The 144,179-nt window shown below is 37.5% G+C and overlaps 2 protein-coding genes and 2 long non-coding RNA genes across 9 annotated transcripts in view; 2 read left to right on the plus strand and 2 right to left on the minus strand.

Moving 5' to 3' along the window:
• Window positions 1-9,393: 9,393 nt before the first annotated feature.
• On the minus strand, window positions 9,394-54,800 carry NDFIP2 (Nedd4 family interacting protein 2). 2 transcript variants are annotated; one of them, XM_085057888.1, is made up of 9 exons: window positions 54,633-54,800; window positions 36,502-36,658; window positions 34,935-35,062; window positions 31,148-31,207; window positions 28,066-28,153; window positions 19,534-19,658; window positions 16,183-16,249; window positions 12,793-12,898; window positions 9,394-10,937 (listed from the first exon to the last, which is right to left on the minus strand). In XM_085057888.1, exons 1-8 carry the CDS (start codon window positions 54,666-54,668, stop codon window positions 12,795-12,797), a joined length of 765 nt encoding a protein of 254 aa, XP_084914014.1. In that variant the 5' UTR covers window positions 54,669-54,800; the 3' UTR covers window positions 9,394-10,937; window positions 12,793-12,794. The 2 variants fall into 2 exon arrangements, with proteins under 2 accessions (XP_084914014.1, XP_084914023.1); XM_085057897.1 differs by lacking the exon at window positions 31,148-31,207.
• A 43-nt stretch (window positions 54,801-54,843) lies between these two features.
• LOC146444622 (uncharacterized) lies at window positions 54,844-60,353 on the plus strand. Its single transcript, XR_014851574.1, has 3 exons — window positions 54,844-57,370; window positions 59,052-59,135; window positions 59,234-60,353. It is a non-coding gene; the product is annotated as an uncharacterized LOC146444622 (long non-coding RNA).
• Window positions 60,354-81,626: 21,273 nt separating this feature from the next.
• LOC146444623 (uncharacterized) lies at window positions 81,627-92,267 on the minus strand. Its single transcript, XR_014850064.1, has 3 exons — window positions 90,849-92,267; window positions 86,424-86,596; window positions 81,627-82,008 (listed from the first exon to the last, which is right to left on the minus strand). It is a non-coding gene; the product is annotated as an uncharacterized LOC146444623 (long non-coding RNA).
• A 244-nt stretch (window positions 92,268-92,511) lies between these two features.
• RBM26 (RNA binding motif protein 26) overlaps window positions 92,512-144,179 on the plus strand; it is a 52,265-nt gene continuing 597 nt past the window's right edge. The window contains exons 1-22 of one of the 5 annotated variants that reach the window (XM_085057911.1): window positions 92,512-92,982; window positions 103,818-103,936; window positions 104,632-104,768; window positions 105,685-105,773; window positions 106,355-106,593; window positions 108,398-108,658; window positions 110,860-111,099; window positions 112,545-112,712; window positions 113,067-113,207; window positions 114,243-114,354; window positions 115,104-115,263; window positions 116,631-116,795; window positions 120,226-120,357; window positions 121,362-121,433; window positions 124,599-124,727; window positions 126,860-126,934; window positions 127,585-127,755; window positions 131,535-131,639; window positions 134,138-134,347; window positions 136,082-136,168; window positions 139,152-139,265; window positions 142,599-144,179. The exon at window positions 142,599-144,179 is cut by the window's right edge and continues 597 nt beyond it. In XM_085057911.1, the coding sequence (XP_084914037.1) occupies window positions 92,912-92,982; window positions 103,818-103,936; window positions 104,632-104,768; window positions 105,685-105,773; window positions 106,355-106,593; window positions 108,398-108,658; window positions 110,860-111,099; window positions 112,545-112,712; window positions 113,067-113,207; window positions 114,243-114,354; window positions 115,104-115,263; window positions 116,631-116,795; window positions 120,226-120,357; window positions 121,362-121,433; window positions 124,599-124,727; window positions 126,860-126,934; window positions 127,585-127,755; window positions 131,535-131,639; window positions 134,138-134,347; window positions 136,082-136,168; window positions 139,152-139,265; window positions 142,599-142,688 (3,087 nt within the window). In that variant the 5' untranslated portion in view covers window positions 92,512-92,911 and the 3' untranslated portion in view covers window positions 142,689-144,179. The remainder of the gene's footprint in view (window positions 92,983-103,817; window positions 103,937-104,631; window positions 104,769-105,684; window positions 105,774-106,354; window positions 106,594-108,397; window positions 108,659-110,859; window positions 111,100-112,544; window positions 112,713-113,066; window positions 113,208-114,242; window positions 114,355-115,103; window positions 115,264-116,630; window positions 116,796-120,225; window positions 120,358-121,361; window positions 121,434-124,598; window positions 124,728-126,859; window positions 126,935-127,584; window positions 127,756-131,534; window positions 131,640-134,137; window positions 134,348-136,081; window positions 136,169-139,151; window positions 139,266-142,598) is intronic. The other 4 variants (XM_085057928.1, XM_085057919.1, XM_085057935.1 and 1 more) reach the window with 4 other exon arrangements.

The raw sequence follows: 144,179 nt of genomic DNA on the forward strand, positions 1-144,179 counted from the left end.
AAAAGTCTGGATTGATCTTCTCCAGGCATAAACTACACCGTAACTGCTAGAAACTCTGGTGAGAAGAAAATATGGGTGCTTAGAAGCCATTTTCTTTGCTAAAACCCACAAAATCCATATTATATAAATAAAGGATATTTATGAAAATACTAATCTGATTCCATGCTTTGTATGCTTTTGTGTACCCCTAAAAGACTTACAGGATTTTTTTTTTTTCACTTGTCTCTTCCTGGTTATATAAATAGTGCAATATACAATTACAGCAGTCAGAGGCATTAGGGATAAGAAGGTATTTACATCAGAGATGTACACACGAGATTATGTGAGAATGGTAAAGTTTTATCTCCATCTTTAAATAAATATTATGCTTCATCCACACCCAAAGTCTTGAAAGAAAGCTGTTTTAGTGTAAACAATTAACTTCCTGGCCAATCATTCAATTTTTTGATGACTTGCTGCTGAGAAATTCAGATTCTGTACTGTAGACTACACCTTTCAAACTTTGATCAGTCAGATAATCCACCCCAAAGTCACCCAGACACTACAGTTTATTTGCAGTCATACCACAACATTTGGCAGGCCTGGTATTTCAGTTGTTCTTATTTGCAGAGGCTATAAAGTGTTTTAGTTGCTACCAGGTTTGACAGCAATTAGGAACACAGGCATGAGCAATGGCAGCCTTTGCCTTATATTTCGTGAGTGCCCACAGCTCAACCCTTCTGCAAAACATGCCTTGGATCTCAGGTTACACTGGAAAATAAAGTCTCTAGCAGTTAAGAGCTGCAGTCAGCTTTCAAAATGTTTACTGAGCACAAGGCAGTGCAGAAGTGATTACAAACCCAACCAAACCCCCAGGCTCTGTGACGATAGGAACCGCCCCGAAGGTCAGAGCTGAACTGAGATCCTAAAGCCATGACTATTTTCCAGATGAACTGAAATTCATCATCTTGCAGCAGACAGAAAATGAAAAGCTATCTCCTTGCCCTGCAGGGATCAACCTGCAGCTGCATTTCCCTCGCTGCCTTTTCTCTGCAAGGCCCAGCAAGCTATAGATGTGTCAATAAATTCCTTGCTTTTTTTCATTTTACTTAAGCCTTGGAAGTAAACCACTGAAAAAAATTAAAAGGCGTTTTTTCCAAAGCAAAATGGGACTTGAAGAGCAGTGTCCTCAATGACATTAAAAAAAACCAAGTTGTTTTGGGGCAAATGAGTAGCTCAAACAGCTACATTTCAGCATCATCTGCAAAATGAAGGCAGTAGCACTTTTATTCAACAGCTAGCATGCTAGATTTGGGAGATACTGGTTCAGGATGCGGAATCCTTAGCAGTCATCTCATGGGAGAGGATCCTGCCTGCCCTGACAAAGCAGCCCTGTTCTGCCAAGCTCTGCTCCTGGAGCTGTTCCACTCCTTTGTATAAAGTAATTACTTAAATATACATTGAACAAAGAGAGAGGGAAATTACTTTAAGGCCTATCAGTTAGGGCACTCTGCTGGGAGGTAAAGCAAACCAGTAAATAATTCATTAATGATGTTGCTGTTTCAGAGACCTAATAAATTTTTATTGGGTAAGAAAAGAGTTATCATCAGGGACTGGAAGAATAGCCCCCAGACACCTTGTCACTTGGGGGTGCTGTTTTGGTGTGGGACAATGGTCATGTTTCAAATGGATAAGGATTAAAAAAAATCCCTGCAGGTAAAATCAGAACTGCAGCGTCCCCTGGCAGGTGTTTTAATAACAGAATTTTTTGACAAAATGGGAACTGGACCTTGTTTCAGAGTCTTGAAAAGGCTCACATCTTAAAAGAAAAGAATTGCAAGTAAGGCCTTTAAGGAGCTCAAGTCAGACCACATCTTTAATAAATTAAATAAACTTAGGGCAGAACTGCAGAGTTTTTGAGCTAATTGTTTTAAACACATCCTCCCTGCTTTCTTTGGAGGTTCTGGACTCTGGGCAAGATGCCTCCAGTCCCACTAATGTCTGTTATAGATCCTTTGCTTGCTGGCACCACAGCCTAGGGAGAGCTGGAGACAGACAGATGGCCTGAGAGTAACTTAGACACCACAAATATTAATAAAAAGCTCCTGCATTTCCTGGGAAATTCAGCTTAATGAATCAAGGGTCATCAGGAGTAATAAGCACGTCTGTCACGGAACTTTATGCCCATAATATTTTCAGCTTCAGACCACAGCAAAGCAAAAGGAGGAAGGCTAGCCCCAAAGGTAAGCTAATGTGACACAATGCATGCTGTTGGAGGATTTAGATACTCCTGCTGCAGAAAGTGGTGACACAGTGCCCTGAGGAGAGCTTCTTGTCCCACTTTTTTCCTGGCTAGGGAGAAGTCTCCCTCTCACTTCCAGAGCCTGAAATCTTTGCCATCTGTTCTCACTTGAGAAAAATTTTATCTTTTCCATTTGTATGAAATTGTATTTAAACAGGAGAGGCTTAACATGCAGGCTGTGCAATAGTGTATGATACAGTTAATTTCTCTTGCCATCTAATGTCAACAACATATGGAGACTGGCCTGAGCTGCCAAGGACATAAATCCATCCTTGCCTCCTGTTTTGTTCACTGAATCTCAATTTTTTATTACTGCACATTCCTCCATAGGACTTCACCGATACACCTGGTGGGGACCTTCCAGAGGAAAGAATTTCACTCTTCTCAAAGAAAAGACTCCACCCCACCCCAGAAAACAGCCCACCTCCCATCAGTCTCCTTTCCCCCAAATCCAGATTCCCATTTCCATTGATGAAGCACATTCAATTAACAAAACTGATTCATGTTTACAGTGCTATATAAACGTCTACAATGTTTCTTTAATGTTGTTTGTCTTGTGGGTGATTTCGGAGCTCCTGATGGCATGGGGCACTAGTATCAGCTAGAGCAAAACCAGTGGCAGGCAGGTATTGTGCCAGCTTCCCCACCATTTTGCCAGCTGACCTCACTCCTGACACGGCACTTGGCTGCTCTTCCCTTCCCATGCCAAACCACGCAGTGGTTTTGAGATGCATGAAAATAAACTATCCAGCATGCTGAATAAACCAGTGTTTGAATTCAAGTTCCAGGATGAAGATATTTACACAAACCTTGATCTCTGTCACAACCAAATTTGGGCATTTCAAGGACACTGGATATCACTCTTTTATTACTTACTGTAGAGAAATAGCAGGTGAAATACTGGGATGCAAACCGTAATGACAAGTTTCTGCAGAACTGCAAATGGGCCTACAGAGCAGCTCACTGGAAAATCATGGGGAAAGGGAGCAACACTGCAGGCTTGAAATGGGCATTTTCTTTCTTTCCAAATACAGCTTCAAGACAAATATGGATGGTTTTGTCCTTCTCCTTGCACACAGCATTAAACAGTGCATTCTTAGGTACACAGACATGAAAGATGGACTCTGCTTGCAATCAGCATGTGCATCTGGTCTCTCACAAAGCCTGTATGTGAATAGCGAAACAGAACTAAATCTGAGGTGTGAAACCCACATCTGCCTCAGGTGAAACCAGATGTTAATTGATGCCTGCTTGTTCTCCTGTTTATGTATCCTGTCTCTTTATAACATATGTGAAGTACATATTTCATCTTCACTGTAACAGTAGGAATATCTTTCAAGTCTGTCAGAGATGGAGGACTAAGCTGTCCAGTACAGTCTATGAACTCCTTTCTGTTAAAGCAAAAGTTAAGTATTTAAAGTCAACTACTGGCATTTTCTTTAAAGAGCCTTTGCTAAATGTCTGTGGAACAAATCTGACCAGAGTTGCCTGTGGAAGTTAACTCAGCACTATTTTCATTAAAAAAACCTGGCCCCATAATCTTGTGCAAAAATTTCCTTTTTCAGTATTTACTGAATAGATGAACTGGATTATTCATTATAAACTTCTTCTGCCATATTATTTTGCATATCATGAACTCATCTGGATTTCAAAGGATGTGTAATGTTACATCTTCACTTTTTCAATCGCTTTTAACAATTATTTTGATCAGAGTTTGGGGCTTCTCCCCAAATTCTAGTTCTTAATCCCATTTTCAGGAATACATTATGCCTAAAGAATATTACCGTGCAAAACGTATTATTTCAAGGAACTGTCTTTTCTTTTTTATGGAGAAATTAATCCAGAGTTTGTGTTTCAAGAAAAACCCCAAACCCGAGGGCAGGAGGTAGAGGAAGAAGAAGCAGAGCCCCATCCAGACAGACCCTGGGATCTCTCCTTGCAAAGCATGACACACCAGTCCCCAGCCCATGGCTTTTTCAGTCCTCGGATGCACTGCACCTTTCACAAGCAGTGAAAGAAAAGGACACTGTATGGTGCAAACACGATTTTATCGCTATGTCAACAACTGTGTGGGCCCCAGCATTTAGCAAGAGATGTTTGCATTGGACCTGAGAAGTTTCTTACCAGCTGGGGCAGACAGCACACACCACCAGTTTCACCACAAGGCCCCTGTTTGTTTTTGGTGTCGATACAGCAAGGTGCAGAAATGCTGTGTCCAGCTCCTGTATTTTTGACTGGAGAGTTCAGGTCAAGCTCTTGGAGAGAGGACAGGGAGGAGGGGGTGGCTGTGGGACAGAGAGCACGAGGAGCTGCCTCCCATCCACGCTGTTTGCCAATGTGGAAAGGAGTCTCACAAATAGGTCACTCATTAAAACTTTATATAGCTGAATTCAGGAAGCCTACTCTCACTAAAACAATGGCAAAAGGAAAAAAAACCAACAAAACAGGTTTTTATTGAGCCTTCTGGGTGGGCACAACCACGAGGACCGAAGACAAAGCTCAGGTGAAGTGCTACCTTCCAGATACCCATCCAGCCCCTCAGAGAGCAACTGGTTATCCTTTATGCTTGTGCCAACAGTTTTGCCATCTTTTCCATACCTCATTACAGAAAAACAAAGGAGGAAAAACACGACTAAAATATTAAACAAGTCACATTTTCTGTGTTTGTTCTTTAACCAAAAACACTAATTGAGATTTTAAAAAAATCAGATGAAACCTGAGTCCTACAAAGAAAAGCCTCTCTTCTAAACTCCCCCACTCTTCAAGAGCGGGGGGACCACTTATAAACACAAAGTGAAGATTATGTGCTAACGTTGGCAGGATTGGAGGCCTTACAGCTTGTGAAGCTACCCTAAGTGTGGTCTCTCTGTCTGGGCAGGCTGAGTGTATTCAGTAACACATCTTCCTTTCAGAGCTGTTTGGACCCGAGGATATTTTCAGAGCTCTCTGAATCTTCCTTCCTTTGTATGGAAACTGGCCTGCCAGAAGATGGGACATGGAGTGGAGGTGGGAGCAGGCAGGCACTCCTATGTCACACAGAATAAAAATTAAATATTAACATGCACCTTCTGCTACCTGCCTGGAAGTCACACAGTCACAGCATTTTAACTTGTATAGTGGTGGTGAGGGAAAGTTTGAGCTTACAAGTGGCATTAGATTCTCCCATTCCCCATTTTGGATCACTTCTCATTTCATTTAACAGATTAAAACATTCAGGTTGAACAGTCCAATTAGCAAGAAAACCTTGCTTATTTTGGAGCAACTGAATCAATCTTCCAGAGCTGAGAGAAGGAGTCTCCACTACTTCCTAAACAATATGGAGGCTTTTCTCATGTTTTACCTGATTGAGCCTGCAGCAAAGTAAATTTGTGGTGTCATGAAAACAGGTTTTAAGGTTAAGCCCACATTGGCCAGTGAAGCAGTTGAGGATTGAAAGCAAGCACCAGAGCCTTAGATTTCTGCACTGAAGAGCTGTTAGGTCATTCTCTGATCCTATTTTGGACTGCTCTGAGCAAGTTCTCTCCCCGTTGACTGGACTTGGATGCAGTTCAGGCATGAAATTATTCTTGAGGAGGCCCCCAACAGGCAGCACGACTGCACCAGGTTTGATTCTCTTTCTTCTACTATCTGAGTTCTCCAAACACTATCTCAGAAGTCCTGGGACAATTGAGCATTATATCTGCATGCAGCATGAATACAGTCAATCTGCTGCAGGTCTGCACAAATGGAAACTGTTCTACACCACTGGCCTGGGTGTCAAGAATCCCTTTCTGCAGCTACACTGCACTGGGTGTCCCAGGCTGCCTTTGAAAATCAGCTTAATCCATGTCAGTGCAAGCTCCTCAGCCCCCTCTGGAAAGTGCTGCCTAGCTGCTGAGCAGCACTCCTGCAGCAGGATTGCTCTTCTTTGGGCCAAGGCTCTAAGTAAGACTCAGAACTGAGAGAGCTCTCACTGCTGCAGGGGAAGGATTCAGGAATCAAATGGAGCTGTAGACCTCGGAGCACTTGGGTAACTCCTCAAAATCTTTAAAATTACTCAAGTAACAATCCCAAAATAACATCTGGAACGACTGTTCATAAACTAAGTAAATGAGCAGGGAACATGACAAATTTTGACCAGCAGCTTGCTGTGTGGCACTCTTAACACACCTTACCAGCTCTATCATGAAATCAGCTCTATTATCAGACCCCACAAGCCACATCAAAAAGTAGGCTAGCCATAGAAACTGGTTTCTTTGGTCTTTGTAAAGCACTCAGCCACTGTTGTCACAACAAATACCAAAATACGGGGGGAAGGAGTCCCACAGCTCAATGGTATGTTTTGTGAAAAAATTTTGACATCTTCATACTTGTTCCATTATGTCCTGACAATTCTTGGATCAGAAGGGAGCAAACAGCTGATCCTTATTTGCTTATGAAACAAAGTCTGTAGGAAAACAGGATTTCACAAAGCCCAAACCATTCCATTCAAAACACCACAGCCTGAAGTCTATTGCCAAATACAAGACAGGATCCGGGAGGAACCCAAGGGACTGGCAACTCTGGAAGTTGTGGTATCCTCAGCCACTGGACAGATGTTCCCGAAGGGCAGGAACAGTGAAAACTGTGGAAAATTGCACAACTGAATTTCACAGAAAGAAAAGCAATTTTCCTATAAATGAGGAACTCTTCAGCAAGCTCCAGTGAGACAAAAGCTGTTGTTTTCTTAGAACCTGCAAGGCACATTTTTTGAAAGGTACTGAAAGGTGTAGTTTGCAGTCCCAATACTTTAAATGCTGATTCCATTGACTCCATTTTGGACATATGGCTTTGCATGGAAAAAAGCATAATTTTAAATTGCATTTCTTGATCTGGTGACAAGAGTTATCCCTGGTAACTAGCTTAGATTTGATGGCAAATGCATGCAAACTTTCAGGCAAATGACATTGAATTACATGAGTCCTGTGGCAAGCGATCCAGGCACTTAAATCTACAGTTAGTCTCAAACAAGAATAACAGGAGAATACCCAGATGCCGTGTATTGAGGAAGAGGCCTCATGAGGGAGATAATTTCACAAATGATTAGGAGTATTCACAGAATCCAGTGCCCTGAGTGCTACAATGCTTAAGTGGGCTGGCAGGAAATAGTAAAAGACCCACAATCCTTTTTCAGTGTTGTACATGTGATTAATTCATTAGAGTTTGGACATTCTTTCCCTCCCAATGCCTTCTGCTCTTTGTCACTTGACAGCAGAGCAGTTTTCAGGGCTCCTCAGTAACCCAGAGAGCTGGGTTCCATCCCTCCTCATACCAGGATTCCCCTTTCAAGAGAGAGCATGGAGCTTTGGGGTGCTAAGGAAGGAGGCACTGAGCACATCCCTTATCAAAACTTGGTCAGTGATGACAACAAATGAGGATTAGCAAGCACTGGGACAAGTCACCCACAGTGCGTGGAAAATCATAGTGCTCTGGGTTTTTTAAGATCCATCTGACAAACTCTTAAGCAATGTAGTCTGAATTCAGCACCAGCCTTGCTATGAATAGAAGCTCACACCAGATCACTTCCTGTGGTGCCCTCCAACTTGAATGACTGATTATGCACTGAGTGTGGAAACCGGTCCACAAGAAAGCAAGTAAGAAGCTGCCCAACCCTGCAACTTAGCTATAGCACTCAGGAGTTGGGATTCTTGGGAAAGGTGACTATTATCACTGGAGGGTGGAAAAGAACAACATATACTGGAGAAACAATACTGTGGACTCTGCTGTTTCTGAGTAGCTGTACACATGTTAATCGTGTTTTAGCATGACTAGAAATATTTTTTCCTTATTAAGAGATATTTATTTCCACACCAGAGGTTATTTGTCATCTCTTCAAAAGTCCAGGAAGCTATCTATAGTAATTTCATGAGATGAACTTTTTTTGCTCAAGTGAACAATGCAACCAACCACACAGGAGGGACTCATGCAGAATACTATGGGAAAACAGTCTCAAAAGCAGAAGAGAGATTAAAAGCTTTCTGATGTTATGGTAACAAACAAATAAAGCCACTTTTCCTCACCTGTTGTCATTGTTCAAATGGAGGGAAGCAGATACAGAGAGAGTAGGGTGTTGAAATCAGGTTAAAAGGTGTTGCAGAATGAGGACTGTGTCCACAACTCAGGTGAGACAGCAAAGCGGAAGCTTGTAGACCACCTCTGCTCTGTAAGAGGACTGGAAGTATGAGTGACAGACCATTTCTGAAATGTGTTAAGAGTCCCACAGGCTGCCTGAATCATATTCAAGATGTCAATCTTCCTGTGGTGTCCACATCATTAGAGGTAGATGACAAAACTAGAAAAATTATGATAATGCCATCTGCTCAAATAAACTGGAGTTTTCTCTCCCCACCTTCCCTCCTTCAGCTATTTTTGCCCCCAAGCTTCAAAGCCTTATTTTCATACAAAGTCTGTTTACAGTCAACTTCACTGCGATGCTGGAGCTTCTCCCCCCACACCCCCAAGACACAAAGCAAAGCTGGCCAGGTGTCTCTAAACCACAGAGCCAGCTGCTCCAAACCAAGCTCACAGGAAATAGCAAGGAAAGTATGCAGCATTTGACACATCTGGAATAGATTGCAGAGTCTTTGAAAATAGTGGCCCAGTTCCCTTCCTCCTGCTGATGAGATTTCAGGCTTCCAAACTGATGCATCAACTATAGAGGATTAGATAATGTGTACATTTTTAACCCTGCATATTCTTTCTGACCAAATGAGAGTCTTTCCAAGGTAGAACACTATCTATACGCAGCTTTCTATAAAATGCACTGCAAGAAACAGAAGTAATTCTACCAGAAGTTGCTACTTAATATGGGAAAATTGATAGAGTTGAAAAATAGTACTATTTGATTATAGTAAGCATAGAAAATGAAGCAATATTGCATGCTTTGCATGGCTGCATTAACTCCTTGAAAGAAACATCCTCACAGTTTGTTGTCATAAAAAATGAGATGCAAAAGAGCAGGGAGGATTGGTCAGTACCTGTTTTGCCAAAAAATTTGCCTGTAATTCCATGTTGACACATATACTGCAGTGTGCATTTTTTGACATGAAGTACAAAACAAAAAACAAGACAAACCAAAAAGCATTAAGTCTTAATTAGCAAAACAAAGCAATGCTTTATTGTTTGCTTCTTTTTCATCTGGACAATGAATGCAAAAAGAACACAGAAACAAATAGAAGTTTAGAAGGAAATCCCAATAGGATGTTGAACATAATACTTAACTTTTTTCTTTCAATAAAAAGCTGAGAAGTAGAGGTGCCCCTAAAGTTTTAGTCACTATCAGTTATCGCTGAAAGATTAGGAAAATGAAAATGTTTACATATGTATATTATAAACATTCATTACAGATACAAAACTCAATACAGCACTAGCTTAATACAACATAAACCTCACTGTTTTCAATGTTAGTAATAAAAAAGCAGAATTCCAATTAAAAAAAAAATGGAGGAAACTATTTGTACTTTTTTCCTCAAAGGTGCAACCAACAGCCAATGTATCTTTGCAACTGAGATTCCAGTTGTACAAAGGACTGAGAGATGTCTTCTCCATTTAAGAAGAAGCATAAATTTCACAAACTTTAAAAGAAACCACACATGCATGAACAGTAGACAGTACCCTTTAAAGAGATGATATTTATAATAACGTAATGGTATACCTTAAATGAATAATGGGAGAGATAAAACACGCAATTTCTACTTTCAGAGCTTTAAAAGATTTTTTCCTTCATAGATTGCTTCCCAAACTACCTTGCATTTAAACTAGTTTGTTCTTATGAAATGGCAAAGTATTTATCCTAAACAAGCATTATAAAGTAGTTGTATGGTATTTTTGAGAAACCCTCAGTGTGGATGTTGTATTTATAGTGACCTCAAGAATGCAAACCTCCAAAATTACATCTACTACTTACTAAACCTTTAATAGCCAATTAACAAAAAATATGTATATAGCTCTAAGACTAAACAAAATTTAGAGAATATGCTGTTACAAAATATATTTTGACATATTTCCTAAGAAGCAATTAAAACAGTCATTTATGCAGTTATTTACAGGGAACTCAAAGTGTATCAGTTTTCACACAAACCAGCATATTAGTTTGAATTCAATAAAATATTGGCAAATACAAGTTTGTGACGAGGAACTCTGGGGTTTAGTAAACTTGAAAATGTTCTATACAATCATTAGATGAATCTAAATTATATAAAAAAACCTGTCTGAACTGGTTAATCTGAATCATTTAATGCATTTCATTGTACTCAGAAGTTCAGATCACCAAGTCAGTGGTACATACAAGCTGTGAAACAAGTTACCACTCAAATCTTTCAGATACAACAAGCACCGATTAACTGAGTCTGACTGCACCTAATCTATACTTACAGATAGTTTGTTCTTATTTCAGGACTATCTTTTTAACAAGCACATATACAAATGTGCTAAAACAAAAGGCAGCAATTATAAATATTTACTAGAATGAGCAGAACTGGTACTTGAGCATAAACCATCCTGTCATTCATTTTTGAAGCCATATTTTCACTAATTTGTCTTCTGGTTTTAGTAGTCTTCTATCTTATTAACTTGGAGGGTTACAGATCATCTGGAAGTTTCACACCAGCATAGGAAAGGAATGTCTGTTCGATGCAGTCTGGAGATAAAGAAAAAGTTGTACTTCAGTTCATCACCAAGACTCACCAGAAGCAGCATTGCTAAGTGACCAGCAAACCTGAACTGCAAGCAAAATAGCAGCCTTCCCACTCCCCCATGTCAGGATGTGAGAAAAAACCCCAACATTTACTGTTATTATGATTTCAAAAGAACATCTGAGAATATTTTCTAACTGGAGGGGTGTTATTTGTTATTTATTAAAACTAATAATCACAGTAGAGGAGTGATTATTTGTCTATGCAAGAAGAAGGACATTTTAAGGTGATAGCAATTGATTTGAACATCTTGTTTCAGTAATTAAGATGCTTCACAAACATAATATTTAAGTGTTCTTCTCTATAAATACTCCACAGACCTTATGAGCCCACAACCCATACATCTCAGTGGTGCTTACAGGTAAAGAAAAAATTCAAAGCTACTAAACTCAGATAGGACAACTCATCAACTTCAGTAAATGCTGGATTAAACAATGTTTTGTCCCAAAGCAAAATTTTAACTGCAGAAGAAAAAGGAATCCCAGACTGCATTATCTTTCACTATTCTCTTCAAACTATAGCTCTCAAATGCCATTAAGTCCTAACAACCGTTTGTAAAAAAGTATTTTTAAAATTACTGAAATCTAACATATTTTCAGTCACCTCTCTACAAATTTAGGTATTCTAAAGAGATTACCACAACACTAAGAAAAGAAGATATATGTAACTATTGCAAAAAGGAAATACTGCCATATAGTTGCCAATTTAGAATGGTTACTAAAAGACAATATACACGTCAATTAATTAACTCACTGCATAATTTGGACAAAGTGGAATGTTTAAAATAAATATTATGTTTCAGTTTTGCTAACCGATTTTTTTCATAATCAAGTGTATATTGTATAGCACACATTCATCATTAGCTGTTTTAAATATATATCGTCTTATATAAAAGGAACCTTTTCTTTTTTTTTCCAGTCGAATACTGTCTCTGTTTTCAGGCTTCAAAAATGTGTTGTCAGATAATTTAAACTGATCCTGTGACCAACCCTGGAGAAAATTTATAAAAACCATTTTTTTTTTTTTTACAGCAAACACATCTTCTCAGGTATATCAAAATACAGTCTTAAAGCATTTTTAGAAAAATGCAGAGCAATGAAAATGCTGCAATACTTATTTCTAGGCTTAAAATTATGTTGTAATGCAATTTAAATTAAAAAAGTTGAACATAAATAAAGACCCCTGGTTTAAGTTACATAGTGAAGTCCAATAAATCCACTTAACGGATAAACAGTATTCAAAATAAAAAAAAAAAAAAAAAAAAGAGTGGATACGTGCCAGACTGATTAGTCAGCTACATGAAGGATATATAAAGCACATTGTTGCATACACAATAATCATACTTGTACATGACTGTGTTAATCCAGTCATGTAAAGAGAGACAATACTCAACTATTGTTTGCATGTTCAGACCCACGTCAATCAGATTTAATATGCAGGCAGATTAGTGCTTCCTAACTTGCTGACAACAGGTTCACTACTAAAGCCAGTTTTGCAACACAAAGGACATTATCCTGACAGCAGCAGATAGAAACTTAGCAAAAACATGTTACTCTTAAATTTTGTTACTGAACATTACTTCCAGGGAAGACTGGAGACAATGAAGGTACATTATTTACCTTCAAATAAGAGACTCCACACAGCTCCAAGCCCATGAAGAATATATATCCAATAACTATGACAGATGTTCAAAAACCACACAACCTTTGCTTTATGACAGAAGTTTGATTATTTATTTTTAATACTTTTTTCTTCTCCATTTTCTCGGGAAAGATAACCTCATCACTAAAAATTGCTTACCTTCAGTACAAGAAAAAAAATCTTGTTCTGTGAGCAGCTGCCATGCTTTCAGACATATTTCTGACTTTAAGATAATTAACAAAGCCTCGAAAGAACAGAAGGAGTCCTGGAAGTGTAGAAAATGCACAAAATTAAGTATATTAACATAAATACACACTATCCCACATTATTCTTGCTAACATAATTTTAAAAACCTAGCTTATACAAAGTAAATTGGAGTCTTTATGTATGATTCACAAATTCAACAAGCAAGTCAGCTTTTATCTTGTGATACAAGGATTCAATTTTATGGAAGGCTTTTCAGAAATTTTAGCGATCTTCAGTTCAAGTATTATCTGCTAAAAAGACTGCATGAAAATAGGTACAAAGAAGAAAAAATCCTGAAAAGTAAAAGAACCTGATTTGCAAATTCTTTTCAAGTAGATTTCTCAAAATAAATTTACTAGTGTGTCAGAAAACTACCTGGTCCACAAAGTGTACCTTTAGCAATGTGCATTATAAATGTACTAAAAGTCAAAAGAGGAAAAAAAAAAAAAAGACAAAGTAAGGATTGCTCTAGAAAGAAGCCAATAGTGAATTATAGTAGACTATGACTTGAGATTTAATCATCTATGAAAAAACACCTGTCGGAGAAAAGGAAGAACGATTGCCACAGAAAATTAACATAAGTATTTGCATTTTTTTTGAACTCCCCATTTCAAAATCTTTTAGAATATTTACATTTAACTGCATTTGAAAGAATATTTCAGCTAAGAGGAAAAAGATGTACACAATAGTCACAGAGAAGTTACATTTGCAACAATGGTACCTTGAAGATACATGCTTATGTGTATATACACATAGCATCAAAACTCCAAAGGTTCAAATGAAAATCTAAACTAAGGTTTAACAAGTTCAGCAAATGATTTAATTATTTTCTTTCCTACATGATGCACTTTTTCTTCCTGCAGTCCTGGATGAGCCCCTGATTTACTCCTACAATCATTTCTACTCTAAATGATTTTTGTTTGCAATTTTTTAACTTTCTTTTTGCTTTTTTAAGCCAAGGCTTCATTAAGACATGCATGCAAACAAGAAAAAAATGACAACAGAGAACACTCTGCTAACCAGTGGAACTTCACCTAAGCCAAACACATATCTGTAATTATGTATGTATTCTGCATAGAGAAAAAAGCAGTAAGATCTTGATTGCAAGTCTACTACAAATCCTGCTAGCCAGAGACTACCAGAGGTGGTCCCCTTTTCAAGAGAAAAGAAGCTGAAACAGCAACATGAGGGCAGCAACTCTTTAGGTGCTTGATAGCATATCTTCTGCATTATACCTGCTGGAAAACCAGTCCAAGTTCAATCCATATTTTATATTTCTCTGTTAAGGGAAGAAAAAAATCACCCCACTTTCCATTGTGCTCCTCAATAAGAAACACTGGCTAACATTTAAATTTAAAATTTAGAATTGTCTCTCTCCAATTTTTTTCACAGTACACGACAGCTCTTTGGAAGTAGACCACTTTGCTTTTCTGTGACACATAAGCAGATTTTTTCCAGATGATGAAAGTAGGAAAGCAAGCAGAAACAGATCGGTGAACAGCAGAAGAGAGGAGATGGCAGTAGGTGGGCTCAAAGATGTCAAAGGGCTATGCAAAAGAAAGACTCCAACTCATTCACTTCCAGAGAAATGCTGAATGTAGTACTTCGTGTGCTCTAAAGGGAAGGTTATCCAAAACAGCAAAGCACAGATCTGGTTGGCAGTCTGTGTCCTGCTAAGTAGCATTTTTGGGTTAAGTCCTTCTATGGTGTCCTAGCAGTCCCATACAGACACTTTATCAGTTTAAAAGCATCATTGACATATTTCATGCAAAACATGCATAAGGGAATGCTGATTGCTGGATGCACACTGTACACCTCAGAATGCCCTTCATTCCAAGGCAAATTATAAACTTCGTGATTTAAAGAAAAAAGAAAATCTTCAAACACTTCAAACCAAAAATAAGGCTTTCCCAAATTAAAGCGAGCTACTTCCTGAACATGTGCAAAAGACTAGTAAAAAAAAAAACCTAAAAAAAAAAGCTTTTTCCACAGACATGTGGAGGAGGGAAGTGCTAGGGAAGAACAAGCTATTTTCATCCTAGTGAAAAAAGGTGTCAAACCTCAATCTCAGGCACCACAGGACTTGGTTTTAATTAAAGATTTATCTGGAGATGTTTGTGCCTGCAAAGAGTCATTTCACCTACTTCAGTACAATAACCTCAAACAATATGAAGACATTCAAGGGACCAATGCTGTGATGTGTTAAACATTTGCAGTTTCTACATATTTCAAGCAACCAAGTGTGCAACAGTAGAACAAGGTGAGCATTAGAAAGTCTGACAAATGCCCTTGAACACCACTAAAAGGCAAATAGAAAACGTTTGAGGTGATGTTGTTTAAGACTTTGGCATTTTCTGCAAGATAAATAGCAAGTCACAAACAGTCAAGATCTTAGAGCTGGTGTTTTTTCTTGATTTACTCAACACTTCATTCTAACATTTGCTGTTAGACACTTGAATCAATTGACTCAAAGGGAAGAGTGCCACCTACTGAACCAGCAACAGTTTACCATGCTTCCAAAGCTGGAAATAGAAATTAGAATGCATAGCAGCATTCACTTCTGTAGAAGAAAATCATTACAGGTTCCATACTCAAAGTACAAAATTCACACTTGGAGAGAAGGTATAGTGGTTGGGGTTTGGTGTATCCTCATTAAAAACAAACAGAAGAGCAGAATTTGATGTGCCTATGACTTTAAACATGGGCAGACAGAGCTCTTAAGAGAAAGCTGACATCATGGGACCACTGTGATCAACAAGCATGAAGCCATTCTCTCATACTACTGAGTAACTACTGATGTAGTTTGCATTTCAAAGGACTCAAAAAGGACATTTTGTGACCTGTGCACAAGACAGCAGACTCCACCTTCCTAGGTTCAGTCACACTTCTTAAAAATTTAATGCTTGACATATAGGTTTATATATGTAAATACCACATATTACTCAATTTTCAATATGTTCTCTATATAAAGCCAAAGTTTCATTACACAGTTCTGCACCCCTAGATCAGTAGAAGCAGCGTAAAAAGCACAAAATACAAGTCTCAGTTTTACACATAATCACTTATGCAGAACAAAACTTTTTGAGCTGCAGGGTATTTGAATAGTCCACAGTTCACACAATAATACCACCATGGCAATCAATCAGCTCATGAATACTATGGGAATAAAAACAACACACAAAACTACCAGCAGCTAAGGAAAAGCACATAGCTAAACATGTTACAAAACTCTTATTTACAATGACATGATTCATCTTTGAGTACTTCCACATAAAAACAGAAATTAATTTAGCTTCCACTTACCAAGTACGAGAAATATCCACCAAAGCCAGTACTGTCCATTGAAATAACCAGTAAAATAATCTGAAAACTGAAATTCATACATGAGGTTTAGCTGCAGTAAGATAGATGACTAAGACATGTTTAATGCGCTATGCAAATAGAGAAAGCATAGAGGAAAAAGCAAGTTAAAATAAAAGTAATGTACCCTACTAAAATAAAAAACTGGTATTTGTGCAGCACTTTAATATACAACTAAAATACTTCTGGTGTCAGTTGGTTTGTGGCAAAGTAATTCAAAATCTATTAAAGAGATTTGTGTGTGTACCTACATAAATACATATATATATATATGAAAAACTTCCTTGTATTACTTGCCAGTAATCTGAAGTTTATTATAATGAATCACCACTTGTCAATTTTCCTTTTTCCCCCCCAATGCCTGCTATTCCAAACACATTACAGCAGCCCGCTGCTTTAGATATTAACACAAAAAGCCACATTAGTTTAATCTTATCAGACAGGGATGTTCTGCTGACCCCGCAAAAGAAGAGCTTTTGACCTTCTGTATACCCCCTACTGTTAATTGCTGCCACGAATACCAGCCCCATAAAGACCCCCAACTCATTAAAGTCTTTTCATTTTCAAACCAGCATTCAGTTCCCAGCAGTGAGCTGAACGCAGCTAAATGAACCTTGAAGTGCCATTTCAACTGTTCGTTCGAGTGACCATGGCAGACAGTTTTGTCCTCCCTGTGATGTGGGAGGCAGCTGGAGGGCAGGGTGTGATCGTACTGGAGACAGGTATCTGTGCCTTTACCAGACTCCAGACTTCATGCTTCACTGATAAAAAGGCTAATCAAATGTCTCCAAACCCCATACAAAAAGTAGATGTGGGGAGATGTGTGAAGAGCTGCCAGAAGGAATAAAATAACCTACTTAGCGGCTCTGCACACTTTTCATACACTTCCACCCTGCTATCACTCATTATGTTTACTGCATCCTGACAGTGCTTCCCATTTGCCCTTTCTAGGACATTTCCGTATATCAATCAAGAAGTAGTGGGGAAGAAATAAAAAAAGGCAAACAAAAGAACCCCCACAAAAAGAACAAAAGAACACTACCAAACAAAACCAACCAAACAAAAGATACTGGGCCACATATGCAACCAGATAAAAATTCAAGACATTTAAAGAGCTCTAGATATAGCTGGCTTTTTTCTTCAATTCATCCACACATTTTCTCCAAAATAAAGCCAGATTGTGTGAATTCTTTGAGTATATAATCCTATATACTGCATTAATTTATATTATCAAAGAAAAAATAGCAAGAAACAGAATTGCTAGGATGAACTAAAGAATTGTTATTTACATTATTCCTATATTAATACTCAATTCCCAGGATTTTGACAACACATTGACATTGATCCCATCTCACTTGTTAGTCAGTATTTTCAATTCTCTAAACATTATATATGTGTACATATACACACACATACACAGACACACATATCAATACACTTTTCCAAAAGTTACAATTTCATTTAATTGGAAATAATATTCACTAAAACCAACAATCAAATGTGGCTAGCACAGGTCTTTCCCATGAGAACTTTCTCCTGTGTTTTATAAACAAAGATAAAGTTTGGATGTTATTCAAACAGTGTCTCGAGATTTGGACAGTTCAGGCCTGGCCAATCAGGCCTAGGGGGAGGTTTCTGACTGACCAATCTGGGTGACCTCTGAAAAGTCTATATAGGTTGGAATCAAAATAATAAAGCTCTCTTTTCTATGCCACGCTGAGAATCCGGGTCTTTTTCTCTGCTAGCGGCTCAACAGCGACATCCAAATACTTGCCCATGTGCATTACTCTCCTACTCTCCTTGGGCAGAACCAGCCACGGCTGCAGAATTTCCCCAATAGTAAAACTGTGCTTTTGCTCCCCCTGCTCCTCCTTCTCCCCAGTAAAAATTGATGCAAATCAAGCATATGTGAATTCAGGCTCCTTAGACACTAAAAGGTTTTGTACTACTGACCCTGAGTGAGAAAGATGACACATGCCCTCAAAAGAGCTTAAAACAAAGGAACAGAACAGTTTGGTGGGCACAGGCCTGCTTGTGTGTCACCATTAAAATGATTGTCAACACACACCTCAAGAGCTTTCTGCAGTTGTCTCTAGGAAGGGAGACAACAGAGGAACATAATGATCTTCTCTATAAGAAAAAACTCACCCCTGAGGTCTTGGAATTGGCCAGCTCTAATATTTTTGCATTAGTAACAGATTACATACAATAATTTAATTATAGTCTAGAACACATTAATTCTTCAAGGAAGTCTAGCATATATTAATTTTTATGTTTGTTTTGAGCACATTTTCAAGCAGAGAGGAATAATAAAACTGACATAATGAGCAAGTTCTGCCCTCTGTTTAGCATGCCTTAAGGGAAGCTGAAAATATCCTCAATGAATGCATACTTGAAAAATTTATGTCTTCTCTCTCCATCAAGATAAATTCCATCTCAGCCCCTGAATTCCAACAAATACACCAGAATCACATCTGGTCCAGCAGCATTCCCCTGCTCTGAATGAGCAAAAAGGAAATTAAAAAAAAGGTCAAAGAAGGATGCAGTTCATATCCAAAAAGGACCACAGAATCTTTCTGCAATTTTTTTACTGTCATGCTACGACCCAGTCAAGTTACTAGCATGCACACAGAGAGGAAAAAAACTTAAACAAAACTAAAAAAAAAAAAAAAAGAATTGATGGCGGACCATGAAAGATATCAAAGTTATCAAAGATATCAAAGTCCAAGATCTTTTTCTTCATTAAAGGGAACGAGATTTTAAATGTTGTGTCCCACAGATGCGTAGAGTTCGACTTCAGAAAGCAGCATTGGATTACATTTCATCTAACACCCACGCAGTCAGCAAAGTAACTTGCATTTGGCTATTGTACCTTTTGGAAAAGTATCTAGTTTTGCAGTGAAAATATCAAGAATGGAGCATTTAAAATGGTAAAAATGTGACTAACTTCATATTCAAGTTTGACTTGATCCAGTATGTTTCTTACACGGACTAAAAGAATCAAATACAAGAAAGAAATTCTTTCTTACATTCCCTTCCCAACAGGCCAAGATATTTATACAGGACACTATGATAGCAATGATATTTTAGGTACTTGTTCCACTACTGTAGAATTTTAAATACTTGTGTAAGGAATGAGTCATTTGCATTTATTTTAGTGGAAATGTGAATAATAAATGCTGTGTCAGGTAAAAATAGAAAAAATAATGATTTATAATTCCCTTATTATATCTTTGAATAAACTGTTATGGGTGTGTTCTACAGAGTCTGAACAGTGTGAATCAAGAAACATACCCGTACAATGAGAATCCATTTGATCAGGGAGAGACCAAATCCACAGATTGCACCATACCTTCCAGCTATGGTATTTGTTATACAGAAGGATAAACAAAATCCAATCCAGTTGAAAATAAACGCCACTATAAAATAAAAGAAACAGTAGCTTCTGTTAATCTGTATAGCTAAGCAAACAGACTTAACAGTAATTTCACTTTTAAACTACTAAGGACATGCTTACACAGTCAGTTAATTCCCTTCCGGTAATTCAGGTTTCCAGAGATTGACTTTGAACCCAGACATTCCCCATGGTATAGTCACTTAATGACAAAGCAAATGGTAAACAGGCTGGAACCTACTACTTTACACAAGAGAAAATTCCAACATGAAAGAAAGTATTACATTGCAATAGATACCTAACCAGATTATACTGGACATGAAGGGTAAATTCACAAAAAGGACTATAACATATAAGATTTGGATTAAAACAAAGAAGAAAAACCCTTGCTACGCTTTTATAACCAAAAATATATGCACACATGTGTGCATGTATCAAGGCTGCATATTCAGCTTTATCCAGTTTGTATTGAACAGAATAAAAGTATCCACTCTTGCTCTGTAAACATAGTGTAGAAATGAAGAGAAGTTGAGAAGCTGATGTTTCATGTGTTTCTTTTAGGTCTGTATTCATGGTCTTCACTTTTAGATCTATATTCTATCAGACATAAGAAGCCTTGGAAGTTTTGCACAGAAGTTTAAGAAATCAAGGAACAAAAAGGACATTGAGCATAACTACCATTATTGCTTCAATTAATACTTTTATACAACCCCCAGTTTAACAACTTAAAAGTTTCATATCTGCATATGTACTTGGCAATCAGTATCATCTGTATTGATTTCAGGTTGCACGCATGACATCAGAGTGTGAGAATCCACAATTAGGGGAATGCCCCAGTCTTGGGAATCAGTGAAGGCATTTAAAAAGAAAGCCACCCAACAGAAGAGCTGGAGGAGCTGGTAGACAAAGACAACTCAGGAATTCTGGAGAGGACATGACAGTGGAAAACTGAAAATATTAGGGAACTCCGCAGTAAACACAAGAATCACAGAAGAGGGAAACAGGAACGGAAAAGGAGCAGAGGGGAACAAAACTCCTGCCCACAAATCCTTAATGTTTAAAATCTCAAACTTAGCTACATAAAATTCAGACATTAAATCATCACACAAAAAAAAAGTCTGTCTCTTCAGTAAAAGTTTGAACACACAACTAGGAACATACAATTCCTCAGTTTTCTTTAATTAAAGTATTTTTAAGTATTATCTATAAACAACCGCTATTTTTATAATTAAAAACCTTATTACAACTCTTCCAATAATCCACATGAAGACAAAATTATTTGCTCACAAATGCAAAATTAGACTGTAAAACTGCAGTGGGATTCCATGAACTGTAAAGAAACTGAAGTTTCAAGAGGAGTTTTGGAAGGCTTCACATCAACATAGTCATTTAACACAAGTGAGAAAACATCTTGCTTTGGTCAGAGACATGGGTAATAGATGGTGGCAGTGAGTATTCTTAATTTTACACAAATTACTACTCTAAAAGGACCCCACAAAACAAAATTTAAAAAAAAATCTACCGCTTAAAACAGATGCCGATCCAAACTGGCATATGCAGAGGGAAAAAACAAAACAAAACCAACCCCCCTTAAAAAAATCCCCCTACAGAACAACACTGTGACCCTAATATTTCCTATGTTTCCGAGATACAGATAAAGTATTTACATTTGAGAGAGCCTAGATAAACTGTTTTGATTTCCCTATTTTAAGCAAGCTCTCCAAACCCACCGTCTTTTCATAGTAACAGATTTCAAAAGCTCCTTATCCAATGCATTTTCTGATCCTGTCTCAGCATAAGAACACACTGGTCTTTCTCCCCACTACTCAAGCTACAAAGGGTGACTTTGATTATGATTCCAAAGACAGGTATGGTAAAAAGGACACAGGATAGACATGTTTTTAATTGTCTATGCAGACTAGGGAAATTCTCAGAGTATGTACAATTTTCAGAGGTATATGTTTAAAAAATTAACTCATTAGTAAATGCATTATAAAAATCAGAAATTTCCTAATCATAAATATGGGAGTGGAAAAAATTAGTTTTTATAATTAAAGATGAAAACTAACAATTTTACCCTACTTTCAAGTTGAACTAAAGCATATTCAAAATAGAATCCACAGCCACTGGGTGAGTATTTGATGGATATTTAACATCATGGTATTTGCCCAGCTTTTGAAAGTAAAGGCATCAGTATGTTCCAGTCTTGTTCACAGTAAGGCTTTTCTTTCCTTTAATCAGTCTGCTGCTCCATCCAGTTACATAAGCAGTTAATGCAAGAAAAGACATAAACTTTATAAAAGTTGCAAACTGTGCAAGTTCACACATTCCAATAAAACTGAGGTCAATGCAGAAGAAAAATCTCATTATTCAAGTTTTTATCTGTAACCATAAGCTAGAAAATTTGTACAATGAGGACCTTATAAAAAAAATCTGTGTCTTCAGCAGCATAAGGAATGTGTTACTTCCACCTGTCTAAAATTCAGGCAAGGTATCAGTGAGATTCTCCCAAACACTGCCTTGGTGTTGCATCATTTTAATGAACTTAAGATGGGCAATGATAATGTCTAGACATTTTCTATCTTTTCCATTACTTCTTTCTCACATCCCATGTCCTAGTGCTACTCTGAAAATCATTCTCCTTGTCTCATTCTAGGTACCAAATACATTACTTGATTTCAGAAACACATCTCCAGCTTCTGAGCAGGCTACAATTCCTTCCATTTGCTTTTCTCTACATCCAGATCAGCCTCATTTGCCTATCTGTATATCTTTTTCCATCATGAGTATCCATGTGTATCTTCTGTCAGTCATGGACATTCTCTGAGCTTTACAGCTTACACTGCATCTGGTCAGAGTTATTGCAGTTAATTCCTCTATAATTCCTGTTTCAACTTTTTATTGCAACAAAAGTTGTTCATAATTTTCATCCCTATGTTGCCATAGAGAAACCACAGCACAAGTTCCCCCATCATGCTGAGGCAGCAAATAGATTGGTGAGGGGAGTGACCAGTAAAAGAACCATGTACTAATTTCCCTAGAATTACCAACTTCTTTCTCTATCTACTAGAGCCAACTAAGTCGTTGTAGAAGTCCCTTGCTGTAACAAATGCTATTTTACGCTATTCTTCTGCATCCACTCATTTTGTGAAATGTAAATGACTGCTCAGCTGTTAATGAGGTGACCTCATCCTTCATATTGCATCATGACATTCCCACAGACAATGTACCTGCCATGACACTAATATATGCTGTGATAAGGAAAGCCATGCCTAAAACTGAGGGGAAAAGTCTAATGAGCTGCTACAATCACATCGTGATTCTAACAAAAAAAGAATTCGTTACTACTGCTTGCTCATCGTCTCCATGTAGCCAGGTTCTGTGTGCATCTTGTAGATGCCCACTGCAAATCAAACCACTGCAACATGAATTGTTTCCTATCCCAAAAGTGACTACATTCCTACTTGAGACCAACTTTCAACTACCGTCAACTTTCCTTCAATAAATTTCAGACATTTAGATGAAACTCATGCTGACTGCACTGGCGTTGTGATTTCAGTAACTTCTTTTCATACTCTAGCACCATTCAGACAAGTGGGACTGATAAAAGTATGATTTTTGAATTTTATAACTCCTGAGGTGATGACAAGAGGAGAGAGTAAGTCTATATTAATGTAATTCACATAAAAAGAATATAAACATTAGCATTATCTCCTCATGACAACAAAACTCGTAATGAAACACATAAATTGATTTTGGGAGGAGAAGGGTTGGACTACAGGTCTTTTTTAATAAAGAGTGTTCTTAATATCCAACACAGTGCCTACATTATGCTGTATTTCACCTTTAAGTTTTCATTAAGATAATCACAGCCAAAATACTAAGTACAAGATTTTGAGTTGTACATATTGAAATACATCAGATTAAATGATAACAACAAGCACACTAAATCATGTTTTTTCTCCCAGTTGCTCTAGCACTTCACCTGCTGATCTTTATAACTTAGTTTTCCACAGCTAGACATTAATCACTTGCTTTAAGTTTATATTCAGTATCATAAAAAGAAGCCAGCAAAACTGATCTGAAAACTTATGTTGGTTCCAAATTTTAGCCATGGCTCAATCCTGTACTAAGATTATAATAAGGGAAATTACATATACAAAAAGCAACTATGTAACTAGTCTTCATTCCATAATTTGTTTGTTCCTTTACTTAGTATTTTAATATATAGCAAACACCAAAGAGCTTAATGCTTTATACCTGGCCTAGACTTACTAAGCATCCTGCATTAATCAATAAGCCTCTCCAGATCTTCATGCACCACTAGGAATTGTTCCTCCCATTCCTGTGTAGAATTTGTTCCATTCTTTAACTGGGAAATGTCTTTGCTCCATCCTCAGGGTTCACCTACATACTGATGATGATCACTAAAAGTATTGGCCATCAGCTTCCACTGAAAACAGACAATTTTTTTTTCTTATTGATTAATGTTTAGAAACATTCCTTGGCAATTTATTCCTACTTACTTCTTCATTACCCTTGTGGCTAAATTTTTCTTCCTACACAACTAGAAGCTTCCTCACTCCAATTGTTTCATATTCTATCCAATGCATGCAGAAAAACTATGCAAGTCAAATTGTTTCTGCAGTAAGAAAGCAGTCAGGTTATTGTGTATTATGGTCAGTCAGCCTCCACCAATAAACAGAGAAATAAGCACTCAAAACAGCTCCTCTATGTCCTTCCACCATTCAAAATTTTAATGAAGTGACTTCCCCCTAGCTTGTCTTGCGTGATTAAGGGAAACCTGCATAACATTTGTGATGCAGGCATGCAAAAGTCATGTTTCCTAAATTTACACAGAGCAATCCTCCCATGAAAAATTCAACCATGATTACCACTCCTCAGGAAGCATACACCAGGAGGCTGTGCTCATCCTGAGCTTGTGCTACAACTCTGCCTTCCAACCAGGGCCCACATGAAACCCCCAAAGTAGGTATCCCAGCTTGTGTGCAGTTTATTGACTGTTTGAGGCAGCTAACAGTTTTGAAAACTGTATGAACATTAATTTACACAACTTTCATATGGTTATTTTCTGTTCCAATATAGTGTCTAGGACAATGTGTAGGTTTATATTTCCTCATAAAACAAGATTTTATTGATGTCAGTTGTATACAGGGATTAAATGGCCCAGATGTTCAAGAACAGGTCAGATTTCTGTATGAAAATTAAACTTTTGTTGCACTACTGAACACTCTTCTCCATTTTTTCCCCCTTATTAACCATCTTTGACCTTTGAATTATGTTGTAGGGGGAACCCAAAACTCCCTTATATGGTTTCAAAGAATCCAGATAAGCTCCACAATTTGTCTTGGGGCCCAGAGGGGAAAAGGCTGCTCTTAAAGCATTCCTTAAATATAAAGGAAAACTATATAAACCTTCTTCTAATGTCCAAAAGGACCTCCTTCAGATAACACACCAGGATGAGTTTATCTGACATAATTCAAAAGACTTCCACTACAAGCAGACTAGGCATGAAAACCAAACCCTTTGGTCATGACAGTTACTTGCTCTATCATAATTACAGTTGTGTTCAAAAAGAAAAGAAACTGCTCAGAAATTCCTCTTTTTTGTTGTGCATACAAAAAGAAAATACTCTGAGAAACTCAACTTCCTCTGGCATTCTGAAAACTTCTACTATGCTGTATAAGGCACAGCTGATTTAAAAATATATAATAGAAAAAAAAACCATGAAGTGGTTTGATAGCAATTTTTTTCCATTTTGGATTCACAGCAAAATGAATATATTCACATATATATTCATTTCCCTCAAAATAAGAAGCTGGCAGACACCAGCCCTGACTATCAGACAGCAGATTATTAGCTATCCAACACAAGCACAGACTTCAAGAGCAACACCACTTTCTTGAAACATTATTTTACCATTTATTAGAAATAAAATAACTTGATTTCCAATTTTTTCACCAGGTTTCTTTATCAAGCAAAATAACCCACCTCTTCAAACAACAGCTTCTATTCTTCAGTGTGTATTGTCTCATTCTGTTTAGTTCTGCTAAACAGAACAATACTTTATAGCTTAGATGGGGGAAACAGGTCTGTAACTGGCATGCACCAGGATCCTAAAGCCATCAAAGCCCCCCCGACCAACAGATCTGGCCACTAGATGGCCTCCAGACAGCAACTTCATGCAACGTGGGCAGCTACCACTAGATGGTGGCTACATATCACTAAGAGACTGCAATACACAGGTAAGCTCAGTAAAAAGTTGATTTTACTACACTTCACTTGAATAAAATGAAATTAAAGAATGCTAACTTACTGTTATACCTAAAGCTATCTGCCCCCACTTCTATCCCCAAGATCTTCCAACACTGTACTTGACAGTCAGGGGAGGTAGTAGAAGAGCACATCTGGACAAGCTATTTGTTCATGATCCTCTCACTAGAGAACAGTTCCTGATACAGTTCTCCGACATTTTAACTATGTGGGGGAACTTATTTGAGGCTTTCTGTGATCTGCCATCTCTGCTTGCAGTGTTTAAAGATATCCTGCCCTGGAAAAACCCAAAAGATAGTCTTACTGGAGATTTCATTTTAATTGCTGATCTCTTAAATCTACATACATCAGCTTTATGGAGACTTCTATCTCTTTATTGGACGAACATGAATACACCACACACTATTTACAATATACCTTCATTATGTTAAGCGCCTTTTTCACTTAATTTTCCAATCTTGTAAGAAAAACTACTAAAATTAATATTACAGGTCTCTTCCCATCTGTAACTGTTTTTGTGAACTCCTCATACCATGAGCACAAACAACAAGTAAACAATCAATTCCCCTATGTATCCATAACAACCAACACATCCAATTAAAAATACACTTGCATAATACCTTACAATGTGTAAGCACTCATTTTATGCATTTCCTTCATAGGCAAACAAAGTTTACAATGAAATAGTCTCAGAATAAACAAGAAAAACAATGATCTACAGAGTATTTTTGTCCAATGTGTAAAAAGTACTGCTCTGTGTAGTCAGACTCAGCTAAATACCAATTTGAAGAGCAAGTTGCCAGTTTATCCAAGTAAACACCTGCATTCTTGAAGGTGGACACAAAATTCTAAGAAGGCAATTTTGGACAACTGTGACTTTAAGGACTTTAGACATATTAAAGCAAACAATCCCTTTGACCTCCAAGAGCAGTACTAATAAAGGTCTGAACCAGAATTTAAAAGCAAGAACTAGTTCACACAATAAAGGACCTAAACAGGTTAAATACAAAAAGTTACAGCACACAGGAAAGGGAGAGGAAAATAAAGGAAAAAAGAAGAATGAAGTCACACCTCCCTTTGCCCCCCAAGAATATACTCTTTCTATGCTCCAACTACAGAAAGAGATCAGACTACAAAACTCACTTTGGTACTCTATAAATGTTTTTATACATTTGCTGTGTGAGGCAGACACATATATTTTTATGCCAAGATGCAAACACCACATTGTCCCAGTATATCATATGCCAACATGAAAAAAAGCTTCTGTGAAAGCACTGTAACCTGCATCTGTAACAAAGTATTTCAAAAAAGATTACAGAAGAAAGAACTAGTATGAAATGTAGGTTGAAAGACATAATGGTGATTTCAGTGGATAATCAACCAGCTTTAATCCCGATGAATGCTCAGCAGAATAGATATATCCCCAACACCAAGCTTCCATCCAGGTTGCCAAACACATTTATTTCAGAAATGGAAAAAATCCTCAGAAATTAGAAAGAAATAAGCAACTGGTAAAACTATCACAGCCTTCCTGTAGAAACAGCTTCTCTAGTTGCTAAATTTAACTTTGCTTAATGCAGTACACAAGTTACAAGACATGCACAGTGTGTACACAGTTCATGATAAGCTAAAGGACGGCTGGTTGCAACCACAAGTTACCTGTAGACAATGCATTTTTATATGACAGTGGTTAGTTCAACCTGAAAATGAGTGTAGTTGGATTTGTTCCAAAAATCCACCCATGACTGTTTAATTCACTACTCTAATAGCAGCAACTTGTATACAGTACATCATCTCTCTCAATTATTTTCTAGCTAAAAATCAATTGCCAGATTCATGTGATCTGGCCTTGAATTCAAGTTGGTGGTCTAACTAGAAGTCGACAGGATTTCCAGCGCTAGACCTTCAAGCATTTACTATGATTTTGCTTTATCCCCTTATCTGTGACAGATGCCACAAAAGAAAAAGCAACATATTTGCTGTATCTGGAACAGGAAGTGTTTATATCTGTGCACAGGCAGAAAAATCTGTTCATTACAGTACATTAATGCAATTTATCACAGCTCTCTTTTATATTCCGTAGGAAAAAGGTACAATTAAGATATACCTCAGTAGGTCTGGGATACAAGATAACTTACTGAAAAATGCCAACATGAAGATGCCATCATTGCCCACTCTAAGCTGATCTGCATCACTGAAATCATCCCGTGGTGGATACTCTTCTTCCTGGATTTACAGGTTAGTGTTAATTTAGTGAAAAGTTTAGAATAACTATCTATAGGATAAAGTATTAATCATGTTTCTAAAGCTAGAAGAAAATTGACATTTCTGTAACATGTCCACATCAAGGAAGCTTTAAAAAAAAGAATTTTAAACTCTAAAACAAGTCTTATTTGTTGCTTATATTGACAGAGCCCAAGTTTTCTGCAGAAGTTTCTGTAAAAGTTACATACATACTGTCTATTCATCTCAAATGAAGCTAAAAGTATTTCAGTTAAGTACTTTGACAATCAAAACCAACATAAATCTCTCTTTTTATTTACCGTAACTATCTTAATATGTAGCCAAATTATTAAGTATTTTTTTGAAAAGTCATCACATAGTACGGTCTATACTTTTCCTGTTGGAAAGGTCTTCTAATGTTTCCCTAAATATAAAATAAAAGTTATAGAAAAAGTTTAGTATCTTAAAATCAACTGTTGATGCAACTGCACTGCACTAACCAATTTTATAACCCACAGCAAAACATAAGCAAGGCACAGAACACTTCAGGGTCACTAGAGGGCGCGAGCACATTACAAGTGTCTAAAAGGCTTCTAAACTCAAAAAGCACAGTACTTGAAGTCAAACAAAAGCCAACAGAGATGGCAGTCAAAATGATCCAGAGATTTCTCCCATTGTCTCAAAATGCTGGACCTTAAAACACTGAAAATGAGAGTTGCTTTGTTTCTCAGTACTCAATTTTCAACAGAACTTGGCAGATATTATATATGCAGTTGTATGCAGAGGTGAAACATTACCCCAACTGTAGACGGCAAACACAAAAGTTTTCACAAAATGAGCAGCACTTCCTAAAGAGCCTGACGAAAACTAAGACCAATTAAACACCATTTTTATACTTAAATGAATAACATCAAAACAATGAAGGAAGACATAAGTTAAATAATGCTGTCAGTAGCAGCAGTAATATGGTCTAAACAGAAGCACAGGTAACATTATTTTCCTAATTTTTGCTCCTATTAACATAATGTATTAGAATTGACATAAGAATTATGTATAAAAATCAAATGAAATAAAGAGATCAGTTCAAGTGAAATTTACTTGGCTGTTTCACCCACAAGCACTTACTACAGAAATAATGTTTATGACTAAAAGGGCATTAGACAAGCACAATGATCTAAAGCTCTGTCACGTGATTCACATGTTCGCCTTTGTCAACAGAGCAAAATAATTTACCAGGGTATGGCAATTAGGTTAAAAATGTGCTCAAACAACTGCTGCACCAACTCAGAGCAGTCAGCTTCACCCTGAGTAACACGGCTGTGAAATTCCAGTTGTGCTCTGTATTTCAGATTAATTAACCAAGACATTGTATCAGATAACTAACACTGCTATTCACAGACGATTCCCAGGGAAGCACAAAAGGCTAGCTGAACAACCACCTTAAGGGGCTACAATTCAACTCCACATAATTTCAGGTGTCCCTCAATTGTCATCTTAAGTGACTAAGAAAGCATTAGCTTATTTAGCTCAACTTTGCTGCAGATACAAGACTGATGAAGAGGAAGGGAATGGAAGGGAAAGAAGGGCTGAAAAGGCACTAAACAAAGAGCTGCATCTGAATGTGTTTATCTCTGAAATGCATGCCATAAAAGTTCCTTTTTCAAGTCAGGACAAAAAAAAGTATTTTCAATTTTAATTTCACAAAGTCTACAAAACCTTGTATATAATAACCTTGATAACCTTGGACTTATTTTAAACTGTCAGCTATGTACTGTACTTCACACTGGCATTTCTAAAACAATTAGTGGATTATGATCCATGCAAAAGTTGCCTCAGAAAAAAGAAACTTCTGCTCAACAACAGTAACAAGTGTAGCAGAGGCTGCCCTGAGGCTTACACATGTGAGAAGCACAGGTCAATAAATGCAGCTACGGAACACAAGAGCAGACATTTGTAAGAAGGGCTGCTGTGTTAAGTGTGAACAAGTAGTAATTTATCACACTCCACATCAGAAGGAAGATGAACTGAGTTCTCTTTACCGTATGCAAAAACTGGCATACAAAAATTATGAGAACGTTTAAGAAATTAAATACTTTGCCATGTTTAAATCAAATTCAGCCTATATCTACATCCTTTAGGACTATGACGTTTTATGAGCAGTCCTGCAGACAGAAAATGCTAGTTGACCACTGCTCAAGTCCCACTAATACTGGCTGTGTTTCAGTGCTCTCATTTGATCTAGTTGGTGTCAATTGCCCTAGTCTTCAAAATACAACTGTTTGCTACCATGCACTGAGGAATTAAATTGGGCAATGATCAATGACTGTCTTCTATGCCAATGCTTAGTTAAACACAATATTTTCACAACAATTTTCACAAAATAATTCTGTAAGGTAGTGACATTTTTATCAATGAGATTGTATATTTTTATTTTTAATGAGAAGAATGCAACACAACACACACAAATCTATAAGACGTGACACTTTCAGTATCTCATTGAATTTTGACAAATTTAGCCAAGTTAAAGAAGATGGACAGCATTTCTTGCTTTCTAAATAAGCTGACATCTGTAGGAACAGAAAACTTATTGCTCCTATGACCAGTGAAACATCTTAACAGCAAATTATATTATCAACATAAATGGCATGTCACACAGAGCAATTTCTCTTCAGCAAGAGGAGGACTGTTTTTTCTCCTCAATGTTTTTTAGCTTTTTTCAAACTGAAATCTAGCATGGTATATAGTGAGACAAGCGCCTTTAATCAAGTAAAGAACAACTAAACTGATATAACTCTTCCCAATGCAGTGCTTACAGAGAAAAACTTCTGAGGAAAGTGTTAAATTACTTAATAAACCCCATAAATGATACCTTCAGCATACAAACCAATATGCAGAAATAAATAGTGGGGGGAAAAAGGCAAAATTAACCCCAGAAGCATTTGTTTGCCAGCAGGAAAATTCATAGCAAAGTCTAAACTAGAGAGAACTATACCATACCTCTGGACGACTGAGGAATATTTCATCAAACAGACTCCTAGATTCCCTAAACTGGGCGTGCTAAGCATGTAAAAACAGAAAAACATAAGACAAATGCAACTGAAAAGCATTAAGTAAAAGCCATTCATTGCAACATACAAACAAGTCATTAAACTGTTAGAAATATTTGTCCATTTTAACTGACCTTTCAAAACTGATCTTGATAATTTGAAAAGAAAAAGCCAGAATAACTAATGCTATCACTGCTGATGACACAGGGCTGGTACAATTTCTTTGATACAATGAGATATCTGGGAGCATTTGAAAGGAATACATGTTTATACCCAATCTATTCTTGTAAGACAAGCTACACAAAGAATTAAAAAATTACTGGAAGTTTCAATGAATGTTTAGATTGTTCATATTACCTGTTAATACAGGGCCTATGATGAAGTATTTAATATGATCACAATAAGGATTTTTTTTAAGAGCCCTCCATGATTTGGGAGAAAAATATGAAAGCTGCTTATTAAATGTGCTGCCCTTTCATGTAATTTTCCTCTCTTTTGCTTAATGAGTAGATTCGAAACCTTCCTCACTCCACACTTTGGAGTATACCATGAAAATTATCAGCTTCATGCATCACTCAAGGCAACACTCAACTTTTTCCAACTGTTCACATTATTGCAGTAAAGAGGCAATATATCCTCAGTTTACAAAGAAGAAACCAGAAGCACAGAGCACGGCAGAGTTCACATTTGTAAGAGCACTAATTTCATAAGGCTGAAAATAAAAGCCGAAAAATCTACACGTAACATCATTTGTCTATGTTTTGCAAAGTGTGTAACATGCATGTCAGATAATGTCTACAGCTGTCACTTGGGAAAGTGAGAAAACAATTAAACTTTGCACTACTGTTACATAATTAAGTTACTTATCTTTTCTTCCATGGGTATATTCAGAGCTAAATCCTGCCCCTAAAGATGGAAAACCACAACTTGAACTGTAATAAGACCCTCCTTTCTTATTCCAACCACCTGCCACATTAAGACAGTCTTAGTACACAGTCTTAGTCCATCTCAGTGGAAGTCCAGAGGTATTAAATAAGGTTGGGATTTTGTGGCAGTACCACGTAGTAAGATAATTAAAATGGCAGTAATTAAAACTGCACTGGCACATAATTTTAATATCATCTACAAAATTGAAACTCAGCTTCAGCAATTCTTACTTTTTCCCCAAATCCCAAATTTGCACCCTTAATGCTGTTTCTCTAATGGAGCTTGTGATTGTGCATGCATTTGCTTAAAGAAAAAAAAGAAAAAATAAAACCCACATAAGCAAACGGAGCAGAATTACTGCCAAACCCGAGCTATTCAGCAGTCAGCAAAAATGTGACTTTCAGATACACTGTGCAAACTTCTGATACTAACTTAATACTGCCATAAGTCTAGAACTTTTTAATCAATCTCTGCTTTGTGGGAATTATAGTGTGTTCCTACTGATTTTTTGTAACTAAGTGAAATTCTTGTGGTATCAGCATGTAGTTCTTGAATGTCAGGCTCTCCTGTATGTTCTCGCAAAGCAGCCTGCAAAAAAGTTTACTTCTCACTTCACCACTGTATCCAACTCTCTTGCCTCTTAACTCCAGATTCCTTTTCCCTCCCTGCTCTTTTCTCGCACACCAGCTTCAGCTCCTCTCCCAGTACTACATTTTGTACCCCCTTGGGTTCCTTTCTCCACCAATCCCAAACTATCCTTTTCCCTTCTGTTTCTCATTTTCTCTCCATTCATCTTTGCCTTTTCTTATTTTGACTTAGACCTATCCTCTCTCATCCCTTCCTGAGCCAGTTATCTCCTTGCTCAATCAAAACCAGACTTCTCTTTCCACAACATGTAAGGTTCAGAGGCTCACCCATTGTCCTTGTTCCCTCTACCCACCACTGAAGGAAGACAGCTGAAATCTGGTGGCCTTACCCTTCCCTTCAAACTGAAGGCTAAGAAAAATAAAACTGCTTCAGGGCACACTAGAAATTGCTATTTCTCAGCTCCAGTGTTTTCACCAAAAGCAGTCAAGGGCAGGCATGAGGTGTATCTACTTCTAGTTCTGTAATTCTACTCTGATACAGAACATTAGAAAATATTCTCTGGGAACACCACATCCAAGGTCCCATCCCCTTCAGAACTATGAGCAGCCTAAACTTTTGCATGCAAGACTATCTCCATGCATTTATGAAATCTGAAGCTATATATATCAACTGAGGAGACTCGTTTTTCAAAAATCTGTCATTTGACCAAAACTAGGCAGACTGTCTGAGGAACGGCAAAAAAATGTTTCTGTCACAGTGACCTGAACTGGTAAGAAAGAGCAAATAAAAGCTTAAAATGACATGACAAAAAATACTTGTTGTTTTGGGGTTTTGTTTGTTTTGCTTAGCTTTATTCTTGAAATTGGTTCAACCTCAGGCTGAGTTGTCAAGGGAGATTGCTTGTGTGTCTAAAATTTGCGCTTCATAGAGTTCTAGATGGAAGACATTAAAACAAGAATCTTGTGAGAGCTGCACATCCTGTCTGCAGCATCACAGGTACTCTAAAAGTTAGGGTTTGGGTTGTTAATGCTCCAAGTTTTTAATTCCAGAATAAGGGTTTCATTCGGACCAGTATTTCAGCAACAATTTTACTTTTGTGACAAGCAGTAAGGGCAGACTACAAAGAATCCATGCTCCCGTTAGAGCAGGTAAAATGTTACAATGGAGATCATTCCCTCAACTGCTGAAACTTGGCAAGCAACCATTCAAATCTCTGCAGTTTCCTACAGCATTCAAACAGATTTGTGTGACACCTTCACTTGTGATGTTACACAAATCCACCTTAACTTTAGCTGTTCATACCTTAAAGTGAATGTTGTGTACTGTGAGCACCATGCAGCAGTCAAGGAAGGACCTGCCTCCTGCTGAGAGCAGAGGTTTTTTTCCAGTCACAAGCAGACTGCAGGCAGTAAGATTTTTAAGTATTTATCAAATGCAATCAAATTTGATCTCAAGGAGAAGATTTTTAGTGAAAGCACTTTTTTGGGTATAGTATATTATGGTCAATGCTACCAAGCAGCAGAATTTCCACATTCCTAAACTTGAGAGGAAAGAAGAAATTTGCTTACAAAACTAACATTCATCACTAACTGCAGCTACCAATCTTCTATTTTGAAGACTGTATTCTTCATAAGATTAATTCTTACAAAACTATAAACACTGAATATATGCCTATTTAGTGTTCACAACTCATGTAGGGGCATTTTTCTTTTAAGTACTTGGAACATTTCTTTGAACTTCAGTATTCAAGTTTCCCAAGATCAAACAGGAACCTTTCCTTTTACAAATGGTATTCGTGATTTGGGATCATGACCCTTCCAGACTGCTGGAATTTTCCCTTCCTCTCTAAAGGTCTTTGGTAATTCTCTTCTTTTTACCATCTAAAACATTAAATATCAGCAATAACTCTACAAAGTAACATTAGTAGGGGATACTTAATGAAGAGTTGATTAAATACTGGATAAATTGTTAAAACAGGGCAAACTTTGGCTTTTAAAGGTGTTTAGACAGCAGCTACACCTCTCAAAAGAATGAATATGATGTGCTTTTCATTGTACTTTACAACTAACTTACATTATCTATGTAAACCTAAACATCCAAAATATTTAAATCATCAGCCCACCATTATTATAGTAATGGGTCACAATATGGGCCAAATTATTATAAATAATTAGCCTAACACATTTCACAAAACTGAAATACAGCAGAACTATATCACTTACTCGCTGGGCTACTTCAGCTGCAGCAGCTGCCATTGCTGCAGCTTTGGCCTTCTCTGCTTCATCATACGTAGGAAGAGAGGTAGCTACACTGTATGGAGGTGGTACAGGATAAAATTCATTGTGTGTCTCTGTTTAAAATAAAGAAGTTATTTTTAAACCAGAAAGATATCAAGAATATTAACTTTCACATGCACATAATTATTTACCTTCAAAGTACATTTTTTTACAGAGGCTGAAACTGAGGATATTTGCATTTTAAGTTCATAAAAATATTTTTAAAAGAAAAACTTAACAGCTTGATGGTACTTATAGCTGCTACCCAAGGCAGGAACCTTAACCCAGATGCTGGAAAAGAGTCAACAAATATATGAACAAAAAATCATATTTATTTAGTTATATCCCTAGGCATTCCAACCAAATGCTTTTTATCCTATCATATAAAATACATATACACAAAAATCTTGGGGGGGGGGGAAAGCTTTTAAGAATCAATATCAATCTGTTACTTCAGTCTGGTAATAGTCATGCTATATTCTTATTATTGTTGCCTTGTTGCCAAGTCCAGTTGCTCTCTCAAAATCAGTTTTTCCAAGATTTCAATTTCAACACATTATTTTTAAAACGTTTCTTCCATCAAAATGGACCGACTTCATTCTTCTGTGTTGTAACAGTAAAACATCACCACACAGAATAGAATTATAAACAACACTAATCAAAACTACTCAAAATATGCCTTGAGCTTCCTCCTACAGCCAGCAGTAGCTCATTACAAGGCTGCTTACGTGGTAAAGATTTGTCAGCACAGGTCACATGGTCAACAGATTTGTCAGCACACCAACACAAGGATGTTATATATAGGGATAATTCCACACGGCTATGTATTATACTTGCAAACACTGTCTCAAAGAACAGGGACAGGAAACTGTTCTTTTAACCAACATTAAAAAAATTAGGTTGGCAGCTACTTCTAAAATATTTATTTGGCACATGGGAGACACAAATCTGTGCAACTTCACTTAAACAGGAACTTCAGTGATGCTTGCTGTAAAGTTTCCTATATCCTCAAGAAAAGTCTCAATCTCCTAAGAAAGGGAGCAGTGAATAGAGACCCGTTACTCATTTTTCCTGGTAAGTTTTATCAAGAATCTTTAAAGCAAAATTAAGCTTTTCATGGGAATATTTTCACAAAACCATTTAAATATTTCACTAAACCATTTAAGAAGTCTGAGGGTTTTTTAATAAAGAGGCAATGAAAATTGCTAATGAGGTCTAATAGTGGAACACTGCTCAAAGATGGAGATTAAATGTGGAAATGAACTACAAGCAGACTTAAGTAAAACTTATTAAACTAATTAATGAATATCCATTTAGTCTAGCAATTTGGAACAATCAAGGTAATTTACAAGTGTGCTCCTACTGAACAAACCAAAGGGCTACACGTGAAAGGACAGCTTTTTAATGCAATTGTGTGCATAGAAAAAAAATATACTGCAGCATCAGACCACTTTGAACCGAGTGCTGATTCATACACACTCGTCCCTGACAAGCTGCTATGTGAGAATAATACCTGAGGTTGCAGCTGCTTCCACAGCTATGCTACAGTAAGGTGGAGGGGAAGTATCTGCCTCAGGTAAGGCTGCTGGCTGCGGAGGCTGCGGAGTCTCTGTAGATGTCGAAGGCTGCTCAGCAGCTGAAGACTCTGGGGGGTCATCCTCATTGTGAAGCTTAGGAGAGAAACACACACATTTCAGAGGCATTCAGGGGACATGACAACCTAATACTTGCAGAGACATTGTTCAAAAAGAGACAAGGTTACTCTCATCAGCAAAACAAGTCATTTACAAAACAGCACGTGACCACTTCAAGCAGTCCAGCTAAATTCTTCTAAGCAATTAGCTAAAGATTATCTTAACTGCCTTGTTTTGTTTTTTTTTTTTTTTCCCAGATATAGTTGTCTTCTCATCAGTGATGTTCAGAGAGTCTTAATCTGAAGTTTTCAATGTTTACTACATGGGAAAATACTATTACATGAATATTTTAACACCATTACATTTTTTTCATATAGACGGTCATAAAATGTATTAACTTATTTTAAAATGCATCAGGTGAGAAATGCTATCATTTATTGTATTGATCTAGAAGAAAAAAAAATTAAGGCACATTTCTACTTCTGTAACTGAGATTTTCATTTTTCATTCTCTTTCATCTTGTCAAAGAGTAAATTCTAAGACTTATCAAAATATTCTGCTTTTCTTCACACTCCGGAAACAATCCTTTCCCTACAAAGCTTCAAGTTGCTTGCTGGGTAGTTTTTTTTTGGGTTTTTTTGGTTTTTGTTTTCTTTGCTTAAGATGCAGTTTGAAAAAGACACAGCCAGTAAAGCATATACAGATATAAAATTTTGGATAAGAAAACTGTTGATTAAAATTGTGGAATTCAGATCCAGCAGCTAATATATTTTCTTAGAGAAGACATTTTTGATTATTTTAGCTAACTTGATAGAGCTTAGAATGTAGCAAGCTTTTAAAAAGAAAGAGTACTAGAATTAAAAGGAAAAGTGTTAGCTGCCAGTGGTGTGAACTACAAGATAAGATGCCTAGAATGCAACAACTGAAGCATCACATGTAAAACCCAGACCAAAAAATAAGATTAGGTTGAACAGATCTAAAAGAAAAATTCTGTAATTTGAAATTGGTACTTTTTTATGAATATCCTACAGAAAAATATTATTTCAGTGACAAATATCAGGAATGTAACTACGATTTATTTCCTATTAGGCAAAGTACAATCAGACTACTGGAAAAAGTGCATTCTGAGAAGAATGCTAAATTTCTTGTTAAGCAGTGTAATACCCACATCAAAATTATTTTAATATGCAGATTATATCAAAGTTCACAGCATAACTGAGGTTGAAAGGGACCTCTGGGCCCATCTAGTTCAACCTGTCTGCTCAAGGAGAGACACCTATGGCTGGATGGATGAGACCACATCCAAACACCTTCTGAATGCCTTGAAGGATAGAGACAACACAGGCTATCTGGAAAACCTGTTTCAGTGCTCAGTCACCTTTACATTACTAAAAATACAGGAAAAAAAAAAAAGAAAAAAAATGTTACCTGATGCTCAGAGGTCACCTTCAAGAGAAACGATAGGTGTTTTTGAAGGTTTCTGGGTCCTGAGCAATCAGGTCATTTAATGCCTAATCAGTGATCCAGAAGCAGCAGTAATACGAGAAATATTTTTAGCCATTTAGAGTAGTTAAAACCAAAGAAAACAAAAGCACTTTAAAATAACCTAATATATTCTAGGATACAGAAAGCAAGTGAGAATACAAACCATTCAACTCTAAAAAGACCAAACATGATCAGAAAAACAACCTGAGAGCTACAAATATTATGGTTCTAAATTAAGAACAATCATTCACAAGAAAAATCTAGTATTACAATGGACATAGCCAAAATAAGCCCATTCTTAAATAAAACTGTCATTTGATTAGCTAGATAGAAATAAGAAAACACTACTGGCATAGTTCTTACACGAATGGCTGCTACACTGACCCTCATTTGGGGTGTGTACGTAGTTGTAACTACACTAGCACAACAACATGGTCTTTGGGCAGGGGAAAAAGTAAAGTCAACTTGAATCAATTTCTGTTACTTCACATTATTCCTCTCCTGTCACCCTCCACTTCAATCACTGCAACTTTTCTTCCCTACCATGCCACAGTAAGTGCTGTCACTATTCTGAAGATACAGAGATCCACAAGCACATCATTGGTCAAAGAACATATTACTCCTAAAAAAATCAAAACAAAACACTCTGCCATTCCCCAGAAATTTAATTTTGCATCTTCTACACACTTTCCTGAAAGCTGTTTTACTCCAAATTATCTATAATATACTAACAGTGGAGTAATTTAGTAGATGATGGAATTAACATGAAGATCAGAAAAGAAGATGTACATGAGACTTCTTGCTTTCAAAGTTATCAAGTCATTCAACTGTTATAGCAACTGCAATTAGGAAATGGAAAAATTCCATTCTAAGGGCTCCATACAATAGAGACCCATTATACCCTTTAATGAACTCAAAGTGTCTTTATTTTGTAAGACTTAAATTCAGGAACCATTTCTGTTTATTCTCTCTTCTATTATAGAGGCCTCTCAGAAATTCTGAAAAGCACCAAGGTTATCCTAACACAGCAACTTAAAGAAAAATCCTAGCCCCTTTAATTTAAAAAAAAAAAAAACCCACAAGAATTGGATTAAGTAGCTTGAGTGTTTACAGCTAGAATAATAAACACAAGTTGTTCTATTAACACAAACCAGCTTTTGTTAGTTCTTGTTCAAGTGTCCTGTATCCTACTCTCTCCTCAAGGCAGTAACCAGCTCCTTTCAGAAGTTTACTTCACTGGGTTAAAAAGAAAAAAAAAAAAAAACCATAGCAAAACCCCACAACTGCAGCAGAACTTGCTCCAGTAAACTGGAAATTTTGCCCACACCAGCAGGGTAGACAGCAGTGGTTATATCATTTTGTCTTGTAGCAACTCTGCCTTGTCTTCACAGAGCACTGATGCCTCTCTGGAGCTCGCTTGAAACCAATATGAATCTGACTACTTTTGAGCCTCCCCCTTCACATTTAATTTTGGCTTCCACTGGCGGTAAATTTAGTAGTTATTTTTGGACACAGGGGAAGAAGAGGCCTGACACTCTGCATAGGTTTCATTGCCATAGAAACCAAGCTAAAAACACCCAGAAAGGAACAGAAAAAGTCTGTTTTAAGGCATCAGTTATGCTATGCACTTAAATGTCACGTGAAGCAGCATTTAACATTAAAATTATATAAATAGTATCAAATATTTTCTTTTTCCACTGTAAGAATATGTTGCCTACTTTTTAATTAAATGACTGAGGAGAATTCACAGTTAATTATCTCAGCCCCTCCCAAGCCCCCACTGAAGCATTATTTGGTAGTAAGCAGTATAGCTGTTTTCGTCAAGATTATGGTCAAAACAGTTACCAAGACCTATTAAACCACATGCAACTGTAAATTAGTACCTTCTCCTATTCCCTCCCTCACATTCTAAAAGCAGGTGACACTGAATTTTTTTTCCTTCATGTTTTAGTCTGTACTTGGGGTATCTGGCTGACTATATGGAGCTGTACTATTGAAAAAAAAAAAAAAAAGTGAGTACTTTGCTATTAGACACATTACTCTAAAACTGTTAGTGTCAGTATTTCAATCCCTGCTTTTGCAGCCCTCAAACTACAGTACATCACAGGCTTATATTCTCAAGATGTATCTATGTTATGACATGTAAAATTCAAAAATCAGTTGAGGAGCAATGGCTGTTCTGCCGACAATGACTTAATCTCATGGTAACTACTAAAGGGTGCACAGCACAGGAAAACATAACATTTCCTTCAATATGATTTTTACCCTACACTATCTTCAGTTTCCTTACCAGGAAAGATCTACAAAATACTGACTCACTATTTCATTTAAGAAGTTAAAACCAATGCCAGACCATTCAGCAGCAAAATATTGTATTAATACAGCTACCTTTATTTTCTACTTTTACATTAATAAATTCTTTAAAGAAGAAATTATTCTCCTACAATGAACACAATTATTCCTTCTACAACTGATTTCCTTAAGTCTGTTATTTTGTGTAATTATTTCCAAAGTAATCAGATGCAACATCTGAAATCAGCTGACAGCTTACAAAGAAACATGACCCACGAGAAAGTGCTTAGAACAGAAGCTTTTAGAGAAGGGACTGATGATATGAAAATAAAAACTAAAAGTGGAAGACCTCCTTCTCTACTTAACACTTTTCATCTACCTGCAAATAAAAACTTTATCTGACCTACAGAAGTTTGCTTTCCCAGCTAAACAGAGTTTGCTTCATTTCTGAAGAACTGACTGATTGAACAAGAGTGGCAATATAGGCAAGTTATTCAATCACGCCATTAAAAAAAAAAATCAGGGGAAAAGGATACAATAAGATGTTTTATGTCACTTCTACTATACATGAACAAGATTAGAATGATGTTCTCTGATAAAGTGCATTGAAGTAGCAAACGCTAATTCTTGTCATGTAACACACATCTAGTATAACACACAAACACCACTCAATTTCTCTTACCCGATTTTACATTTCAAAAGTTGCTCTTCACTACTTTCATAAAATATGATTTATAGAAATTACTACATTATAAAATTATTGCAGTGTATTCACATTCAACAGCATATTGCATACATTTTAAAAAACCTTTTTTTTTAAACTGATGCTTTTTTCATGCTACTTCTGTAATTTCTTTAGTGTAGCACAAAATTATGCAGGAGATACTGCCACACAAGTTAAAAACAAAACAGTCCATTGTGTATGCAAAACAGTCCATTGATACACTTCCTTCACAAAAAGCAACACTCTTGGCAACTGAAGTCATCTTCACTTGGTAAAAGTTAATTTGGCCTTCTATTATCAATTTTTCAGATTATAACAAAAGGTCAACCAAAAGTATCCATTTATTGCAGCTTCTAGCATTGGAGGGAAAGGCATGACAGACTCAAGACTGCCAGTGCAGTGCACAAAAAGAGCTAACATTTCTGAATTAGATCCATGATGTCTTCCATACTGGTACACATGTATTTATTCCACAGAAATCACAACATTGTAAATATGAGAGGTGAAACCAAGAGTGGGTTAAAAAAAGCGCTATCATCTTCATTAGTTTAAAGGGAGCTTCTCACCTCACTGTGTTACTTACATCTGATGCTTTCATTTGCTGAAAAATTCGAAGTCCTTTTACACTTGCCTACTGGCAGTGATTTGTAAAAATGCACTAAACTGCTCTCTACAAATGAGGCATGAAAGCAGAGATCTCTTGCTACATAAAAATAACTTCACATGAACAAATACAGGCTGCAAATTTAATGCTTGTTTTGTAACCAAACACTGCATTTTTCAGCTTTAGTCAACTAAAAATAAGATTTATTTATCCATAAATAGCAAAATCATAAGCTTGGGATTTTCAAGGCAAAAAAAAAGAGATCTTGAAAGAGAATTTGATTCTGAACCTGTTAGAAAAATACTTGATGTTTCTTGTTTCTGAATGCCACCTAATAGCATCAATAGCTCATACTATCAACTATTTTTTTTTTTTTTTTAGAGAAATACGTAAAGCCTATATTGTTAAACCACAATCACCACTCACAGAATGGTCTGGGTTGGAAGGGAGTTTAAGATAACAGAGTTCCAACCACCCTACCATGGACAGGGACACCCTCCACTAGACCAGATTGCTCAAAGCCCCGTCCAGCCTGGCCTTGAACACTTCCAGGGATGGGACATCCACAGCTTCTCTGCACAAAATGTTCCAGTGCCTCCCACCCCTCACAGGAAACAATTTTTTCCTCTATCTAATCTAAACCTACTGTCCTCCAGTTTGAAGTCATTCTCCCTTGGCTGTTACTGCATGCCCTTGTAAGAAGTCCCTCTCTGGCTTTCTTGCACAGCACCATTAGGCACTAAAGGCTGCTATAAGGTATCCCCAGAGCCTTCTCCAGGCTGAACAACCCGAACTCTCCCAGCTTTTCCTCACAGGAGAGCTGCTCCAGCCCTCTAATCATGCTGGTGGCCTCCTCTGTACTCACTCCAACAGGTCCATATCCTTGCTGTGCTGGGACCCCAGATCTGGATGCAGCACTGCAGGTGGGTCTCACCAGAGCAGTGCAGAGGGGCAGAATCCTCTCCCTGGTCCTGCTGCCCACACTGCTCTGGATGCAGCCCAGGACCTGTTTAGCTTTCAGGGCAGTGAGTGCACATTGCTGGGTCATGTCCAGCCTCTCATCCACCAGCAACACCAAGTCATTCTCAGCAGGGCCGCTTTCTCATCCCCCAGCCTTTGTTTGTCCTTGAGGGTTACCCCAGCCCAGGCACAGGACCTTATACACTTGGCCTTGTTGAAATTCATGATGTTCGCATCCACCCACCTCTCAAGCCTATCAAGGTCCTCCTGGGTGGCATCCCTTCCCTCCAGCATGTCAGCCACACCACACAGCTTGGTGTCATCAGCAAACTTGCCAAAGGCAAGTGCTAAGATCAATCAGCTCAAATTTAGGTCCCTAGTAGCCACCAAAAAAATCGAAACTAAAACCAATCATCTGTAATTACACTTAAAGAATGATTTTAAGAGCAGAAGAGATAAATAAATCCTTCTGCAAAGTAAATGTTTTCATTTTCGTGTTTATTTGGAAAAAAAACCAAACATATCCATAACAGCTTTTTGAAAGAAATATTTCACGATTTTCTAGAATACAAGAATCCTTGAGAAAATAGGCCAAACTAATCACATTGTATTTTAACTTACTAGTTTTGTCCTCAGTATCAGTTCTTTATCCTCCACAAATAAGGTCGTTTACAACATGCCTTTTTTTCAAATGCCTGGTTTAACACCAATCTACCATGAACACATGAAGACCAGCTAGCAAGAAAACAACTATTTGCAGTTCACTACCAAATGCATGCTCTAGTGAAATATAGTCCTGGCCACAGCATTCCAGAGAAACTCCATCCTCTAAAGACTAGTGAACCTTCAGATTGATAAATACTGAAATGCTAAGCAATTAAGCTTTTAAGGCACTTCAGTAAAACACAGAAGGATAGCAACTTTCAGCTACTTTTTGCTTTTATGTATTTAAAACTAAGCGATGAAATCTGATTAGAATTCCTGACTGCACAGAACAGATGCACATCATTTTCTTTTCCTCACCATCCCATCACTTGGCAAGCATCAACTATCCAACACCCAGCTCTAGCAATATCCCTCCATAATAGCAAATCGGATTGGTTTGGTTTTTTTTTTCTTTCATGAGGCATCTTTGCAGAAAGTTTTCAACAATAGTTAATATGTCAGAGGGTCAAAGGTGTAAAATCTGCCCTAGAAGCATAAAAACTGAACAGAAGTCCATTGATGTCATTCCACAGCTGTGTAGAAATACCAAGTGTCTGTTAAACAGGGATTAGATACCATGGAAACCCAGAACCTCTGGAGGCAAACTTCAACTGAAAACAATCCAGAGATTTATACTGAATGTTGTTGAAAAATAAGTTGGCAGAGAATGGCTTTTCTACCAGAATGAATATCCCTGTACAAAAATAAAGTGAAAGTGTTTCAGATGCACTTAAGTGATACTTAAATTATCTGAGTTCTCCTTTAATTTGGGATCTTAAGGCTATTGCATTTTTCAAGGTATTTTAAAAATAATTTTATAAATCTGATTTTTAAAAAAACCCAAACCAAATAACAATGGTGATCAGGACATTGAAGGAAAAGAAAATAAAAACATTATGTGTGTAGACGTATCTAAATAGATGTGTCTCTCTGTCTCTCCATCTCAAAGACTAACTCACATATAACATTTTACTTGTTCTTTCATTTTACATGGATTATAATCCAGATTTAACCAATTAACTACACATATAGTAGCACAACATACACACTTGCATTCACTCCCTATGGCTTCTACTAAAGTGTATTCCTTCCAATCCCTCACATCAACAGCAAAAGTAGAGCTATGAATGAATATGAGAACATACCTTGTGTGAATATGTGAACTCTTTTAGAAAATTAAATATTCTAAGTTGATATTAGAAGTGGGGTCTTATTCTTTAAAATATATGCACTTCTCTCCACTTTTTTTTTAGACATCTTGTCTACTAAAGAATTATTCAGCAATAATTCTGATTATTGAAATTTTCTTATGATCCAGATATATGCTTCAGATTTATTGTAAAATTATAAATTGGGCATAGTTTCCAAGAGTTTTTCCTATTGCATAGTTATAGGAATTAATAGTGGAATTCGCCAATAAAAACCCGGTGTATCTAAATACTAATAACAACAATGGCTGAGATGAACACTTTCAAATCTTCACAAGAGTATAAAAAAAATTCTAGAAAAAAGAATTGTTAAAAGCTTACTCTAAAGCTTGTACATTGTGAGGTTTTGAAACTCTGATCTATTCCCAAATGTAGAAGTTCTAAAGACACTACCACCTATCATGTAGCTTTCTGTTTGTCAAAAAGTAACTTGAGAGAAGCTTGAGGAACTGGTTTAAAGTCTATCAACAAAGTATAAAATGAGGTTCTCCTCCTGAATACTTCCTAGATAGGAGAAACGCTGTAACAAAACAGGAGCATGTTACTGAAACCAGAGGTCAGTCTAAGGGAATGTTCTGTCTCCAACACAACCTAAGCACACGAATCTTAATAGCTGGACATCCATATTCCTTGGACTCCCTTGTATTCAAGGCAGTTCCATTACAGCTGGTAAAGTGTACATCTCTGCCTATTCCACTTTCATCTGTTACGGATTTGATGCATGTGAGTTTGTTTTCCTGAATCTGCTAGTATTATCTGCCTGTAAATCTTGTGCATTAACAAACTGCATATGTTCGCTTCTCCTTGTGTAGTTTATGTTCTAAATCAAACCTCAATGAGCACTCTACAGTTTTAATATTGCTCTATTTGGTGAATAACAGCTCCACAACTGCTTTATCCACTGCCTTGGTGACTCTGTAAGTGTTGGTGACTTCCAGCTCCCACCACCTATTTCAGAAGTCCACTTCCCTTTCCACAGCTCCCCTTGTGAGCAACCGAAGGTGGATAAGGTACCCAACACACAGGCAGGTGCTATGTGTCGTACAATGAGATTTCCTCTGCTCATTCTCACTATATTCCCTAATGATGGCCAATGTTTCTTCAGGATTTGTTGGCAGCTGCCACCAACCAACAGCTTCAACAAACCACCGGTCACAGGTCGTGTCTTTACTTACAAGCAGCTTTGTAGAATCAGTACAGAAAGTAGATCCTGGTCACTTTAAAGTCACACAGAACATACACAACACGCAAACTGCTAAAGTAAAGGGAACGGGAAAGCCTGTAAAATTAGGAAATGTCACCAAAAGCAGACTCAGTATTCAACAATTAGTTCCAGCTTTCATTTTAACCTACATTCCTTTGGGCTGCAAAACTCAATGCTGATCGAAAAATCTGAATGTACAACGGGAAAGCTCTAGCTTTAGCACAAAAGTTTCTTCAAGACAATGCAGGAGGACTAAAATGGTCAATTTCTTTTACAAGGCAGTAACAAAGAATTTCTTCATGGAGATGCATTATGGAAACTAAACTACAGAAGCAGCATACAGTTTCACCTTAAGGCTCTGATTTGAAAGAAGTCAGATGAAAAGGACTCAAGTTAGTGTCTCCTGCACTGTGCATAAGTGTCATTGAAAATTCTTCAGAAAAACTATGAAAAACTTAACAATACTCAAGTTTATTGACAACCCAGCAATTTTATTGCATGTGTACTTAAATAAAGCCAGCCAAGCAGAACAGTTTCCTATTCATCAATATGACTCAGTAGCCCAAAATGAAATCACTAATTAAATAAAATATAAATCAGAGGATAGTGCTAATCAATAAGAGCAAACTCTAGTCTTATTAGTGGGTCAATCGTGCTTGACTTTTTCAGTATAACTCATTTTCTTAGTAACTGGAAATGGAGTAGTTGAGGTCCTCAACTTACAGAGATAATACAGACAGAAATTTCAACAGCTTAAAACAAACACATACATACACAACAACAGCTGAACACACTTATTGTGAATTGCAAGAACAGGCTCTACTGAAAAGATTTTCGTTTTGATTTGCAACTCACACAACACAAATAAACATTCAAGGTCCTTCCTTTAAAAGAAGCACGTTCATGTCTCAACAGGTAGTATGGACTTTTTTCAACCCTACTGTTAAAGACTGTTGACTGAGCATTGTAAAACAATCCTACAAAATACGTGGCACAAAGGACAATTCTCTGCACCTCTTAATTGCCAGAGAGGTGATACACACATCTGAAAGCAGGCACTTTCCAGCAGGATGGTTGATTATAAGGCAGCTGAACAAAACAAAAGAGCAGCAGTCCAGGAAGTTCACCTCTTTGGAAGACAGCAGAACATGGCCAAATCAGTGCTACCACTAAAACATAGAAAGTATTTTAAGGAGGTAAAAAAAAACCCCAAAAATAAATAAAAATAAAATAATAATAATAATAAAAAGTAGTAGACATTGAGGCACATGAGAAAGGCACATAAGCCACACCGCTCCACATCAGCTGTGGGCCAGCACTGCAGGGCTTTAGTGGCCAGCTCATTTATTTGAATTACGCACTCATTCTAGAATTTGGAACAGATTTTAAAGAGCAAGCAGCTTGTGCAAGTCTTTTTCCCAACCATTTATTTCATGTATTTGATGCAACTCAATTTTATGACCACAACTCTGGAGATTCAATTAAGAAAGAGCCTTAATGCTTCAGTACATTCCCTGAAAAATACCTTAAGGACTGTTTCTCTGAATTTTCAAAATATGCCAACTGATTCCTAAGTACCATGATCAAAATTAACAATCAGCCTCAAAATCACCCTCAACCCCTATGCCAATTGTTTCATGTTTTACTAAAGGCATCACTTATTCCTCAAAGATGAACAAGTGCTAATTACACAAACAATTACCAAAGCAATGTTTAACCACGAGCTTGTGCCACATTAAAAGAACTGTAAACTTATTTCCTGCAGTAAGGAAACAACTGCTACTCTAAGTATCCTCTTGTCAATAACCTTTCCTCAAGGCTGCTCTACATAACCTTTTCAGATTAATCAGGGAAAAGCAAACACATGTCCAACAGATCAAGCTACATATACACCTTTTCCAAGGACAGGATTCTGACCTCCCCTAAAAGAACCATCAGTGAACATTAATAGGATTACTTTTAACAAGTAAAGTATCATTCAAAGCTAAAATGGACAAACCATGCTTGTGAATATGTTAAGTTACACTGCAATAGTGGGGAGACCAACGTTTTCTTCATTTGTTTTTACTGGAAATCCACAATTTACAAGTAAGAAGGTAACAAATCTCTGCCAAGCACCTAGTAATTAAAGAGAAAAAAAAAAAAAAAAAGGGTTTACAAAGAAAAATAAAGCAATATACAGCTTACTGACCAGATTTTATTGAGTCTACACCACTCAAAATTCAGAGGATTTTTTTCTAAATTGTTCTGCACATGCCAAACACAGCTGGAAGCACAGCCATGGATAAGATTGGGGATGATGACTCAATATCTAATATTTTGGCTATGGAGTGGTTGTGGAGAAAGTTAGACTATCTCAGTTTTAGGCTAGCTTAGCCTATGATAATGGAAACAATACTTAAGTGGAATAAACAGTTAAATGTTAGAATGGAAATTTATTTTTCACTTTCACTGTAAATCAGGCATGCTCTGAGTTTGGGCCTTGCTTGACAAGACTTAAGCAAAAACCAGAAAAAGTTAGTCATTCTCATTAAAAAACACAGCTGGTGAAGGGGGTGCCCAATTTACTAAAATCAGCTACTTGTGACAGTACTTGTCCAGGAAGTGGGAGACCTAAGCCTGAGGCAGCTCAAACCCACAGTCTTGGCTCTGTAGTAGTTCAGTTTCAGTAGGAAAAGTTGGCAGTGCCTCTCCAACCTAACAAGTTGCCAGTTTTTGGGTTTTTTTTCATTTTTTACTCCATCTCTTAAGGATTACTTTTCGTCTTCATTTGAAAATGGCTTCCCCGAATGTCCATTTGTTCATTCCCCTCTCCAAAATAGCTAGGAATCTAGAAGGAGATTTGAGGCTACGGAACTTTAAAAAATACTCAAATCTATGACTGTAAATTGAACACTGAGGTCTCACAAGGTTAGGTGTGATAACATTACTGGTTGCCACATCTTCCTTGTTTTGTCAACACTGTCACTGGGAAGAAAGTTGCAAAATATTCCTATAATTAGCCACTTGTCAAAAGTAACTCATTTGCTCCATCTAACATTTTGTATTAACGTAGTGCTCGATTTCTGAGATTATCCTGATGTAGCCCCTACCACATTTTTCAGATACAAACAAGCTGAGAGAGGGCTTACAGTTTCACCTTTTTAAAGTAAGACAGAAAGAACTTCAAGTTTGGCCACAACACAGCTGACTCCTGCTCAGAACCCTTCTATTTGAAGTCATTTTATTCATGTTAGTGAATTTTCCTAATAGGATTAGAAGACCTACTAGATGTGACATGCATGTCACAGCCTGAAGCTGCCTTTTTACATCACCTGACTTCATGTTACTGCGCAGATCAGGTACCTCTCTTTGGGTTTCATGCATCTTTCAAGAACCTAAAAATCCCCCAGTTTCACAAGATAGGATCAGCCATACTAAGAGCTGCCACTAGAAAGGGCAGTCCTGTTGCCAACCTCTCCTCCTGTACTGCCTTCGTACAGATCCAACCTTAGATTTTGGCCTACCAAGACCTTTGGTGAAAAACCCAACTGGAGCAACCCAGGTACATTTTGCTGGTTCTACATATTCTTCTGGGTTTTTTTGTTTTAACACTGGTGCCCTATAAAACTAAGCCAATTTGTGTGCAAAATAGCTTAGGTCATTCTGTGTCCACACCAAAAAGAAAGCAAACTGCCCACATAAAAACCCAGAAAATTACTGTAACCACTGATAATCCTGGTGTACCAGTAAGCCAAGGTTTCGTCCTATGAATCAGTTGCAGAGCAGGATGTTTTGTCTGTAGCCCTCCAAAAGAGATTAAAAAAATATGACAGTAATGGCAATACACAGTTAAACCACCCTGCTTGAAATTTATACAAAAGGTATTGTACCTGTCCAGTACCTCATCACCTTTACTTAGGAGCAACATACAGAGAGATCTGAAGTTTATTTCCTTGTTCATATACAATGAGAAAGTATATGGACTCTTAACTAAAAAGCAAAAAAAGAAGTCCTTTAAGTATTAACTGCATCCCTACTGTGTCTGCAAATGTCTAAACATTTATAGTTTTTCTTCTTTGCTTGTGGCAGCATGCTTCATAAAAAATAGGGAAAAAATGTTTACTAAAATATTAAAGCTATTCCTTCAAGAAAAAAAAACTACTGTTTGTAGAGAAATTTGTCATAGGTGTTACAAAAATAAATTAAAAATTTAAAATGTCTGTTATTACATTCCAAAAGAACAACTAAGATGCAAGGACAGATCATTGTCTGAAAGCATCATTTACCTCATTTCAGGAGATCCTCATCTGCTTTCCTAAGCCATTAGAAGTCTATACTAGGTGTGTCATGTGCAAAAAGTTAATGCAATGAAAAACTGTATCTTCAATGATTGAGAAAATTAAAAATCTCATTTCATTAAAAATATCAGTGCAACTGTCACAAGCAAACAACTGTAACACTTATCACTTAATGCATCTTTCCTCAGTACTTTCCAGTATCATAAACTTTGTCCTCCAGATGCAGTATTCTATCTTCCAGTTACAACATCACCCCGTATCTGTGGAGAGCAACAGAATTTCCCCAACACAAGCTAGCTTGAGCTGTTCAATAACACCAATTATGTAGGAGTTTTCCTAAGATAATAAATACTGGAGAAAATACAGTAGAAATATCAATATAAGGTAGTGGTCTTATACCAAAATATAGAATAACCTGTACTTGGGAGTTTATTTGCCAATCACTATTAGGCTCAGTCCCCTGAAAAGAAAGGAAGAAGGAAGATATTTTTCTTTGTTCACATTTCCTGTGTAGGTTGACTTTCATAAGAGTTACAAAGAACTTGACTTTGATCAAGGTAAAAACCACGTAACACTGTAAGAGTAAAGAGTCAGCAACAATGGAGTTAACAGGTACAGAAAATAAAGCCTGATCTGAGTTTGTGCTGTGCTGTAGCAGTTTGCAGTACAAATTTTCATCTCTTAGCCCTGTTTCTAAAAACACACACACAACTTACACTTGTACAAGACTGACATCCCATTTAGAAACAATTTCTTTATCCTTGCATAGTGCCATAGAACATCAGGCTGCCATCTCAGAGTCCTGCCTCACACATCATTTGCAAGCCCCACCAAACCCAAGGGCTACAGTGGCATGGCAAGTTCAGTAACAGCTGAACTGACATGTGTGTGGACTGCTGCCTTTGGCTCCATCCACATTGTTACCTACCAATTTTACCACTTACCTATTTAACTCTGACCAAACCCTAAATCAAACACCCAAGACTACCTGACCCCAAACTGGTAACCCAAAATTTTAAACAAGAAAGACTGGTTATTATAATCTTTGACCAGTACAGCTTGCAAGTCCTGAAGCCTTCAATACAATTTCTGTGTCCAAATCACTCATATGCACGTGAAGTCTTCCCTCATGACTCAGTTATCTGGAAAAACACATTTCTAAGTCAAAAAAGCAATCTCAAGCTTTAATGCTTAGTTGCTCTCTCAGTCTTACGTGCTGCAGAAAACAGCTGCATTTGCTTTTCTTTGTTTCAGTACAAATTTACAAAGTATCATTCCAATCACTTTTTCTGCACATTGGCTGGACTAGGAGCAGACGTTTCAGACAAGACAGTAATGTTATTAAGGTCAGATGACGAAGAGATAGAAGGTAAAAACAATCAGGAGAATGACTACTGATGAATTTTAATTATAATTTTCCTAAAGTTGATGCCTTATCCAACAAAGAGCAGAATAGGAGAAGAAATAGAAAAAAATACAACAATAATTATGTGATACAGCTGAACTGACTCTACCTCCAAGGACCGTCAAATATAAAATTTAAGTCACTTACCAACAGGAATGCAGTCATGCAAGTGACTAAGGAAAAGAAAAAAGGAAGTAAAGCTAGCCAACAAAGGTTGGCTAATTTACTTCTAATGTCATACTCCTGCAGGGAAGCATGACAAATTCTTGCCCATCAATTATTTGTCTTTTTGCCCTATGGAGAGAGACAAAAGAGGAGGGGCAGAGAGCAATACAAATCACACATGCCCACGGCAGATAGTTACGTAATGCTGACGTACTGCCTGCTCTTTGCTCTCAACACTTACTTTGCTGCAATTCCAAGTACCAGCTGCCCAGTTTGAACACTTTAAACTGCTTTGTAAATAAAATGCAGACACAGAAAGAAGAACAAGATGAAGAATGAAGCTTCAGAGTTAGTTCCAGAGATAAAAATAAGCAGAGGGTTAGCTTTATGATCAGACATTTTCTGTTTCATAAGAAGTCATAAAAAATGGCTTTCTGTGCTGAAACTCAAAACTAAATTGCCTGCCAATCTAAGATATTTTAGTTTAACTTACTTGAAGAAACCACAAATATAAAGAGAAAGATAGGTCCTTCAACTTCACTGAAGTGCTACTGCCAGGAACAGAAACACAAGTCATTAATTCTTTTGATAATAATATACACCTAGAAATCTTTCTATTTAGAAGAGAACTTGCCCTGAATAGAGTCAAACAGATCAGCTAGAAGTAAAGGCAGAATGGGTAAAAGCAGGAAGTGTTTATTATTAATCATGAGAGAAAGAAAAAAAAAACAAAAAAAATACAGATAATGTAGCAAATATAGCAGAACTGGCCAGATTTCATAAAACTAAGTTCACAAAATATTCATAAAATGTGATATTAGCCACATTAAACTTTTTCTTTCCTTTACTTTGTCTTTAATAACTAGGACACAACCATAAAATCTGCAATGATCTATTGCTTAGTATCTATCACAGCCATTATGTAAGCAAATACATCACAACACTTAAGATCACATGCTTGAATAATCAGCTGCTAATTAACTGTATCTGCAATTGCCTTGTTCCTTCCTTTCTCTGACCCAAAACAGTAAGTAAACAATACTACAAAAATCTGAGTCTCCAGCAGTCAGATATAACAAAGAAACCAAAACAATATTCTCCTTCCTATGGGACAGTAATCAGTAAGGCTGTATTTTAAACTCTGGAACACATCAGACTGATTAACAACAAATGACCACAAAGATTAATATACACAGCAAACTGAGGAAGTCAACTCATGCAGTCAAACATTAAGATAAGGCCTTTTGCAAGGCCACACCAAAGAGTGTTTACCCAAAGCTGGGCATCAGCACCATCACTGGAAGTTCCTAACAAGCGTAAGACAAAAATATTACAGAGAAAAATTATTTCTTCATGTCTTTTATTTAACTCCTCTGAGTAACTGCATGAAAGTTTCCCTTCTACCTGTCTGGCCTTTAATAACATATTCTTTAAAGGCCTTTTAAAACATGCCCAGGTTACCTCAGGCCTCAGGGAAGATAGCATTTGTAGATTCTCGGGGAAATGCTCTGCCAATAATTTCCTTCTCTGTTGCAGAGAAGAAGGAATAACTTTAGGACTTCTACTGATTTCAAGTTACAGAAACACGGTACAGGAAAAGAAGTGTCCTAGCAAGCAATGACCCATAAAGAAGTTGGTGACCAAGTACCATCCTAAAGGCATACGTCACAGGGTGCATGGTGTGTTCACCAATTCCATGACAATCCCTGTATCTAAGTGCCCAAAAGCATACCGAAATTTAAAATGTTGTAAGACTATCAAAATTAACACTCCAAATATAATAAAAACATTTCCTAATAATTTTTCTTAACTCAGGAACAATCTAAGTATTAGTATTTACACATGCACAGATGTAAGTTTGATTACTTCTGTGGACATTCTTTTCACTGCTTAAGCTGTAAAACACGAGCAATAAGATAAATAATTCAGGATTTAGCTAGAAGATTGCAGAAATTTGAATCACAGAGAGTAACAAAGATTTCAGACTTCCTTATCTTTATATTTTTAGCAAAGCCATAAAGTACAAGGTACTTAAGGATAAAATTGAAACTTTCGAGGAGACTGACTACACCTAAGTGATTTTTGCACCAAATAATCAGAGAAGCTTATATATTTTGAATATAATTGACATTAAGCTAATGACCGCAAGATTTATGTAACTGACATTAAACTAATGACTGCGAGAAACAAACAGGACAATCAATTCAGGCAGGATGAAAATCTTTGTATTCTAAATAATTACTTCAGTGGTTAAGTTCAGGAACAAAAGAAAAACTGGTCTCAGTGACCCACAAAGCTGCAGACTGTTCTTGAGAAGAGTGTGCTCGTACATGTGCAAACATACTCACACAACTGAGGCTGACTGAAGGTCAGTCTCCTCCCTGCGTTTTACACTTCCCTCCCTCCCTCTCATCTTCCTACAGGCCTCGCACTGTTATCCCTGTGCCAGACAGCCAGGGGCTATTAGAACCCCACGGTTTGGGCGATTCGCTCCGCGGCACGTACTTAGCAGAGACAAGGCCCCCTGCCCCTTCCTTCCCCGGCTGCTCCGCACCAGCGCGGCGCGCCCCGCTCCCCTGCCTCGGCCGCGCTCCCTCAGGAGCCACCACCCCTCCGGCAGGGGGAGGCGCCCGGGAAAACCCGCCGACCCCGGGCCGGGACCGGCCGGCCCAGGAGCCGGCGGGAGGGCAAGGGCAGGCGGGCAAAGGCAGCTTGCCGAGCGGGCCGGGCAGCCGCTCCCTCCGAGGCCGGGGGAGCGAGGGGGGCAACCCCGGCCGCCCGAGCAAGGCCGGGCTGTCAGGGCCCCTCCGTGGGACGGGCCACGCTCGGTCCTGGTCCTGGTCCGTGCCAGACCCCCGCGCGTGGGAGCCGAGAGCCGGGGCGGGGGGAAGGCCGGCCCGGTCGCACCGTGCCCCGCCGCGCCGGCCCGAGGGGGCGGGGGGAGGCCAGCGGGGCCTCGCCGGGGACGCCGCACTCACCACTTGGTAGCGGCTGACGGGCTGGTGGTGATCCATCCTGGCCGCCCGCCGACACGCACGGGCGCGGCCGCAGCTCCTCCGACCTGGCGCCGCGTCGCTCGCTCCGTCCTTCGCTTCTTCCTTCCTTCCTTCCCCCGCCCGTTCGCCCGGCGCCACCGCCGCCCCGGCCCTGCCCTGCCCCGCTGCGGCCGCCCCCCGCCCGCCCCCGGCGGTGGAGCAGGCGCAGGCCCCGCCCTGCCGGGAGCCGCGTTCGCTCCGCTCGGCCCGGGGCTGGCCGTGCGAGCTCTCCGCCCGCAGCCCGGGCCGCGCTCCGCTCGGGGCGGCTCCACCGCGGCTGCCGAGAACGGCTCGTCTTCTAACTCGTCTTTCCCTTCTCTTCGCTTTACAGCTCTCTTCTGGGGGGCTCTTACAACCGAGCCCAGGGCCGAGCCCAGATGTTTATCACTATTGATCACCACGGGGCGAGAAGATGTGCAATATGGCACAGAAGACATCTTGGGCACACGGAGAGCGATTTTAAATAGGCATCTACCTAAAATAATTAAGAGTCCTGAGTCCGTTTGCCTGCTGTTCCTCTGAAGGCAATGCACCGTTCTATGGCAAGAAAGTGTGATTTTCCTCTTCTTTCTTCCTCCTAAAACTCAATGTTCAGATGTTTGTGACCTCCTGGAGTAAAGCCAGTTAAAAACGCCTGCACCCATAAAGGTGAATCGGATGAGGCTGACTCATTTCTAGGTTCCCGAACTGCCAGATGCGTAGCTGTGGCATGCAATAACTTCAAATAGCCATAGATGCATCTCTTGGCTGCAGTGGAGAGTGTTTGCATGTGCTACTGTATAGCTGATCTGCAAGGCAAATGTTCTCACAAAAGTGGCTTCTCGCTATCAGTAATGGCCAGCACGCAGAACGTTATCCTGCAGCTCAGGTCATCACCTTTACATAGCTGCCTGCTGACCTGAGCAGCAGGGTAAGTGTTTTTTTGTGAAGGCACTCATCACTCGTGAGCTGGGTGAGGACTTGTGGGAGTGGAGTGAAGTGCCAGGACGTGAGCGTGGGAGGGCAGAGAAGTGGAGAGCGAGCTCCATTACTGGAGTTAGGTTTCTGGATGGGGGTGGGAGTGTAGATAGGCAGGATTATAAGGGAGGAGGAGGCGGAAGCATGAGACTCAGTGTGTGTGCCTGGGACCTTGCTCGAAGCCCATACCTAGCCAATGGAGCAGTTACTAAAGCTATCCAAATGAAAAGAAAAACATGTTTGTAAATTTCAGGCCTATTCTGTTTGTTGTATTTGTTTTGTTCTTTCTACAACTCTGTTGCACATCAAAAGGCCTGGCAGTTAGGAAACAAGGTTGGCAGAGAAATACAGGTTAGAAATGGATTAATATTATTTTCCTAACAGCATTTTGTCCTTTTTCCTCTTTATACATAATGAATGTTTAATTATGCTGTCCTAAAAGGAGCAGTTGTTAGTGAAGGTCGTCTTGAGTTTAAGAAAGTTTTTGCAGAGTATTGCAGTGTGTTTCAGTTACCAAAATCTCGTAATTAAATTTCCAGATTTTATGGGACATGGGCTTTCGACCATTCATGTGATCAGTTTAACTCCTAGCATCGTCTGTATCATTAGCAACAATTATGTCCAAAGTAAACTTTTTCTGAAGTGTTGCATGTGACATCTCAGCCCAGGAAGTTGTCACCCGATCTCCATGGCTTTTCAAGTGTTGTATCTCAACTCTGCAATACACTGTACTGGAAACTCCGACTAGTTGATAGCTGCCAAATGGAATTTGAGCCTGCAAATATTGGAATACAATTGAGTAAGCATTTATTAGATGTAGTAAGCATTTATAAGACGTAACCTTCAGTTCTGACCTCATGCAAGTCATGTCTTTTAAGGGAAGAAAGGACAGTAGGCAAGAACCAAAGTGTATTTAATAGGAAAACTGGAAATATTCCATAGCGCTTGGGAAAAGAGTCGATAGAGGAAGGAGCAGATTCAGTGAAGATACTACAGCTGTGTGTAGAGAGGAAGTTTCATGCTTAGGGACAAATTTTTGATTGGGGAAATAGCTTATATACAGAAACCAAACTTCTTTTACTTCAGGAATATCAGTGCACTTATGGGACTAATATCAAAGCAGACCGTGTGACTAATTTAGGCTCTAAGTATGCCCTTCTTTTGGTTCTTATTCTTTCTGGATTTTTTTTTTTTTTTAAGCTATGTAACTGGATAGGAAGTTATGTCATTTTACTGATGAAAGGCTGAAAAAGGACAATCATGCATGTCTTTCAGATCTTTGTATTTTCAAAATAGTGTTATCTGTATGTTTTAATTTAATTGTCTGGTTCCAGAGGTTTTGACCATGACATAATATTAATCTATAATGCAAGGCAACTGGCAAGCAATCCAATGTTCCTTCACATCACCAAACCATAGAATCACAGAATGGCTGAGGTTGGAAGAGACCTCTGGAGGATATCTGGCCCACCCCCCTGCTCAAGCAGGGATACCTAGAGTAGGTTGCCCAGGACCAGATTTTTTTAATATCTCCAAGAATAGAGACTCCACAAGCTCTTGGGGCAACTTTAGCCAGAGCTCAGTCACCGTCACAGAAAAAAATAAAAAATTCCTGATATTTAGAGGGAGCCTCCAGTGCTTCTCTGTGGGCCCATTGTCCTGCTTCTATCTCTGAGCACCTCTGAGAAGAGCCTGGCTCCATCCTCTATGCACTTTCCCTTCAGGTATTTATATACGTTGATGGGATCCCCTCTGAGCTATCTCTACTTTGGGCTAAGGGTCCCAGCTAGTGGAGACTTTCTTCACAGGAAAGATGCTCCAGTCCCTTCGTCACCCTGGTGGCTCTTTGTTGGACTCTCTCCACTGAGCCCATATTTCTCTTGTACTCTCTTGTACAGAATATATATTGAATGTAGGAAATGTGTCTTTCAGAACTGCTAGGACTTTACTAATCAGATGAACAAAGCATATTGACTGTCCTGTTGAGTAAAACACTTGAATGTCAGTTTTAAGTTCTACTTGTTTTAGTTTGACCTTTCTTAAACCTTAAGGGCCTACAATGACAGTAATGGTTAGAACTGTTTTCTGGATCCTGCAGAATACTGGTTTTAGTCAAAGAACTGTATTTAAAGAAACAGAAATAGTACTCTAAATAGCATGTAATCAAAATAGTTTCAAATTTATATTTAAAAGAAGTATTGCTGCAGATTTTTTTTAGGAAAAAATGAACTTAATTGCTGTTACTCAGCAAGTTTACAACAGTTTAAACTTTGTTCCACCATGAAAATGAGCCAAGAAAAGAATCTTCTTGGTAATAATAGCTCTTGCAAGCCCAGTTCTGCATAAAGTTGACTTGAAGGATGGCATCTGTATTCAGGCAAGTCTGAACATAATTGCACAAAGGCAAGCAGTATAGGACTGTTGGAAATTCCAATCTTGTTTTTCATTCATTATTCAGTCAATGGCCAGCAAATGAAAAAGCACAGTATTTAGCTTTACATTTCTTCACCTGTAAAAGCCTATTCAAATTTCTAAGGTTTCTTATGGAAGTTACAGAGTAGGTAGATTTCAGGACTACGCTGATTTTATCAGAGCAAAATTACATAAACCAAATACTGCATGTTTATATTATCCTATAATTTTGTACTATTTGAAGTAAATATAGCAGTTACTATAATGTTTTACTTGCTGTACCATATAAAGAATTTAAAAATAAAAGCTGTATATTCCTACCCAAAACCTGGGAAACGAAGTAAAATTTTAGGTTTTGTAGCTTTGTTTTATGTCTTTAGCATATGTTTTTAAACCTTTAATAGAGTTAATGTCAGTGAGAAATAAATATTTTTCTTCCAAATTGAACTCTAATGGAATTAATGTACCTAATTTACTCATGGACTGACCCTAAAGCAGGCTGTGAATTTATTGACTTTATTTATTTTCCTCTGTGTTTTCAAACTCCTTTTATAAACTATTTGTTTTTAATTCCATGTTCTTAGTTATGTAAACTGCACAAGATTTGTGATCTCTATATGGGCTTAGATAGTTACTTTAAGCAGGAAGTTGGTTTAAACAAACCACTGGGACTGAATTTCTTAAAAAGAAACAGCAGGAATTTGGCATGGTTTTCTTCATCTTTTCTTCTCCTTTTTTAGGCAACATAGGCAATGCCAGAGTCATCAATAGCAGGAACACTAGGCTACTTTTAAGATTTTGTAGCTGAATACAGATTTTCAGTTACATTGTCATCATCTGTGTTCAGTGTGTATATACATGTGTATAGTCTTGCAAATCTGGTCTTTGTATATGCCCAAATACCATGCAGATATGTCTGAACCAGGTTTAGAAATCATTACTGCAACACAGAGCTCAGGCTGGGAAACATCTCAAATATTTGCCTTGGTCTAGGACAGATTTTGCAGCCTGCATGGATTTCTTTACTGCCACAGCTATTTCCTGCTAAGTCACAGAGACAGTTTTGAACGAGCTCAGGTATGTTCTGACAAGCTACTCACAGCTGTGTATTGCATGTGAGGATGTCTAACTTGGTAGCATGGTTAGATCCCTGCTTCTCTTTGTTTCCTTTACAGCTTAAGTAAATTACCTTTGCTGACTACAAGCACAGTTAAAGCAGGAGATCACAGAAGTGAAGGAACATCATCTTTCAAAAAGACATAGCTATGCTTCAGGGAGCCAATGCTCACATTAGCAGTAGTACAGCTTCTTCTGTCCAGCTCAATGGTTTTGCAGGGAAAAAAAAGAGCATAATGAGCTGCCACTGCAAGATGATTGCTTAGCCAGTTCTGTGCAGTAAGCCATAAGTCTAGAGGAAATGGTACAGAGTCCATAAATAAAGGCTGAGTCAGTGTGTGCTTGTATCTCAGAGTAGATTCTTCTTAAAAAGTCATATTTCCATGTAATGTGACACATTGAGAATAAAGAATGAGTGCAAAGGCTGCTGGTGACAGAGCAGGGTCTAACAGACTAAAAAGGACCTGTGAAGTCCCACCATTTTTGGAGAGGCATGGGTACTTTGAGAGAAGTCAGTTTAAAGCAGAAGAATCACAGGACTAAACACGTGTGTAGCAGTTTGAAGTTCTCTTTAAAACTAATTTTTCTCTTAAAAATCTGTGAGTTTATAAATATTTTTTTAAAAATCCCTTGTAATAAAATATAAATATTTGTGTGTAATGAACACTGACGGTGGACACTAACTTAACACACCACAAATGCCAAAAGACAAGAAGTAACTAGAATTTTTTTAAATTTATATGGCCTAGTTTTTCAGTGTGTTTTCAGCTAGAGATCTGATGTTAAAAACCTGATGTTGATAGTTGCCAACATGTGCTGTTATGTAAACATGCAATGTTTAACAAACAAAAAAATCCCCTTATGGCTTTGAAGTTGTCATTTAACAAGTGAGGTTGAATGGAATGTGCAGAAGTCAGTCAGGGTTGATAAAACTGATGACAGCAAAGCTGAAATACAGAATAAAAAATGTAAATATACACCAAACTGTGAAGGAATGTGGGAAATATGTGAGAAAATACCTGCAGTTGGAAAATAAAGAGCAAGAAAACAATCCCCAAACCTCTGAGATCTGTTGGGAGAGAAATGGAGGAAATGGTAGAAAATAAAGACATCTGTAGGCCTAGTGCATTGAAAATAAATACAGATGGATGCTGCAAGAATAAACCCAATGCTGTTATGAAGACGTATTTGGACAAGATACTTCCATTGTGATCTTGGCAATACTTGTAATTTTTGTAATATCAATAAGGCATGATTAAGTAGAAAACAGTTTTAGTGTGTATTCCTTGGGAAAAAATTATTCAAACATTTGTTAACCCATTTATCTGAAAGCTACTTTGATTTTCAAATGGCTGTATGCAAAAAAAATCTAATCAGTTAAGGCCTTGATGTTATCTGGAATTCATTTTGTTATACCAGAAGAGGAAAGACCAAGCAATAGATACACAAGTAACTCCATGCTCTTGCAGTGCCAATATTGCTGTGAACTATTAACTGCAAAGCATGGTTTCTGTCCTACAGGAACAGAAGGAAGCTGGATATGTATTTACAATAATTTACTGCTAGGTCAGTAAGTCTGAAGTGTTGGCATTTATCCTAAAACTTAGAACACAATATGAAAATCTATTCAAAAACACTATAAAATGAAAATGATCTTTTCAGTATTCAAATGATGCTTATCATGCAAATCAGATGTGCTGTGACACTGCTCTGCACAGTCCTGATAGTGGGTTATTTTCTAAATAACTTTCAGTCTGTTCGTTATTGTGTTTGTTCCCCATATTTACAGCTCTTGAGTAGGCTTTATGCCCAAATTTATTTTCTTCTACATAAAATAAAACTCCTCATAAATCATAAACCTCTTTTGTTAGGAACCCCCCTTTATGCTGTGCTCCTAATGCAACTGCACTAAAAACCACAAAGTGAACAGAGCTGTTGAGTTGTTACAGTGGCTCCTTGTAATGCCAGCTTAGTCTCCTTTGAACATAAGTCAGAATACAAACAGAAATAGAACAGAATATAACAGAAATGTTTTTAACCACCAGAACATCAACGAGACCTAGCCAGCTGCAATGCTAACTCAGCCTAAATTCTGGCTAAGGCCCCATGCCTTGAGTTTCCTGTTGAGTCAGCATTCTGTATCTTGGTTCAAATGACTCTTCAAAAGACTTTCAGAAGATTTCTGATGTACATAAATTTTACCTATTAACTAGCCACATAAGTTTAGGTAGCATGTGAATATGACCACTTACCTCAATAGATAATTTGCTAAAAATGGAGAAAAATTTTCTTTTTCACTGGTCCAGCATGCTAACAGTCAAACAACATTGTGTGCCACTGTCAGAATTTACTGTGCTATTCCAGATAGAGGCAATTGCTTAAATTTTATCCAGTCACTGCTCAGGAATTAGTAATATGCAAACACATAAAAATTGCTCAGGTCTTGTGCACACTCTTGTTTGAAAAGCATGTACGTTTCCGGACGAAATGCCTAGTTTGGTGAATCTGAGTGGAAGTGTCCACCAACATTCAAGTTGACCTAGGGCTGCAGTGGCAGAAAGGAAAAATAAATTTTGAGGAATAATCTTCAGTGGAGATTTCCACTGAAGCTAGCTTTTGTTCCATTGTGTGGTAGGTGTAGGTAACTTCAGGCATGATATTTCAGCCTTCCTGTCAGTTTTGAGGCAAAGAAGGCAGTGCTGTTCTTCAAAGTCTTAAATGCTGGTGGGAATATGCAGAAGTGCTCTAAGCCAAGCAGTTCAGTAAGTGTTTGATCCTGCACATGCTTATGGGAGTTCAGCTAATTGAAAGGAGAAATGCTTATCTTGAAATATTTGTCAGCTATGTTGCCCTGATTTATTCTACTGTAGAGCAGTTAGCTCACCTAAATGTAGATGTTTCTGTCACAGATGTCTGCATCAGATCCAGATATATGGGTATTTTTATAGTGAGTCAAGAAAAACAGGCACTTTCATGATGCAATTAATCTCATTTTAAGATATATGCTCCTGGTCCTGTCACTGGGCACCACTGAAAAATGTGTGGCCACGTTTTTTCATTCCCTCCCTGATGGTATTTATGCACATGGATGGGATTCTCTCAGCCTCTCTTCTCCATACCCAGCTCTCTCAGCCTCCTCAAGGAGCCAATAATGAAAGGTGCTTTCAGGGACTTGGTACTTGCCAACAAGGAAGAATTGGTCAGGGATATGAAAGTTGGAGCAGCCTTGGCTGCAGTGTCCATATGACCACTGGGGTAATAGGACACAGAAAGGACACAGAGGAATACCCAGAGAGGAGGAAGCAGGGCAAAAATCAGGACCACAAGCCTGCATGTGATCTCCAGCTTCTTCCGAGAACTTCTTGGAATAATCCCATAGGATATGAGCCTGGATAGAAGAAGGGTCCAGGAGAGCTGGTTTATATTCAAATATCAAGCTTATCCTTCCAGCTTAAGAATGCTCCATCCCAACAAGTAAGAGATCAAACAAAGGCAGTAGGAATCCTGCATAAATGAGCAAGGAGCTCCTAAACTAATTCAGATATAAAAAAGTGTGTGAGATGAGGGACAAGACAGGTGACCCAAAGGGTGTGCAGAATGTATCTTTAATAAGGGTATGTTTCTCAAAAAAAAGAGAAAATGGCAGAAGGTACTTTATCTCAGTGTTGGAGCTTATTTTATTTTATTTATTTTATTTTATTAGGATATTTCATTTGATTAACCCTTTCTTCATGGAAATTTGAGGAAAAGGATATTTAAGGGCTAATTTTTCTCACCACATAATAAAGGAAGAAAGATGAAAGAGGGAAAGATATTCAAGCATTTGAATAGGAGACAAGTCTCCTGTACATCTGGAACTGTTTTCACATGCCACCCATATTCTCCTGGAGACGACAACCTTGTGGGCATCAACCACCATGCTTGTTCTGCAGTGTGCCCAAAGCAGAAATAAAACAAACCCATAAACCAGGTGCATATCTCAGAAAAGAGAATGAATAACTGGGGATCAAGACCATGGCATGTTCCAGCCACAAGTACACTGAGCAACAATTAAGTAAGCTTATTTCCTTGTAGTTGTCTAAAAATCAGGTGGCTGTTATCTGATTTGTTTCAGCCTTTGCTTAGCTTTTTATATTTGAATGGCTTATTGCAATGTATATTTTTATAAGTAGTAGATACAACATATGGTTTTTCTTTCTCTAGTGATCTATGTATGATGCTAGAATAAAAATACATGGTTGAGAAGTACAGGCATAGGATGATAACTGGAGCCTTAACAGTAGAGACACAGGATGATAACAGAGGCCCCTGGTTGTAAACAATTTGAGAGCTGCCAGTTACTGGCTGCCAAAGAAATACAGCCTTGGCAGATGGGTAAAACAATTTAGGGATAACAAAAAGAGGAAAAGTCAGGTCTTTGTTATATGTAATATATACTGTCAATAGTAGATTTTGATGTAATATGAATTGTGAACCAATGAATAAAGAGCAAGCAAATTGTGTAGGAAGTACATAATAATGACACTAAGAAGACCCAAGAATGAGGAGGAGGAAACCATTGATACCAACATCATATTTTCAGTAAAGAGAGGTAAGAAGCCTCCCACATCATAACTCTTCCATGGATATCTTGCCATGACATGCCCCTCCCTGGACAGAAACCATCAACCTTAGGACAGGATCTCTGTGTCACCAGAGGGATGGTGGAAAGATAAGCATAGTACCAGAGAAAGGGACAATTACTATAAAGTTTGAGTATTTTTATTTTCACAGTATAAGTATAGGGATGAGCCATAATATTTGGATAATTGGAATTATAATTGATAGTATCATTGTGTTCAGACTAATAAAAATTATTTGATTAGACTATCAAGACTTTAATTAGACTAGTAGTAATTTCCCAGTTCTACATAAAATGTATGTGGCCCACATAAACTCTACAAGTTGTATCACACCAAACAGGCAGGGGTGACCTAAGCTGCAATTTAAAAGCAACAAATTAGTATTAAGTTTGTGGAGAACCTAGTTTGTGGGCCTAGATTCTTAAAACTTGATGCAACTACCAACTGTATTGATTTGATTTCCATGGACTGTAACAGGAGGTGGGGTGTCAAACTCATATACAGGCATCTAGCTATGCCATGCGTGCCTTCAAAAAGCTTCTGAATGAGTGTTTTGACATTCTCATTGCATAACTGAAGAGAAGCCAGGTACTAGCACTCAATTCATGGATGCTAAATACAACAGTCAGTCACAGAACCATGTAGCTTATATGAGATGTGAAGGTCAACTGAGCCAATTCTGCTCAAAGCAGGCCCAGTAAGGTCAGGTTTCTCAGACTTTGCCTATCATTTTGCGTATCTCTCAGGATGGAGAATCTGTTTCAGCTAGAGAACATTAAGTCTCTTCTCTCTGTTGTCTATAAGAAGGTCTTCCCTGCTAACTTTAGACAAGGATTAGTGAAACACTGAGAAACTCAGTGTAAAATCACTGTCGAGTGTGTAATTGTCATGGAGAGGAGACTGGCCTAAATGTTTGTGGGGCTTCTTTTGTCTGACTCAGTCTAGTTATAATGCTTTTATGCAACCTCAGTTTTCTTCCTCCTTCAGCAATTTTTGGAGATACAGTCATAACTCTGAGCAAGCACTCGGAGGAAAGTTCCTCTCATATAAACTCCTCATATATTTCTTAGCAAAAGAAGCCAATGGACACAAAAAAATTGGAATCATACCAAGGCATGAATATTTTTAGCACCAGATGTCTGAATGAACTAGAAGACCCTTAACTCCATCTGGACCAGATGTCCATAAGACCAGAGCTAAGAGGGGAAAAAATACAGCTTTTCAGGCTTTTTTCTTTTTTTTTCTGAAAGAAAGGTACTGCTTAATTAGTAAATATTTTTGTCATGGGAGTTTAGGGATCTGTCACAGAATTAACCTCTACTAGTTCTGAGAAGGCTGCTTATCACCAGGGTACAAAGTTCAGATTTAACAAAGAACAAAGCAGTATGGATCTTTGCTGTAACTTGTTATTCTGCTGTTTCTAAACATTATACCTGGCATATATTACTGAAAAGTGCAGTGATTCACATGTCAGAGAGACTAATAATGAAGTAATTCAGGAAATCAGTGCCAATATCCTCTATTTTTCAAGATAAACAGGCTATTTTGTCCAAGTCTTGCTGGCAAATTAATATATCCAGTAGATCAAATTGCTAATTCATTTCACTAGTAGTACTGCTGCTGCTAAAAGCATGTAATTATATTTAGTGCCTCTATTTGTAAACCCCATTAGAATTGGTTTATGTGATCATCATCTCACAGCCTGGGCTATAAGCGCTCTTAAATTTGAAAGACTTAGATTAAATGCCTCTAGCAGGAAAAAAAATACTGCCTACACAAAAATGAATTACTAAAGCAAAAATGGCAATGAGTCAGTACATCGATGGCCCCAGTAGTTAGTGACTGGCTTATTTCCCAGCAGCATGAGTAGGAAAAAAACCAAACCACTATGTGGTGACTAGGCTTCTTTCATTCTTTGTATTTTCAGTGCAGAAGTCTGGCAATATTCAGGATACAAACACAATCCCCACGGACATTGCTAACTAGAATACATCTTAATTATGTGCACAGCTGGAATATTCATAGACAAGCGCTCCAGCTTGGTTCTTCAGAAAAATAAACAATTATATGTTGACTTTGTATTGAATGTCATGCAGAGTTCAAGGTTTGGAGTACCTGCCTCCAAATCTGTAACTGATTTATGTCCACAATAACGAGGAAAAGCTGCAGATCTCAAACAACTCTCTGCTGTTTTCACAAAATGAAGCATGCAAGAGTGAGTGTAATGATTGCTTGAGATTTTTGAATAGTCCCTTTATGATTCAATATCTCTAGCAAACTCTAAAATCCGCCACGATTTTCTCTTCTTTTTACTTCAAACTGCAAGGTGCAATCTAATTTTCTTTCATAGTAACACATAGTCAATGATACAAACTAACTGATTTCCCATTGTGAGCAAAAAGGAAGCAGCATCTGATGTGCAGCCCCTCAGCACCGGTTATCTCCTCAAGAGCGTGGCAATGGATGCAAAAAGACATAAATACAAGTTGTTTGGTGTTTATGAAAACACATAGAGTTAGTTTATTAAGGCCACAGGAGGATCTTAAATGTCTGAAATGATTTAAAGACAAATAAACACAGGTAGCTGACAGCAATGAGAATTTAAGGTTATTTCTGAATTGCAGGTAAATGCAGTGAAATCGCTGTTGCTGTGAACCTTGCTATAGAAAATCTATAAATGCACAGGAATGAACTCTTCCTGAAAGACCACTTCCTTTCTGTAAATTTCTATGGAACAAAAGCAGATTTCTTGCAAAAACACTCATTCACCTGAATGAGAGCAGAACTGGGTACTTAAAAAGGAAGGCAGATAAAAACAAGGTTAGTCTAGCAGCTAATTCTAAGGGAAAGTATGTTTTCCCTGGCTGCCTCAGAGAGCTACTACATTGTCTGACATTCCCCTGAAGCAGTGTCCTTGTCTGTACAGAGGCTGGATGAAAGGTCTCGCATTGCACTTGATCAGAGTGAGGCGCAAATGCAGAAGATGCTGTGCCAAAGTACACATTAGTATTTGATTTTTTAAAAATACCACTGTGTCCAAAGCTAAGGAACAAATACAGTTTTATATTTTCCTGTATCTTAGCACAATAAAATGTTGTCACTTCAGCAAAGTATGAATAATTGATTCAGTGAGTCATATAATTCGTTTTTAAATAAGTCTAGAGTAAAATAATAGTGCCTTTTGCACTAACAGCTAGTACCACAATAGTAGAACTTCCTATGTTTAAAATAAGCAAGGCTAAACTAAACATCTTTGAACTGTGACAGCCCGATATTTTGTATGTCCTTAACTGCTTCATATGCTCAAAGTCATGAAGCAGGATTAACAGGATTCATAAATCCCAATGAAATAAACTCAGGTGTCATCCTGAGTTTGCTCCAAAACTTTTTTCTTCAATATTATTTTCTGGAATAGAGTTGCTGTCCCATGAATCAGAACACAGACTACTGGAGTTTAAAAAAGCGTAGCCATAAAATAACTTGTGGCAGTGATTGGATTTGCCCCAGTTCCTGGGAAAGTAAGGCTGGATGACTGCAATTATTTCCTTTCATTGTCTCCCTTTGCTTAGTTGTGCTACACAAGTTACCAAATCAACTGGAAATGCTAGATTAAAAACAGACAAACAAACAAGCAAACAAGCACTCCCACCCCCACCCTTTCCCCATGGTTTGAGAATCAAAGAGTAAACTCTAGAGAAGGCAGAGCAAGAGATCAAGAGAACAGCTAGGACTTAAGCTGTCAGAGTCTCTTTTTGACTTCTCTAGCTATTATCTGACTCTGGTGGAAAATTGGTTTTTTTCCTGGAATTTTGTGGATAATAAAGTATCATAGAAACATGGAATGGTTTTGGTTGAAGGGACCTTAAAGATAATATAGTTCCAACTCCCTTGCCATGGCCAAGACACCTTCCACTAGACCAGATAGCTCAGGGCTCCATCTAATCTGGCCTTGAACATTTCCAAGGATGCGGCATCCATAGCTTTGCTGGGCAACCTCTTCCGGTGTCTCTCCACCCTCACAGTAAAAATTTCTCCCAAATACCTAACCTAAACCTCCCCTCTTTCATTTTGAAGCCATTCACCCTTGTTCTTCACTTCAAACAAGATCCTCTCCGGCCTTCTTGTAGGCCCCCTTCAGGCTCTGGAAGGCTGCCATAATGTATCCCCAGAGCCTTCTCTTTTCCAGGCTGAGCAATCCCAACTGTCTCAGCCTTTCCTCACAGGAGAGCTGCTCCATCACTCTAATCATGCTGGTTGCCCTCCTCTGGACTCACTCCAGCAGTTCTGTGTCCTTCCTGTGCTGGGACCCCAGATCTGGATGCAGCACTGCAGGTGGGTCTCACCAGAGCAGAACAGAGGGGCAGAATCCCCTCCCTGGCCCTGCTGCCCACACTGCTCTGGATGCAGCCCAGGACATGTTTGGCTCTCTGGGCTGTGAGTGCTCATTGCTGGGTCATGTCCAGCCTCTCACCCACCAGCACACCCAAGTCCTTCTCATCAGGGTTGCTCTCAATCTGTTCATTCCCCAGCCTGTGTTTATATCAGAGGTTGCCCTGACCCAGGTGCAGCATTTTGCACTTGGTGTATAATACCCTTGCATTTGGTTGTACAGTATTCCCTCCTGGAATCTGACTGGGTTGCAATTAAGTATTGATGAGAAGTAAAAACACTGGTCTAATAGCCTCTACCTCCAAGGCATTTAATATTTGAGAAATATCTGTAGCTTGCATTACTCCTATTGACCTTTTTCCTATATTAGATATGTAGAATTTATAGGTGTGCTTTACATATTCAAAATTATGAGTTCAGAAGATGCTTTGAAAAATTATGATGTCAGCTGGTGGACACTAAACTTTTGTCTGTCAGAATACTAATGAGGGAAGTTTACTCCCTCTGGATCTCACTCCCAAAATCTGTCAGTAGTAGAAGCTCAGAGAGGGGAGTAAGAACAAGACAAGCACATAGTGACACATCATAGAATAATTGCCCAGCCTGTAGCTTGCAAAGCATATGCACCATCTTTGTATCTAACACTCCCCATAGAATTTCCTTCAATGAATTTATTCCTTGCTTTTTGAACTCTTGTGATATTTTAACATTCCGGTGCCACATGGCCAAAACTTCTACATGGTGTGAAGAAGTATTTCCTTTTCTGTTTTTTTTTCTTTTTTTAAAAAATCTGACTCTCACCACCTTTATTTGATACCCCTTATTGTTTTTTGTCAAAAAGATAATCAGCAGTCCATTATCTCTCTCCACACTTTTCACCCTACTTATGCAGACTGCTGCCTTCTCTTTTTCTGACCTCCAAACCAGTGAAGAGCCAGTGGTAGAAGCACTGCCTATACAGCTCTTGAGGAGATGGAGTGAGGCAGAGGGAAACATGGAATTTACTAGCACTGGAGAATATCTGATAGAGAATGAAAATGGCTATCTTTTTATTTCAAAGAAAACAGTTACAGAAAAACTGAGAGAATGTTTGAGTAAGCTTCTTAATTATCTCATAAGCAAACAGCTTTTTCTGGAAACCAATATGGCAGAAATATGTTTTTAAATGAACGAGAGGAAATCAGATTGCTTGGGAACAGCAGAATGACATACTGGTAAATCTCTTGATTAATTATAAAATGCTAAAGATAACAAAAAGACTTAACAAACTAGGTTTAGTAGTCTGAAGATATCTCAGTGGAACAGATGAACATAACAACTTCAGAGAAATCATGATGAGATTAGTTTGGAAGATTATCATGGCATCTCTATCATTAATTCCGTCTTCATTACATGATCCCAAAATCAAAGGAAATGAGAAGGCAACATCAATATAGGATTTAAAATAAAGCTATTTCTATGGGATCAAATATTTTATATTTGTCAGCTACTCAAGAAAATAATGAAAAATACTATTAAATATATTGATTTTATAAAATTTAGGGGGAAAAAGGCACATTGTGACATTCTGTAAAATAACGTCGGGTTTTGATGAAAAGTTAGGAATCTTAAAATATTTAAATGATAAAATTAGGTGCTGGAAGCTGAAAAATGTATTATATAGATAAAGAAGGAAATTTCTTTGGTATATCAGTTTAGGAGTACTCGGGGATATGCGGTAGCTTCTTTAAAATGACTACTGAAAAATGGTTTAATAAGAAGATAAAATTTTCAGAATATCACAACTACAGAAGAGTTCCACCATCCTTTTAGATATGCTAATAATTTGGTTATGAAATAAGATACATAAGATGTGGGAAAAAAGGAATTATTCAACTTGGACAAAAGAATTTGAGACTGTTTCGGGTTAATGATAAGACTCTCTCTTTCGAGAGCGAAGGGCTCCGACACCCTCTCCCCCACCCACAACAGAACTTTTTAGATGGAAGTGAAGAAAAAACTATTTATTTAACAAAACTACGCAGAGTGCCCTACAAGGCACAGGGGAAGGGGAAAAAACAAGGTGAAAGGCAATTATTCAACCTGATTAAAAAGTTCTTTTTTCAGACGCAGTCCCTCTTCTCTTCGCCCCCCACCCGGGGCCGGGTGGAGCTCCCTGGAGAGCTCTGCTGTCCTCTGGCCCTCCTGGGTTTCCGGGTGGCAAAGCAGATCGAAGAGAAGGGGTTTAAACGAGGAAAAAAGAAGAAGAATGGAAAAAACGGGAACAGAGCTCACTCCGACCCCCGTCTAGCACGCAGTCTCTGCCGGGCGATGAATCTTCTCCCGGAGCAAGGCTTGGAGAAAATGTTTTTAAAACAACCCGCGTTTCTCTCTGCGGCTGGGTGCAGTTAAAGAGACAGGACCACACATTTTACACATTTTTTTCTTTCTTGGGCATATAAGCCAACGATAGGGGATAAAGGATTATCATATCATCAATCTAAGACAGAGACCAACAGCAACAAGAAGAAACTTATTATTGTAAGCTGACAAATTGTATTAGCCATCAGCCTGTAAACATAAACATTAGTAAGTTAAAGCAATTGAAATTACTAAAAGCATTAAGTGAGAATTATTTGGGGACAGAATAAATCAAGGCCTAAGTGCAAAGACGGAATGCTTATAATTATTCTTCAGATAATTTCAGCACCAAAAATTAATTGTGAAATACTTTCTCATATAAAAGACTCTTAATGGGGTTTTTTTGTTGTTTTTACAGATGGAACATTTGAGTAAGGAAGACAATTCAACATATTATAAAATTAGGTATCAATTTATATTTAGCTCAGTGAATTTCATTTTTCATAGATTTATAGTAACATAATTGTCCTTTACATTTTCCATCCCTTCTTCAAGAACACCTCGAAAGAATAAATAGGTTCAAAAGAAAGGATACACCCAAGTGTCATCTTCATATGAAATAGGCTGATTTTTTCACTTTCCTTGAAAATTTTTCCACTTTGAGTTTTTAAAGGATCATCACCTTACCAGGACCACCAAAGACTGTGTGTTCTTTAAGAGAACTAATAATTTGAGACAGTCATACCAACAGAAAAGAGAAAATTGAAGTGTGTCATGCGATGATATACAGTACTGATGTCGCTGTTTTTCTTACTAAAGCAATCTGAGGACTGATGAACATCAAAATACTGAGTTGTAAGTTATGCCTTTGATATTTTCATGGTTCATTGAAGCCAAAAGAAGCTGTGCACTTCAAAGAGTGAAGTCTGTGCAGAGTCTTTTTTTTCCCATTTTGAGCAACTAACATGAGGATATATTTTACATATTTGCAGCCTGAAAATTGTTAATCAATTAGTTTTTAGACATGACTTGTTTGAAAATGCATTGCTATAGCAAAGATGGTAAAGGAGGATAAGCAAACCAAGTCATCAGTGTTTCTGTTTTATTCACAACTATTTTCTGATGATAACTCAAATCTTTTTGTGTGCCTAAATTATATACAAATGGGTAATGGTAGCAGCATTTCTGGGCATTTACTGAGCAGCCAGAGGAGAGGAAAGCCAATACAGTGCTCAGAAGTGATCCAGCTGGCAAGTGGCATCGGGCTTGTCTCTTAGCCATCAAGATTCCTCCTGCATTAAGGAAGAACTCTTTGGCCTGTACTCATTCAGTTATTCAGGCCAATGTAATTTTTAAAATGGGTCTATAATTAGGCCCTAAATCCATACATTCAACTTAAGCAATCGAACTTTCTAAATTGTCAAGCACCTGGAAATTTCCAACATCAGCTGGTTGGGCTATATTAAGAAAATAAATGTCCCAAGGACTGTTCTCTGGCACTAAAGGCAATTGGCATGGAGCGGCCCTCACCCCCACAGCTATGTGACTAGGTCCAGAACAGGGTGGCCTGACCTAAATTGCCTGTTGGGAAAGGTCCCTTACCCATGCTGTTACCCAAACCATGCCTAGGAATTGTTAGAAGGCTGGGCAAAGCCTGGACTTCTCCTAGGGATTGTACTTGTAGATTAATGATACAAAGCATTAAAGTGCCTGAGGATTCTCTCCAGTATTTTTAAATTGCTAGCACAGTCATGACTAGTAAGCACTCCTAGATGTTCAGGATTTCTAAAAATAGACCCTCTTGTTTGGTTATTTTTTTTTTAGTATGTCACTGCTCCTGTTTGCCAAAGATTAGCCAAAGCCACTTTGTTCATTTATACTAATATCAGTGAGAAAAGACCTTCCATAGTATCTTTTCCACTAGACTAGGATGTTCTTTCCAGCTTTTCAGCACTTTGGTTTCTCAGAAATGGTATTAACACATTACCCCATGAAAGTTAGACTTTGATTGTGCAGTCCTTTGTGAATTCAGTCTTGTTCCTTGCACTGTATTTTTTAGGCAGGCAGACTATGATACTCTTGCTTATATTAAAAAATATCTTACTCTGAGTAGCACACTGGCATCAGTGTGATTACTTCTGGTGGAAATAAATAACAGTGGTAAAAACCACAGATATATGCAGTTCTTGGGAGTCACTCCCCACTTTATTTTCTATGGGTTTATGATTTTTTTCTGGTCTCTGTCACACAGCAGTTGAAACTTGGAGCTTTCACAACATCGTAAATCAACAAAGAAAAGGAAAAACAGATCATAATGCTGGTTTAAAAGTTAAAAATTAAAGGTGTTCATGGTAAGACCAAAGTTATTTTAAAAGGAAGAAAGATCAGAGTATTTGCATCTCTTCATGCTTGCTTAAGCTTCTAGCAAAAAAAAGAAAAAGGAAACAGTTATTTGGTTTGAAAGGCAAAACATCATGAACTTTTCAAAGACAACTCGTATGAAGTTACCTTTGTGAATTGCTCTGTTTCACTGTTAAGCAGAAATATGTCCTTAGCTCCTCAAATACCTCCAAGCACTGACCATCATGAGTGGGTGGCACGAAAGGTACCAATGGGCACTGTGTCATGAAAGGACAGAAGGACTAATCAGAAGGGAACTGCCATCAGGATTATATGAAAGGAAACCTAGGGACAGAAAAAATTCATTGTCCAGTGGGCATTAAAGAGTTGTATTCGAGTCTAATCACATGTTTTAAGAAAATATTCTTGCAGACCTCAGATTGTTCTAAAATTCCTTCAATTTAGTATTTAGAAAGCCAGAGAAAGGGAACAGTGGTCTACCTGTATGTAAGTCTACCACGTCCATAAAGTGGCAATGAGGACAAGACTAATTATTCCATAGCTGACAAGTATAATCTGAAAGTTGATTCAAACTGAATTCAATAATTTAAAATCAAAATTTAGTTAAGGAGATTTCTTATCTTCCATTTGAATGAAAAACTACAAGGATTCATAAAAGGAGCTGCTATTCCTCTTGGTTTGCTATTAAAAAAAAAAATAAATTTGTCTGAAATGTCTACTTCTTCTAGTATAATTCAAGGAGAGAATTATCTACACATGAGATCTTGAAACTATGTTTTTGGGTTCTACTGTAAAAGAGAGCAGCCAAATAGCAACAATAGCTAAGATTAAGGCATCAATTTCCTCCATAAGTAAGTAAAAAGGCACTGCTTCCTATAGAGAGTACAGTAACCCTCAGGATCTCTCAGAGAAAGGAAAAAAATATTCTTAACAAAACTTCGAGGAGAAGCTTTTAAACATTTGGTAGAATTATTAGAGTGGCTGCCTATTGTGCTTACACCTCCAGTTGAGTTGCCTCAATACATCAGCTGTACAAACACAGATAGAAAAGGACCTGGAAAATATCTAGTACATTTTTCTCTGTTCTTCAGAGAGGCTTTTGGCTGGCTGTTTTTTTGGTTGTTGTTTTTTGGTGTTTTTTTGTTTTTTGGTTTTTTTTGGTTTTGTTTTTGTTTTGGTTTGGTTTTTTTTGGTTTTTTGCCCTGGGATGACATGCAGGGTAAAATTCATCCTTTCATTATGCCACTGAAATAAGCAGAACAGAACTGGAGATTATTTTTCCCAAAGTATGTGAATGTCTAATTTATATATGTTATATAATTTATATTTATTATCTTGAAAACTTCCTTATAGGCTATGCTGTGGTCAATCAGACTAATGAAGATATTTCATGTAATAAGAACTACAGAAATATTGATTCTCCTTTTTTCGTCTTCATGTTCAGGCTGCGCAAAGGACTGTACATAGATTTTGAGACTCCAAACTCCATTTGAAATATTATGTAATACTCAAAATGCATATTACTGTTACAGACAGCAGTAACATGATTATAAAAACAGCAAGACGTAGCAAAGTAGAAAGGCATTACAAATAGAGCATAAAATGGTTACATATTCTCATATAATTTTTTTTTTCATTTACACATCATCAAAACACAAAATGGAATATTAAGTGGCAAACACCATCACTAACATTTGTTTTTCTAAAAAATTAAACAAGCAAGAGTCAAGTATGTTTTTTTTATTCTTCATAGACACACAAAAAAAACCTGGCTAGTCACTCCAGCTTACTGTTTATCAAGTCTTCAGCAAGTCTGAAATCTGTGTTTCTAAGCATCTTTCCTCTCTCAAATAGTCCCAGACTTTCAAGTTACAGTGTCTTAATCAAGGGTCACTTTCTATTTTATCATAGCATATTTTTTATGTGTGAGGCATAGACATGCCTGCACATTCGAGCAATACCTGCTTTAATAAATAAGGACATGAATATCATTTTTAACAATCAAGCCTTTAAAGAAAAATATAGAAGGCTTGTATGAAAGCACATTTTAATAGCACTTATTTTGATTTCTGCCATTCAAGGAGGTGAGTGTTCAGCATGTATTCACAAAAAATTACTGACTGGTTCAATTTAATGGAAAGAGAAGCTGCAGAGCTCCATATCTAGAGATAGTTCAAAATAAATAATTGTGCTAAGTTCAGTAAAAATCATGAATAAAGATGACAGAAGACTGACCTGTAAATCTTGACAGTTTTTTCTGTGAATGTCTACTGGAAATATATTGAGTTATTTAACCTACCACAGTTATAAGAAAAATACAAAGGAGGAAGAAAAGTCTTTTAATCCTAAATGGATAATCATAGTATGAAAAAAGTAAACCTAGGCTAGCAAGATCTGTCCTAGGCTACTCATGGTCAAGAGCCAATATTTGAAAGAAAAATTTTTGTGACATGATGGTAATTAATTTTACTGAGTGATAACTATGGTTCCTACAGAGAAAATGTGACTCTTCTGCAGTGGCCTTCAGGCAAATAACTGAAGCATGTTAGCACAGAAAGATTCCTGTGTACAGCAGATGTTCCAGTGAAGACCTTGCAACAGCATTAATGTTGTCAAGTAGCAATAATAAAAAAGATTAGATTGAGATAGAGTTTTCTATAATTATCTAGTACAAAATTAATCCATCAATATGTGTGAAATCTACAGTTTGCAATAATTATGGAAACAAAACATACATGTCTGTGAACGAGATGCTGAAACAAAAGAATGGTAGCCAGTCCTTACTTCTGTACTCAGGAATCCTGACTTGCACCCTGTTGTGAATTAGCAATGCAAACAAACTTCAAAAGGAAGTACACATTCCCAGAGTCCAGTCACACATGTGCCTCAGCGTGTTAACGTTTGAAGACAAAATATACCACATAGAAGGAGGAATTGTGTAAGGAAGATGTACATTTTCAAATGCAGTATCACATTCTTGATTTGAATTATTAAAAGGAAAGATGATGTTGCTTGAATCACAAAGGAAAATGGTAATAATGTGCAAAGCCATAGAAGAAAAGCAACATAAAGTGCCTTGTTATAATGAATATACATGAAAAGTCAAAGGTCATAAAGCACAGAGTACTCAAATTGCAAGAAAAAATATGGTTATAGTTAAGCTAAAGGCATGGTTTTGAGAAGCCTAGAAATAAAAGTGGTATTGACACTCCATGGAATTGTTGACTCTTTGTAATAAAAATACGCAAAAATGGCAAGGGTACTTCTAGCAAGCTTAACTTTGGGATATTTTTCTCCTATATAGGAGATTCAAACATTGAAATGGATGGATAAATACTGACCTTTTTCATACAAATAACCTGAATAGAGTATTCAGGGGAAAAATCAACAGTATTATCTCTATGATAATTTATTGATGTACTTAATCGTATTGTTTGTTGTCAACACATTATTAGTAACATAAATAAACATGCCAGTGTTTTTTATATCTATACAGCTACAAAATGTATTACACAGTTTGTGCTGAGTTACTATTACATGGGTAAAAAGGACAAGATGCAGTGGTAGCATGAATGTTATTTCTTAAGCCTATTTACAAATTACATTAAGAAAGGTACATTAAGAAATCAGACTGTGTCCCTTTGCTACAAATCACAGTCCCAGCAGAAGCACTTAAATGAGCTATTTATGATTTTGCTGGTGCCAACAGAAGCTAGGTTTAGTAGCAGCCATACCATTCCCTGAGGAATGGAGAGAGCTGGCCCTGTGAATTGTTCAGGAAGGAGTCATGGGTCATGGAAGAAAGGGCAGAGGGTACAGCCTTGTGCAAGGTGTAAGGGGCAGAGACAGAAAAGGGCAAAATATCAGACAGAATTAATAGAGAGATGGAAAATTCCACGGTCTACACATTTATTGGTTTGGTATCAAAGAGGTCTTGGATCAAAATATAAGAATTTGAGGAATGCAGTCCAGATTTTAGATATCTTTCTTTTGGAGAAAGTGTTTTAACTGCTATAATGCTGTGCAGAAATAAATTCTTCCTTCCCTCCCTGGTATCTAACTAGGCCCTTCAGGGAGCACATACACCGAGATGGGATCCACCTGACCTAGTTTTGGACTCTTAGCATCTTGATAATTAGATCTGAGTTAGCTGTCTGGACTATCTCCATAGTGAAGAAACAGTTGTATAGCACCATTCCTCGCAGTTAAAATAAATACTCATAATAAATAGGTCAAACTAATCACTTCCTAGAAATGCTGTTAATTATAAAGGGAGATGAAGGTGACTAACAGAGACATGGGTCATAAACACACAGGATAATTCAGGTTACAAAGAGCCTCAATAAGTCTCCAGCCCAACCTCCTGCTCAGTGAAGTCAGACCAGGTTGGTCAGTGTTGTGTCCAGTCAAGTCTTGACCACCTCCAAGGCCAGAGATGGCAAAACCCCCCTGGACAGCCTGCTTCCCTGCCTGACTGTCCTCATGTGGAAAAAATTCTCACTTATATCCAGCCTGTCTCAGTTTGTGCCTCTTGTCTCATCTCACCATTCACCACTGTGAAGAACAAGGCTTCATCTTCTTGCTCACCTCCCCACAGGCCCTGAAGCTTCTGTTAGGTCTCCCTGAATCCATGACTTCTTCAGGCTGAACTAGCTCTTGTTCTCAGCATATTCTAATAGGCCAGGTGGTGCCCAAACCACTCTGATTGTTTTCCATTGAACTCAACTCAACTTCTTGTACTGGGGAGTCAAAACTGAATGTAGTATTTTCACAACCATAGAATGTTTTGGGTTGGAAGACACCTTTAAAGAGCATCTGGACCAATTTCCCCTGCAGTGGGCAGGGACACCTTTCACTAGAACATGTTGCTCAAAGCCCCATCAAGCCTGGCTTTGAACACTTCTAGGAATGAGGCATCATAAATTATCTGTGCTGCCCACCAGTCAGTGTGTGCAGCAGAAAGGGGCTAAACATGGGGAAAAACAAGGGGCTTAAGGATTAAGTGATGGCAGGAAAAGCCTCAAATCAAAAAGTGTTTCTGTTTAGGATAAGACCTAAACAGCCATGTCAGTCTTTGTGTCTATGTCTAGCCTGACCTGCAGGGGTCATGCTGGGCAGTCTTGAACCCCTGACAGAACAGACATTGAGGCACTGGTTTTTGTCTAGTCTCAGTGCCTCTTTCTTTCCCTTACAAATGAATAAGAAATTGATGCCACAATCTGCCTGTGTCTTGCAGCTAGCAGTGCATCTTTCCTGAGAAATATGAAAATATTCCTGGGTTTGATAATGCAAACAATATCATTGTGGTCACACATTGCTCAAGTAGTGAAAATGGTTCACCCAGTTTGCTCAGAGAAAAGAAATCCCCTAGTACTGACACCAGTTCTGTGTCATGGCCACTGCCAGCTAGGAGTACACAACTGCTAGTCACAGCCAGGGAACCTGGACCACTTAGCAGCCAAATGATGGAGAGAAGACTTGTCTTGCACACAAATTGTGAAACAGAGTTTAGGTCTTGTATAAATTCAGTAAAGTGCTGCTCCTCACTTGGAAAATGGGGCTAATATTTGTATTTTCTGTTTATATTTTAAACTTTTCTACTACAATATTTTGCTATGCATTGATATTCTGACTTCTCAGAGTCAGCTGTAATTTGTAGGTATTTCAAAAAATAGAAAGAGTCAAGTAGAAAAACAGCAACGTAGCATTTGGCCATGTTGCTGGCAACAACCATGTTTCAATACTCAAATTGAAATGCTGACTAAAGCAAAAATAACAACCCAGCAATATATCATTATTTTGAATGGTTGCACGAATCCTTTTCCAATCCATCTGTCCATTATACCAGGAACACGACCTTGGATTTGGCTCACCATTATGGGCTTGCCTGGAGATCACTGGATGGTGGCTGACCTTGGTAGCTTGCCACAGACACAAACCCCACACACTGATCTGACTTCCCCTGGCCCCAGACATGCCTCATCCCCATAGACATGTCTAGTTGCCCGGATTGCTGGCTGACCTGGTTACCACCACCACCACCCCTCCTCTTTTCCCCTGTTTGGGTGATAGGAATTGCTGCCCTGCCAGCCCCTCCATCACTCCCAGCTGCCAGCTCTACAGGCCTTATAGAGTATCCCTTGTAGAGTATCCCAGGGTTGCTGCTTTCTGACAGAGCCTAGCTTTAAAGCAGGCAGCAAACACAGCTGTATATTGAGCACCAGGAAATGCAGATGGGTAATTTTATTATAGGTTATACTACTGATATTTACTGAAGTGCTTGTAACATTACGAACCAAACAGCCTTTCTTCCTCATTCAACTCTTTTTTATAGCACACTCTCTCCCTTTCTCTCTCTCTCTCTCTCTCTCATTTTCTCTCCCTCTCTCCCTCTCTCTCTCCCCACTATAGCATCAAACTATCAGTAGTTTTGGATAATATTTAAGCATGTACATGGTCACTTTCTATGTATTTGCACAAACGCAAACACACGCTTGAGGATCAATAAATAACAGAGAAATATGAGCTCTACCAACTAGAAGATGCCAGAATTACAGTGTAAAAACCCCAAGTGTAGACAGTATATATAGCCAAAATCTTTTTTATTGTCTAACTATATGAACGTCCTTTATCTTCTCTCCTGTTCATTATCCTTTAGTAGAACAATTATCCAATATATATTGGATTATTTTGGCTACATAGGTATTGGGCTATATATAGCCCAAATAATCTTGGGCTATAACCTTGAAAAAATCAATAGAAAGTGTCTGCAGGGTTTTTTTTTAATGCTAAGATGTTACTTCCTTAATTTCCCTTATTAAAATGGCTTGTGTGTGTGTGTATGTGTGGGGAGATTAACTGCACTCCACTTAAGTTAGAGCTTATTAACTTTATAACTTTTTCCAAAGAAAAATTAGATTATCTCTTCCAAAGTCATTTCATGCCCTTAGCTGAAACTGCCCACTGACTCCATATAAAAATTGACTTTAATGGGGCCATACATGAATTAATTTAACCCACTTATATCTGGCTGGACTTCAAAGCCAGCTGGTATTTTCCTCGCATGGCTTAGCTGAGACTTCCCCACTCAGCAGAGCTGGGTCTTCCTCTTGCTTCTTCCTAATTTGACATAGTATCTATCCACAGGCTTTCAATACCCTCTTGAATAAATAGTGAGGAGCACTGTCTTTTAAACCAACAGGATTGTAATAAATGCTGACAGATTTTGGAGCTGAAAGAGATCCCTTTCTGTGTGTCTGTGTCTATGCTTTCACTGCAAATAAATTTAAAGGAATTATTTCTGTAGAAGTCCTGTTGTAACCTGTGACATTCATTATTATAAATATTTTTAAAACTTCTGGTTTCATTTTTATGAGTTTCGCCAAAGCTATTTGAACATAAAGGAAACTTCCCTGTCTGACCACCCAGGAGTCACTCTGGCAGTCACACTCCCACCACCTGAGAGTGTCACTGCTGGGACCGAGGTCCCTCCACAGCAGGTGGCTCCAGGCAGCTGACAGCTGCCCGACCTGACACCCTACACACCCCACTCTCACACAGTCAGACCAGGTTTCCATACTGGCTCAACACCAGGATTTTCATTGCAGAATCTCAGACATCTGGATCATTGAAATTTAATCATAATTTAATCATGGTGCAATAACAGAATAACAGGTCAAGTTGGAGCCTCTGAGGAGGGTCCTTGAACAAAGGACTCCCTGGGCTTCCTTGTCTTCTGCTGTGTCTCTGAGTGCCCTGTCACCTGGCTGGGCCACAGGTCCCTGTGCCCTTGGTTCTGTAAAGGGTCAGCAGTTCACAGCCTCTTGCCTGGGGCTCCAACACCCAGAGCTCAACCCTCAGCTCAAACTGCAGCTGCACCCTGAGCTACAGGCACTGAATGTATTCCTCAACACGAATATCAAAGTAATTTCTAACCATGATTTCCTGGTTAGAGATCAACATGGAAACATGAAAAGGATATATCAAACAAATAAATTATTCTTTATAAAACATTCTCATATCTCTACCTCCATGGTCTAAATTTTCAATTGCCATCAGTTATTTAGAATGAGTTTTTGGGAACCTCACCTGAAGATAAATGTGCCTGGTTTTGATAAAAAGTAACAATCAGAAAGCATTAAGTAATCACCCTCTGAATATCTGTCCCTTTTCAAGTATCTCAGATGGAAAATTGAAATTTAAATACTTGAAACCACTGGCTGATATTTGTAAATGTAAGATAAATGTAGAAAAAATCCTGTTCTGTTCTAATTCTTCCTAAAATTGGTTGACTTATACGGGGACAGTACTGTACAAGTTCTTAATGTAACAGTTGCTCAACAAACAAGAAACTTTTTCATTGCTTTTTTTGTTTTTAATCAAGGCATAATATTAAGGATTTTAACTAGAAATTTAATTAACTTCCCTTGAACTCTTTTTCATCCTACTTCCTCCATTCAAAGCTCTGGCTGTTGGTTTGTTTACATACACTTCATTAGATTAAACTAATCCACGTGTATCTTAGTATATTTATAGGATATATCATTCCCTCATGGATACCCTTTGCTGATGACAGTAATTTCTATTTTTAGTTGAAGAACATATTTACTGACTGCTGGTGCAAGTGTTTGGCTTCAGATTTGTAACACAGTCAAAATCTATTGAGCCAACAATTTTGTGGACATATTAATATGGCTGATAATGAAGATACAAATACTTGTCAACAAAGTCTGTTTATTTTTACATTTCCAAGAATTATGTATCGAAAATTCTGTCAGTTGCACTCCTCAGAATGTGCATTGGGTTGGGTTTTTTTAATTAAACTTCAGCAAATACATACCTACATAACCAAAAAAAAAAAAAAATGGAACAAGCATAAATACCAATACTCAGTTCTTTCCCCCCCCCCTCCAAACCTGACAGGAATTTAATTTCATTTCATTTCATTTCATTTCAGCCGAAAACATTCCCAAAAAGGTTTGTTTAGAGTCGAAGAGCCTGCCAGTGGAACTGTCTCCCATGAGTATTTTGGGAGAGTCCTCCCTCTAGTGGGAAAAGAGGAGAATTTTTGGAAGACGTGTTCTTCTGTCACACCGATGACAGATACACACGATGGGTGGATGCTGCAATATGGGAAGAGGAATGAAAAAAAGGCATTTTGCTAACAATCAGAGGTTAGATGCAGGAAAAAAATCACTGTGGACCAGGTCAGAGTGCTTTCTGGAACTGTATAAAAGGTGATTGTCATCTTCTGCCTTTTCTAGAGGGAAAAAAACAAAAAAACAAACCCAAAACCAACAGAAAACCCCAAACAAAACCAGTTTTCTTGTATTAGATGTACTGCGTGTTTTATATACTCATATATCTCAAAATCCTTCAGAACTTTGCTTAAACAGCAGGTTGAAAATCCTTCTATACTTATTGATTATTCTAGGAAGTAGTCCAGTTTCAGATTAGCTTCTGAGAAAATTCCGTGTTCTTGTTGTATCAGGACTTAACATATAAGCCTAACTAAAAACCAGAAAAACTGTATCAACTGTCTTCCCTTCATCCAGTGGGATTCATCAATTCTGATAAGCTTCATCCATTTTGATAAGCTTTACCTTCCCTAAAGGCTGCAGAAGAAAATGTAAACATACTCTGGGAAAAGTGTTAAAAATGGGAAGCTTTCATTTACTTTGCATTACTACACCAGCCATTCACCACAACCATTTGAGCCCTGTCATTCAGCAGCTCTTCACCCAGTGAACCATGTACTGCTCATCCCACAACTGGACAACTTGTCCAGAACGATGCCATGAGGGACAGAAAGCCTTACTATCCAAAGTGTTACTATAATCCATAGATCTACATCCATTGCATTCCATTCATCCCCAAGGTGGATGACTTTATTGTAGAACAATATCAAATTATAGTTAAATAGGAATTTCTCTTTGTGAGCCCATGTAGATTGTGATTAAATGCCTTTTGGTAGTACCCAGTATAACCTTCTACATGATTTTTACAGAAACTGAGGGTAGAACAAAATGTCTCTAATTTCCTGGGTCTTACCTAGCTCTTTTTGTGGATGGGAATAACACTGGCCAATTTCCAGTCCATAGAGACCTCCCCAGACACCCAAGACCTTTGGTAGGTGGTCAAGAGAAGTCCTGCCACAACATCCACCACGCCTTCAGAACTCTGGGATGAATACCATCAGGCCCCATGGATTTGTGATCATTCTGCTGGATTCAACTGGTTCCTTACAATTTGGGTGTCCACAAATAGAGAACCACTGTTCCTGCAGCCCTGTGACTCACTGACTTGGCACCCCAAGGCTTATCAGTAATATTAAAGACTGTGTCAAAAAAAGCATTAAATGCCTCTGCCTTTCTTCATCACCATTTGTCAGTTGACCAGCTTAATCTGATATTGTTCCAGTATTTTCCTTAGACCTCTTCTTGCCATGAACATACTTTAAAAAGCCTTTTTTTATTGTCTTGACACAACACTGACCAGTTTCAACTCTTGGCCTTTCATGTTTTCTCCCTACACATGTGAACTACAGCTCTATGATCTTCCTGTGAAGCCTGATTTGCTTCCAGACAACATACAATTTCTTCTTTCACCCAAGTGGCAAAAGGAGTTCAGCTAAAATGGCCTTCTGCCCCACTTACTTGACTTACAATACCATGGCATTGCCTGCTCCTGGGCTTGTAGAAGGTGGCTCTTCTAAATTGACCTGCTCTCATAGGCAGCCCTAAGTCCTCAAAAGGCAGGGCACTGCAAACCAGCTCCCTTAGCAACTTAAGGTATGCTCTCTTCTAGTTCAGGGTAGTGACTCTACTGACCTTTTTTCTCATTACACTGAAAATTTTAAACTCCACCATTTTGTGATCAGTGTGGCCAGGTGATTATCATTTTTATTACTATACCCACCATCACTTCTCCTACGAGTCCTCTACGCACAGACAGGAGGTGGTAAGATCTTATCTGTTGAGTGTATAAGGAGCCATGGGGAGACACAGAGAGCTATGAAGTGACCTGACAAGTTGCCTCAGGCAGTCTGAGTGAGAAGCCAGCCTCCTGCTCCCTGAGCTCCTGGGACAGAGTCTGTGGCTGTAAACAACAGAGCTGGCCAGCAGGACAACTGGCAGCCTCCACTCAGGCATCGCCTGATTTGTGAGCTGTCATCTTTGTAATGCTGTCAGTGCTCTTTGGACACAGATATCAAACCAAAGACGTAAGAGTGAATCTTTTTTCAGTAGTACAAAGCCATCACACAGATTATTAGTTTTAATTTTATTCAGGGTATTCTTAAAACAGCTTCACCCAAGTCTTGTGACAGAAAAGCAGTGCAACTCTCCTATATCAACTGATTAAGTAATAGAAATTATTATCAGGATAAAACAAGCCACTTTCTGATGGTTTTCTCTCTAAAGTCAGGAACATCTACGTGGTACAAGAAATTATAACAGAGAAATCTAAGAAATTATGCCAGAGGTGAGAAATGGGAAGTTCTAACAATTGTTATTAAAAAGTTGGAGAGAATTTATGTACCCCTTGTGTCTTTAAAATGTTTCTAATACATGAAAATTACTGAGTAAAATATTATCTGAAGTTAGACTAAAACTATAAAAACACACTGAAAGACACTTTTCTAATATAAGAGTGCAGTGAATCTAGTTTTTCTACTATATTTGGATTCTGGTCAACTTCACCTTCCTCTGTGTCTGCAGAAGAAAATGCAAAAATACTCCTTAAAAGTCTTTAAAATGTTAAAAAACTATACCAACCATTAAAAAAATGTCAAACAGTTTTGGGGTTTTTTTGCTTTATAGGAATTGATGAAAACATCCAGTTAAAAATTTCCCCTAATTAAATATTATTTAAAAACTCGGGAGAAAAAAAAAAAGAAGAGAAGAAAAAGAGGATTCCACAATGCCTCCTCTAAAAACAGGTTTAGTGGTTTCCCTGTGGAAATCCAAGCTGCCTCTAAAGCATGGCCAAGAAGCAGCAATGTCTGTGCTCCCTCTCCTGGCTCTGCAGAAACACTGACCTGGGCAAATCCTAACCAAGCTGATCTCAGGGCTGAGGCCTATGCCCAACAGAGAGGAAAAAAATATAAAGCACTGAACTGCTTCAGCTTCCTCAATGAGAAAACATAAAAGTTGCTTCAAATGGAAATTAAGCGGTTCCAAAAAAATTTCATTTTCAAGCTTCTTGGAAGTTTTTTCCCATGATGACAGTTAAATATAAAAATGCCTTGCACAAGAGACAACAGCACTTTTTTCAATATTTATGATACTGCAGGTAATTTTTAAGAATACAGTCAGTTACAGACATCCAGATCTCCATGGTGGGCAATCTGAAATCTTTAAAAATAATAGTTTATCTAATAAATTGTTCACAAAGAAGATTTAAATAACCTTTTTAAAGCTAAAATTAGATTATTTGTAATTGTGTAATTGTAAACCCAGTAGCTCCCCAAAACCAAACATTACCAGAAATAAAAAGTAGATAGCTTCATCCCCTCAGGAGCAATTTATTAGTATATTTCTGTAGGAAGAACTCATAAAACCAAGATTTTGTTGCTTCACCATATGTGATTATGTATAGTCTACTATGAAGAACAGGTAGTATGAACAATACAACTTGAACCTCAAATATGACAGAAGGTATAATTTAAAATTCTTTGCAGGAGTTCTACTACATTCAACACAGAGCTCTTAACGCCTGTAATATGAAGCCATCCTTGCTGGATTAGCTACGTAGCTTCTCAGCAGCCTTCAATAATGATTGTTTTTTTCAGTTTTAACAAAAAAAAATATTTATTTATAATTAAAAATAAATTAGTGGTTTCACGATAAATGGATAAAGTGCATTCTGGCACTTGTGATTAACTTTTTCATTTACTACAATTTGATTATTATCTTAGACAGCTGAGCAATCTCAGAGGCAATGAGGTTCATACTGTGACTCAGGAATGCCTTCTCTCCAGCATGGTGTACTCTACACAAAAACTTGGAAAAACAATTTTCCTCTACTCTTGTTCAATTTAATAGGAAGGTGAGCTGGGCATAAGGGGTAGCAGGAAGGACAAAATCAAGATCCTGCTTGCTTTGTCCTACAATTTTTATATTATTAACAACTGAAATGGAAAGGATACCATACTATTTTATTTTTGCATGAGATTTGCAAAGCAAAATACCCTAGACAGCACTAAGCAAAAATCTGCCACTCCAGGAATCAACTATCCACATTCTGTGTAGTGTGGCCCAAAACTGTAGGCTTATGGCCAAAAATGGGACAGAGCATTAGGTGACATATAAGACACATGGTAGACATGACTTTGAAAATAACATCTGGGATGGACCAACTTAATTAGTAGGGAGGCAGCCTCTCGTCCCTAGCAGATAATCCCATCCACAGCGTGTGTTGTCCATGACATGACACCTGAGACTGCAGCACCATCAGCAGCGTCACAGTTGCCTCCAGCCTCACCCTTCCTTCACAGCAGTTTGCCTGAAGGAACTGGGGAATGTGGGCAGCCTCTTACCTCACACACAGCCATGAATTCAGGTGTGGCTCTGCTCCATAATCATTTGCTCGTGCAAACCAGAATGACACAGTAGCTTGAGACTCCATCGAGAAGATTTCTGGAAGAAGAAGTTCTGCTGGTTGGTGTCATAGGGGCAGAGTTATGAGCTATGTCCTTCCCTTCCTGCTACTCTGCAATTTGGGAAGGAAAGAGGTATTAATTACACCCTGGCCCTTTTTGCAGTCATCCTTCCCACAGGCGCAAGCAGGGGCTAAGCTTAATTTTGCTGCCACTGGCAAAGTGGAGTAATCCTGCCTGTGTGTTAGTACAAGTTAATGAGCGATCCCACAACAAGCTATCCCTGCGTTAGTACAAACTAAGGAGGTTCTACACCACCAGCATCTTGACTGAGGAAAGCAGCACTTTTTAAAACACAAGGCCATTTGGAGATACACAATACAGAATTAGCATAGTGTGACTTCAGAAACATGATGTATTCTGCTAAATAACAACTAAATATCCCACTACTGGTTGCTATATTTAAACAATAATTAAAACCAGTTTGTAGGTTTGACTTCTGATGGTAGCAACTTGTTACAACCTTGGCTTTCAAGAAAACCTGCTGAACAAGTGTTAGGTCAGTTCAAAAAAGCAATGCTCAATTCTGTGATGTGCAATCTCAGGCTAAATGCTACATGCACCAGCTACAAATACTTCAAACACTTGTGGCTTTGCAACACTCTTCAAAAAGCCTTTCATAGAATTGTAGGGTGGTTGAGGTTGGAAGTGACCTCTGGAGGTCATCTGATCCAACCCCCCTGCTCAGCAGGACCATGTAGACCCCTTTTCTTCAGCTATGTCACCTATCCACTTCCTGCAGCAAAAGAAAGCAGGAGATATACAATCCCAAAGTTTAGGTCTGTTGTATAGAAAGACTATGAACAAGGAAGTTGTCTAAAGCCCACAGCTTATTTAATAATTAAATTTTTGGTTCCAAGGTTAGAGGAAGACATTTACATCTTACAGACCATCTGCTCGGAGAGCTTTTACAGGCCTGGTTTTTTAAGTGACAATGGCTCTGCTTGGTTAAATTCACTATGCAGAAGCCAACAGTAAAAAAGCAAAGGACTAAACATTAGTATAAACATTGATGGTTTCGGACCACAGTCAAGTAAAAGTATTATAAAGCTGACCTGCTTTGTGATACCTGTGGAAGCACTAGTAGGTGTACTCATGGGGAAAGGCAGAAGTGCCTCAGCTTTCAGATGCTCAAGAATTGATAAATATTTGCTATTTGTGAAGAATGGAAGGGGGAGTCTTCAGGTCTGGGTCAGTTCTGTGACCTGATCCTTAAAACTCATATTGGTGCCTCCTCAAATGAAACTCACTATAGACTAGTCAAGGAGCATCAGGAAGAATATAATTTGACCCTTTTACACAGAGAAAAGGCAGTACATGTACAGATATCTGTCTACACATGTCTAGGTAGCAACCAATGGCAAACCCCAAAATTCAATTAAAGTACAAACCAAAAATCTGAACAACGTACAAGAATGGTTTAGTTCCATCAATCCATCTTGATGCCATCCAGTTCCATTAGCCCTGCTTTTTTAGACTGTGCAATAATGGTAGGGGTGTGATACGCTGCAGGGACATGGAACCCTTGATCTCCAGATCATCCATTCTGACACATCTGAGATCTATAATACTGAAATGCTTTTTCTGGGACAGACTAGGAGCCCAAAATCTGGAAATGGTGCATTATATTTGCTATGCAAAATCAGAATCGCATTTAACACTAGAAGAAAACTTCCAGAGATGAATGTTTAAATACAATTGCAAATGCAATTGCATTTTCCTAAATAAAAAGGTGAAGCATTAGAAGCGTTAACTGAAGAATTTTTTAATGTCATAGACCAGTCCGGCAGCTTCAAAAGAAAACTAAACTCACTTAAAAAACCAAACAGACAAAAAACCAAAAAAACAAACCAACCAAACAACAACAACAAAAAAACCCACAAAAAACCCCAAACAAAAAACCCCAAAACAAAAAAAATCCAAAAACCCAAAACAACAACAACAAAAACACCACCAAAAAACCCCCCAAACCAGCCAAACCATACACTAACAAATTAAAAAGAATAACTAAAAATCCTTTTTTTTCTGTATGACAGAAACACTGACTAATGAAGGTTTGGCAAAAAGATGGATGATGTGCCTAAAAGTTATTCTCTTCTACAGCTACTTTTTGTATTTAAAAATAAAGGAACAAATCTGAGTTGAAAAGACATCTATGGACAGTTAAGAAAATGTTAGCTTTCAAAGAAAAATCTTTAACACTTAAAAATTGCAGCTTTACACATTGACAAAGATTCCTTATGAGCACAAGTTCAACGGCATTGGATGGAAGTCATCAAAAATAAAATATCCAGAAATGTCAGGAAGGATCGATATCTCTACTTCCCTGGCCACATTCAGCTCACACGTTAGCAGGTGATCCAATAAAATGTGAATAAATACAACCTATTGTTTTTAGACATCAAAGGTCACTACATTGAGTTAGATAAGATTACTGCAAATTAAGTGCACACCAAACCTATGGACTTAGAGAGTTATTGTATATGAAAACATATATTCTATTCAGAAGAATTTAACAAATGTTTCATAAGCCAAAAGGGCTGTTAGGAGTTTGTGAGGCATGAATAAATAAGAGAATTTGATTTGTATTACTTTATTTGCATAACAATTTATGGTTATTTTCAGTTTCTTGATGTTAAAATGCAACATTTACATGAATCCAAATAATAAAAATGTCAATTTTCCTAGTTTTGAAATTCTTATTATTTAGTTACTTAGTTCCTATTAAATGGTTGGTACCCATAGGTCATTTACATGGTATAGAGTATCACTATCATATATCAGCTGTCACTGATCTTTTAAATAAAGGGGTTGAATTGTTGAAACCTAAGAACAGCTGTTCAGCATGATCATTTGTTACTGTCCAATCTTTTCAAAGATTCATTTTTTTCCTTGTTACTTTCTTCACAGCTTTTTTCTACAGGTAGGGATGAAATTTAGGGTTTGGTTTTTTTCCCCTTGGACAGTTTGTGAATTTTACATTGAGCAGCTACAGGAGAAATAAAAGCTTATTTGCCTCACAGAATTATGACATTGTAGAAGTTAATTATTACTTTGACCCTTTGCACAGATTCTCCATTATATTGCATTAAATGAAATATGATCTTTGTGGTTTTTTTTCAGTTAAAGTACTGATTTCACATGTGAATGAAGTTTGAGTTAAGTAAAAATTATTCATTTTTTGTGTGTGTGCTCTAAAAGCTGCTATTAAGAATCTAAAGATATTGTATCTTAAATACAAACCACCTAATATACAGAAGCCACTTTACATTTCAGAGGAAATTATTTCCTCAGATCTAATAGTTTCATTTTGTACTCCTCTAATTCCAGCTGCGAAATGAAATGAACATTGCCCAAAAGATACTACAAAACATTGCAGTCACTTCTGAGGAGGTGAGATGTAAATATTTATAAGGCTTTTAAGATTTCAAGTCTGCAAACTCTAGAACTGGGTATGTCAGCAGCATTTATTTATTTATTTATTTACAGCTACTCTGGATATTGCCACAGAAGTGTGATAGCAGCCCACTTCCATAAACACAGAAATGTTCAAAAATTAACACATGCAGACAAGCCTTATCCAGTGCATAAATTTTGAAAAACTTTTGTGATTACTAATTTCATTTACTTACAGCATTGTGCTTCCAAATAGCTGAAAAAGCAGTTTAGAAAATAAAATATCAAACACAGAAAAGTTGCTATTGTGATTATATCCATACATTTATGTGGGGAAGCCTTAGAGGCTGTTTTTTCTTGCTGGCTGTTGTATATCCAGGGATCAAAGGTAGTTACAGAGATGAGAGGGGACTGATGCAGTGCTTGTCTGAATTATTTCCACTATACACTGGCTTTTGCAAAGGATTAAGGGACAGATCCAAAACCAAATTAAGATTCTTATCACAATGCCTAATTTCTATGTGCCTGTCCCTTCAGAGATCCATCAGAATCCCAAGTTTAGTGACCTTTTTTACATGTTCACGGGGAGTTAACTTACAAGTTGGTGACTGTGAGTGGAGGACTTTTTACATGTTTATAGAACAGTCTCCAGAAAATTTCAGACTCTGATGATTTTCTGTCTATTGACTGGATGTACTGTTCATTGTCCCCTATGCAGGGAAACCAAAGTATATCTTATAATTGGGAAGCCCTCACCAAAGTACCTGCTAAGCTGGCAGCTACCTTGCTTGCCTTGCTACACTCTCCAGTCTTCAACAAGCTTTCAGGGATGACAATCAAAAGAATTGTGTGCAGGCAGCCTTAGACTCCTCCAGCTCTCATTTAGAAGTTTCAGTGACAGTGAATTACCTGAAGTTCATCTCCCTCAGAGAACACCAGGCAGGTAGCTCCCGAATCACCCCGACAAAGGCAGAATGAATGATTTCCTTGAAACACTTGCCTTTGTGCACTGCTTGTGCAGACCTTGGCTCGGGAGCTCAGGCGTGATGCAGATCTTTGCACCCTGAGGAGCTGGGACTCCCGTGTCAGGAAGACGTGGAACTTTGCTGCCCGGTCCCACGTTTTCAAACACGTTTTTTTTGTCTGACCTCCTCTTAATTAAAAAAAAAAATTAAAAATAATAATAATAAAAAAATTGGATGTTTTTCCTTTCCCTGTCACTTGCAAACATTTGCGTGTGGGGAGCTGAGGGAGTACTGGCTGTGCCTCACTTCCTGCTCGTCGAGAGTGTTGTTCCTTATTGCAGCAACGCCGGGAGTTGCAATACCCAGGAGATTGGGGGAGCTGCTCTCTGCTGCTGGGAGGGCAGAGATGGGTGGCAACTGTGTCCAGTTGTAGGCTTATTACAAGGAATAACCCCGAGCACCAGTACAGGTTGAGGGTGACCTGCTAGAAAGCAGCTCTGCTGAGGATGACTTGGGAGTCCTGGTGGACGACAAGCTGTCCATGGGCCAGCAGTATGTCCTGAAGGCCAAGAAGGCCAATGGTACCCCATGACGCATAAGGAAAAGCATTGCCAGTAGTCTGTGGGAGATGATCCTGCCCTGGTTATTTACTCAGCCCTGGTGAGGCCACATCTGGAGTGCTGTGCCCAGCTCTGGGCTCCCAAGAACAAGAGGTACATGGAGCTCCTGGAGCAGGTTCAGCAGATGCTACGGAGCTGATTAAGAGACTGGAGCATCTCTCTTAGCAGGAAGGGCTGAGGGAGCTGAGCCCATTCTATCTCAAGAAGGGATGACAGTGAGGGGACCTCATCAATGTCTGTAAGTCTCTGAAAGGAGCACGCCAAGAGGATGGAGCCAGGTTGTTCTGAGTCATGATGAGCAACAGAACAAGAGGCAATGGGCAGAGGCTAACACACAGGAAGTTCCACCTGAATCTGGGGAAGAACTTCTTGACTGTGTGGGTGACCATGCACCAGAACATTGTCCAGAGAGGTTGTGCCCGTCAGTGGAGTTATTCAAGGACGATCTGGGAGCCATCCTGTGCAATGTGCTCTAGGATGACCGTGCCTGAGCAGGGTGGTTGGGCCAGATCACCTACTGTGCTCCCTTCCCACCTCACCCATTCTGTGACTCCGTGATCATACTAGGGAAGGCTATCAGCGTTCCCACGAAACAAAAAAAGTACAGGCGCATTTCAAACACCAGTCGGGAATACACAATGGCGCTTCTTTTGCCCCTACAGCACCGTTCCGTCCAGCGCCAGCGCCCAGGGCCGGCTGAGCCCGGAGGGTAGCCCGGGTCACCCCTGCCCCGCGGGCCCCCCCTGCCATCCCTGCCACCCCTGCCATCCCTGCCCCGCGGGCCACCCCTGCCACCCCTGCCCCGCGGGCCACCCCTGCCATCCCTGCCATCCCTGCCATCCCTGCCATCCCTGCCACCCCTGCCATCCCTGCCCCCCCTGCCCCTCCGCACCGCACCGCGGCCTCCCGCCCGGCCCCGCCTCCCGGCAGACCCCGCGCGCCTCCCGCCCTCGCGAGACTCACGGCTCTCGCGACAGCGGGGCGCCGCCATCTTAGCCGCTCGCTCGGGCGCTCGCTCCGTCGGGCGCTGCGGCTCAGGGCGGCGGGGGGGCAGCCCGTCCGGGACCGCGCCGCCGCCACACTCGGCCGCGCCGCCCGCCGGCGGGAGGGACCCGCGCAGCGCCCGGGACGCGCTCCCTGGCCGAGGAGCGGCGAGAGCGGGGCCCGCGGGAAGCCGCCGCTGCTCGACTGGTTCCGCCCCCCTCCGCGTCGCTGGGCCTCCGGCCCCTGCCAGGCGGCTTCTGCCGAACCGGGAGGCGGCGGAGGCTGCGGGGAAGCGCGGCGGGAGCCGGGGTGCCGGCCGGCGGGGCGGCGCGGACCCCGCCGCCGGGGCTGCTGCTGCTGCTGTTGCTGCTGGCGGGGAGGCGGGGGGCCCGGGCCGCTCTGGATGGTGGTTAAAATGATCATAGAAAACTTCGAGGCGCTGAAATCCTGGCTCAGCAAAACCTTGGAGCCCATGTGAGTAACCACGACCCTTCCTCGCCCTCTCGCCCCCTCGAAATAAACCTTCCCCTTGCAGAAGATGGGAATCCGCAGGGGCGGGAAACGCGGTGCCGGAGAGTCCCGGGAGGGCATCCCGGGAGATGCCCTTTCAGCGCCCTTCTTCTCCGGCCGCCTTGCCTTCTGTGAGGGGCTGCGTGGCTCTCCCGCTCTCCCTTCGCCCTCCCGCTCCCCCGTCGCCGTCCTCGGCCGGGAGGTAGGACCGTCTCCCTCCGGAGGATGCAGCTTCCCCCCCTAGCGACCGCGTTGCTGTTCCTTTGTAGCCCGGGGAGAGCGGGAGACGCGGTGTGCGTGTGCAGCTCGCGGTGCCCGCGCTCAGCTCCCGGGGACGCCACGTTAAGCACGGCCCGCCGCCCTGGCCAGGGACCTTCTCCGAGAGGGCTCAGCTGCCGCTGGGACGTCTTGAGGGATTCTGGGATCTTCCCAGTAGCATTTTCTACAGACTCGGCGCACGTCATTCTCGGTTGTTCTGAATATCTGACGCTCTCTGGCTTCCCTCCCCTCAAATAAAAATTGCATCAGTAGAGGGCTTGGGAGTAGGAACCCCAGAGAATAATTTGCCTGTTTGTGAATACCTGTGTGGCCTCTAAGCATAACATTCACGTGAGTAAGTGGGGCTCTCCTGCAAATACGTCTTCCTTCTCTGGTGTTTTAGTGGAACTGAGGTGTTTAAAAACCTTTAGTGTTAAAGGTTTACCTTCTGGAAGTATGGTGTCTGTAGATCAAAGCATACCCTTTCCTTGACATCCTGATTCACTATTTTAGCATGTCTGAAATAAACTGGAGTTTGATTTGAGTCAAATGAACTAGAACTTCTAAATTCAGTCTGGTGTTAAGTTTTGCCCTGAAGTATTTGCTCACTGTAGATTTTACTCTTGTCGAGTTCAGATGCAGGGGGGCACAGTTTATTTTATGGCTTTCATAGCCATTATTTAGGTGTATATTTTTGCAGGTACAGTTTGTAGGGCTTATACTGAAATAACTTGAAAAGGTTTTAAAATGCTGGGACATGTTTACGAGAGCTTCACTTGGGTTGTTCTTTTGTTTGTTTGTTTCGTTTGTTTGGGCTTTTTTTTGGCGGGGGTGGGGGGTGTAGGGGTGTTCCTTTATTTCCCTAGGGTCTAATCCGGACCACATTGGGATAGATGAACCGTGAATTTACTTTCAGTGGACTTTGAATTGAGCCTGTAGCAAATTAGACTCTGTTGCAAAAGATTTGACCGTTAAGATTTTTATTTTGGGGGAAAAAAAGAGCATCATCTTGTAAAGCTGTAGTTTGGATAAGGTGAATTACTCTTTCTCGTGGGTCAATATAATGCGATATTAAGATAAAAGAGCACATTGTGTTCTGGGGTAACAGACCCCCCTCATCCTCTGCTGAATAATGCTCACTGTTAATTTCTGGATACTTTCTTGTATGAATATTTTGTTAATAGCAATCAGCAGTTTGATGTCAGTATTTTAGATTGCTAATTAAGAGGCTTGGAATGGACTCAGGTTGGTCCATGTTTCTTTGTTTGGCTATTAAACCATGAGGTCTAGTAATAGTCAGCAGTTAAAGGGTGAAATTGAGATTTTCAGCTTTCGTGATCAGGGCAATTTTCTGCTTTTTTTCACTAAGAGGACGAGCATGTAGCTGTTAAGTTAAATGTGGTGTGTGAGCAGATCAAATGTGGTTGTCATTCTGGAAAACTGTGGAGAGCTGGGGAATTGCTGGTCGGGAGGTTGTTGAGTTCTCTGAATTTTTCACTTTGGGAGGAAACAAACCAGCAGGGACTGTCATTCAGTTTTCTGCAGTGTCCTGTGTGACTGCACTGTTGAATAAATGTTGGAATTGGTGGAGATATATTGTCTTTTCCTAGCAGTCAAATACTGTTGGAGGTGCTTTTTGTGTCAGCTATCTGAAATGTGTGACTACAGTCATAGCTTCTGCTTGTATGAAAATTTCACTGTTCAGCTTAGTCAAAAGAAGTAACTGTTGCAGTACTAGTGCAATGAGGTGCTAAGTGCTGATCCTCTGGAGGTGTTGCCGTAGCCCAAAAGAGATTTTTGGCTTGTTTTTTCCTGTTGGTGAAACGAAAGTGCCAAGTGTTTTTATCTAGTGGCTCTTTCAGAAGCCTTTAGCTGCAAGATACCTGGCTTCACCTCCTAACTACACTAAGATAGACACCACTGTATTAGGTCATTATGGAGGTGATGGTGTGGTGGTTTTAAGAGGAGAAGTGCATTTAGGAAGAAACATAAATAAATTTAATGCAAACATGTATAAATCTATATTTATGTAGTAGTTACCTAGAGCTGAGTAGCTAGAACATGCTGCACTTTCCAAGTTGCCCTTTCCAAGCAGCTAGCATTTTTTAATTAGGATATATAACTTATTCCAAAGGCCATAATGCATGTACTATTGAAATATAATGTTTCAGAATTGAAATATAGCAGTAGCCACAAAAATTGTTTCATTTTATCTTTAAACCATTCTAAAATTGCTAACTTCTTAGTATAATGAAACAAGTGTGTTACATAATTATATGGACTGGACATGATTTGGTTGTTGGATTGCTTTCACATAGAGTCTCTGGGAAACACTGTTCATAGACAAGAATGTTTGAAGGAGAGGGATGGTGCAGGATTTAAGATTTGGAATTTTTTGTTAGTGGTGCATTGTTGGGTTGGTTTGTTTGTTTTGGACTACTCTAATGCCTTTGGCAAAACCTTGGTGGTCATCCATACAAAAAGGCCTTATCTGAGTTTTGTCTTGTTGCAGTGAGGCAGAAACTGCAAATGCTGCCATGCTGGGGCATTTGCACAGTCCAGCTCCACTGGAGGGACGATTGGTCTCAGAGCTTTCTGCAGCTCTTCAAGAAGAGGCTACTTTTGTGATTTTGGAGATAATTCTTTGGGCAGGTCTCTTTGGTGTACAGAGAATTGCTAAATATACACGCAGAATCATTGCAGATATAGCTGTGTAAATGTAGCACTAGTATAAATAAAGTGGCAAGGGGCTTTTTGTGCTGTGGCTACTCTCTGTTTGACTAGAAATATCTTCCATATTCAACTCCAATCAGCTCTGTAAAAAAGGCATTTGTTACCAGTCATTATTGTTACTTGCAGACAGCAATGAGCTAAGTTGCTAGTGTTACACACTTCTTGTCTGTGGCATGGTTTCTCTCAAGTGTTGGAAAATAATGTTAAACTTGGAATATAACCATATGTCTGTCACTTCTGGTTTCTGTACTAGCAGGGTACTCATCACTGAGCCTATCAATTGTGATGTGTTTCTTTTCTGCAAGTCCATTCCAGATACTGTATAAACTGTATACAGTCCTTGCTGGAATATCAGGATCCAGCTTGGCAAAGTTCCAAGTAGTGATTCCTTTATTTTTTTCATGAATTTGTTTTAATCTCTACTTTTGAAAAAAACTAGCTATTTGTACTAATGCGCTCACAATTTTGCTTTTAAGACATTGTAATGTTCTCCCCCTTGCCCTTATTCTCTACAGTGGAAATTTTTTTCATTTTAAATACTTTGTGCAAAATAAATAAAACTGAAGTTTTCTTATGGCCCACTGAATTTTACTTTCAACGTGATTAAGGCTCTCATATCTAATTTTTTCCACTTCACTGTATTTATGTTTTTGTGAACGTTTGTTCCCATACTAAATCAAACTTGCAAGAAAAATGAAATGCCTACAACAATATTTACACAGTATTTAGTCACACCTCATCGAAATGGAAAGGTATTCTGCATTGGTGAATTCTGTAAATGTATATGGTGTTGTAATGACTTAGATGGAATAAAATCAAAATTGTTTAAGGAATATTTTGAGTGTATTTATCATTGAAATATTTTATGGCAAATGATCTGTGTCCTCTGGTGTTCATTTATGCCTTCACTATTCTTTGTTTGTGAAGCTTTTCAACCCTTATTTTTTGGCTTCACACGTTACTGACGAAAGGTAGTGAATAAAAAATGTTTTAACAGTGGTATAAGGAGCATGCTAATAAGCCAGGACATTGAAAGCATAGAAATAAGTTAAAATGACAAACCTTGTTATTCCTTTCCACATACATGCGGCACACCATCCTCCCAATAACACTCATTGGCCTACCATGAGATTTCTCTCATTTCCCATGAAGCTTCAAAAGAAATTCAGAAGCAATAGATGTTTCTGTTTGTTTCACTTACTTTAATGCTTTGCATGACGCTATTTGTAACTAAGATAAATAAAGCACAAGTACTCATCAGTGATAAGTCGCTTTTAACACTAGTTGTTTTTCTACATCTGTGTGAAAGTTGATTGTCTGTTCACCTGACTCACAGAGGGGTACTGTATTTGAGAAATCAATGTTCCTAGCTTAGGGTGCTGATACTGCTGTGTAAAATTATTATGTTAGTATTAAAATATTGGAATTATTAGGTATTGTTGAAAGCAGAAAATAAAAGGGAGGAAGTGAATCCTGTTACAGGAAACCTTATTCTTACAGTGAGCATCAGCAGTAAAGTGGAACCCCTTTGACTGCATTGCCAGTCATAGAGACACAGTGATGAGTTTTGCTTTCTACATTAATGAGTGTTGGACAGCCAGCAAGCTGATAGCTGTTCTGCCTCATGAGAGCTGTCTTGAATCTGGGGGTGGCATTCCAGGCTGCCAGTTACTGGTTGCAGCTGTATGAACATGTCAGATCTGGGTATCATAATTTAGAACTGATCTAACAACATCAGTAGCTTAAATAGCAGCATTGGAGGCTGCTGTGTTCTTCAATTTGTTTCTATTGCATTAGGTACTGTCAGAGAGTTAATGAGAGTGGATATTGTGATAGTAGGTATTGTAAGAGTGGTCATTCTCAGCCACAGTAGTGTCTCAAGATAAAAGTTGGATCTTGCTGAATGAGTTTGTCTTTCATTTTACTTATTGAGCATCGTAGCTTTTTACCGATTTTTTTTTTTTTTTTTTTTTTTTTAGTAACCAGAGTGGTGCAACTGCCTGCATTGGGCTGGCTGCACTGCCCAGGATGCAGTGTACATCTTTCTGCACCCACTCAGCCCTACAAGTACAAAGCATTTCTCTTAGCCTTCAAAGACAGCCATGTCCACCTTGGTTAATGTCAAGAAGTAAACAGTATTTTAGCAATCAGTCTTCAGGCAACAAAACTAGACTCTAAAATTTAGGTTATTAATTCTCAGAATCAGAGCATAACAAATAGCATGCACCTACATGTTACTTCCTTTACAGCAACACCATTTATTGCCTGGAGGACTCCAGACATGCTTTTGAGGTTTCAGTGTATTGTGATAGTTAAAATTCGTCAAGGAACTAGTTTCAGGATTTGCAGCATCTTTTTGGTTTGTACGTTAATTTTAAAACTGAAGGGGAAAAAAGCCCTTCACGTGGTTTCTTTACCATCTTAAAAAAAATAGTGTGAGCGTACAGTGTGAGGTCTGTGTTAATAAGGGCTTTCATACATACAGCTACACCGGTGATGTGTTTTTGCAAACATTTTTAATATCTATTCCACGTATACTGCATTTGTCAGTTAAAGCTAACGTCTGTAGTTCCATGGTGATTAAAAAAGTCAAAGGGAGTTCTCAGAACATATTTTATATTAAAAAAACCCTCTAATTATTGGAAACAGATAGGTTAAAAGGTGTTTAATGAATTGCAAAGTATTCAAATAAGAAAAGACTATACAGAGAGGTGAGTCAGCCAAATTACTTTTCTTTTTTCAAATATTATTTACAAAAAAAAAAATTAAGGCTTAAATTTGTTCTGGCAGCTTCAACTTTTCTGGCTTATCTTTATTTGAAAGAGTAATTTCAAATAATGACTGCATAACTGTGTAAGCTCAGAAACGTGGGGTTTTGAACTTTCCTGTGAACTTTATTGAACTGTTCCTTCTGTGATTGAGCAATATCTTTGATTGGGAATTGCTTTCCTTTCTGAAGCATTTACCTGTTGCATAGCAGTTGGAGGTATCCATATAATTCTCTGAAGAACATTTAGAGATCTAGCAAGAGCATTCTTCCATCTATGCCTGTATATTCAATACTGTTCATTAAAGCAGGATTACATGAGCAATGTCCCTTGTTTAACAGAGAGGAGTAGGTACTGTGTATTTTCTGACTTAGAGAGTACAGACTGCAAAAAAGTATTACTAGCAGTAAAAGCATTTAACATTGCTAGTTACCATGATACATATTCAGAAATTGGGTATAAGAAAACATGCTATGGTATTTAATTGTAGCACACACTGGGATGTACTTGCTGCAGTGGAAATGAATTCAGATTACTTGTGCCAGCTGGTGTTTGTTTGTTAAAGAAAACATGAAAGTGAAAACAGGAGGAGAAATGTGTGATTACAGATGTGTATTAGTGCTTGCAGCATGAGCCTACAGAATGCTGAGAGGATGGAGATACAGGAATCAGAGTTGAGAAATGTTTTTCTACATGTTCTGGTGGTTGTGACCATTTTTCTAGTAGCCAGACTTTGTCATGAGAATGCAGTTATGTATAAAGTTCTGTCACATTTTTAGTGCACGGATTATGTTTATGGTGAGGACTGATGTACTACGCCACATTCAAGTTTAGATAAGGATTCAAACCTGTATTTAACACGGAAAATATGTATTATTCAGTGAGCAGTAGAATCAAAATATAAATTTATTTTTCATTTTTAGTGCAACTTAGAATATTTGAAATGTATTGGTGGTATTCTCATTTTGCTGAGTTGTCAGTTAAGGATCTTTTTCTATTGTCTTTTAATCTGCAAGAATACAGCATGATACATATGTTGTATGATAAATCCTTGTGCAACACAGTATATATGCTGCCATCAGCATGGGTGCCTTTCCTGATTTCTTTATTCTCATATTACTTGTAAACAAAACAATATCAATTGTAAGAGTATAAAATGCAAGACAAAAGAGGTTTAGAAAAACTGATAAAGCTAGCTCAAAGTGGGTGAAAAATCCATGTCTGCACAACAAAGACAGAGCAAGTATATTGCATATTATTCACACACAAAGGCTGCTATTCTGTAAGAAAATAGTGTTAAACTAGAGAACATAAGAACTTGTTAATCAGAAAAACTCAAGGCCCCATAATCCAAACCAGTGGATTTTGACTAAACCAGTAGATGGAGAATTTATACAGAACATTCCAGAATTAAGTTTGAATGAAAAAGTAGAAGGGAATTGCTTTTTAAAAAAGCAGCTCTCCCCCAAAGAAAAAAAATTAAAGGTCATATCTAGAACTCTTAAAAGCTATAAAGAAATTTTCAGGCAAACCCCCTTTGTTTACAGTTTTGTAAACGTTGAATTTCTTTTTTACTTCATGAGACCAGTTGACCTTCTCTTCCACCACTTGAGGTTGCTAGCAATTAAATTTTAGCATCATCCTAAAAAAAGGCATTTCATAAGAGTGTGAAAAGCAGTGAAAGATCAGATTATAACCATGTTAGATCTATTTAAGATACTATCTACAGAAAGAAGCAGTCTTTTAGTAGTGTGGAGAAAATGGATCAATTTGTGGTTTTTTTCAAGCTTTGAAGAACAGATATAGAAGAGGAGACTTCTGTTTCAAGTCAGTACCTAAAAAAGGGTGTCAGCCTCTTTCTGTGTAAAGATCATTTGCAGTTTAATTTTAAAAACTGAGAAAAAAGCAAATAAAACCATACTGTCGATTTACAAAAGCATCTTCATCTCACTCTACCACAAAACTCACTGTATTCATTATTACTTAATTAGTATCAATTTGAAATAATTTGCCTGTTAGTATATTTTTTAAAATAGTATTTGTTAAGTGGCCAAAATTGAAAGCATGCAAATTCTTACTGTTGTAGAAATTCCCCTGTACACACAGAATAGTAGTCGAATTCAGTATGTTTGTTTCACATTTTTCATATGTGGCGATATAGGGTGACAAATGCTGAGACATGTACGTGAGTGCCAGAGCAGAAAGTGTTTTAGCGAATTAAAAGTACATTTTCATTGAGAATGTTTTCCTAAGCATATCTTGGAGTTGGGTGGATGAATACGAGTCCTGGGGTGGACAGGATTGCAAAGATTTCTGAAGTCATTATGGCAAGGAGGATGAAAGCATTAACTGTTCATTATTTTTAAACAGCTTTTATTTGTTTGGGTTTTGGGGTTTTGTTTGTTGGTTTTGTGGGGTTTTTTGTTTGTTTTTTGGGGGGTGGTTTATGGTTTCTTTATTTTGTTACTGTCTAGGTGGCTTTCCTGAGAAAATTTTCTGGGTTTTATCCTGTTCATGAAAGGAGAATTGCTTTAAACTGAATATGAGGTTGTTGTATAGTCAATACTGTAGGAGCTAGAAAATTAAAGTACATTGGAGTTGCTAAGAGCAGTAGGTTTTTACTTTCTAGACTGACTTGATTGTCTTTTCCCCTTTTTTTCCCTCCCATTAATGTTTGAGTGCACGTAAATGAGTCATTATTTAAATAAGTTGTAGCAGATTTCGAATAGTGACAGGTGACTTATATTATCAAATGAGAACCAAATTTGTGGAAATCGAAATTGAAAAAGAAAAACTGAGGATAATAATGTGAAAATTGTGCGCCCCCCACCTGTTGTGATGAAAACAGCACGCTAATTTTCCAAGGCATGATTCAGCTTGAAACTGTGGAAGTATTGAAAATCTCCTGAAGTGCCGCTGAAGTTGCATGAAGAAACAGTAAAGTAAATTAATAACTTCGCAAATTCACGGATTGAGAAGTTATGAAATGCTGGTCTTAGAGCCTGCTGGAGGCTGAGAGAGAACCCTCATTGCAGCCTGTGAATACTGTTCAACACTGGGCCTTTATATAATCTGCTTGGTTGATGTGCTTAGGTGCTTGCAGTGTTGAGGAGTCTCGTTAAAGAGTCCTGCTGCTCTCACTGTAGGAGGCTGTGTGCCTGCTTCCAAGATGACTGACTTGGTGCTTGGACAGTATTTTTTTCTGGAAAAAGAATTGTTAAACCTGAATGGGGCAAACTAGATGTGAAAAATTTCAGAAGAATTTTCAGTCAGTGTGCAGTCTGGTTTTTGATTCACAGTACATATTTTCATTTTGTTCATTTAGTGTGCGTGGGCTCTTTTGGAATGTAGATTGATTGTGAGCTCCCATTTCCTGTATCTATAAATAATGCAGACTAATGTGGAATACTGTGCTACGTCTGCTAGCAGCCCAAGTTGTTTTTTCAGTGTGAAGTTCTACTATTGCCTGCTTTCTAGAGGATGCTGGGTTACGTTTGAAGTTCTGACCTTTGACTTCAGGGCTCTGTGTACTGGGCCCAGGCTATCCATAAGTGATGCTGGCAGATCAGCTTCTTTTCCTTAGTGGATATGTTTGCATGGGAGATGTTGCTTGCTGTGCAGGAGATAATTTTCTCTGGTGAGAGGAATTTAGGTAGTGTGATATGTTTGTTGAGGGATTTGGTTTCTTTTGCTCAGTGTCCAAAATAATGTCATTTCAATGATCAGCATTCAGATTAATAATTAAGCTTCAGCATTTGAATCTTACTTATTGTGGAAGGGATTTGAAACTTCTGTTTTATTCCTTCATTGTGACTGTTGGACCTCTGAGCTAGAGCAGTATTTGTATAATGTTCATATTCGGGGCAACTCCCTGACCACATATTAATTTTTCTTATAGGTTCTTTTTGCTAGAAAACATGTACAGTTAGAATGCATCAATGCAGCTTTTTTCTTCTTGTAGTTCTTTTAAAACATTAGTACAAACTTTGATTACCACCCAGATAAGCTGTCTGTATCACATGACTGGTGTGCATCCATTAAATCATGCCTTATTTTGTGGGGCCTGAAGTCTTCCTTTGGTATATGCTAAATAATGAGTTTAAATTGTTTAATACCAGTGTCTCACCATTTCATTAGTGACTGTTTTTGAAATATGAAATAGTTTTCTGCAGTAGTCTCACTTACTTTGGCAGGCTTTACAACACCACTGCAAGGCTCATTGTAGATTCCTATTCGTGAAACATTAAAAAGTGAAAAAATATGACCGTTATATTGAATAATGTTCTACTGAATATAGACGTATGGCTTACTTCATTCTAATTTCTTTGTTGATGTGTGTAAGACCATCAGCTTCTACATTGAGGTGCTCTGTACTTAACTGTAGGTTGAATACAGATATCAAATGGATAATGATCCCCTAAATTTCTCTCCATTTTCAATGTACCTCTTATGGAGGTGTCTGCTACAATATATGAATTTAGGCTTTTGAAACCAAGTTTTTTTGGTTGATCTGCTTTTTATGGTGTTCATATGTAAGTAGTAATAAGATTGTTCAAAAGTATATTTAAGAGTCTCAAGGGCCTGATTTTTTTTTTTTTGGTAGCATAGATTACTTACTTCTGCTGTATCACTATATTAATTTGCAATTGAATATGCTGACTTTTCCCAGTTAACAGTCACTTAATATAACATTTGGAATTACTGATTCCATCTTTGGGGAATTAAACAAGTATTTGTTGTCTTTGTAATTGTTTTTAATACTATTAGGCAGTTGAGACTGTTTCTTACTAAATAGCTCGTGGTAGATTGCTCTGATGTTCTCTGTGCAGTGTTGTTAGGAAATATTCTAGGCAATTGTTCTCTTGAAAAGGAAAGTGATATTTAGAAATGTTATGTATCTGGACTGTTTTGAAAAGTACACCTGAGTATTTTTCAGTTGCTGTGGTGGGAAATGTTCTCGCCCTATATATGTATTGGTTATGCCAGTTTCAGACATTAATTTCTGTGATCAAATTTCTTTTTTTTCCTAATTATTTGCAGATGTGATGCGGATCCATCTGCCCTAGCTAAATATGTTCTGGCTTTGGTAAAGAAGGATAAAAGTGAAAAGGAGCTGAAGGCATTGTGTGTTGATCAGCTGGATGTATTTCTTCAGAAAGGTATGGGCTTTGTCATAACAATTAAGATTGAGTGAAAATTCTGTCTTGTTCAATTTATTCAAGCAATCATTTACCATGGAATCGGGCATGGATCTCTTTGTTAGCTTTGTTACTTTGTAGACTGTAATTCAATTTTCATGAAGTAATTTTAAAAAGCCCAGGTGTATAGCTCAGTATGCATATATTAGGTATATGTTTTGTTAGTATTCGTAGAGTCACAGAATCATAGAATGGTTTGGGTTGAAAGGGATTGTAATGATCCTCTACTTCAGCTCCTGTGCTGGGCAGGGACACCTCCCACTAGACCAGGTTTCTCAGGACCTTGTCTGACCTGGTCTTGAATGCTTCTAGGGTTGGGGCGTCCGCAACTTCCCTGGGCAAGTGTTGAAGCTCTTTATATATATATGCCAGAAGTACTCTTCCAGATGTGTTTTTAAGAGACATTAAATAATTCAAGAATTGCAAACTTTTGTGAAATGTTCATTATTGATGTTTTTTGACTCTGTAAATGTCCTTTTTAAATATAAAATCAGGAACAGTATTTAAAGGAAATACTCTTCGTTGTTTTAATTTTTTGCTGAAGGCTGGTTTTGGTTGGTTGTCTGGGTTTTTGAGGTTTATTTATTTATTTATTCTTAAAGCAAATGTTCACCATGGTTCTGGATAATAGATATTTGTATGCTCTTTACTTTTAGAAACTCAGATATTTGTGGAAAAACTGTTTGATGCTGTGAATACAAAAAGCTACCTACCTCCACCAGAACAGCCATCATCAGGAAGCCTGAAAGTAGAATTTTTTCAGCACCAAGAAAAAGAGACAAAAAAAGAAGAGGTGGGTATTGATATTAATTTAGATGTGCATCTTTTTCCTCATTCAGGTAATTTGCTTATGTGTTTAACTTCATAATGTTTATTTGTGTATTAGTAATAGTTATTAATAGTCTATTATAGTTTATGTCAGTAATAATTTATGTTTATTAATAATATTATTAATAATTACATGACAGCATTAAAATAAGTCCTAAGGTTTGTGCCTGGCATGTTGAGCACTGCTCTGTGCTTTTTCTAATGCAAGTGGGTGCTTCAAAGATAAACCAAAGTGGTTTTGACAAGGCAAAGGTAAATGAAGTTGTTGGGTAGTGTAGGAGCTGCACTACAGCCTGCATTAGTTTTCTGGTCAAGATTGCTGTATAGTTATGCTGCACTTTAATTCACCTTAAATCCAGGCTGCTGCTGTAAATGGCAATTCTCATTCCTTCAGCTGCTTGATCCGGATAACATCCTTTTGTCACAAGTGTTTTTGTTGTTCACTGGGCCAGAAGAGTAGGTTTATACTTTTCAACAGCAGCCTAGGTTTGCCTGCATGAAAGTGTTTAAAGTGTGAACTGAACCAGATAACCTGCTCATGAAGAAAAGACTTTGCTGTCAGTTGTTGAATATCCATGCCTTCTCAAATCTGCCCAAGGTCTTAATATGGTTTTTGTCTACCTGCAGTAAAAGCAGCTGTATTTTCAGTGCAGCACTATAAAGATTGTTTTATTTTCTCTCAAACAGTCTTTTGAATTTTCCTGGAAATAGAAATTAATACATTATGAAGATTTTTTAATTATGTTAGAGACTAAAATGTTTCATTTCAATGTTACTGCGGACTGCTCAATGTTGAAGAGCTTTTGGTTTTATTTGGTTGTGCAAAAGTCTGCATTTTAGTGTACTCATGTTTTGATCTAAAATATATGCTTTGAATTCAGATAGTTAAAGAGGAAGAGCGAGAGAAAAAGTTCTCAAGAAGATTAAATCACAGCCCTCCTCAGTCAAGTTCTCGCTACAGAGACACCAGGTAATAAATTTTGCTTAGACCCTTGTATTATATCAATAATAAGATGGGTTTGGATTTTTTTCCAGTGTTACTAAATTAAATATTTTGTTTCTGTATTGTCATCTAATAAGACTAAAAAGAAGACTTCTATTGCTTTTACGCGTATGTAGTTAAATGGCAAGTGTGTGTCAGAGTAACCTGTCTGTTGAGTTACCACCCTTTGAGTTTTATGAATAGTTTTGGTGTTAGATTTGTGGTTTACATTACAGTACTTATTCTGCTCGGTATTGGGTTTGAATTTTGATTTAGAAGCCTTCTCTTCAATAACTCTTGGTGTTTCCACTTGGGAAATAGGCAGTATTGGGCAGAAACAGAAATTTATATATGTTTTAAAATCTTAGGTATGGTAAAATAAGCGAAAATAATAAGCGAAAGTAATTTTAAAATCCTTCTGAGAAGAAAGGAGTAGCCATAAGTTAGATACAATTTGTAGCTCTTCTCTAATTTTTCCATTGGCATGTCTTAAAGTTTTTAATGGTAGTTACGATTTCTAATTATGGCTTCATAATTCTTGTAATTAACCTCTCATATTTCATTTTTAGAAGCCGCGATGAAAGGAAAAAAGATGAACGTTCTCGCAAGAGAGATTATGACCGAAACCCTCCCAGAAGAGATTCCTATAGGGATCGATACAACAGACGAAGAGGAAGGAGTCGGAGCTACAGCAGGAGTCGAAGTAGGAGTTGGAGCAAAGAGAGGTTGCGGGACCGTGATCGAGACCGGAGCAGAAGCCGGAGCAGAACGCGAAGCAGAGGTACCAACAGTTGGTCTCTAAAATACGGTGAATGTTTTCTACAAAATTTAGAAACTAAACTTGAAAATTATGTTTGAGATGTACTAGAATTTCCTCTGTTGTTCTTACTCCTTTATTCGGATTTAGCTTTGTTTTCTGTGGAAATGAGCCTTCTGTGATTGTGTTCTCACTGCTTGTTTTCTTCTCTTTCCCTCTGTTCTTCTTTAATACGTTTGTATTGAGGTGACCGTGCTGGCCGTTCTTGAGCACTGTTATAAGGGAGGCAGAAAAATCCATTCCATTGAGTTTTACAAAACTTAGGGAGATAGAAAAATTAATACTCGTCTATGGAGGTAGAACTGGCAGAAATTGGCAGTTTGGCAGCAAATGACTTGTCCAGCAGAGCAGTACAGCTCAGTTCTTTTGGTCTTGTCCCCTCCTTAGTTTCATAGGTGAAGGGCTGAAATTGTTACAGTAAATGTTTGCATTTGTGCACATATCTGTAGGACTTCAAGCTTCCATACAGTAGCTTGTAGAATTAAACTTCTTTAAAAACGGAGTTGCTTTTTCAGCTGAAGAGAATGCTTCTTCCCTCAATACTTTTTTAATGGTAAATTGGAAAAGCAGTGAGAGTAATTTTATGTCTTTGTCCTGTTTTAGACAATGTAAGGGTGAAAACAGTCTGCTAGAACTCTCCTGTGTATTATTTTTCTTTCTGTATAACAGGCCTTGGTAACCCGGCCTTAAAAAGTAGGAATGCAGAGTTTCTGAAAATAGGAGAGCAGATATTTTCCAAATAACTTATTAACAAGCAATTTAAATAACATGCAGCAGTTTAACTAAAAGATTACAACATGATTAAGTCTTAATTTAAGGATTATTTACATAAACTGAAATGACAGTACCTTACCGAAAATATTTTATAGTGAAAGTTTTGTTTCTTTTTCTCAGATCATGAAGCCTCTTTTACCCACTCTGATGAGCCATATTTAAGATATTTCATAATGTTCCTTTAATATGGAGTTATTTAAGTCTATTAACTTATATAATGACATAACTCTTCTGTCTTAAGTGGGATACTGACTGTTTATTTGGTGGTCATATTAGGAAATGAAGAGTACAGTTTGTGTGTATTCAGAATAAAAGGTCGTTTTACTTGCTCTATCTGCCCAGGAGTGTTCCACACTTGTCAAGTACTATTATTTCACCTATTATGGCAAAGTTTTACATGCAATAAATACATGCATTTCAGTGCAACATAAAATGAAAATCAACAAAATGAAGATACAACAATAACACTGTCTTGAAGCATTAAAGATTTGTAACTTTTATAGTATTTTCAAGTGATGGTAACCCTTTTCTTGCCATTGCTTCCCTTTATTCAAAAAAACTTTCCACCTGAAGTTCTTAGAATACGTGCATCGCTAAGGAAGATGTACTCTGACTGAAGTTAAATAGAATATCTGCTCTGCTGTGGATATAGCCGTTATTAAAATACCCCAGGGTCTGACTATGTACTTCACAGATAATTTTTTTTTTAATTAAAACTTTGTAATGTAGAATCATGGAATAGTTGAGGTCAGAGGAGACCTCTGAAGCTCATGTAGCCCAACACCCTTTATCAAAGCAAATACACTGGAGCAGCTTGCTTAGGACCACCTGGGTTATAAATAACTCCAAGGGTGGAGACTCCAGAGGCACTTTGGGCAACCTGTAAAACATTTCAATTATCATGTATGTGTTTTCAGTTGATGTGAGCTAAACATACGTACGCAGGTTAGTGGCTGCTTCTTGTGAAATGGTGGATGAGGACTTACCCAATTTTTTTTTTTTTTTGTTTGTTTTGTTACAGAAAGGGATTTGGGAAAGCCAAAATATGACATGGATAGAACAGATCCATTAGAGAACAATTATACTCCAGTTTCTTCTGTGACAAATATTTCATCTGGCCACTACCCTGTCCCTACACTGAGCAGTACTATTACTGTTATTGCTCCTGCTCATCATGGAAATAACACTACTGAAAGCTGGTCGGAGTTCCACGAAGAGCAGCTGGACCACAACTCCTATGGAAGACCTCCACTGCCAAAGAAACGCTGTAGAGATTATGATGGTAAGTCTGTGGTTATTTATTGCTTCCTGCAGCTATGATTGTACCCTTTCTGAAAAGATTGAGGTAATTCACCTTTCTTTTTCTGACCTTCTCTAATATAGTGGGTTTTTTGTATAGCACAATTCTTGAATGCAAATTTTGTAACACTTCTGACTGACTTTAGACTACTTGCTCTTTTTGTGTTTGTATTTTTTTTACTTGCTAGAACTATTTTCTATAAATGCAAAATAGTATATTAAAACGTTATTAAAAAAATCGAATTTTACCCAGGTTTTCTGTCTTACGTCATGTTCCAACCAAATACTGTATTTGATGGTTTTGACAATGGTTAGCATCTTACTGCTCTCATCCTATTTCATTCCATCCTATCTAAGAGAAATTTTTTAACTAGCAATGTCTAGAGCTGATTCTTCCCAAGCTCATGTTAGACCATTATTTCTTTCTTTGTAGCTGTTTCTTAAAACTGGCTAGGTTTTTGCTTGTCACCATCTTAAGCTTTCATTTTAAATGTCTTGGGCCAAAATTCACACAAGAGGCTGCTGCAGCTGGCAGTGTCTTAACTAAATTCAGCCTGTCAACCTGTGAGCTCAGGAGAGTTGAAATCTCAAAAGTTGCTTCATAGGGATTTTGTTGTTGTTATTGTTGTGTACTGCAATGAGAACTTTTAAGTTCTAGGACAGTTTACATTCAGAACTCCAATTGGAATTTTTTTTTTTAAGTAAAGGAAATGGGAGACTGAGCTTTCAAGTGTTGGCAGAGTTGTACTTATGAAGAACACCTTTGCCAGTGTATATCACAGCAATTCTGTGGAGCAAGTGGAACTGTGAATGTGTCATTTTGTTTTGAAGTTTTCTCTCTTCAGTGGCCATGTGGTTCCATCGTACTGCTCTTCCTATCTGCACTTTCACATTTTCAGCTTTACCCTGTGCTGAATTGATGGTTTTTCTGTAACATTTCAATTTAATGTGTTCTATAAGTCTTCCTGAAAATAACACATACTGCTTCTCCACATAATATTTGGAGGAAGTGGGCACTCCTCTTTCTTCCGATTTTACCAGAAGGTGTTTCAACCTTTTCCCTGTATTGCATTGACTGGTATTTTGGTTTTGTTTGTTTTTGTGGGCGCTGTTGCTAAACAGGTAATCATGGAAGAGTTTGGGTTAGAAGGGCCCTTTAAAGGTCACCTAGTGTAGCATACCTGCAGTGAGCATAGACATCTTCAATGAGATCTGGTTGCTCAGAGCCCGGTTCGACATGACCATTAATGTTTCCAGGAATGGGGCATCCACCACTTTCCTGGGCAACCTCTTCCATTGTTTCATGAAACGCCCTCATTATAATCATTTCTTTTTCTTATATCTGATCTGAATCTACTGTCTTTTAGTTTAAAACTGTAATGTCTTGTTCTGTCACTTCAGGTCCTACCAAAAAGTTTGACCCCATCTTTCTTGTAGGCCCCCTTTAAGTACTTAAAGGCTGCAATGAGTGATTAAACTCATTGCCCTGAGCCTTCACTTCTCCAGTCTGAACAGCCCCAACTCTCTTGACCCTTCCTCATAAGAGAGGTGCTTCAGGCTTCTGATAATTTTTATGGCCCTCCTCTCATCCACTTGAATGTTTTACTTGTGTGTAAAAGAAAAGAAGTGAATGTATATTAATTTTTATTTATATATAATTAATATTTACAAATGCATACGTTATACATAAATAACAATCTTTTTCTCTTATGTAATGACATTAAACTATAGCAAAAGTTTATAATGCTTCCTGATATAATTGCAAAAGAGGAAAAAAAAGAGTGAATTTGCTCATGTTGGAATTTCATAATACTAACTTCTGACTTTTTATAGGGGTTTCTCAATCTTAGTGTCTGCACTTTTTGCTTAGAAACAATCTGATTTTGTTAATGTGATGACATCTAGAGTTCTTTATTTGGTTTCACCATTTGTTACAATTCAGTGCAGAATTAGTGCTTCAAGAAAAATGGGACACTTTCATGCTAGAAAGTTTCTGCAATCTCCCTGTGTGCTGACTGTTCAGAATAAAGTTAAACGGTCAATTTCATTTTCTAATCTAAGCTTCTGCTGGTATGTGGAGCTCTTAATTTTCAAACTGCCGCATTACACATTGAATGTCTCATGTCTACTCTGAACTGAGCTACAGCTGTTGAATACTAACAGCAATTCTTTTTGATGTTTCAGAGAAGGGTTTCTGTATGAGAGGAGACATGTGCCCTTTTGATCATGGAAGCGATCCAGTAGTGGTAGAAGATGTGAATCTTCCTGGCATTTTGCCTTTCCCAGCACAACCCCCTGTTGTCGAAGGACCACCTCCTCCTGGACTTCCTCCCCCTCCACCAATTCTGAGTCCTCCTCCTGTTAACCTTAGACCTCCAGTACCACCACCAGGCCCCTTACCACCTAGCCTTCCACCTGTAACAGGTAATTAAAAAGCTTAAACTCCATTTTTTGGTAGAAAAGCCTGGATCTTACTTGGGTTTTATGCAGTGCAAAAAGTTGTTTGGAAGAATCACAGCTGTATTTTAGAAAGATCAACTATGCCCTATGGCATAGCTTACCTCAGAATTATTCTTTTTGATGATAGTTGTTGCAGAATTCGTTGTTGGGAAATGTTGCATGCTGAATGTGGCTCTTTAATATGGAATAGTATTTTTATTGTATTCAAGCAAAAGTATGGCATGGAAAAATTCAATTTCTTGAGTATTATAGGAGAAGTAGTCCAAAATTGACTGCTGTTAAAGAAGAAGGGAACATCCTGGAAACAAAAGATACTTTCTGTTTCATTTGTATTAATAGAAGTAAAGATAATTCATAACCACATCAAATTTATATCTGAAAGTATAATTTGAGATTAATTTTGAAACTAAGTGTGTAAGGTAACTAAGAAAAATTCTCCACTTTTTTTACTGTTTCACTGGAAAGTACTTCAGCTGAAGCACTAAAAATTAGAAGATTTGTGTGCCTGGCTGTCATTTATAAAGTAGCAGTTTAGTGCTCAGTTTCCTCATGTGGTTTAAAACCTGTTACATTAATTTCATGTGATTATTCCTTTCTCTTTTTTTTTATTAACTTAGGTGTCCCACTTGGTAAAATTATTTAGGAATAATTGTTATTTGATATTGTTTAGAAGTTTCTTAAACTGTTTTAATTTCCCGTTGATAGTATATTTAAGAAAGATATTAATGTATTTATTTCAGTCACTATAGAGTGTAACTTTCTCTGGGTTGGTCAGTTCTACCTTATATGCTATTTCCAGATTTTCTTGACAAGTCCAGATATATCACTTTATAACTTTTTCCAAAACCTGCTCTTGTCAGTGTTTAAACTGAAGATCGGGCTTGACTGCTTAGCTTTGAAAGTGTCACGTTACCTGTTGCAAGAAAAGTCAAATCAAACAAACAACAAACCCCTTCAATTTTCAGAAGAGTTCCATCAGAGTTGAAGGTTTCTTGTTGGGTATTAGGAAAAATAGCTTCAGTCGAGTTATTGTCATCATAGAATATTTTTGTTATAATAAAAAATAGAATTTGTTTCTTTGATGAGGTTTTATAAAACTTTAAAATTCCTCTGTTGGTAAAAATGAATACTGGGCTAGCAATTAAATTTTACTTGTAGAAGGAAAGTGTTTGGAGAAATGTTAAATGATTCAAGTGCCTTTCTCTTTAATCCAAGTTCTGAGTCATTTGCTGTTGGGGGTGGTTTCATTTAAATTTATGGTACAGCATCAAGTCTGCAGACTTGCCCTCTCAGCCGCTTTTTTCTTAAATAGCCTTAAAAGCATTTCAGATCAGTTTCCTTATGAGTCAAGTGTAATGAAAGTGTAGTGGATAATAAATGAATGAAGTGTTTTGCTTTGTTTTTGACAGGACCACCCCCTCCCCTTCCACCATTACAGCCTGCTGGCATGGATGCCCCCCCAAACTCAGCAACCAGCTCAGTTCCTACCGTTGTTACCACGGGTATTCATCACCAGCCGCCTCCTGCTCCACCCTCTCTTTTTACAGCAGGTGTAGTACTGAGGCTTTGCCCACAAGGTTTGCTAAATAGAATAACATTGATTCATATTATACTGTACTTTGTAGAGATTATAACTTCATAGTTTGGGGGAATAAGTTTGTACTGTATAGACTGTGACAGTAAATTAATACTCTTCTTTACAGACTTAGTTTAAGATGGAAGTAAAATTTGCATATAAAGTGTGAATTTTGACTGGAGTGTAATATTTTCATTGTGTTTAAGCAGAAAACTTGGCACATCGGTTTTTTATGATAGTAGTTATACAACTCTTTTATTGTAATTCTATCTTGTAATTAAATTGAATATTATATTTGAAACCTTAGGGGTTTTGACTGCAATTTATTTTAATTAGACAATTTCTTTGTTACCAGAAACGTATGACACAGATGGCTATAATCCAGAAGCTCCAAGTATAACAAATACTTCAAGACCTATGTATAGACATAGAGTACATGCCCAAAGACCAAATTTGATAGGACTCACATCAGGTGATATGGATCTACCACCCAGAGGTATGCTCTCAAAGCTGTACTTAGTTTAGCTGGTTTTCTTACATTAATGCAGGTGGAGGACCTTTTCAGAGAATGTAATACTGGAAAACACTGCATTTTTCTAAAATCTTCCGGAATTAAGAGACCTTTAATTGAATAGGGAGCTATGTCTGTAATTGGTTTGTGTGTGCATTTTTTACAGGTAAAATGAATTTTTTTTTGCTAGAGTATTGCACAGTTTACACTTAGCTCTAATAACTGGTCACTTTGTATATCTTTTGTACAGAAAAATGCTAATTTTTCTGTAGTGGAATCTTTGGATGATTTTTGCTGCAGAGAGGAGGGAGTCATTTTTATCTGGTAGCAGACAGTTTTATGCACGAGTAATCTTAACCTCACAGTTCCTGTGGCCCTGAGAAGAAGCAGCACCACACAAAATGAGAATGGAAGAGGGATAAAACCATTTTTAATGTGGTTTTTATTTGCATTTGTATGTATTTCTATTTAATCTTACTATGTTTCTGTTGGTGTATTTTCAGTGAGGAGTCCCCCAGTGTGATTCCTGTTCTTCAGCAAAAGTGACTCCTTTCCCACTCCATCCATAAATCTTGCTCCTAGGTCTTAGTGCCCTGGAGTACTGTGCATTTCCTATCATGACCATTTTTGTGTGTGCCATCTAATAGTAGAATGGAGGTGTTAGCTGGAGTGGTGTGAGCCTCAGAGTATTGCATGGGACATTGTGAATCATTGTGAATCAGAGTGCAGTCATCTCGAGGCAGATGCCTTTTGTCACACCTCTTTTGTTTTCTGTATGTGTGATGTTACTGTGACAAAATGAGTACTATTAGCTGTTTTTGATCTGTCACAGCATCTGTTGATAGTTAAGAAGAAAAGTCTGTGACCAAGGTTTGATTCAGTCAGAATAAGAATCATAGTAATTTCAAAATAAACAAGTGTGCTTTTCAGTGCAAATTCAATGTGAACAGAATATTTTTTTACACTCAAATACACAGAAAATAAATTTTAAAAAATTAAAATCTTCTCATCTATTTACAGAAAAACCTCCTAATAAAAGTAGTATGAGAATAGTGGTAGATGCTGAATCCAGGAAAAGAACAATTGGTGCAGGGGATGGTGGAGTTCCTACAAAGAAGACTTGGTTTGACAAGTGAGTGATTGCTAAGACAGTGTTGGCTTAATACTTGGAATTTCATGAACTGCTTTACTGCAATCTGAAACATATCTGTGTCTCTGTAAATTGCAAGCAATTAATCTGTGAGTGCACTGATGGTACTAAAATCACACTACAGTGTGATCTGTATTTGACTGTCTTCTATCAAAGGCAGTATATAGATGAAGTTGCTTTGGATGATACTAAGATCTGTTCCTTGAAAGCTGGCATGATCTAAGAAGTAGAAAAGCTGCAGTGTGATGGTTGTTAGAGATGACTAATGTTACTTGTGAAATGTGAATTTTATCACTGCTATTTTGATTTGAGTTGCCAGGTATATTACTGAGAAAAAAAAGAGTTTGCAAGGTTGGAAGGGATTTTGAGAGATTGCTGGGACTGGGGAGAGCCTTGAAGTAATAGTTATTTGAAACAGTAGTGGGGAAATTTCATGGAATTGCTAAGAAATAGTTTTTGGAGAGAAGTAATTTGGAAGTCAGGAATTACTGACATGAGCAAATAAGTGTGAATTGTCGAATGTTTGGGTATGCTGAGAATATCAGTGGGGAATATGGCAGGTGTATGGGCGTGTGTCCTGTACTCTTCTTCACATTTCTAAAATTGCATTATTTTTTAAGTCTGCAGATCTTTGTGTCTCATACACACATGCTTCAGTGTAAGCATATACTATTTAACATTGTGTTTGCTAGTTTGCTATGGATTTCTGGCTTGATTTTTATTTGTTGCAGGCAAAATTTTAACAGAACAAATAGCCCAGGTTTCCAGAAGAAGGTGCAGTTTGGAAATGAAAATACAAAACTTGAATTGAGGAAAGTTCCCCCAGAACTTAACAATATCAGCAAACTTAACGAGCACTTCAGTAAGTTTGGAAACTTAGTCAACTTGCAGGTAAGAGTCAGTAAAGAGAAAGCAGTATGCTTTGATGTAAAGATAGCAGTAGTTGCTAAAAGCACAATGCCAGTTGTTTTTTCCTGCTTCTCTGAAACTGTTCATTATTTTCCTGACTTGGTTCTTAAACAAGATCTTGTTGTTTTTAATGACAATGCCGTTGAAGAAATGAAATGTTCTAGTCATCTTTCAGATTTTGAAAAAATGTGTTCCTCAGAGATAAGACTTTTAAGAAACATTGTTCAAAACATTGAAAGTTGATTGCAAGTGAGTTTGTCTCACCCATTTTCTCAAGTTTGGATCTGCTATTGTAAACACTCTGTATTTTCAGAGATAAATTGCAAGTACAGGAAACCTGAATTTCTCATCCAGAAAGCAGTCCCTGTGATATAATTGGTCTCTAGCCCCATGGTAGTTCCTTATAATTACTTTGTGGTTTATTGGAGTCACCCAATAAGCAATTAAAGAAAGACAGAAAAGCGATGAAAGAACTAGAACCTCTCTTAGGCTGGTTACATATTGCAAGCTACATGTGTAATGTCAGTATTTCATAGTCGGTGCTAAGCTACTCAGTGTGACCTTTCACCATGCTTCATTGCCAACAAGTTTCAGATGCTACCTTGCATTTTTCTATACCCTCTCTTGTTTGCACTGAGAGCTGGAATGAAGAGGTGGTGTCGCAATATTTTTGTGTGTACTGATAGAGTACAGAATAAACCTTCTGTGCCTGTCTGAACACTGGAGGGATTTTAAATCTCTCTTAATTGCTATTAAATATTTCTTAAGCTTTTCTCTAGTTTACTTAAGACTATGGGTGTATTAATAGGGAGTATTATTCATTAAGGCAAGTAAAATGTGGTTGTGTGTAGAGAGACAGATGCATATGGAGATTGAAAGCTATACGCTTCTTGCAAAGGGTATAATCTTGGCTTTTGAAGGTAAAATAATGTGTTAGTGCTCAAAGGAGGAAAATCAAAATGAACTTTGCTGTCCAGCTCTGATATTAGGTAGGACATTTACTATCTGACCTGTGCATTTTTTTTAGTAATTTACTTTGCTGATGCTTCCTTCTGTCTTTCAAACAATACTCGTATTTGAAAACAGAAACACTCGTTGACTGGGGTTTTACTTTACTTTGTCTGCTTGAGGTGTTTTAACTATTCTTAAAGTTTATTAGCATAAACTCAAGGTTGATTGTGACACCAGGTCTTTCAAACAAACTCATGAATGGGAAGTGTTTATTTAATGATGCGCATTGGGTGTGAATTGTAAGCTTCTAAGCCTAGAAGCTAATGATCTAATGATTATCTAGACACAAATAAAAATCATCTGTGTGATAAGTTTTGTTCTTCTATTTTAAATCTTAGGTTGCATATCAAGGTGATCCAGAAGGTGCCCTTATTCAGTTTGCCACGCATGAGGAAGCAAAGAAAGCTATATCAAGTACAGAAGCAGTATTAAATAATCGTTTCATTAAAGTTTATTGGCATCGAGAAGGCAGCGCGCCACAAATCCAGACTACTACGCAGAAGGTAGAGGATCTAAGTCTATTCTAGCATATTATGTAAAATAGAATCTTCAAAACATTTTTAAGAGAAAGTTTATATCAAGTAAACAAAGTCCTTTTGAAATAATGGCTGCTTCATGTAATTCATTTCCAAAAGTCACTCTTCAGTTGTAAATTCTTTGACCTCATATATGAGGTTCAGGAGTTGATTAGCAAGATGAGACCAAAGGTATTTAAAGAAAGCCTTTCAGTGACTTTTGTCACAGAATTCCACTCTGTTGTTATCTCAAGCAAGAGTTGATGCAACTGTCTGCTGAATAACATGTATTTTGATTTAATTAGTATAGGCTTTTTTATTTCTTCTGGTGAGTATAAGAAAGGCAGTAGAGTTGTGGGTTTTTTTCTTGAAAGATGATATCCATTTTCTTCCAAAATTTGCTGGTTTTCCCTCTTTTCTATTTCCTTTCCTTTCCTGTTGAGCATGCATACTAGTATAGAAAGTAGCAGAATAATTTGGTTTATACGGAGGTATATGTATATCTTTATATACAGGTATACATACATAGATCTAAGGATTTGCAAACAACACTGGAAGAGGAGAGCTGCATTAGAGAGACTAATTTTGTAGGATGGAGTCAGGGACTTTATTAAGTAGGGAGTTGCTAATCTCTCTTATGTCCAGAGACAGAATGTCTGGGAATGGATTGGTTCTGTATCACAAGAGGTCCAGACTGGACATGAAGCATTTCTTTACTGAGAAAGTCATCAGACAGTGAAAAAGGTTTTCTAGAGAAGTGGCTGATTATTCCAAGCCTGTCACTGTTTAAGAGGTATTTGGACAGTGTCCTTGTCAATATGCTTTAACTTCTGGCCAACCCTGAAGTGACTAGACAGTTGGACTAGATGATAGTTGCAGGTCCTTTACAACCGAAATACTCCCATCTGCATTTTTGGGTTGAATTGCAGAGGAACACCTACTGAAAATTGTCATGTTCGTAGCACCATTGGCAACATTAAAAAAATTAAGACAGCAATTAGTGTTGTGAAGGGTGGATTTTTAGCCTGTGTCAAGCCAAATCAGACTTGTCAGCAGTTGAAGTGGCTGTACTCAAACAGAAGAGGAACCTTGAGTTCTTCCAGGCTGTGTGGGTTGTTGAGTAGAGTCTTCTCAGTTAGTGGCTGGTGTAGCAAGTCCTTCAAAATATTTGTGTATCCTGCTTTATTGGAGTTGCCATCAGTGGAACAACACATTCTGCCCTTAAAAAAACAAGACAGGCTCTGTAGAAGAAATGGTCACTTAATTATATATGCTGATATAATGTGTGAATGACTTGTTAGAGGATTCTTTCAGTTGTTGCTTTGAGTTGAGAGTTCCTACTTTCTCTTGATAGTGTACGTCATCATCATTCACAATCAGTGACGCAGTTTTCTGTGGCCATCCTGCCATACAACATTTTAACAGTTTGTTTTCTCTCCTTCTTTTTTAACAACTCACCTGAGTTTTATCTACAAAAAATCAGTTTTAATGACCTCTATCTCACTATCTTCCCTGTTACTATCCTTTAGATTTTTTGAATGTCCTTGATGCTTAGTCTAAAGTTGTGCTACTCAGTGGTATTTTCTGAGCTTATTTTCATCTGCGCCAGAAGAGGGCAGTGGAGTACGTCATTTGCCTTCCGACAGACATTCCCTCTTACTCGTAAGATAGCTTGGACTGTACTATCAGCTTATTTGCTGATTATGCTATTTAGAGTATTATTGGAGTATTGATTCTGTATTTCCAAACAAACATATCATCTATGTATTTGTTACTTTAAGTAGTCTCAGAATTTTTAGTGGTGTTACCAGCTTTCTACCATAATACCTTTAGCAAGTTAACCATACTGGTTTGAGAATGAATTCCCCTTAGTATCAGGGACAGTATTAAGTGTTCCTGCCCCACCAAGAACTGTCATTCAGCACATGTCAGCAGACTGCAGTTTGAAGTCTGTTACCAGAGACAGAAGGCACACAGTAACAAGAAAAACTTCCAACAGAAAATTAAAATTTTAAGTGCAGTGCTTCTGTGTTCTTTTACCCGAAAATATAACAGTTAAAAATCGTTGAGTCAGTAAACAGGTATTTTTTGTTCATAAGTCTTTCAGGAGCATGAATATTTACTTCTCTTTTCATTGAAATTACTATTTGGTATCATATCTATGAGTAGTATGGAAACATACTTCTTCATATACTCTAAATATTTGTATTTTTGTCAAGATTTCTGTTATGTTAATTATTTATGAGTTAATTAATTTCACCTGTATTTGTAATGGCTTCCAACCAGATTCTGTCTGTCAGGCACCAAAGAGACAGGCTTTTGAATTTTCTTCAGTGTAAAGTCAGTTGACTTTTAAGTTGTCCCTTCAGTACTGTCTGGTCAGGCACAATTGCTTAACTATTGCTATTTCATCAGCAGGATTACTTTGGAAAATTTTTTCTGTATAATTTCTGAAAGAAGTGGAAGTGCTTAGGTAAAGGTGGTGGGAGTCAACTGTAATAAGTCATCAAATAAAAGAGTTCTGCCAGGAAGCAGAAATAATATGCTCTCCATTAAAATAGGAAGTTCTGGGCTTAAAAGGCAGCACAAAGAGATGTAGGTTAAATACGAAAAAACATTTTCTAATGCCAAAGCATGCTGAAAAACTTTTGCCTAGAGAGGTGACAGGAATTGTTTCATTGGAAATCTGTAAGAACGAGATAGATAGATACTGTCAGTAATGGCACAACTGACTTTGCCCTGCAGTGGAGAAATGGATTAGGTGACCTTCTGAGGGCTATAAATATGACAATAAGCTTGCTTGGAACCATATTTTTCAGTCTTAAGTGTTGAACGATTTTGTCAAAGAATAGAAAGGAAAGGTGTTAGGTGTCAGGCTATATCCATGGTAGGTTCAGAGATTATCTGCTCCATTTTTTTTTCTTCATTCCCATGACTGCATGTTTCTATATCCTTTTTTTTTTCTATTTTGTCCAAGTTAAACAGAATCTTTGTGATACAAGTTTGTATTATGCCTTTCCATAAGTAAATGGTTGATGGTGAAAGAGTTGAGAGAGGAGCCAGAAGACCTCTTTATTATGTTGTATTTGGTTCTGATAGGTAGAATTTAAGTTAGGCTGAGTATATGTAATTAATAGAAATCAGTCAGAGTTGTTTGGTCACTTCTTTAAGCTGCAAGTGCAAAATGGATGTTATTGCCATTTGCACTACACAAATATTCAGTATAACATAATAAATCTCATGAAGTGGTTATTTCTCCCATCAGGTGAAAAAGCCATTGAATGGTAGAAGGGAAGAAAAATAAACGTAAATGCCATTGCAGTAATTTCATTGTGTACTAACTGAATGAGAGACGTGTAGCAGCCTTTCGGTGTTGATTTTACACTGTGCTGTTTGGGGGGCTGGGGTGATGTTGCAGGTGATCCAGCCCTTGGTACAGCAGCCCAGTTTGCCTGTAGTGAAGCAGTCGGTGAAGGAGCGCCTTGGCCCAGTACCTGCGAGTAACATTGAACCTGCAGAAGCACAGGGTGCCAACACAGAAGTTGCTCAGGTTTGTATTGTAGTGAGAAATTCAGTTGCCTCTTCTTTCTGAAATAGGTTCCATAGTGTATGAAGGTACCAGTTACTCTTACTTATATGGTGCGAGTACACATTTGCTACTTCAAAGTGCATCTGTTTATTTTGTTAGTGGTGTTTTCATATTAAGGTTTTCCTCAGTGCAGTGATATTTGGCTTTTTTACCTGGGCATGGTACATCATTTTTAAATATCATAGCTTTTTACATAGTTTAAAAAGGAAAGCTGAAAGGTTCTGAAACTGTTTCAGTATTGTGTTATATTGGTGGTGTCAGATTTCAAAATAAAGTGAGTTTCTATCCAAAAACCTAAATGCTAATTTTTTAAAAATGTATATATATTTTATCTGTTAAACACCTAAAACCCTTAGAGAACAAGGGTCTGTATCTAGAAGTGTTTTCAGAATCTCCTAATATGAGGAAGAGTGTAACCACAGTACCAATATGAATAATGACAGAATCTGGTGTGTTACACCCATTAGAAATAGTCTTTAATATTTTATTATATTTGCAACATTTCATTATTAGCATTATGCCACTGCTTTGGTTTTACTTCTGGAAAGGAAGACCAACAGAAATCAGAACACATTCGCAGTTTAATTTCAAACAACTTTCTGCATTTGATGCAGATGTAATCAGCAAATAGCAGAGTATGAAACAAAAGAGCTGCAGTGTATTTAAAAGGGCCTGTGCAGATAATCCTCTGCCAGCTAGCATGTCTTGGACTTCTTGCAAAAAATATGTATTATAATCTTTGATCCCAGATTTGGCTTCATATTTGTCTTACCCATGTATATACATGTATATTATATATGTATATTAACCACAAAACCAAATATCTAAAACAAATTTTATCAACTGTTTGAATGTTTTTATTGTATTGTTGCCTAAAAGTCTGTTGTTTTATTAGTTAAATATTGTTTCTAAATGGCTAATACTGTAGTGTGCATTTGAATTACAATTTTGTTTTTTTTTCTTAGAATGTGACTAAATTATCTGTGAAGGACAGACTTGGTTTTGTGTCAAAGCCAGTTACTCCAACAACTGAAAAGGTAAGAAAATGTCTCATATTCTCTTCTCTCATATATAATTTCAGTAGAATTATTTCTTTTATGAAACCACTTGTGTAAATATTGTTTTGTAACTGAATAAAATTATTTTTTGAGGTTAGTTTTAGAAAGTATATCAAAACTCAACAGATGACTAAATTATTATAAGAAGAATAAGACATACTAGGAAAAAAGCTGCTATTTTGTGGATTTTAATATAGCAGGTTCGTTTTGTTCAGTCATAAAAATAACAGATATGTTCCACAATCCTGAGTTGTTTAGGAGTACACAGAAATAAATTTTAAAAATAAATAAATTTTGACATTACATATGAAACTATAGAAAGCAGTTCTATGAAAATGTTTCTGGACTTCTATGCCCTGTAAAAGGTGATGCTGTAAACATTTACCTTTTTATTTGGTTTTACAATTTGCAGTACTTGTGAAAAGATAAAGGTGAAAAATAATCAGTATAGAAAAGACAAAGAGAGGTAAGGTGGGAAAGGTGCATCTGTATTGTGGTTATGAGCCATGTATTTTGGCTCTAGTGGTTCCAATTTTCAGAATACAAAGTTGTTGATGTGTTTGCTACAGTAGGAAATTTTGTAATGCATGTTTCCAGGTCTGTTTAGCACTTCAGAGGACAGGCTTCCCCAATGTTTATAACATTCATTTGAGAAGACTTGTAGTAGAAAGCAAGTTTTATCCTGTCTATTCAAGGATTCCTCTGTCTAGATAGATATCTTTGCTGTTGGGAGTTGGGTTGACCTGAAATAAATGAAGCATGCACTGTATTCCCCCCACACACAACCCCTCCCACCCCTTTTCAGTATGATCAGTGTGGCAGTTGATGGATTAAGTGGATTCTAACAGGTAAAATTCACTTCAGAGATACTTAGCATACAAAGGTACTGATACAATACTAGAATCTGATAATATTAATTGTAATTTTAGAGAATGTGTCTTTGATTCATTTTGTGCCAAGCAGTCTGCTTAAATGCATTGATCTTGGCTTCCTGCATGTACTTTTTTGTTAGTTTGATTAGTTCCATTCTTGGCACTTTAAATTAGTTGCAGATAAATACCTTGCTATGTATTCCTGAACTACATTTTACATGTGTAATATATGCTTACTTTAGAAATAGGAAGTCTGCTTCAGCTTGCAGTTTGAGTGGAAATACTTTTTTTCCTCATTCTGTAAGAGTTGAGTTACCCTGAAACACTTTTCTACGAAGAGTAAATTCATGCTCGAATGTTTTTCTGTTGCATTGTCTAACAGTACAGATGTGATGTTGATGAGCTTCTGGGCTGTTCACTGGATTTGTTGTGAAACAGCATTTTCCTTTAACATTTTTAGTAAGATTCTGAAACTTGATTTGACTTTTTTTTACCTACCACTGTCTCTTTACAAGGAAATACCTTGCTTATTTTGCAGTCATTATATTCTGTAACCATTAGAAATTAGATGATTGACATCCATCAAAAAACAGAGGTGCCATGTCCTAGATGGTTTTTTGTGCCTGATGGAGTGCAGGGTTTGACAAGAACTTCACAATGAGAAAGGAGGTAGCTGTTCTTCCCAGAGCAGGAGGAAAAGGTGATAAAACAGTCACTGTGAGGCCATGTAAGATCTGTATAGGGACTTAAAATTTGTGGAATTGGGAAGAGATTCATGCTACTCACACTATTCCTTCTCTTGAATTATATTAAGACCTTAGTGTTGCTTATGACTTGTCTGTGTTGGTGCTGGTACATCTACTGAGGCGTCTGTCCTTACATCTCTTACATAAAAGAGATGAGGAGGTGTGGTTCACTCTGCCCTGAAGACTGTTCAGGGCAAAAGGAATGTGTCAATATTTTTGTCTTTTCTTGATCCTCTGTTTGTTTGTCTTGTAGCCTGTCCTAAAGCTACTTTGTAATAGAAACTGTAAGATTTGGATATGCATACTTCAATGTTTTAAAATAAATTTACAAAAATCCTTCATCTTTGTAATGGCCTGCTTAGAGCAATTTGTACCACCTTTTATTGTACCTCATAATGTGTTGATTTTTTTTTTTTGCTGTTTTTTTCTATGCCCTGCGTACTCTTGAAAACACATTATTATGGGAAGAAGTAGTATATCACACTGAAGTGAAAAGGGTTTATATGAGTCATTCCTGTTGTAAATTCTTTTAATCTCTTAGTCTTTTCTGTCTTTCTGTTTCTTGTCTGTCTCTATTTTTTTCTCCTGTTGGTGGGCATTGTGTCTATTCTGTGGAGTGCATGGTGATCAATAGAATTTGCATGCATCTTTTAATTTTCCACATATATAGAAAGTATTTTTTAAACTCCTAGAAATCATACCAATTGCATAATTTCTGCTGTTTGCTAACAAGGTGGACAAGATCATGCCTATATTATCTCTAGCAGTTAGCTGTGTATTTTTCAATACTATCATGCCCAAAATATTCTTTAAGGAACATGCTAAGAAAACAGAGTAGTTCAAATCTTCAGGTATTGTGGAGATGTGCATAGTATGTTCTAAAGAGATTGTAAAGCAGTCATCTGTGTTCTCAGTAAGTCATGGAGAAATTTCATACCACATTACAAATGTAGGAAAGAGAACAAGGAGACTCAGGAATCTCTTCCTTTGCTGTATGATGTTGAAGACTTCCTTGTACTCGAGTTACTTCTAGCTCATTGTGCAAGCTCTACTTCGCACCAACTACATATGAGAGGAATCTGTTGTCTCTACTTTGGATCTTAGTCTCTAAAATTATGTCAAACTTTTGCTTGGAAATGCCATGCAGCCATGAAATACTGTATTTTAGACTTATAAACCCAAAAGGACAACAACAGTTATTCTTGCAAAAATCTCAATCATCTGTTTCCTTAGTTATGCTCAAATACGTAAATATTTATGTATTTGAAACTTGGAAGTACATATGAAATCTCAGTGGAGAGGATTTATAAACTGATATTTATAGCTTACGTATCTGATGTGGTGCTGCCTCTTCAGAAATTGTTTAACTTCAACAACTCCAAATATAATTGCTACACCAATTTTTTACATTCCGTATCATCAAAGGAGACAAAAGAAAAGATGCTTATATATTTTTAAGCACTCATGCGGGTTTTTTAAAACATTGAAATTCACTGGCAAAAAAATAAAATGATTTCCTCCTATAGGTTTTATCTACTTCTACTGGCTTGACAAAAACTGTGTACAACCCTGCTGCTTTGAAGGCAGCACAGAAATCTTTGCCTGTTGTTTCCACTTCCGTGCTAGACTCTAATGAAGCACAGAAGAAAAAACAGGTAAATTAAATATGCTTCTTTATAAAATGGACCTAGGTTGGGAATTTATGACCTAGAGATAGAGCACTATGTATATTCATCTCAAGAACATAGATGAAACTTGTTGCAAGATTAAATTCACTATAATGTTTTTTTTCCCCACATATTGCAAGAAAATTCAGCATTGTTTTGTTATTTTTCAGTGTATGTTCAGGCAGTGTAAGCAGGTTTAAAACTGTAGAAATTCAAAATGTGAAACACTTTTTCCTGGAATCAGAATCTACACGTTGAGGTATGAATTGTCTATTGTGAGTGAAAGGGAGTATAGTATAGTCACTGTTCTTCTCTCTTAAACCTTTCTGGAACTGGCCTCTATTCTCAGTGTATTTTGTACTTGTGACCAAAATGGTTTCTTTGAGAGAACTAAGAATTTTATGACTCTTCATTTTGTTGTTTCCAAGCTATAGTTCTTCTGCACCCATTTTTATTTTTACATAGTACTAGGCTCTCTCTGTTATATTTATGCTAGAAAGGAAATGCAGCAAAAATGTATTTGGCCTTAGTAGATCACTTAGTTATACTTTAGCTTGCTTCGAATTTTCAAGAGAGCCTAGCAAAACTCCTTTTCCAGGTCTATTCTTACCATTTAGAAAAACTAAATAAAGGACATTATTTGTCTTACTGTTTTTTAACCACAAATGATGAATACAATACTATGTTAGGTCCAAACATAAGTGTTGGAGTCAGTATAATTGTTAAACAAAGATTTTGGTCAGATATTGGTAAATTTCTGTAATTTATGTCTAATGTAATTTGAACTAGCAGTTTGTAGCTACATGTGGGTTTTGCCATTGGTCCAAAGTTTAAGGAAAGCAGTTCTAATTTTGGAATTTCATTTTATATTTCTCCCCTAACATGTGATTTTTAGAATTGAGCCTTTACCTTTCAATTTATGACGCCAAATGCCTGTAAAATGGCAAAAAACTTGTAATAAATTGTTAACTTGTCATAACAGCTGTAGGGCTTTTTTTGAGAGAAGATGCTGAAGATGTGCCTAAGTGATTGGCTCTTTTTTCATGTGATCTTGTGCTCCTTCCTGCCTTCAGAGATTCCTGTTACAATATACTAGTACTTGTGGAAAAACATGATTTTGTGGGACTCACTCCCTTCTTTTCCTCCTGTCTCCCTAGCTTTTTTTCACATTCATCCCCTTACCTTACCTTCCCTTTCCCTTCAGGAAAATGATTGCACACTGTATTGAAAAACTAACATTTCATTGCAACAGAATTTGGCAGTATTTGGGTAGACATACAGAAACTTGACTACTATTTCTTTTTCTATGGCTGTTGTGCATTTACAGTCTTTGTATAAGATATTCCACTTGCAATCTGATTCCAGTTGATCATCTTCTGCCTCTCCTCTACTAGCCATTAAATATGTTGATATCAAAGCTTTTAATGGTTTTCTGCTAAGACTTCTACATTCTGTATTTGAGAGCACGAAGCAGCTGCTTTCTCACAAGCACCATTAGTAGGCGCTGAGCACAGCAGGGGTGGCATCTCCTGCTTCTCATTCTGAGTGCAGTATTGACACTTATTGATCAGTTTCAGTTCATTTTGATTTGCCCATTGCCTGTCAAGGTTCTGTTGTTGGCAGATGGCGTGGCTATGTTTGTTGCTTCCCAGTTAGAGTGCTCAGACACAAAAGAGGTGCTTTTTGTTGGGTGACACTTGAAGTTTAGAAAATAAAATGTGTTTTCTTTTTACTTGTAACAGTTGTGGAGACTGTGTTTTAATTGATGGACTTGATTTACAGTTGCTTTCAAGATAATTGTGCTTGCACATTTAAACTCTTGCATGCTGTACCTCTTGAGGGAGTGTAATATGTCACCTTCCAGCTTTCAGTGGAGTTGTGTAAGGTGTCACTTTGTATGTGTGCAGTAATAAAGTCTTCCCATCACAGATCTAACTGAAAAAGATAATTAGGTCTTTAATTTGGTGGTGCATTGTTTTCCTAAACATAGATGGAAATATTAGTACCTTGCATTTCCCTGTTATTGTGAATTACTACTATGTAGTTGCCAGGTATAGTGTATTATTCTGGCATTATGTTTCAAAGTCTAGAAACTTTCTGTAATAATTTTATGCTTCTAGGAAGCATTACGACTTCAACAAGATGTGAGGAAAAAGAAGCAAGAAATTTTGGAGAAGCACATTGAAACACAGAAGGTAAAACAGCATTAAAGACAATTACCTATTCAGTTATAAAATCTCAGTTCACTGTAAAATATTTCAGGATTTGTAAGCATGAACAAAAATCCAAAACATCCCATAAAAGAATCATTCTCTTAGAATGACATTATCACATTATTTTAAGTTTATAGTTTTAATCTAACTTGTCCTGTTAGTTCACTTAAAAGAAAACCTACAGGCTTATGCAATTTATGTAGAAAATTTTAATAGATATTGCCTAATTGTAAACAACATGCATATGTTTGGTAGAAGGGAAAGCCTAAGTTCTGTTTGACAAGAGCAGGAGAGAATGGTGTAGAAAATTATAATGACTGCACTTAGGCTTAAGAAGAGGAAAAAAGCCAAAATGTCATATAAGTTGAATAAAATTTTGAAATAATTTAAGTGTGTTAAGCAAATCTGTCCAGATGAAATGGAAATATCACATGTTCCTTAGGAAACAAATCAGAGATTCAGACAAAGATTTTAATTTAATAGAAGCTGTTAAAAGTCCAGTGTGCTGATTTGTAGGTCGCAGCAAAAGTAATTCAATATTTTGTTTCTCCATTAGTTATAATGACCACTGGAAAACAGATCTGTAATAATAGTTGCTGAGTAAAAATACTTTTTTTTTCTGAATTGGACAGATGCTGATTTCAAAGCTGGAGAAGAATAAAGCCATGAAGTCAGAAGACAAAGCAGAAATCATGAAAACACTGGAAATTTTGACTAATAGCATTACCAAGTTAAAGGATGAATTAAAAGGTGTATCACCAGGAGGAGGGACTCCTCTAAAAAGCATGAAAACTAAAACTCAGGTACTCATGTTTTGATCAGCTTTTTAATAGATTAATTCATGTGTTTGTTTCAGAAGAATAAAAATGTACAGAAACGTAACTGGTTTTATTTTGAAGTCCTGTTTGAAGTGAGATTGGTTTTGCCTTCTTTTCAAAGGAACATAGTTAATTTTAAAACCATGCTGTTGTCTAAAAGCTGTATCTGCTGTTACACATATACTGCATCATCTGGAAGATCAAAAAAACCAAATCAAAAGTCATATGGTTCTTTCTTTTACTTTGTCCAATACTTTGTGTATAGTCTATTGCTGTCTTAAATTTTAATAGAAGGTAGGAAAATAGTATTTCTTATACAAAAAGATAATAGTTAGGCAGCACAAATACCTTCTTGTCAGGTTTAATACACAAAACAAACTGTACTGGTACGTAATTTCCTGGGAGTTTTTATGTCACTGAAATTTCTCTATGTATTAACCTTTTAAGACTGAAGATTATACTGCTCAGTCTTCCTTTGATCGAGGTGCCCATATTTGGGTTTTACCTGTGAGAAGAGTCTTCTGCTCTGCTGCGATTCTTGTTGATACATGGCGGTTACCAGTTTCCCAAGTGCCTAAAGATGCTATTATATTACCTTTTTAAAATGCAGTTGTTTGCTTTTTATAGAAATATTTGTTCCTGAACAGCTTTGATCACAGCCTTGGAAAGAAATACCAAAAAGTAATACTGAAACTACTTCTGTGTACTCAACTATAGCATCTTATACAGCTCGTCAGGAAAAATTTGAAGCAGCATGTATTTATCCTGAAAATGGGCATAGATTGTTAGGTAAGGGAATAGGTTGCTGAGAGAGGTGTTGGAGTCACCATCCCTGTGGTGTTTAAGAGGCATCTGGATCAGGTGCTGGGTGATAGGTTTAGTGATTTAGGGGTTACAGTGGTAGTTCTGGGTTGACAGTTGGACTTGATGATCTTAAAGTTCTCTTCTAACCTTGATGATTCTGTGATTCTTGCTCCAGGCTTTTCCAGCCTCAGGTTATGGGATTGATGAAGGCAAGTCTTTCCAGTAAAGAGAAATAGGAGGTATTCAGTACCTCCACTGTTCTCATGTTGTTTGTTGCCAGGTCCTGTTAATTGTTCAGCTCTCAGACCACATTTTTCACAGCATAGTGTTCCTCTTACTGCTGATAGATGTGTTGAAGCCCTTCTTGTTTCTCATCCCCCTTGCCAGTTTCAACTCTCGGTGGGCTTCAGCTTTCCAAACCAGTACCTCCATGTTCAGAGAATTTCACTATGTTCCTTTCATGCACAACTTCTTGTGCACCTCGGTTTTGGATTAAAATTTTGTTTGAATCATCTTTTTCATCCAGGCAAACATCCTGCCAGCTTTTTTTCCTGCATGCTCTGGAACTTGGAGGATGCAATTCTTGGAAACCATCCTGCCTTTCTAGCAGATTATCAGACCTAAGGTATTCAAACAGGAGGCTTTTTCCAATTGTCTGAAGAAGGCCTCATCTACTTTAACAGGACTAGATAGTGTGTAATTCACATCCACTGCAATATCACCTGCATAGATTTGCCATCTCAATCCTGACTCGGAAACTTTCAGCTGTCTCATCACCTGTGCCCAGGCAGAGCTCTGTGCATCCATACTGCACTCTCTAATGAAGAGCAACTCCTATTCCTTGCCAGCCTAGCTTGTCCTTCCTTAAGAGACTGTCCACTGTACCACTTCACTCATGTCCATTTTTCTGTGATGTTTCTGTTGTCCCAGGCAGACTGTAGCCCTGTAGCTGCACACAGACATCCAGTGCCTTCTCTTTGTTTCACAAGTTTTGTGTATTAGTGTGTAGGCTCTGCAGAGAGGCACTGATTTCCCAGAAAAGAAAGATGTTGCCCCTGTGATGCTGTTCTGTATGCCTTTCCTCATTTGTATGGATTGGTAATTTTGTGTTTGAGGTGGTTCTTAAACCTGGTTTTGTTTAACTGGAGATCTCTTCTGCCCACATCACCCTGTGCTTGGTAACCCGGTCCACCACTTCTTTATGACAGTTGCTTTTACTTAGAAAAAGTGATGCAATATATTAATTTTGAATTGAAGTTTTAATGTTTTCAAGATGCTTTTCCATTTCCTTTGTAATATGGAAAATGAAGAAACTTTTTAAGCAAACCTACTTCATAGAGGACAAAGTATCCATTATCTGTGTGCAGTTTTGTTAATATTCAAAATAGCAGAAAGAATCAGCCCCATCTGACTGCTGTGGAAGTGAGGATTTTACAGAGCGTTTGGTTGAAATTTACAACTTTGACAGTTTTCTGAAGTACTTTGATCTTGGTTCTCTTGCAGTTTTTAACTGTTTAAAATCTCGACAGATCTGAAGAACATGCTGAAGACAAGGAAGATGAGGCCCACATGACTTTGCCATTATATTTACCTCTTTTTGCTTCTTCCAGTTTGTTGAGATTACAAAAGGCTCTTCCCCCTTAAGTGAGAAAACTCTGCTGGTTCTTGGTCTGTCTTAAGGGAGGTATTTTCTTCTTCAGACCTGGCACAGCTCAGTAAAAGAGAAGTCTTCATTAAGATCACTAATAATAAACCTCAAAATTCTTTATTACACCAGTGTCACTGGCTGCTCTGTGAGTGCTAACTGCTGGTCATTATTATACTTCAGAAGCGCCTTTTTTGTCATGTCATTGATGTATTACAACACAGTGGGATTTGAGAGAAACACTGATTTCAATTTTGAAAATTTGGAAAACCATTATGCAGGAGATAATGGATTTTTTCCTGTGGTTGCTGTAGATAATCAGAAAGTGCAGATGAATGGGCTTGAGCTTGAAGTTGCCAGTTGAATAATCCAGGTTTTATTCTTTTAAAGCTTCCAGGAAAAAACAAAGAAACAAAATCACCTTTCTTTATCAGTTGTGATACTTGGTTTCCAACTGTCACAATTGTCAAACATTCATCTCTTGACATGCAGCCTCTGTAAACATTCCATGCTGCTCTTTTGAATCAATGGGTGTACACATGAACAGTTTCACAGTCCTCTATAGTTTTAGCCTTCATTCCTGACGTCACTGGAGCGTTTGGGTGCTTCTTCTTCCATTAAAAAAAGAAAACAGAGGTTTCACTTGGATCAGAACTTCAAATTAAATTTCCCTGGTCACGTAAATCTTTCTCTGCACCTCAGTGGTTGCAGTGAATATGACTTATTTGGGGTTCAGAGATACCTTTCTGTTTCATATATGTTTTCTGAACGTCAGTAATTTTTTCAAGATACTGTGTCCTGGAAGGTAGCTTAGGGTGCATCTGAGACCAGGCTTTTGTTAGCAAAGGTCTTGTTACTTTCTGTGTTTTTTTCACTTGGTCTGAACAGAATTACCATTTGTGCTTTTGCATTATGACATTGTAATAAACTTACATACTTTTTCTCAGCACTGATGATAGATTTTGTGTTCATTCATAGTTGTACTGCCCTTTTTAAATTCTTTTATCTCATCATCATTACTGTATAATCTCGAATTTTTATGGTATGTATCTTTATTTTAGAAAAAATTCCATTGGCTTTGGCTTTGCTTGGTAGTCTAAAAGGTTTGGCATCACAAAGCTCAGAAATATACTATTATATTGAAGTTGTACCTTGCCACGAAGGCTCCTAAGCTTGTGCTTGGCTTGTTTTTGAAGGTGGAAACACAGTGTAATAAGCAGTATACCTCCAAAGTTACAGCTTTTTATTGACCAATTGTTTTCTTAGTAGAGAATGTAAACTGTGGAACTAATAATTTACCATAACCATTTCTTAGATGCAGAAGGAGTTACTAGATACTGAACTGGATTTATACAAGAAGATGCAAGCTGGGGAGGAAGTTACTGAATTAAGGCGGAAGTATACAGAACTACAGCTGGAAGTATGTTTGTCTCTTCTTTTGTAGCAATTAACTTTTAATCAAATGTTTTCCTTTATGTTTAGTAGCTCGTGTATTGTATCATAAACTGTCTTGCTCCACAGTGCAGTAGTAAGTTGCACGTAGATGGAGACATCTAGCAATAATATTTAAAAAAAAACACTTTCTCTGCTTCAGTGCAATTCAGAAATAGTATTGACTTCAATTGTGATTGCTAATTTGTTTAAATTCTGTAACTATTTAGGTGACATGATATTTTATAGATTTGTGGTGGTAATGCTTTCTTGAGAACCAGGAGTGTTTTTAAATTGTTGCCTGTAGATCATTCTGTGTTTAACACAGAAGAGTTGAAAAACACTGCCTGATCTTTTATTTTTAAGTATTAGAAGCCTCTTAATGAGATTAATCAAAAAGCCTGAGGTACCAGAATTAATGCTATGACAGTGTTGGTTTCAAGAAGAGAACTTCACAAAAGCAAATACAGTGTTTCAAGAAGTATTCAATGTATAGAAACACAATTTTCCTTCAAGTATTTGCAAAAAAAATTGAGATGGCTATGCAAAATTCTTCCTATGTGTGTCTCATTTTGAGAAATTATGAATGCTGTGGGTGGTATTCTGTGTTATATTGCACTTTCTTGTCTATGTGAGTGTATAATACCTATTTGAATCACCTGATAACCTTATTTCTTTTCACTGTTAAGCAGGGCTGCTGCGTTGCTTAAGTCCCACTTGTCTTAATGAAGTTTGGTCATGTCTTATGTGTAACTGCATATGAGTACAGTGCACATACATGTGGCGAAGTTGCATTAAAATCTTACTTTAAAACTAAGTTGTTATGTGGCTTTGGTAATTGTGAAAATAGTTTTGCTAATAAACCAAGCCAGTTGAATAGAGATGACACAAAAGCTTTTGTTAACAATATATTTTCTTATGGTGAGTAATGCTTTATAAGTGTACTGAAAGCGTATTTATAAATTCTTCATTTCAGAAAATATGTGAATTGAATGACATGCAAAATAGAAATAGAAAAGTAGGTGCACATTCAAGAGAAAGTTACATCATAGTTGAGTGCACTAATCCTACTTCATCTCTCATTAAGTCTGTTTGTATTTTGAGTTGGAAAAAAAAGAACTCTTTCTGGACAGTAATATTTAAATGAATTTTCTGAAGCCTTTACCAAATACCAACAGAATTAGATGGGTCATTAGTGATGCACACTTGCCATGTTTCAGGGAACAGTATGAAATATATCCCTTGTACAAATTACAAGAGGGATATGTTTTTCCTTCCCTTGATGTTTGATTCTTCAGTATTCTTAAAAATCCTTTTTTTCACAGATTGTGCTTGTGACTTTGACTCCCACAATATTTTATGTGTTGTTTCATTGACTCATAACCTGTTTTTCTGTTCCAGGTGACCCTGACTTTACTGAAATAAAATCCAATTAGTTTACAGCTCGTTTGTTGAGTCAGCAGGGCCCAAATTAGACATTTAAACATTTTAAAATGTTTAAAAAAACCCCAACAAAAAACAAAACCCAAATAAACCAAACCCTTTAGGATTCTGTTTATAAAAAAATAAAAAGCAAAGTAGATACTATTGTAAAATTATCTGATTAATTTAATTAATAAAGGCTTAAGAGATTGATCTCCTCATGGGTGATATCACTGACATGCATTAAAGTAGTACCATCACTGTTTGAGTTGTAAACACTGTAGGATTTATTAAAAACATGGTGATTTCATTTAACATTTGATTCCTATGGCTGATCTCTTTGGGTTTAAAAAGATTTTTTTTTCTTGTTGTAAACATTGAAATTAGGTACCTGAAAGCGGTCTTTGAAAACTTAAATTTTTGCAAATTATTTTCTAAATGACTGTCACTATCATCAGCCTTTTGATTGTTCTTCAAGAGTGTATGCCAGTTCTTTAGAAGGGATACACATGTACTGTGGGAATGGATATTATTGACTGCCTAGAGCCAAGTGTTCAGTGAATATTTTGTTTTTGGAGGTGCCCCTTAGAAGCCTTTGTTTCACATCCTACAGTTCTGTGAACGAAAGCTCTTATGGTGCATTAATTCTGGTCAGAATAAAAGTCTTGCCTGAACTTCAGAGATAAATTGACAAGCATAATAAAGAGACAAATTAAGTAGTTAGACACCATATGAAGAAATTTTGATAATGAAATCTCAGTTGTACTGCAGTTCCTTTTTTCTACAAGGAATTAATCTTCACAGATAAGGGTACTTTTGATACCTTGTTCTAGTTCCCTGTTTCCATCCTAGTATTGCTCTGTTACTAAGTAGCTTTTATTAATTACCTATTGAATGTTACTTAAATGTTCACCTTTTGTTATTTTAAGACCTGCAAGCTGCTCTTTCTGGGCCTTTCTTGGGGGTGTGTTTTTAGGAAACATCAGAATATGTGTTTGTTAGTTCTATCTAAACACGTAGATTGTGAATTTTAATGTATCAATATGTTACATGTGAACATCTTAGGCTGCCAAGCGAGGGATTCTGTCTTCAGTTCGCGGTCGAGGGGTTCACGCCAGAGGTCGGGGTGCATCGCGCAGCAGAGGCAGAGGGATACGCGGCCGCGGTAGAGGCAGAGGAGTTCCTGTGCATGCAGTGGTGGATCATCGGCCCAGGGCGCTGGAGATCTCTGCATTCACCGAAAGCGACAGAGAAGATCTTCTGCCTCATTTTGCGGTATGGCACAATTGCACTTTTCTTTTTTTTTTTCCTTTGGATAACATTCTTCTATTGAATTACTTGTTTTCTTTTGATTCAGTTCATCTGGAAATATTACGTAGGAATAAATCTTTAGCATGATATGCAGAGGATTCATTAGGAAAACATAAACCAGGAAAATTACACTACTGCGTCAACTAGTTACAGCTGTAATCGCGTAGCATTTACAAGGCTGGGGTTTTTTCCTTAAAGAAAACCAGCTTGTAGTATTTATTTGCTTAGGATGTATGAACATTTTTTACAAATTTTTAGGTACAGAAGGATAAAATAAGGGATGGGGATGGTGACAATGAGCTTTGATTCATTGCCAGACTTTCAGTACTTGAAGTGTGTTTATCTTCGTTGAAGAATCTTAACAAGTGCTTAATGACAATTTTTTGGAACGTTTTCAGTTCAGCTTTTGCCCAACTTTCTGAATTTAAGAGTCGGGATGAAAATTGTGCATTTTTATGCAGATTTTGAAAAAGCGTCCAAACATTTCTGTCTATTCATGTACTTAAGCTTAAGAAGTCAGAGCTTTTTCTACTTAATTTTTTTCCATTTTCAGTCTAAAAATGATAAATTGACATACACAAGTTTTAGCAAATTTTTCTTTGCAAATATAATAAAGTGAAAAATCAACATAAATGTATAAAAACCCTTATCCTCCATTTAAAAAAAAAAGTACAATAAAAGCAAATTTGTTTATTTTGTGGAATGAATGCTAGGAATATCATGTGAATCTCCATGTGTGCCACCCTCCCCCTTGTTTGTCTGGGGCTTTTTCCCCGACATTTAATGCAGTGGTCCGCTCTGAAGGGAGAAGTCTAGGAGCCAGTAAGTCCACTAAATTCTACTCCTGTCAGTTAATTATACTCCAGGACCACTTAATTATTTCCTGACAGGCAGTCATGCAAGAAGCTTTAAAAAAAAAACAAGGACTGGTTTTTCCTTTTATAGGAAACTTACTATCTTTAACAAGCCAAAATACTAATCAAAAAGTAACTTAGTAATAACATGCACAAATACAATTCCATTCACAGTGTTTGTTAGATAACGCTGAGAAAAAATTGAATTACTTAGTTTTGCAGGTTGCGATTTCGCTGTTTTAAACTTGCTCCAAATTCCATTGGAAATACTCTGAGCTGTAATTCTGTTTCTGTGATATGATACCACAGTTCTGTGCACATCAGCAGTGCAGTCTCACTTGCACAGATGTGGTTTATTGTTGGTCTTTGCAGCTTACAGCGATGGCAGCATCAAAGGTAGCAAAGCCACAGTGGCCATTACTGGAATAGATGGGTCATGTTACTAAGAAGCTGAAATACAATTAAGTTTTGAAACTTTTTCTGCAGTTCCCGACTCTAAGGAATATTTTTGTGGAAGAGTTTTGTAATAGGCTAATGTAATCATCTCAAGATCCCTTCTTTCTGATCAAAAGAGAAATACTGAAGCAGAACAACCCTTTCTATTATAGTTTTACCTCATACCTGTAGGAATCAGGAACTCCAGAGATGAGAGCACTTCAGTGTTTTGGAAGTGCAAGTACAAGTAACTGTGTTCTTGGCTAAGACAAGTACTCTGGCATTAAGACTGTGAAATATACTCTGTTCTAATTTTCTACTTTATTTTTGAGGTTTGATTCAGGACTGCATTTTTAGAGGTGGAGAACTATTTTACTAAACTTTTCTTTTTTTTTTTTTTTATCAAAAGCAATATGGTGAAATTGAAGATTGCCAGATAGATGACTCTTCTCTCCATGCGGTGATTACTTTTAAAACGAGAGCAGAAGCTGAAGCTGTGAGTATAGTTTTTCTTGAAAATACAGTGTAGCATTCAGCTACGTGCTGGTTTTGTTGCACTTCTATGTTTGATTAAATGTAATACTGCTAGCTATTTTAAAACCACTGACACTAAAGTTTAAATTAAACAAAAATATCAGAACTGTATAGTACTGAAATATTTTGGAAATTAAATAGACGTTTATAGCAAAGTGAAGTGCAGGATGTAAGAGGGAAATTAGGAGAAATGCTGAGTGATTGATAGTTCGATGTCTTGGTTTATTTTCATTTAATTGCCAGGTTTTTTCACCTGAAGACTTGGTGCCCTCACAGTCTTCCTGAAATTTCGCCGACATGTGGCAGAGTAAACCTCTGTATTTACTTTGGGATCAGTTTAGTTTGTCTTTGTCTGAAAACCCATGGGAGTTTCTATTTTTTCTATTTTTCTATTTTTTTATTTCATTTTTTCTTCCCCTTTTTAGCATATTTTTTTAATTTATGATTTTTTTTTTTTAATTTATGAAATTAACTGAAGCACAGAATTGCAGAAGTAACTTTTAGAAAAAAAAATCCAGAGTTGACTTACATTGTAATTCAGTATCATTACATATGGATCATTAGTACTTTATACATTTGGCTCAGCTGGACTCCTGCCTTACTTGGTCCATGGTATAGACATTATATGATCCTGAACAAAATAATCAACATAGTTGTTGTGCAAATGAATTTGTTTTTTCTAAATTCCTTGCATCGCTGTTGGGAGCAAGTATTCCTGAAATAGTAGGGACTCCAGAAAGAATGGATTCACATTTACAGTATGCTTGTATGGAAAGATTTCATTTTATGTTTATATTTTGCAAAATTTTATCTATTTTTAATTTAATCTTATTTTATTTTAAAATTTTGCAAAATACAAAATGAAACCTTTTACAGATTACAAATTACAAATTTTGTTACAATTTCAAGATTACAATTACAATTCTTAGTTGAAGTTTTACAACTAATTACTGTTGTAATTAGTGTGTTCTCAAATGAATTAAGGTTGGAATTTTAATTTTGGCGCTTCCTGATATTGGGCACTTCTTTTTGCAGCTTCATATTCTTCGACGTTGTAGTTTACGTAAGAAGGACTTCTAAGTATAGAGAGAAACTTCGGCTTCTCTGAAAAGAAAAATAGGTCACCTAGAACAATAACCTGTTTTTATGGACTATCGTAATAAAGTCTTTGCTTCTCCCAGATGGAGTATGATTCACTGCAAGCATCTGGCTACAGATGTTTGTTTATCAACAATTTTGTTTATCAAAATGCATATTATAACATGTTTAGAAGATGTTTTGCCTAAAAATTGGCATGGAACATCTTCTCTGCTCTTGCTAAATTTCTATATCTACTATATCTAAAAAGCAGGGAATGGTAGTATTTTGAACCAAACACAGAAGTATAGAGACAAGAAGCACCTGAAAAGGAAAGTAACACACAATAAAGACGTGGGCAGAGGGGAGAAAGGGCATATGTTTGGTGGAAAAGTTGAAGTCAGCATTATGTATGTCTCTTTTTTAATACTGTTTTTTTGTGAATGCATTTCAGCACATTTAAAAAGAAGTATGTTCTGCCTCACTCCTTCCTCCAATCACTCTCAAATAGAATAGGTGGAGTTTTCAAGGTGAAGTTGAAGTTATGCTTCAGACACTGGGGATACTTTAGATGGATCAGGATTCATGATCAATGTGTGAGATGTCAGTGTTCTAGTGAGCATTAAAACTTCCAGTTGTCAAACAACTTTGTGTCTAATTTCACCTTCATTTTTAAATGAAAATTTTATGAAAACTGCGTTCAATCAAATCTAGGAAAATTTGTATTTTCTTTAAGATATTTTTACATATTAAATGTATTTCCATTGGAACGTCTGTGTTTACAACTAAAGCAGACTTGAAGGCTGGCAATTTGAGAAGTTGTAGAAGGTAATCATTAAAAAGCTCTGCCGAGGCAAATTGTGAAGTAAATGCAGCTAATATTTTACCTTCTTAAATGAAAATAGGCCTAGGCTTTAGGATCATATATGTTCTAGCCTGGAAGGAAGAGGAAGATTCCCTATTGGAAAATGTTGCATTTTTATGTACTAGTAATTTCTTCCAAAGATTACAAGTTATTTCTGGACCTAAATGTCACATATAAGTACTTTTAAAAATTCTAGTTGTGTGACATTGTGATGAGACCATGGACAAAAAGCTCCTGAGCTGCATTTTAATAAGCACAGAATCTTTTAAATTTATCATAAATTTATATGTACAGATTTAAAATTTATACCTGGGGACTTTAATATCACACAATTCATGTTCAGATGTCATTGAACATGTAATTGTTTCTACATTTCACATTATGCTGTACTTTCAGATTGTACTATAAATCTTTTGTGACCATGACGGTTATTTCGGACTGTTGCTAACGCTGATTTATGCTCATTCATGTTACTTTAATTTGAACATACTATTTCCAAAGCAGCCACTTAATGCACCTGGTACTTAGAAAGACATGAATATCCCATAAGTTAAAAATTTTTACATTTCAATTACAACAGCTTTACAGGAAGTGTAACGTTTTCCAGTAGATTCAACTGTAATCACAAAGGGACTTTTTTTTTAGTTGTTTGGTTTTTAAAAATATATTAAACAATTTGTTGACTGTCTTACTTCTTCCAGTAAGTTGCATTAACAGTTTTGTGTCTGTCTTTGAAAGGTGAGAAGCCCAACAAAAGAATACTAAAAAACAGGAAGGTATTTGTTCAGTATGTTACCCACATCACCCAAAGATTTATGGTTTTACAAGCATATTTTCTTCTGAATGTATTTTCATCATTTTCCTCAAAGGATGTATGAATCCCATGTGCAGTGAATGAAGTTGTTTCATTTAACCTATTAACAGTAATTCAGTTTGAACAGATGACAGGTTAGACTTTCTTTTGTAAAATCATGTGTAACTAAGATGGTAAAACTTGTTTTAGGCTGCAATTCATGGATCTCGTTTCAAAGGACAAGAGCTAAAGTTGGCATGGAACAAGCCTGTTGCTAGTATGTCAGCTGTTGAAACAGAAGAAGCTGAACCTGATGAAGAAGAAGTAAGTTTGATTTTTCTTTTTTTTTTTAATTATAATTTTTCTTCTTTTAAGAGTAAATAGTATAGCTTTTTCAAAAAAGAAAATTATCTATTCTATCATACTGGTATTTTTTAATCTAACTCATATTTTGATATCAGATGGTAGGTTTGTCTACATTTCTTGGGGCTTAGGGTGTTCAAAGTCTAGATACTTTACTTTTCCTTGCAGAAATATTTAATTTCTGACACAACAAAGAACTCTAGAAGATATACTTAGAAAATGGAAAGCATGGTTTGAATTTGCATGGGAGAGATTGAGGATTTTGTCCAAAGCATGGGTTTGTGCCATCTACTTTTAGCACTTAATTTCTTAGAGGATCATATTTCAGACTCTTTATTGTCCTTTATAGAGAGATATGGCTTGGAGGGTACAGGTGACGGAATCATTCAGAGCATTTTCTGATTTCATTCAAACATGTAAAGTACCCTTGCTGAGTGTTCAGTCTTCATCATGCTGCATGAGACTTGTCCAAATAACCCTTGTTGATTAATGTGAGAATAGCGGGGCAATATGTCTTGATGCAATCTAACTCATTACACTCAAAATACCAATGTTGGCGGATTCAGAAAAATAAATGCCACTTGGGGATAAAGTCAAGCAATCTTTTGCCAAATTTATTTACTGTCAGTTAACTGTATCCACATAATTGGCATAAAAAAGCTGAAGTGGAAGTGCACCTTGACTTACTCGATGACAGTGTTTTGTATCTTCTTCCTACAGCATTTTGGCAGATCTACCATAGAAGCAGCTTCACAAGTTTGCTTTGATATAACCAAATTGGGTTATTTTTTTTATACTTGGTAGCGTTTGCTTTCTGTTTTTTTCTGAAGAAAGCCACTTTGTCTGTTGGCTTCCTATCTCCAAGAACACTAATTTGGTTTTTTTGTGCCAGCTGAAGACAAGTACCTCTGCCTCTGTGTATTCATATTAAGACATTTGTGCATTCCGGTTTACTGAGTGCTTTTTTCCTCATGTACACAAACCTCAAGCATTGTTAGATGGTCATGAGCTGTGAGTGACCGAGAGACTACATTATGGAATCTTCAGAGCATCTTAGGTATTTTGTCATATATCCTTAAGGGAGGTTTTTCCTAGGAAGATCAAGAGCATCTGTTGATGCAAGAAGTTTGCGTTATTGAGAGGTCTCCTTGAGTAACCACTTCACTTAGACTTTCTGTGTAATGAAGGAAGGGCATGCAGGGGTATGCAACCATTTCATCAGAATAAAGAAAGTACAGATTCTTTGGTGGGTGAACTACAGAGAGATCTGCCTTTTAACTGCCTCAGCTAATTATTCCTGTGGAAAATACCTAGGAGTTTAACTTGGATCAAAACACTTAGCTGTTCATTGGTTTTGTCTGCTTGCTGCTTACTTAACTTCATTTTATAGCAGCTATTGTAAACATGAAAAAGATTTTCCTCATTATTTCATGTCTATACTACCATGTTAGTTCCGCTGAGGAGTACCATGCTAAAGAGGGTATAGGCTTAAGACTTGAATAAAACTGAGTACCTTGATGTCTCAAAAAAAGAAAAATAAAAGGGAGCTATATTATTCAGCCGAGTGAGATTCTTAATAATGAAGCAGGGTTCCTAGTCCATTTATGAAAATAAGAGGAAAGTCTTTTGGACTTTAAATGCTGCAGAAAATCCCTGGTGAGTAGCCAGCAAATTATGAAAGCATCTGGTCTTCCTAGATGCCTTATGTTCTACACCTGGGTGCCTCACAAAAGAGTTGACTCTGCTGAGTCGACAATTGATCCCTAGGAAGAGTAAAATGTATAAGTAGACAAGCTTTTAGTCATCAGGGGTTTGCAGTTCAGGGACCTCTTGAGTCAGGTATTTGGTGTCTTTATAGTTGAAAGGCCTCGATATTGTTTATTATATGAATTTGTCAGGTTTCTTTGGAGCCTGAATAACATCTGTAAAGTCCTGTAACAGGGAATGCTGCTGTTAATTATTGTAATTAGAAAAAGTGTTTTTCTATTGAATCTGCCATCTGCATGTTCTCTTTTCACTTTCTTTAAAGTACTTAATATGCAGGGATACTGTCATACTTCCCCTCAGTTATTTCCTCTCCCTATAGTTGTACCCCCATATGGAAACCTGGCTCTTTGATCATCTCTGGTGCCACTCAGCCTTGTTCTCTGCCTGAGTTCTGCACTCTGCACTTCCCAGGACTGCTCCTCTTTGACTGTTGTATTTTAGCTCACTGAACAGTAGGAGATACCAGGAAAGAATCTTAAGTCTCCCCAGAAGGCTTCTGTGTTTTAGTCAGGGTCAGACTATGCAGGCGTACATTGACACACAGGTCAGGTGTCAGCCTAGCTCCTTTTGAAAGTGTGCTTTCTGTATGCAAGAGGAATGAAGATAGTTTCTCCCTTTTGTACAAGAGGGAGAGAGAAGGCTTAGTTCTAGGCTTCCTTCAGCCTAGAGCCTCTTGTCTCTCAGAAGACTTCATAATTTTGCAAATCAACCTTCACACCTCTTGCTGAATTTGGAAATACTGCAGCAAAAAAACCTACAATTCCTGAGACACGAAGAGTAAGCAAGAAAGACCACAGCTGCTAACAGCTGGGCGATTTTGCTAGAGAAAGACATCCTTGTGTTTTAGTCCTTTTTTATAATCTAGTTTAGAGTTTGCTGTGTTGGGTGTTCCAAGATAGGGTAGTTTATATACACCCCTGTGTCTGTATGTAGATACAAATTAAAGGAACTTACATTCAAGGGCTTCGAAGTCTGTCAAGTTACTATGTTGTTACAGAAAGGAATTAAAAATACAGTTTGTCTGAATTTCTCTAAATACCTGTCTCCCTGCCTCAATCATTTAAATTTCTATATTGATTTCAGGGTTGATTAGGCTGTCAAAATCAAAATATCTTCAATCTTTTTGATACTGTGGGACAGGTAGTTCAAGGTCTTGGATGAAAACAGACAAAGATACTGTGAACATGCAAAAAAAATATTAGTTTTCAGTATAGCATATTAAGTTTCATGGGAACATAGCAGCATGGGCATGAATGATATGCTGAAGAATCAGAAGAGCTGTTTAAGGATGAGGTGCATGTGTCATGGTCATTTTGAAGTCTGTTGAACAGAAAAGAGTTTCATTTGCCATTTGCTATTATATGTATGTAAGACATACGCATCCAGTGTACTTTTTTGGATGCATTAATGTTTACCTATTCACAACCATTTTTTTCTTTATTACAGTGCAAGCACCAGAGATTTGTATTTTTTCCATTAGATTTTTAATGTTTTCTGATATAACAGTATCACATTTTTCTCTTGAAGTTTCAGGAAGAATCCCTGGTGGATGACTCACTGCTTCAAGATGATGATGAAGAGGAAGAGGAGAATGAATCTCGTTCATGGAGAAGATGATTCAACTGATCAATGGCAATGCTAGAACTGCACCTGTGTTGCATTAGTATTACCTAATGTACTTCTGCATCTTTGTATTAAAAGGGGTTTTGTGATGAAGTTGGATTCAGATAAAGATTAAAAAGCAGCTGGTCGGTTATACATTTTGAGAGATTGATGTTTGAGTTACATTTCAGTAAATGATTGCTAAAGACATCATACTAGGAACATATGCAATGTTTTTATTACATAGTTCTACAGAAAGTTAAAGAATTCTTTGGGTTCTTTGTAATTTACTGAATTGGTCAAACACAAATGACCAAAAGTTGTTATAACATAGATAATTTTTGTTCTATTCCAGATACGGAATGAAAATTTGCATTTAAAATCTTTGTGAATGTTTTCAGAAATGAATAGATAACAGTACTAAACTGAAGTCTCTAAAGTTATGTATTCATAATATTGCATAGTAGTATGCTTAGGCTTTACTATGTACTAGCCTTTTGTTGGATTTGTGTACGTATTTTACCTATGGATTTTAATGATAAAGTGTATGACTGCTTTGCATATAAGTCCTTATGACTTTAAGATGTTAAAAAATAAAGAAATGGAATGGTCTTAAAAAAAAGAAAAAAGAAAAAAAAGCAATAACCAAAAAAGGCAATGGTCCTTCATGATGGAAAAAAAAAAAAAAAAAAAAAAGAAAAAAAAGAGAAAAGACCATTCCAAATGGCAACCCCCACCCCCATGTTCACAAAAGGAGCTTGAATCACTATCACTTATACTACAGTAATACTGAAGATACAAAATCAATCTCAATCGTGTTTTACCTACATTAACACATGGTGTACTCTGCATAAAAACTTACGGATGTTCTGAATTTAAAGTGATGGGAGTCGAATGGTAAATAGAAAAACAGTCCAGCCAAAAGGAATTTTTTTTACATCTCTGGACTGTGCAACTCTAGAAGAAAATTTGATCCCACAAAAATAACATGCAATACTGAAATATGATTTAGAGAAATATAATTTAGAAAAATATGTGAGAAGATTTGGAATATTTGGTAGATAATATTCTAATAATTTGAGTACACAACTAGTCCATCTTTTATATTCCTGTGTTTCTGTGATTACATTTTCCTATTTCAAAAGTAACACTTGGAAAATACTAAGTTCACACTATAGCACATATTCACCATTCAAAAATACGTGAAATGTTAGTGTACTCCACAGAAAATCTTCGTTTGCTCTTTCTAGTAGGTTATTCTGGTGTGCGAGGTCTGAAGTTTCTTTGCTTCTTAGGAAGGAGAATTGCCTACTGCTTTGCAGTAAAGGACCTCTCAGAAAGACTTGTTATTTCTTTTTCGTGGTGTTTTTCTGGACTGTTTTCAAAAGAAAACGCATTGATGAAGTATTAAAATCTTGGGGTTTATTTTTGTTCTGAAGGGAGTGGGTGAAGTGTTGTTTTGATTTAATATTTTCTTTCCCCCCCACTAATTCATTAACGAGTGCA

The sequence above is a fragment of the Lichenostomus cassidix genome, chromosome 1 (genome assembly GCF_008360975.1).
Source record: "Lichenostomus cassidix isolate B80296 chromosome 1, HeHo_3.0, whole genome shotgun sequence".
In the NCBI taxonomy this organism is placed as follows: Eukaryota; Metazoa; Chordata; class Aves; order Passeriformes; family Meliphagidae; genus Lichenostomus; species Lichenostomus cassidix.

Bases quoted from the DNA above. Each gene is read 5' to 3' on its own strand.
- NDFIP2 (XM_085057888.1), bottom strand. From the start codon at position 54,668: ATGGATCACCACCAGCCCGTCAGCCGCTACCAAGTG. The intron at 36,659-54,632 runs GTGAGTGCGGCG...TTCTCTCCTAAG, and splicing joins CCGTCAGCCGCTACCAAGTG to CTTCACAATGAGGATGACCC. The intron at 16,250-19,533 runs GTATGTTTCTTG...TATGAATTTCAG, and splicing joins AATGGATTCTCATTGTACGG to TTTTCAGATTATTTTACTGG.